At 39.1% G+C, this 119,396-nt stretch overlaps 1 protein-coding gene across 4 annotated transcripts; it reads right to left on the reverse strand.

Annotated features, from left to right (window-relative positions):
• Positions 1-22,030: 22,030 nt before the first annotated feature.
• On the reverse strand, positions 22,031-75,371 carry LOC149228566 (autophagy-related protein 8C-like). Of its 4 annotated transcripts, none has more exons than XM_089378265.1 (6): positions 75,185-75,371; positions 74,946-75,024; positions 72,742-72,797; positions 72,534-72,586; positions 22,618-22,736; positions 22,031-22,476 (listed from the first exon to the last, which is right to left on the reverse strand). In XM_089378265.1, the coding sequence occupies exons 2-6, from the start codon at positions 74,980-74,982 to the stop codon at positions 22,346-22,348; spliced, it is 396 nt and encodes a 131-aa protein (XP_089234391.1). In that variant the 5' UTR covers positions 74,983-75,024; positions 75,185-75,371; the 3' UTR covers positions 22,031-22,345. The 4 variants fall into 4 exon arrangements, with proteins under 4 accessions (XP_089234391.1, XP_089234390.1, XP_089234389.1 ...); XM_089378264.1 differs by having other exon boundaries at positions 74,946-75,007; positions 75,185-75,370; XM_089378263.1 differs by having other exon boundaries at positions 75,150-75,370.
• Positions 75,372-119,396: the final 44,025 nt, after the last annotated feature.

Here is a 119,396-nt window from a genome sequence, read left to right on the forward strand (position 1 = left end):
GCTGCTGAAAGGGAGGCTCGTTTTAGGGTCTACCGGAGGCGCGAACCTGAGTTGAAGCTCCAAGCGGAGGTGGAGCCGAAGGAAGAGACGAATTTCCATGCGTTGAGCACAGACGCGCATAGCCATGGCAGATCTGGCCCCTCCACTGCCCAGTGGCCTCTCCACAAATATGTCACCCTTCCCTTCGCAGCGGGTCCGAGTCGGAGCAAAAGAGACCTTGAGCAGAAGATTTCTTCTCCCCTGATGCCTCCTTTGCGTCAAGAGATGGGAGACTCAAAAGATTCTGGCCCCGTGCTGCTCCAGAAATCTTTTGAAAATTCCCCTGCATCCTTTCAGGTTCAAATCGCCCAGATCTTTGGCAAGACCATTCTGCAATGGGTAAACCCTACAGATCTGGTGCAGAACCTCAAAGCAAATCTGGAGCACAGACTTGGGATACCCTCAGCCCTACAGAGACTTATTTTCCAAGGTAAACAGCTCGATGATCCTCTTCCTCTCTCTTTTTACAGCATAAAAAACAATAGCTCTTTAGTGTTTTCCCTTCGCTTGAGAGGTGGAGCTGCAGGTCAATCCTCTTCTGCTCCTCCATACTCCTACAAAGCTGCAGTCCGCTCTGAGATTCCCACATCCCCTGAACCTCCCAAACCCAAGCCTTTCTTGGTTGAAAAATTGGAGGAGGTTCCCTCTGTTGAGATCTCCTACGCTGACCTTGCAGACGACACCCAAAAATTCGCTGAAAGGGCCATCATCTGCAAATTCAATGGGCTCTGGCCACGCTCAAAGGATCTTTATGACTGTATCAATGACAACTGGACTCATCGTTGCAAGGTTTATTTCTGTGCAAAGGGATATTTTATAGTGTTGTTCGATAATCCTGAGCACTACGAAAAGGCCTTAGAAGAAGGCCCTTGGTTCATGGGTTCAGCAGGCCTCTTCTTAACTCCATGGTTCCCAGACTTTGACCCAGCTTCTACAGTCATCACTAAAGCCCCTGTCTGGATCAGACTTCCAAATCTTCCAATACACCTATGGCGCACAGAAGTATACAGGCAAATAGGCAACACCTTGGGTTGCTTTTTAATGGGATATTACGGGAGGGAACAGCAAGGTCTCTATACATATGCTAGAGTATGTGTGGAGCTAGATTTAAGCAAGGGGTTGCCAGAGCAAATCAATCTCAAGATCAATGACTCTGTTTGGACCCAGATTTTAGATTACGAAAACACTGCCTTTCGATGCCGCCATTGTCACCTAACAGGGCACTTGCAGAACTCCTGCCCGTCGCTGACAGCAAGAACGAAAAAGGGCATCTTCGCAAAAACCAAACCCAAGCGTTGGACTCCCTGTCCTCCGTCGCCAGCAGGGAGCTCAGGCTCCCCAAGTTCGGAGGATGAGGAAAGCGACTCAGAACCGGACCAGGCGCCTCAGCCGATGGATACGCCCTCGAATACTTAGGGGCACACCCATGTCACAGCAATCTCCCAGAAGCGCGCCCATGAGACTTCCTCCTCTGAATCAGAAAAGGAGATCTCGAAGATAGAGAATTCAAGTCTTCAAGTTGTTCTAGCTCATACTCCCCACGATGGTTGGACAAAAGTTAACAAAAAGAAAGGGAAAAAACATTGTGTTGTAGTTTCTGCCCCTGTGGGGTAACAGTCATTTAGTCAGTCTTTGCTCTCAAGTTATTTGATGTAGCTCTGAGATTGAATCTTTTCTCCGGGACCGAGGTTGATGGATTCATCATTTCCGGTCTGCCGGTCTCTTGTTTCTCTTGATTGTACTATATTTTACTTAATAGAATTAGTCTTTACTCGGAAAAAAAAAATGTTGTGGTAACAATGATGATGTGTTTTCATGATTACATGCAAAATTTTCTGTGTAAATGATTTTTTATGAGATGATGATGTTATGATTACAATTGATACATTGTTTACATGTTTTGAGGTGTAAATTGATATGAAATCCACCAATAGATCGTTGGATGGTTTATTTGATGGTCTGATGGGATCTCATACCTACGAGAGAGAATATGTACAAAGTAACACCTTATGAACTAGGGACAAACTTGATCAACCACTTATACTAGTGTCTATTTTTCCTTGTATAATTATTGATTATATATGAGACCATCTTAAGAAGGTCAAATGCTTAATATTGAAATTGTGACACTGCAATTCAGAGAACGAATAAATTATTGCTTGCTGATAGAGTTGTGAGATTGAACTTAAATGCCTAGAGTTGTGTACCTGAGTGAGTTATATGGAAGAAGTTTAAAGTCCAACCTTTTGAGATACCTTGGTCTAGTGCCTTAAACCCTTGATAAATCGAGACGCCTTGTTCTGGTGCCTTAGAGCCTTGATAGACCAAGATGTCTTAGTCTAGTTCCATGAGCCCCGATAGACCAAAATGCCTTTGCCTAGTACCTTAGAAACCTAATACACCAAAATAAATTATAGTGTCTTTGAGCCTTGATAGACTAAGATGCCTTAGTTTGATGTCTTAGAGCCATAATAGATTGTGACAAATTTGATGCATTGGAGCCCTGATAGATCAAGAGGCCTAAATCCTAGTTCCAAAAGTTGGTAAGAAAGGATTGGGAGGCTTAAAGCAATGTAAAAATGATAGATCGAGAAGCCTACAGCCTAGTTCCAAAAGTTGGTAAGAAATGCTTGAGAGTACTGACACTTCATGGGAGATTTCAATCCTTGTTTTAGATGGTGGTCTTATATTAGTTCAGCAAAGGGTGAAACAAATAGACCATTTTCATGGAGATTTTTTTCCATTTTTGGAAAATTTCTATTTAATAGATGAAGAGAAAAATATGAGACTTTTTTTCAAAACAATTACTAGGAAATAAAAATTAAACATTAGATGTAATAGTTGATTAAGGGCTCAAGGATGACCAATTGTGATGCAGGCAAGTTCCCTCTACGGATAGAGGCAACCCCTCTAGCCCTAGAGTGGGTCTAGTCACAACAAAGACAATACCAAAGCAAATTTCCTTAGAAAGTTGATGCCATGAAGGCTTACCTTCAAACCGTTGTTCAATGAAGTCCCTGTTATGTTTCTCCAGCTCTCGTTCTTCTAATCACTTGTACCTGAAAACAACATACAAAGCACAACCACGAACATAATAGAGTACGACAAAAACTATCTACTTAAAGAGTCAAGGAGCTTCAAGCTATCATTACGCAATTCGACATACGATATAGGAAATAAGCTATTGATTTGTATTAATGTAAATTAAAGTAGAACTTACAACCAAGCCTTGACGTCGTAAGCCTCCTTGAAGGGTCCTGTCAGCATGTCTCCGTAAGCATTCACTCATAAACTGTCTCCCAAAAGATGAATAATTCTCTCTCCTACCCAAAAGGCTAATGCTAGAACATTCTTACAATCAAGCAAACTCCACTCAAAACCATCCCAAGCTAAGTTATATGAGAGGCTACTTCCACACTCTAGCAAAACTCTCTACTTTTACTATTGAATTCTTGAACTCTGAAGCTAGTTGATCTCAGCCATGGAGGAGGTATTTATAAGAGGAGGAGCTTCCATAAGAGATGGGAGAAAGAGCTTATCTCTTTGTGAGGTTGCACAAAAAGTGGAACAACCATCCCAAAGGAGAGAGGCAAGCTCATCTGATCCAACAACCAACCCTAGGACCGCCCATGAAGCTGCTACACTTCGAAGCTTCCACGGTTTGTTTAAAAAACTCACCAAAAGTAGCTCGTCGCGAGTGCAACATAGAGACAGAGCGACGACTTCGCTAGGGATAGTGCAATCTTGGCCATCTGCGCAGGTGGAACAATTGTTGTCCCGCGACGACCCAAAAACATAGGTAAAAAGGGTCTGCTCTAGGAGTAGTGAATTGAGGTATTCTTCCTGAGATGACAAGGAAGACATCGACACATAATTTGTAACACGACACAAGGCAAATGTCAATAACACGAACCATAAGTGTCCAGAATCAGGGAATGCGGGATCGGTGACAAATTACTGTGTAACAAATGCCCCCTAAAGCATGAAGGTCGAGAGAGTGGGAGGGGTGAAATGCTTTATGAATCCATAACCAAAACAGGACATCATCGCAGAGAACCTGCAAATGCAAGTACAACTGATATCTCTGATACATGAGTACAAGGTGAAAGGAAATACCTATGCATAAGGCATGGGTGCAGCCATCCATAAGATAAACATAAATGATCTATGGTATGGACGCAACCATCCAATCAAAAGGACCATGTGATAGACTTATGTATGGTCACAACCATCCAATCAAAGAGTCATGTATACAATCATGAACCAATCCATGCAACCTGGACTTGAGTAATCTGAGCCCAAGGTCTTGAATCCCAACCCGATCATGGTACAAATTCTAATATGTGAATAGATGTGTTGAAGTCGAGCATACTAGAAAATCACTTGATTACCAGTCAATGATGTAAACCGTCAACAAGCGCGAGAGAGACCACTAGTAATGCCAATGGTATTCAAGGTATTGCTAGTATGATCCACGAAGTGTGAAGAATGATCTGAAGTCGAACACTCGTGAAATCACCCGATCGAAGGCCAATGATGAAAACCTGTTGTCGAATGCGAAGATCAACTTCCCCGATAACGATTTGAAGTCGATAGGATGTGATCGGTCGAAGGAGGGCCATAATGTTTCCCACATCATCGACGTGAGACAAAGGAACAAGATGAATGTGAATGAGACAGAGATTCAGAGGAAGGTTTGTAAGTTAGGAGAGATTTTTCGGCGAAAATCACAAGGAATACCATTTGTCGGCGCGTTTCGAACCAACTAGTGTGGTTCATCGTCAGGAAAATCACAAGGAACTTGTCCTGACGATGAACCACACTAGTTGGTTCGAAACGCGTCGACAAATGGTATTCCTTGTGATTTTCGCCGAAAAATCTCTCCTAACTTGATATGGATCACAGAAGCCTAAACTCTATTATTGAAGGTTTGTAAGGATACAAACTGCAGAAGGATTAAGCTCTTGAACATACCAGTGACACGACTCCGGAGTTTGGCAGCATTTTGGTACCAAGGGATCAAAGGTAATGATGATGCAGCAAGGATCAGATGGAATGAGTCAAAATGGATAACCAAAAACCCAGAAGGCCAACGATAAAGTGAGGATATCCCAACTCGACACGAAGCAGAAAGAGTGTCGATGTTCAAGAGCGACAAGTTGTCGTAATAATTAATACAACCAACGGAATACTTCCAAATTTTCCCCCACCATTTCTGGCAAGTACTCCAATTATTTTTTATCGCAAGCTTGAAGGGGATAACATATGCTTGCACTGTAAATTCATCCTCCGGACGAATCCAACCTAGCAATTTTAACGAGCCCTAGGAAGGAGAAACTCGTGTTCGTCATGGTGACAATCCAATGTCGTTTAATAGTTTAACGAGTCTGACAAAGGTGTAACTCGGTATCTTTTTCATGTTTAGAGAGTTTGAAAAAAACATGTAAAAGAAAACTCCACATGGTCCCTTTTCGTACGTTTTCGTCTCTCGAGCCCAAAAAGGTAGAAAACAATACTTGAGAAAACTGCTTGACCATTTCAGCGACGGGGTACATTTTTCGTAAATAGTGCCTCCCATCCCGAAAAAGGGGTAAACTTACACTGGACGCACGATGTTTTGCATCCGTTAACGAGTTCGAAACAACAAGGGCTCGGCCATATTTTCGTATTTAAAGGGTGAGAAATGAGCTGAAAGCGGACCCCCCATTTTTATTCTCTTTAGCAAGTCAAAAAGGAAAAATACTCGGCAACCTTTTCATCTTTTACGAGTCAGAAAAGAGCTTAAAGGTGACTCATCCTGGAAGAACGAGTGGTATAAAGGGAAGCAACTGGTTCCGGCAATGGTGGAACTGCTCAAAACATGTAATGGTCAAGAGGCTGGCTAATAAAACCCCTCATTGTTGCGGTTCCTCGGGAAAGGAAAAAACAACCAAGTGAAAGCATATGACCGGCCAAAGAGATGGTGGCGATGGAATGAAACAACCAAGGCTCATCTAGCAGAAATCAGTTGATTAACACGACAATCACGAGATGTAAATCGGGTGTGGATTCATTTTTACACAAGCTTGAACCATAGAGAACTCTGCTTGGATTCGGTTTCATGTTTGCACAAGCTTGAAACGAAAAGCTATGCTTGCTATAAGTTCACATGCCCCCAGCATAATGACTCAAATTGAGGTACATGCCCCCCAAGCTTCATTTCATTCAACTAGGTGAATGGAATGAAGGTTCACTTTCGAGATCTTGGAAAGACTCGACTGGGATTTTACGAGATCTTAATCAAAGATTCGATTTGGAAAAGGGAGTTGTTTCATTTTTTAACCAGGTTGACATAGTAAAAGAACTATCCTCATACATCTATTTCATTTTTTTAACGAGGTAGAGACAGGAAGAAACTATCCTCGGACTCCTTGATTCATTTTTTAACGAGCTTGACACAAGATAAAAATTATACTCATACCCTTTGTTTCATTTTTAACGAGGTCGACACAAGACCAGGAACTATCCTCATCTCTTGTTTCATTTTTTAACGAGGTTGACACAAGACCAAGAACTATCCTCATTACCCCTTGTTTCATTTTTTAGCGAGATTGACACAAGAAAAGAATTGTCCTCATCACTATATTCATGAACCATACGAGAACATGGCTCCCAAGAGATCCTCACTAGATGGAAGAACCACGCTCTGGGAGGAATACATGTCATTTGGTACCAAAAACAGATCAGGTTCTAATGCCCCCAGTACATAATGTACTATACCATTTGTGTGATCATCAGCAGATGTGGAGATGGAACAGGTAGCCACATAATTGACCTGTGGCAGGGAAGGTATTGCTTGCAAACAAGAGCCGATAGGGGATGATGGTTGCAAAGGAGGCGCCTGGTGACCAATGAATGACAATTGATCAATAGTCACAATTCTTCCTTCGTGCGGAAAACAAACCACACAAAAAAGCGAAGAAACAAGAGCTCCCATGACATAAACATAGTCGCGTCCAAGGAGAAGATTGAAATCTAACGGACCTTGGACTACCATCACGTCTATATAGACGGTCTTTCCTCCAAAATTAATAGGGAACTTCGGAAGGATCCCAAAATTAGCTCGTCGCGAGTGCAACACAGAGACAGTGCGACGACTTCAATAAGGCTAGTGCAGCCTTGGCCATCTTCGCGGGTGGAACAACTGTTGTCCCGCGACGACCCAAAAACATAGGTAAAAAGGGTCTGCTCCAGGAGTAGTGAATTGAAGTATTCTTCCTGAGATGACAAGGAATACATTGACACATAATTTGTAACATGACACAAGGCAGATGTCAATAACACGAACCAACAGTGTCCAATATCAGGCAATGCGGAGTCGGTGACAAATTATTGTGTAACACCAATGGTAAAAGGATATATTGCAACTGCATATATTGTTGAGTTGAGAGTCGATTCCTACACGTCAGTTGCATTCAATGAGATTAAATATGATTGCACAATGGTTCAATGTTCACAACATTATAGATAGTTGATTTCTTCATCTTTCAAGTAAGAGTGTCATCTCTCCCTCTTTCATGTGGATTATGCAATTGCTCATGAAATAATTTTTATGTTTATCAATCAATGGTTGAAACTTTTTTCTCTATGTAATTTAAGTCTATTTAATCTTAGAAGTTTAGGCCATTACACATTGTTTTGCTCCAATTGAATTGTCTATTCATCTTGAATCTTTCTTATATAGAGTTGTAATACATTAATTAATGTTGACATGATTTGCAAACACTTCGTTGATTTTTGTCAAGTCAAGTTTGAGTAACTCCACGAATTGTATTTTGCATTAAGAGAAATTATGAATTTATATCAGGAGAAAGAGACTATTGGAATTTGTATTCCAATGTCTCATTGTCTTCTTTATTTTCCTATTTATAATATTTACAAGAATTTCCTAATCCCAGAGATTATGTGTCAACATTCCCCCTTAATATGAAGGGATGTTAGTGATTCCAAGCATCATTCAGAATCTTTCAAACTTTTCTCTTCCATGCGCTTTAGTGAAGATGTTTGCAATCTGCTCATTTTTTGAACAATGATGTAGGTGAACAGTCTTAGCCTCAACATGATGTCGAATCAAATGATACTTTGTATTGATATGTTTGGTTTGATCATGGAAATTTGGATTATTGGCCAACTTTATTGCAGCAGTATTGACAATCAAAATAGTAGAATGCACTTGTTTCTCCTGCAAATCTTCAAGAATTTTCCTAAGCCACAATTTTCTTTGTTACCTCTGCAGCTACCACATATTTTGCGTCGATTGTGGAATCTATTGGAACTCGTTGTTTGCGTGACCTCCAAGGGACAACTATTGATCCAAGACTCATAACATAACTTAGAGTAGATACTCCATTTTCTTTATCCCATCAAACTCTAACTCAAAGTATCCAATCAAGCTAAAGTCATCCACCTGTGTATACTTGAGTCCAAAGTCTTTAGTTCCCTTCAAGTACCTTAGAACTCTTTTTGCCGCAGACCAATGACCCTCACAAGGCTTTTGCATAAACCTAGAGAGGATTCCAACAACAAATGAAATGTCTAATTTGATAGTAGTTAGGTAGTTGAGACTTCCTACGAGTTGTTTGTACTTTGTTACATCCTCAAATTCATTTATTTTTTGTGGGTGTGAGATTTAAACTTTTTTCCATTAGAGTGGTCAATGGATTCCACTCAACCATGGTAAACTTGTTCAACAAATTTCCAATGTACTTTTGAGAAACAAATATAAACTTCAGATGTTGGGTTACTTCAATACCAAGATAGTAGTGAACATATCCCAAACATGTTATTTCAAATCCTTTCCTCAATTCTTTTTTATGGATGCAATGTAATTTTCATTGTTCCCTATCATCAGAAGATCATCTACATACAGCACGAAATATACAACAATTTTGCAACTTTCTTGAGAAACAAAGTTGCATCATCAAGGATTTGACAAGCTTGTATGCTTTGTGATCTTGTCCCTTCATAACAAATCCTTCTGATTATGACATAAAAACATTATCTTTCAAATCTCCATTCAAGAAAATAGATTTTGCATCCAATTGATGGATATTCCTACCGTTTTGAGCTGCCAAGGAAAAGAGAGTCTAGATGGTAGCCCATTTTGTTGTGGGGGCAAAAGTCTCCTCATAATCGACCCCTTCCTTCTGTGCAAAACATTTTACCATGAACCATTCTTTATGCTCGTCAAATGAGCCATCTACTTTATACTTGTCCTTGAAGACCCACTTGCAGCCAATCAGTTTCGCTCCCAATGGAGGGTCCACCAACTTCCAAGTTCCATTCTTTATCAAAGCATCATACTCGTTATGCATTGCTTGTTTCCATTCATCATGATAAGCAGCTTCTTTGAAGGAAACTGGTTCGAAATCTATAGAAAAAAATAATTCACAATCATAAGAAACACCCATATCAACAGGTGAATCAAAATCGTCTATATCACCTCCATTTTTTCTAGTAGAGCTTCTTGTTCTTGTCTTTCCAACCTCATCAAGATCAACACTTTCATCACGATGAACACTTTCAAGTATCTTTTTACCCATTTTGGAGGACCTTTCTAAGATGGCCAGGGCTATTCAGTTGACTGAGATGGGGCAGAATCAAGATTTAGCCTTCCAATTCTCTTAATCACATCACTCAAAGTGTCTTCTTGATCAGCAGTTGGAGCTTTGTCCAAGCGATTAAGTTGTCGCTCAACAACATTGTCAGTCTTGGAAGATTCAAGAAAAATTACATCTCTAGATATTATAAAAACTTTATTTACTTCATCATAGAGACGAAATGCTTTGGAGGTATCTGAGTACCCCAAGAAGATACATTTTTGACTCCCTACACCAAATTTGTTTCTTTGTTCCTAAGGTATCAAGGCAGAACTGGTGGAACCAAAAACCCTGAGATGTCTCACCAAAGGAATGTAGCCATACCATATTTCATAGGGAGTCTTGTTTTTAGAGCATGAGATGGACACCTATTCTTAATATACACTACACATGGAATTACATCAGCTTTACATTTTTCTTAAACATCATTGAACGTACCATATTTAAGATTGTCTTGTTCATTCTTTCAGCTACACCGTTATGTTGGGGATTATAAGGCATTGTTTTTTTATGTTTGATCCCATGCTGGTGAAAATAGCTTTCAAATTCATTTGAAGCATATTATTTTCCATTATCAGTACGAATAGAGCCAATATGAGATTGTGTGTCATTTTCAATCCATCCATGAAAGTTTTTGAAAGATTCAAAAGTTTCATATTTTCTCTTCAATAGATATACCCAACACATTTTGGTGTAGGCACCAATAAAGGTCATCATGTATTTATTATCATTTGCAAATGGAACAAGCATAGGGCCACACAAGTCAAAATGAATCAGTGTAAGCTTTCTATGTGCTCTGGAATGAGAATCATGAAAATATTGATTCTTGTGTTTTCCTAAGATACAAGCATCACATTGCTAAATTTCCTAGGAATAGCTGGCAAACCAGTGACACCATTTCTCTTCAATAAACGAAGACTGCCATAGTTTAGATGTCCAAGTCTAGCATGCCATAAGAGACTTGATGCCATTGTACCTTCATCAAATTGAAAATTGAATACAAAATTTTGTGCACGAGCAGAGGTTCCTTGCAGCTTCAAGAGTTTTTCTTCTTCTATCCTAGTCATGTCAAGTGAGTTTTCTGATGCTTTTTTGACCTCAACCTTACCATCAAACATATGGATGGAGTATCCTTCTTGGTGGATGTGAACCAAAGACAACAATTTTCTTCACAACTCTAGGAGTTAGAGAACATCATGTAGAAGGAAGTCTGGGAGACAAGGTAATTTGAGCATGATGGTGCCAAGCCCTGATGGCTTGAGTTTTGACTTGTCTACAAAGTATATTGCTCCATCAACATTATTAGTGAATTCTTCAAAGAAATCTCTTCTAAACCTCATGTGGCAAGTTACTCCTGAATCTAGCAACCATGCATCTTTCCATGAAGCAAGTGACACATTATAAAAGTTTTCAGTTATTCGGATATTGCAATGTGCCACAATATAATGAGCGGATTTGGGTGTTTTATCTTTCCCTTGATCTCATGATTTTCATTTCTCTTCATCCCTTTCATGTCTAATCATGTCCCAAGATAGCTTGCATGAGGAAGCATCATGTCCATTTTTGTTGCATTGTATACAATGAAGATCAGTTCTTCCTCCTTGGTAATGTCTGCCCCCTACCTCTATTATTCTTCCTTCCACACCCTCTTCGACCACCTCTTCCTCTAGAAGAATTATGTACCTAATTCTTCTCTTTATGTGCAAGGCACACAGCTTCTCCAGGAGACTGGTCAGTTGTCTTCTTCTCAAAAGTTTTATCTTTCAGCAAACTTCTCCACAAGAGTCAAATAGAATCTCCTTAAGTTTTCCACTAGCTTGTAATGACTCAAGATAATGAGAATAAGTGGGATATATTACCTTGAAAAAAGTTATGAGAGGAACATCTATTTTAACACTAGTAGCTTCTATATCATGTATAATGGCTCTTATTTCAAAGGCTAAGGCAAGGGGATCATTGTCTTTTAATTCAAGATTGAACAATTTGATCATTAATTGTACTACTTTAAGCTCAGAGGGTGAAACATATAAATCTTTTAGCTTTTTTAAGGCTTTGAAGGCTTCACAAGAGGATTGTCTCATTCTCCTTCACAAGCTCCTTTCCACAACTCGTTAAAAATCAGGGTATGTTTTATCTTCTTGGACCATTCATGGTAGTTCTCTTTGTCAGAGAGAACTACTCCAACCATGGAGATGAGTGAATGCACTTTTGCAAAACTTTTGGGCTAGCCTTAAATAAACTAAATCCTTATATCGAATCTTTGATAATAAAAAATCCCTTCAAAAATAAACCAAATAGTTTTGAATATATAACAAGGGATTCAAAACTCAGTGTTGCATATATATCATTTAAATCCAACATTGCATATAATAATATGAATCATACACCATATACCATGCGTCATTAATGAGCATAAAAAATAATTCAACTCACATCATACCAAATTAACTCTTCAATAAACCAACACATACCACAGCCTTTTTGATGTAGGTGCACTAGGTCATGCACATAAACAAGATAAGTTATTACAATCAGACCAAGGGCCTAGCAATGTGATGGGTTGATCACATGCCTAGGCTAGAACATTTCAAAGTTTATTTGTGAGAAGTTTTGGATATTTAGTTAAGAGTAGTTAGGAGCATCTAGTTAAAAGAAATTTTAAATAGTTAAGGATAGGATTTGATAGCTCGTAGGGAGTTAGAGCTAATTAGATTAAAAATAGATCTTGTTTCCTAATTTTGTGGAGTGAGGAAATTGGTTCACATCGGTGAACTCATTTCTTGGATATTTTTTTTAGTTTTGGGGAAATGAACATTTTTCTTGAAGCTTTTGTGTGGGAGAAGGGTACGTTTTTTTGTTCTTTGTGTGAGACTGAAGTTAATTGATAAAAAAATTAATACATCCGTGAGATCAATCTATGGTAATTGATCCTCAATCTGTGTGAACTAGATGTGGTATGTGGAGTTAATAGTTAACTGAACAACACTCTTGGACAAGTGTTATTAATCAGCAAGTCGAATTTGTAAGTGTGTATGAGATAGTTAATTGTATGTGCATTTGTGAGGTTTGTTAACAGTCATATTAATATCTGGAGATTGAAATTGATCTGGACTTTATTCTCTTCGTTCTTTACATTTGAATGAGACTAAAAGATAGACCTAGAGATATTAAATTATCTTTTAATCACAGTTCTTTTGCGTCAAATCTTGTGTATTGGCAAGAGTCCTTTATGTTACAGATTTGAGAATACAGAGCACTCTGTTATTAAGCCAAGAGAAGGGAATTTCACGGGAAGAAAACCGCCATCAAACTTACAGTTCAATTTCTAGTCAAACGAAGATGAAATTCAAAATTCTGCAATCTAGGTTTTGTGCAAAGCATGGTCTATTTGGTGACTCGCGAGCAGTTTTCCAAGAAAATCCTTGATTGAGGAATTTTGGGTAGATTTATAAACCGTGTCTTTCTGAGTGTGTGAGTGGTAAAAATGATTCGTTAAAGCCATCATTTTTTGGTATCAGAGCTTTACGTTGTTGTTCTCTACATTATAGAGAGATGAATAGGCGAGTCGGAAGGGCACGAGGTCGAGGAGGTAGACCCAAGGGTAATGCAAAACTCTGAGAAGAGATAAGGAGACTGCAAGTTCGGTTAGAAGTCGTGGAAGTGGGGAGACAACGGGATCCTGAAGGTGGAGATGTTAGTGAGGCCGAAGAGGAACCTGAAGAAGAAGGAGCAGCACCTGCTGAAGAAGTTGTTGAGGTTAGGTTGTTGAGAGCAGTATTGGGCTCAAGTTCAAGGCCAAAGCCTGAAATCTCCATTTACGATGGCAGTTTGAAAGCTGAGAATCTAATAGACTGGATCAGTGAGATGGACAAGTATTTTGAGTACGAGGAAATTGAGGAGGACAAGAGAGTCAAGTTTGTAGTGACAATGTTGAAAGGTCATGTTGCACTATGGTGGGACAATGTACAGGCTGAAAGAACGAGGAGGACAAACCATTGATCAAGAGCTAGGATATAATGGTGCCAAAGATGAAGAGTAAGTTCTTGCCAAAGGATTACCAACTAGCTCCCTATAGACCAATGCAAAACCTAAAGCAAAAGATGATGACAGTGAGGGAGTACACCAAAGAATTTTACAAGGAGAACTTGGGAGCAGGCTATGTAGAAGATACCCCAGAGAAGACAGCAAGGTATATCAATGGTTTGAAGTTGGATATCCAAGATGAAATCAGCATACTTTCTCCAAGGACAATGGAGGAAGCATACAAATGTGCCTTGAAGGCAGAAGAAAAGATAGCTAGGAAGCAAAGCTCTGGCAGAGGATGTCGTTTTGCCATAGGGAAAGGACAGTCAACTGGAAGAGGGAAGCTTCCATCGCAAAAGAATGATGAAGGCAGCTCAAATCAACAAGGGTGGTCAGAGAAAGAAGGTGGTAGTAGAGGAGGAAGACCTTACCACAGAGGTAGAGGTAGAGGAAGAGGTGGAGAGACTGTCTATCGGTGTTACAGATGTAACACTTTGGGTCACTGATCTTTTGAATGTCCTGAGAATGATATTACGAGACAGCGAGGTGCATACATAGCTCAAACCGAAGCAACAGAGACACAAGTACCAGAGGTAGAGAATATACCAGAGATTGGAGAGGTGTTGATGATGCACAAAGCCTTGTTAAAACCTTTAAAGGAGAATGTTGAACCAGTTCAAAGAAAATCCTTGTTCAAGGCAATGTGTAAGGCAAAAGGCAAATGCTGCAAATTGGTGATTGACATCGGAATTACGGACAATCTAGTCTCCCAAGAAATGGTGGACAAATTGGGATTGAAAAATATTAAGCATCCCACACCTTATAAGGTATCATGGTTGCAAAAAGGACACTAGTTGTTGGTGCATAAGCAAAGTGAAGTCAAGTTTCAACTAGGCAAGTATAAGGACAAGGTGCTTTGTGACAAAATGCCAATGGATGCTTGTCACATTCTTTTGGGTCACCCATGGCAGTTTGATAAGAAGGTGACACATGATATAGAGAGTCATTATTATAAGTTTGAAAAGGATGGCATCAAGCACACTCTTGTACCATTGAAAGAGGAAGGTACAACTGAACCAAACAGCCCAAAAGCACTGATGCTTGGTGGAAAGGAATTTCTACAACATATGGAAGAAGCAGAGGTAAGTTATGTAGTGATTTGCAAGCCAAAGGTAGTACTTCTGCACACTGAAATTGTAGATTTACTTATTGAAGTTCAGATGTTGTTGCATGAGTTTCATGATATTGTAGTTGATGAATTGTCGAGTAAGTTACCACCTAAAATAAGCATCAACCATCACATAGACTTGATACCAAGAGTGAGTCTTCCGAACAAGGTTGTGTATCGAATGACACCCAAGGAGAATGAGGAAGTGAGAAAGCAAGTCCAAGAACTGTTAGACAAAGGACTAATAGGAGAAAGTTTGAGTATGTGTGTCGTACCTACAATACTAAGTCCAAAGAAGGGTGGAGAATGGAGAATGTGCACGAACTCCACAGCAATCAACAAGATCACCATTCGTTATAGGTTTCCATTACCACAGAGGAGAATGAGGAAGTGAGAAAGCAAGTCCAAGAACTGTTAGACAAAGGACTAATAGGAGAAAGTTTGAGTATGTGTGTCGTACCTACAATACTAAGTCCAAAGAAGGGTGGAGAATGGAGAATGTGCACGGACTCCACAGCAATCAACAAGATCACCATTCGTTATAGGTTTCCATTACCACAGATGGATGATATGATGGATTGCTTGTATGGGGAAACTTACTTCTCAAAGATTGACCTAAAAAGTGGTTATCATCGAATTCGGATCAGAGAAGGAGACGAGTGGAAGACAACTTTCAAGACCAGTGATGGCTTGTATGAGTGGATGGTCATGCCATTTGGCCTGTCAAATGCACCCACTACCTTTATGTGATTGATGAACGAAGTCTTGAAGAAGTTCATTGGTAAGTTCGTCATTGTTTATTTGGATGACATTTTAATTTTTAGTCAAACTAAGGAAGAGCACTTGAGACATTTGAAGATGGTTTAGAAAGATTGCAGCAAGAAAAGTTATTGAGTAACATGAAGAAGTGTTATTTTATGAAGAGTGAGCTTGTATACCTAGGTTTTGTCATTTATAAGGATGGTTTGTAAATGGATCCGAAAAAGATAGAGGCAATTGTAAATTGGCCCTCACCTAAAACATTTTTTAGGTGAGAAGTTTTCATGGCTTAGCCAACTTCTACATGAAGTTTATCAGGAATTTTAGTGGCATTTGTGCACCTATCACTGACACCATCAAGAAGGATAGGCAGCCATTTTATTGGACAGTAGCAGCACATAAACAAGAAGAACAAAAAAAAAAAACAATTATTGAAGAAGAAGATAACTGAGAAGTCGGTGTTGAAGTTGCCAAACTTCAATCAACCCTTTCAAGTAAGATGTGATGCCAGTGGAACAGCCATTGGAGCTGTACTGAGCTAAGAAGATAAGCTTGTTGCATATTTCAACGAGAAGTTAAATGAGTCGAAACATAAATACTCTTCCTACGACAAAGAATTTTATGCAATGGTTCAAGTTTTGAAGCATTGGAGGCATTACTTGATGCCTAAGGAGTTTGTTTTGTACACAGATAATTCTACCTTACAATACATTATGCAGCAACATAAGTTGAATCATAAACATGCAAAGTGGGTGGAGTTCCTTGAAAATTTCACTTTTGTTTTGAATCACATTAGTGGAAAAGCAAATAAGGTTTTCGATGCCTTAAGTAGGGGATGTTTAATCATGCAGGAAAGTCAAATACAAATTTTGGGCTTTGATTATTTGACAAACTTGTATGACATTGGCGTTGATTTTAAAGAAGCTTTTGCAACGTGTAAGAATCCAGTCAATAGGGACAACAATCCATAGTTAGAGTTTATGTTACAGGATGGACTATTGTTCAAGAACAATCAGCTATGTATTCACAATTGCTCAATGAGGGAAAACTTGGTCCAAGAAAAGCATAATGGTGGATTGGCTAGACACTTTGGTGTTCAGAAAACACTTGGGCAGCTGTATCACTTCTATTTTTGGCCTAAGAATAAGGCAAACGTACAAAGATACGTGAATAAGTGCAGGATATGTCAACATGCAAAAGGGAGGAGTCAGAATGTTGGATTGTACATGCCTTTACCCATTCCCAACAAACCTTGGGATTCGGTGAGTATGAACTTTGTTCTGAGTTTTACCGAGAACTCAACGAGGTAATGATTCAATCCTTGTAGTTGTGGACAGATTTACTAAGATGACTCATTTCATTCCATGTTCAAAAACTAGTGATGCTACCCATGTGACTAATTTGTTTTCTGATAAGATTGTTCGGTTGCGTGGTTCGCCTAAGAGTATAATCTTTAACGGGGACACAACATTCAGAAGACATTTCTAGAGGACCTTGTGGAAGAAACTTGGCACAAAGCTAAATTTTAGCTCAACCTATCATCCACAGTCTGACGGGCAAACAGAGGTTGTGAACAGGAGTTTCGGTAGCTTGTTTAGTAGGTGACCGACCCAAGCAATGGGATCGTGTGCTAACCCAAGCTGAGTTTGCCTATAATGGCTCACCAAATAGGAGCACGAGAAAGAGTCCATTTCAGATCTTGTACAACATGCATCCGAGGGGAATTTGTGAGCTAAGAGACTTGGGGAAGATTGAGCATAAAAGTGTTGATGAGGAGGATTTTGCAATAGCCATGAATGAGTTGCACGAGCAAGTAAAACAAATATTACAAGGCACAAGCTCTAGCTACAAGAAATGAACAGATCTACACAGGAAAGAGGTAAACTTTGAAGTGGGAGATGTGGTCCTAGCCCACCTAAGAAATGAGAGGTTTCCAAGGGGAGAATACAATAAATTGAAAATGAAGAAGATAGGACCTTGTAAGATCCTTCGCAAGTTTTCAGTGAATGCTTATGAGCTGGAGATACATCCAAGCATCGACATTTCACCCATTTTTAATGTAGTAGATTCGTATTCCTACACAGCTGGTGATGCAAATCAAACTTCTAGGAATCTTGACCATGATGAAGGAAAGGAACAACAGTGGTTGAAACAAATGTTTGTGGCAAAGGATTTAGAGGCTAAACAGATTTTGGATACGTGTTACCAAGAAAATGAGAAGGAAAGAATACTTGGAGTATCTCGTGAAGTGGAAAGACTATCCGATGGAGGATTCTACTTGGATGGATGAAGCAGCACTACAGAAAGAAGGTCATTCTATAGAAGACCTTATGAGCAGGAGCTCATAAATTTCCCTTTCTTGGGGAGTCTGATGCAGGTGCATTAGGTCGTGCACATAAACAAGATAAGTTATTGAAGTCAGACCAAGAGCCTAGCAATGTGATGGGTTGATCACATGCCAAGGCTAGAACATTTTAAAGTTTATTTGTGAAAAGTTTTGGATATTTAGTTAAGAGTAGTTAGGAGCATCTAGTTAAAAGAAATTTTAAATAGTTAAGGATAGGATTTGATAGCTCGTAGGGAGTTAGAGCTAATTAGATTAAAAATAGATCTTGTTTCCTGATTTTGTGGAGTGAGGAAATTGGTTCACATCGGTAAACTCATTTCTTGGATAATTTTTTTAGATGTGGAGAAATGTGTTAGGATATTCCGACACATAGGATATAGTTAAGTTCAACTTGGTCTAGTGTAGAGTTAGGTATAGAGTTAGGTAAAGTGTGTTTCTTTACCGTTGTACATTTTGTAACTTACAATCCGACGGTCACGATATGTAGTGATCCGACGGTTCACTCTCTCCTCGGTATTACCGACACTTGATCCGTGGCTTGACACCCGATTGGTCCATGAGTTCTATTTAAAGCGCATGGAGAGTCATTGTTCGGGTAATCCGTGCATGAGAGAAGCTTATGTAAATTTTCATTCTTTGATTAATAAATTGCCTGTAATAGCCACGTTGGCGCAGGTCGTGGACTGTTTCCCTCTTTGAGGGTTTTAACCACGTCAAAAATACTGGTGTATTGATTTGAGATCTGGTTGTGAGCGGTGTCCTTTTGGTGTTCTTTCTGAGGAACTTACCCTGTAAATTCCTACAAAATGAACATTTTTCTTGAAGCTTTTGTGTGGGAGAAGAGTACGTTGTTTTTGTTCTACGTGTGACACTGAAGTTAATTGATAAAAAAATTAATACACCGGTGAGATCTATCCGTGGTAATTGATCCTCAATCTATGTGAACTAGATGTGGTATGTGGAGTCAATACTTAACTGAACAACACTCTTGGACAAATGTTATTAATCAGCCAGTCAAATTTGCAAGTGTGTATGAAATAGTCAATTGTATGTGCATTTGTGAGGTTTGTCAACAGTCATATTAATATCTGGAGATTGAAATTGATCTGGACTTTATTCTATTTGTTCTTTACATTTGAATGAGACTAAAATATAGGCCTGGAGATATTACAATGAATCTTAGAATCACAGTGCTTCTGCATCAAATCTTGTGTATTGGCAAGAGTCATTTATGTTATAAGTTTGAGAATACAGAGCACTCTGTATCAAGCCAAGAGAAGGGAATTTCGCAGGAGGAAAACCGTCATCAAACTTACGGTTCAATTTCTAGTCAAACGAAGACGAAATTCAAAATTTTGCGATCTGGGTTTTATGCAGAGCATGGTCTATTTGGTGACCCTCGGGCAGCTTTCCAAGAAAATCCTTGATTGAGGAGTTTCAGGTTGATTTATAAACTGTGTTTTTCTAAGTGTGTGAGTGGTAAAAACGATTCGTGAAAGCCATCACTTTTAATGTACATCCCTCATTTTTAATTACCGCTTTCAAGAGCCTTCTAATTCAATATATAAAAGGCCAATGAACTTCAAACACTTTATTCAACGCACAATGATACCAAGACAAGAGTTCACCGCAACATAGTCCATTGTCTTCATACCCAACATATATTGGCCTCCAAATGGATTTAAAAACCCTTCAACAAGTTTACTTGCTTAGTTTAAATGCTCTAATACCAACTTTCAGTTTAAATTCTCTCATACCAGCATTGAGTTTAACAACTCTCATACCACGGCTCTCATAATAGTGTTCATTTTAAATGCATCAAATGCACCATACGCATAGCACACCAACACATTCCAACGCATAGCAGACCATCATACATACCACACTCACGGTCAATCCAACTTGCTCTGATTCCAATTGTTACAACCATAGAAAAAATTCCAATGCACCAAGCGCAGGAGTAATGCATTCAATGCAGCAATTTCCATATTCAAACGCACAATTTGGAGGAACGATCAGTGCACATCATTAACGCATTCGACAAAACGAATGCAAAGGTTGCTCCATTCCAACGCTTCAACAAGATTGATGTAGAGAGACAGAGGACAAAGAATATGGCAACGATTAAGAGTTACCTAGCAGAAAAATTGCTAAAAATGACTTGTAGCTCTGATACCATGTCAGGCCAAGTTTGAGTAACTCCATGAATTGTATTTTGCAATAAGAGAAATCATGAAACTATTAGAATTTGTATTCCAATGTCTCTTTGCCTTCTTTCTTTTCCTATTTACAATATTAACAAGAATTTCCTAATCCCAAAGATTAGGTGTTAACAATTTTAATCCTTTAATCCTTGAAAACATGTTCAATGTGCTTATTAAGCAATAATTTTCCAAAACACATCATAAAGCGATTTTGAAAACATGTTCAATGTGCTTATTAGCCAATAATTTTCCAAAACACATCATAAAGCAATTTTGACAATGAAAACTAGCTTTAATGACCTTAAACAACACTACATAACATAATTTAAAACTTTCAAATAAATTAAAGTGAATTAAGTCTACAAAGCTAACAAAATCTAAAATGTATGTAGTGCAAGAAATATAAGAAAAACAAAACTTACATAACCAACTAGTGTCGACAGACAACACGAAACAATATATTTCAATATATATCATGAAATATAATTTTGATGAATAATAAGAAGCGCACACGTTTAAAATGTATGCAGTGCAAGAAATATAGGAAAAAGTAAAACTTGCAAACACGCTAATGTAAACTATTATGATTGCTTTCGAGGAAAAGAAGAATAAATATATATATCCATTATATGTAATTCCAACAAGCAACATACCATGAAATATAATCTTGATGATAACAAGCCCACAAATTTAGAATGTATGCAGTGCAAAAAATATAGGAAAAAGTAAAACTTGCAATCACGCTCATGATGAGGAAAAAAATAAATAAATATTATCCGTTATATGTAATTCAAACAAACAACATACGAGCATCAATTAAACCTAAAAGCACAATGTCTAGCACCCCCGCTCTCTCTCTCTCTCTTTATATATATATAACCAACCACACAATCATCAATTACACTTAAAAACACAATGCCAAAGGTAGTCCCGCCTCTAAAGACTTTTGGGCAGTTGAAACATCAACACGTGGCTAACAAGATGAACAATATTACATAGGACATACATTTTTACGTAAGCTCCGATTTGCAAAATCTTATGAACGAGTTTCATAAGAGTTTACCCAAAACGAAACATGAAAAGGGCGACAATTACTCAACAATTAACAATGTTCAGCAATAGCTCACTAAAACCCAAACCCATGTACGTATCAAAAGCAAAACCCGTGAAGTGGTTTGGTTAATTTTCTCTGAAACAAAGATTCCAGATCAGCAGAATCAACACAGAAGCCGAATACTTGTTGAGAGTGCTTTATCCCTAACTTGTTTGATCAAACATTTCACTATTAACATCCTTTGATAATATACATTTCAGTGGTCACATGAACTTTGTTTTATAGTGTCAACATCATATTGCTTCCAAAACCATTTATTGCAAGAGGCATCAGGCCAGTAGATTATCTTAATTTAGCTTAAATTGAGTTTTGTTTGGTACGGATGTTTTTGTGCACAATATAAAAAAGTAACTACAAAACATAAGTAAACACAAGGTAACTAATGCTCCCATATATACAACTTCAACTTGATATAACATTTTCACTTCACTAGAAAACTTGCTATAATTCTCTATCCAAATACTCGCAACAAATAACTAATATTCTGATGAAAGCGGTATCTTTAATTGTAAGCGTTCTAAATGCAAAAATGATGATTCAGAAATTCAAATACTAAGCTGGAGAGTTTCCCAACCATACAACAAGATTATATGTGAACAGGTCATCCAACACAAGAATATATGACACTACAGAGTCACAAACAAGCACAGCTTTCGCTTGCAATTAGTTGTCCATGCACACCCACATAAACAGCAGCACAAATAAACCAGCTAAAGCATCTCATGTAAAATTTCAAAATGCAAATAAAAATACAGCGTGAATCATTAAAATGGATGGAAGAATGCACTGCTATTATAGCTAATGTACAATTGAGAAAAGTCATTATAACCCTCGTTACATCTCCAGAACCTTCGACTTTCGTGATAACCTGAAACACTAATATTGTATCCTATACATAACAATTTATGCAGAAGTGCAACAGAATGCACTGACATTCAAAAGAAAATAATTGGTGATCAACTCAACCCTCCCGATATACCAAGAGCTACTAACAACCTGTACAATATCCAATCAAACCCCAAGCTGTGCAAGCAGAAGATGCCCTACAGCATTCTACACAATATCAAATGTGTCTTCTCCATTGTATGTCATATCTATACCAAAAGTGTTTTCCCCGCTGTATGTCATATAAAGAAAGCCATCATCGTCCTTGTGCTCCTCGTAGATGGCTGACATCATGGCAGCTGAGAAATAAAATTAAGAAACTGGTTTACTAAGCGACGTAATTCTCCCTTACGTTAGGGTTTGGTACAATAAATCTATACCTTGAAAATTAACATTAGACGACTACACACCATGTGCATTAATATTTGAAGCCGACTTACCTGTTGGAGGCAGTATATTCTTTACAAATATGAAGATTGCCTTCTCGGGACTAAGCTTTATTCTCTTTCGGACAACATAAACAAATTGCCCAACAGTCAAATCTGCTGGGACTAAATATCTGATAAATTAACACAAATATTAGTCATGTTCTCCAAAGGGTCATCAGGAAAGATACAATCTACAGTCAAGGTTAGCAGTCTCCAGTCAACTAAAACAAACATCAAAGTCCCGAATATCTTGAGCCTGCTAGAGGAAAAGAACAACCACTGGATATCGCTAACTCTTACAGACATCGACAGAGCATTCACTTATTTAAAAGTCCATAAATTTCCATATACATTAACGTTTCAGCTACTTTTGTAATTTATAATGGAATGCATGTTAAATAACTAGTCCATTATGGGGCGGCAGGAGGGGGAGGGATTCCATAGAAGATAGATATGCTTGGGGTCTGGGAATGAAGGGATTCATAGAAGATAGATATGCTTGGGGTCTGGGAATGAAGACAAATAATCAAGCTGAGGCTTATGGGTTATTCCTCGGGCTCTCTCTGGCCCAAAAAAAGAAATCAAGGATATGCAAATTCTAAGGGATTCCATGTTGATTATAAAGCATATGAACTACAACTCACTGCTCAAAACATCAAACTGAACCAGATCATCAAGAGAACCCAAGGAATGATCCCTCTCTTTGAACAAGTTAAGTTTTTCCATATACTAAGAGGTAATAATAAGGAAGCTGACAAGCAAGCCAATTTGGCCTGTAGGATGAATGAGGAAAGCAGCAAGGTGAATGGCATTGTGGGATCAGTCATCATTCCCTAATGGTTGTTATGAATCTCAATCTATTGATAGCTGAGTGTGGTTATGGAAGGATCAAGAGTTATAATAAGAGGGAATGTTTGGATTTTTATTGCCCCTCCTCCCCTAGCTTGTCTCCTTTTCCCCCCTGCTCCCCCCTTCTTCTCTTCCGTCTCTCCTCCCTTCCCCTCCCCCTCATCTTTTCCCCCCTGCTCTCCCCTTCTTCCCTTCTGCCTCTCCTCCCTTCCCCGCCCCCTCAACCTCCCTCCCTTCCACCTCATCCTCCTTTTCTCCCTTCACCCTCCGCCTTGGCCACCTTGGCTGCCACCTCCCCGTCCCCCTCATCCCTTCTCTCCTCGTCCCTGTCCCATCGACATTCATTTACCCTGGCCCATCCTCCCAACTCATGGCGCCCCTGTCATTTGGCATATGATGCAACATGGTTGTTGTCCTTGGGCTCGTACTACACTTGGACAATGGAGAAGTCTAGGCATGGGAACCCTGGTATTTGCTCCTCGTACCAGTCGCGACAGTCAGCGAAACCGAGATGAAACCATGTGAAATAATGGGGAGTGTGAGGAGCAATTAATCCTTTTGGTTCGGGGTCGTCAATTCGCGCAAGGGACGCGGGTGTGGGACAAGCTGGTGATCGTTTCATTGAGCAGAGGAATTACGGAGGAACATCAGGATTTAAGCAAAATGAGTACCCCGCATCAAATCTGCATCAGAATTTGGTCCATCATCCTCTATATAATGAGCAGTAACGGTAATTGGTTTGCTTATGTCCTGGGCATTTCCATCTTAAGGACCCAGTGGCTGGGTCAGGGAATTCTGGGTAGTCTAGGTAGTGGCAGAGTCTGTGTAATTTGCACAGTGGTTTCAGAGGGTAGTCGTGTGAAGGATCTGGTCGTTGCAGAGGGTGACATCATTGATGATATAGGCAAGAAAGAGTCTGTTAATCTGATAGCCACAGTCGATGGTGTATCAGAGTTTAGAAGTGCAGTCTTTCAGAAGCGTAGTAGATTCTATTTCGGGTTTGTTGTTCTCTTTCTCTCCGTGTGCAGTTGTCCTGGTCTCCCCCCCCCCTTCCAACGTTGTCATTATGGACGTTGTGAGCATATTAGAGGAGGGGGGCTCGGTGTCTGGTTCATGGGGCCGACGTCGGCCTCATTCAACCAGAATGCCTAGGCGCAATGTGATGGATCATGGGAAGGTCCACCAGGCTTGCGGACTCTATGACAAAGAACATGAGGAAATCAAAGAAGAGTTGGCAATAATACAGAGGTGCATCCATCAACAACAGAAGGAGACTCTAGAAATGCAGGAGCAGCAGCTGGAAAAAAATGAGGGAATTCGTCAGTTGGAAGACGAAGTTGATGCTCTACGTCTGCAAATTGAGCACCTGCAACTCAAGCTGGTCAAGAAAAGCCCGAGGTCAGATGAAGAAAACACTAGAATAGATCTTAATAGCCCAGTGCCAATGGAGGAGTAACTGTACCATCTGTCTTTCTTTTTGCCCGTTTTCTAATGTCAAATTATATATATATATATATATATATATATATATATATATATATATATATATATATATATATGTTAAACCATTTTTGTAGGATTTATAGCCATAGACAAGTAGTAAGGGAGAATTTTGTAATTTTGGGAAAGAAAATTTTGGGTTGGGTAGAACAGAATGTAAATTTTGAGGCCCTTAGGTGGCTCTGCACTATTTTGTAAATCTCTCGGTTTTTGGCCGCGTACGGTCGCGGATTAATATATATCTCCTACTCTTTTCAGTTAAAAAAAAAACTAGTCCGTTAAGTTCTCAATAAAAGCAAAGGCACAGATTTAGCCATTAAACACTATCTATCCCTAAGAACCTGTATCACTCAGGGAAAACCCTGGTTGCAGGGAAAAACCCTAAGATAACCTCAAAACCTCTTCTACGTTGAAGTTGGCCCCTCAACTCGGAGAGGGATATCTCCATAAAACTCAACTACACTATGGTCACTATAGTAGAAGGTTTTGTGCAATTGAGTTCAGGAGGGCAGATTTAGATCTAGGGATAAATTAGTTGGGTGATCTTCAAAACCATTGGGCATGGAGTCCATCTATTAAACAAATGAGATCACAACTCCAATGAGCAGGTTGTACAAAGCATGAAAAGTCACAAGTCCTTTGACTGTTTGGGAGATTTAGAAGAAAGATGACTGAAGGAAAACAGAGTTTATAAATGGCTAGAATAACACATATTAATGACTGATAATTTTAAGAAAGGAACATCAAAGAAATCCAATCTCATAAACTAACATTCTCAGACATTGAAGAAGACAATTATATAACAGAGAAATACTGACAGGGAGAAGTAACACATGAATTTCCTACTAACTACTCATTAAACATTGTGAATACATTCAAGATTTGCTCAAATATATTTGGACTACAAGTGTTTTTTCAATAAAAGCCCACCTCGTTTCAATATTCATAAATTGTTTATATAGTGCTTACATAACAGTTTGCAAAATAATAGTCATCACATAATTACAGAAACTGAGATATTTTAAATATCTTTCAAGTTCATGTATGCAAAAGATAACTTAAAAATATATTGTCTTTCCTAGAATAACTATAGAAAAATATGCTTGTATTTAGGCAAAAAGAATTATCAAGTCAATTAACTCCCTTGAAAGTAGAAGAGGTCCCTAAACTATAGTTTAGCATCTCTGCTAGCATAAGAAGTCCCACTGCAACAATCCATCAAAATTGCTCCTTTTGTTTTTCTTGTTCTTGTTCAATTCTACTGGAAAATCTTTAGCCTTCAAATCTGGAAATTGGTTCATTAATGATGATCCTCCGCCTTGGAATCTAGTGTGGTTGAATTTGTTTTCACAAAACCTGTTAGCTGCCCTTTCATACTACCAACTTCTTTGTTCCTGCACTCAATCTCACAGCAGCCGACTCATCCATCTCTTACCTCTCTACGTCACACTATCGGAGCCCAATATGTTTTGTAATATTACCATAGTACTATATTGTAGCTTTGCCTTATCAAAACTTTATTCATAAAAAACATTACAAAGACAACAAGTTTCGATGCCCTTGGCCCTTTTCCATTGCTCCTTGAAAAGTGTACCACATAAGGCCAAAAGATGTGACATGTCGCTTAGCCCTAAGGTGCTAGGGTGTTCAGACTCCTAGGGTCATTCTCCCGTTGTTAATTGCTCTGCACCCTTTGTTCATTGAGCCCTTACGACCATGTGCCAGCCCCAATATCAAAGCCCCCATATCAAGACTTTTTCAAGTGCCAATTGTTATAAAGTGTTGACATCCTCAACCTCCAATATGCGATCTCCGATATGACGTCATCACTCCACATGGCACCTCATGAGTGGTGACATGTGTCAACTAGATTTGTCCCCTTAGGCCCCCTCAAAATGCCAAAATTGTCTACCACGTCTTTTCATACCATCACGTCATGTTGATGTCATATGCCATTGTAGCTTTATCAAAACCAATCATATGTTGCCATGTGTCCCACTAGAGGAGAGAGAAAAGGGCCCGTCCACCTTTGTCTTTGCGATGAAATCCTTTGCTAACCTTTATCAGCGTTCCTCGGCAGTTTTTAACACTATCGACACCTTATGCATATCACAACTTTTTAAAGGTTGTCACCTTAAGAAGCTCTGATTCGTCGACCTTCCGATGTGTCAATGCTCTGATATGCAAGACCTTCGACATGTGATTGTCGATATCTCTGGACCTCTGATATGCGATCACCGATCTACTAGTCCTCTGACATATGATCATTGATATGCTCTAGACTAACGATATATGATCACTAACATCCAGGACCTCCAATATGCGATTGCCAATATGCAGGACCTCCGATATGTGATCATTGATATCTCTTTCCTTCCTAAGGCTTCAATCCTTGAAACTTCAGCAGACCATATCTTTTGATCCAGGAGTCCATTTTTGGACTTCCACATATCGTTGGAAAGCTTGTTCAGAGCACTTTCCAATGGAGAGGGTCCAATGTAGGTTGAGTCCTTCTGCTGCTAAGAAGATGATTGCAAACTTCTCTGCATATTTACTCGAATTTCCAAAAAATGTTGACAGCCCTGCTATCAAGAAATTTTCCCTGTTTATTACAATTTTAAATGTTGACACTGCAACTGTCAACGTTTTCTAAAAAAAATAAAAATAAAAAAAAGAAGTTTATTGTGATAACAGAACCCTAGCTCCCTATTGCCTCTTCCATGGCTATGGATGTTGGGTGGGGGAGCTCCACCCTCTCCTATGACACCCTTACTTTCAAATACTCGGCAGTTTCAACCGGCAAAAGATATGTTGTGCACAATCTCGTCCCTTCACAATCCAGCAAGAACACTAAGCAAAATTCCCAAAATGATGCTGCCCTCTATAGCCGCGTGAAAGAAAGTGCTTGCCCTAGCTGAGTGCACACTAACTGAGCAATTCACAGGACTTTGACCTTCCCTCTATGCCACAGAGAAGTGTGTTTCAGAAGAACTGGATGGCTCTCATCAAGAGTAAGCTCTCCTACTCTCATGGAAGGGATATTTTTTACTTTTTTGTCTAAGCAATATGTACCTTAACTGCTCATCCATCAACTTCCTCTGCAAGTAGACACTCCTTCCTTTGTTTCAGTTTGGATGCACCTCCCTCACCTAACTTTGCATTGTTGGAAGGACCAATCCTTGGAATCAATAGGAAATCCCCAAGAGGTGTATATCAACAACACTGAACCCAAATTTGGAATGTTTGCCTGCACCTCCATATATGTTCAAGTGGATCTAGAAAAAGCCTGGCAAAAGCAATATTTCCCTCAACACTTGAAGTATGAGCAATTATCCTTCAAATGCAATTTGCAAGAAGATTGCAAGAGAAAAAAAGACCCCCTCCCCTAGAATCATCAAAATGAAAGATGCAGCAGCCAATTTAGAAGCCACAGAGAAATAAGCATCTTAACCAAAGTTTGCTCCAGTACCCAAAGGCAAAGATGCTCCTGAAAATTAAACAGATTTCTCTCTCACAATGGACCATGAAAGAGCCAGTGCTATCCTCTCATGTTCCTTCCAAACAATTTTACCCCTCACAGGTGAAGGACAACCTCTTCCCTCCAAGGAGAGAGCTCACTCCCCCCTCAATATTTTGACATCAATCTCTGGACTTTTCTGTGGAGGGCACCTCCCAACCTCAGGGTGCAAACCCCCCTCTCGTCTCACCTAACTTCCTCGTGAACCTCTCCCTTAAAATTATCCACGAATCCCCTAGCCTTTCCATTGTGTAAGCCTCTATCTTCTTCTTACCTTCTCACAGTAGGGTGCTCACCAGGCATAAAATCCTCCAACTACAAGAAGAAGAGGATGAAGATAAAACACACAAGAAAACTGGTAGAAAGACAAAAAAGGAAAAGGGAGGAGCAATGAACATGGACATGATGCACAGAACCCATTCAACCCTCTAGAATTCCTTCAGTAGTGGCAGCAAAACCCCCTGTTACAAAATAGTATTGTATGAGGCTCCATCTTGTGATTTTCATCACATTTGATGGAGACTTGCCGCTGGAACATTTGAGCATTGGACCAACTTTGGGGGATACATCTTCAAGGAGTCCCCATCTCTTCATTGCAGTTGATCACTTGATGGAGATCTTTGGTTTAGGGAGTCTCAATTCTCCTTGGTTGGATGGTGATTGTGCTTGCTAGTAGTGTGGTGGATTTTCTTAGTACCAGGTTCTCTTTTCACGATTACTTTTCTTTGGTTGACAGAGGTTTGGGGTTGGAAATTTCTCTTTTTACGGTTACTTTTCTTTGATTGACAGAGCTTTGGGGTTAGAGGCTTATGATTTCACTTGATGTCTTGTTTGATGGTTGTGAGATGCCCTTTGGTGCTATGGTATATCATAGGTGTATGATTATGCCGATTCACATTGTCTTAACACTCATACATCTCACTGTTTCTTTTTATTATGACTTTGGCTTATGGTGGAATTTACTAGGAGATACCACTTTTAATAGTAATGGTACAAAACTTATATGAAGTACATCCTCATTAGCACATATGTGGCGAAAATTTATTAATTATTTCATGTGCCAATGGGCCATCCCTTCTGCTCATCATTAATCATTTGTGGAGGAAAATATGTTATTATGAGTCACCCCCTTTGTTACCATGGTCATTTTCATTCTCATAGAAATGTTACCCAAGTTCACCACATATAATCTATTTCCCTGTGTGCATAAAAACGACACGTATCTTGAGGAAGGATATCAATAGCTATATTGATGGGCTATCACCTGTTAAACTTGGATATCTCATAAAATTATGAGGCGGTTGTTGATTTGTCAATACAATTGATATAAGTATTTTATTTATGAACTACGGTGATTCTTGTGAATATATATTATAGTTCTTTTATCTTCATCATGCAATCAAACTTCAGAAATTCAACTAATACCCTTGACCTACATCAACATCATCATCAATATGTACCACAACCCAGGTTAGCTCTCCTAATCGATGGTACTTACTCAACTAGTCACCATGATCCAGTGAGCGTCTCACCTCATGGTACTCTGACTAATTCAGGGTTGCCATCCCCCATGGTCAAGCCCTAGGGAAACCCATGTCCCAAATTTAAAGGCCTTTCTCTAGGCCATGACATTGAAGAGGAACCCACTCCACGATTATCCGGGCCTCAGAGACCATTCCTTTCAAGAATGTTCGTCCTTCATGCTATCTCACTAACAATCTGGGTCATGCACCTATTGTCACCAACAGTCTGAGCCATATTCCTATTGTCAACCCATAAATAGTCTGGGCCAACCTCTTGTTACCAAGAGTCTGAGCCATGCCACTGGTGATGTCACATCAATGCTCCCTTTTACTGATAGAGGAGTTCTCCACTAGTCCAAGCTGGTCTCTAAAGTATACAAACTTTGCACGAGACAGAGGTTTTGTGAGAATGCCAATCATCTACTCATAAATAGAAATATATTGGAGCCTCACCCAATATTGCACGATCCCCCCCCAAGGATCTAAGGTCGAAACCATGTCCTGTACGGATCCACAGTCGATCCTCTAAAGAATTCGCGGATCCAAAAATCGGATCTGAGGTTCCACTGATCTGGAGTCATTCCTGGAAATTCAAAACTGCGCAGGCCCGATCTGCGATATCAAAATTTCGATCCATGAATCCAAAAAAGTATCTGCCTCGGATCCATGGAGGATCGAGCACAAATCCAAGTGAATTGCGAGTGGATCTGAAGGGAGACGGTCAGTTCCATAAGGGGCCCGATTTCTAATTTTTTTTTCTTTAACTTAAGTTGGGGTGGGGTGGGGTTAAAGTGAGTTCATAGCGAGTTAGGGAAAGGATGGATGAGGTTAAAAGGAATTTCCCCCCTCTTTCCCTCATTCTTGCATCTTTGGAGAGCTTGGAAAGGAGAGAACAAATGAGCTTGGAGAAGAGAGGTTTGAGGAGAGCTTGAAGGAGTGAGGGAGCTTGGAGGAGTGAAAAAGAGTTGTCATCTAAAAGAGCTAAAGAGATAAGAGCAAACCTCAAACTCCCTCATTTTTGTCATTGTTGTTTGTATTTTTTCTCCTCCTTCTCCTACTCTTTCCCATTCTTTCTTCTTGCCCATTTCATTGCAAGTTGTCCATCTATATTCATATTCCAAAATGGTGTTCATTTAGCTTATATGTATCATTCCACTTTTGGCTTTCATGATGGCGTTGGGGAGTCGAAATAAAAGGGAAGAATAACTAGAGGATAGTAGTCCCCATATGAGTAACCCAATGTATGATGAGGAGGAAGATGATGAAGAGAACATTGAAATGCAAGAGGGGAAAGCTACATTGACACCCTTGTGGAATTATGCGACAAAACTTGAGGGGGGAAGAGGTGGTGGGAGCTATAAGATTGTGTGCTCTCATGGTTGTCATGGAGGAAAACCATATAGTGGTTCATATACCCATGTGAGGAGGCATCTTTGTGGGGTAGTGGGTAGTGATGGAAAAAAGGGTTTCATAGGGATCTCAATTTTCCCTAAGGTTTCAATGGAACAAAGAAGAAAACACATCCAAATAGAGGAGGCTACACAAAAGAAAAACAAGAAATTCATTCTGGATCAATTCCAACTGTAACCTCTAGATTCGGTAGCTCATATGCTCATGGTACTGCTGCAACCTCCGAAAATAAAGGAACAATAGCAGATTTCTTGAATGTTGTTGGGAGGGACGATGTGGATGGAAAGGTGCTCTGGTCTCTTTATGCTTGCAGTGTACCATTCAATGTGCTTTGCTCTCCCTATTGGCATGATATGGTTAAGGCCATCAGTGAAGCCCTAAAAGGATAGAAGAGCCCCAACTATGAGCAATCTAGAACTATGTTATTAGAAAGAGAAAAGGCAAAGGTTCAAAGATCTTTGACATGTTTTACAAATGAGTGGGTGGATTGTGGGGTATCCATTGTATCAAATGGTTGGACAAATGTTAGAAACCAGCATTTGATAAATGTTCTTGGTGTTTCTGCTAGTGGTGCAGAGTTTCTTGCACTTCATGACACCTCCTCCATTAGTGCAACTTAACAAAACATTGCAGATCTCCTATTGAAATCAATCAAAGATGTTGGTCCTAATAATGTGGTTCAAGTGATCACTGATAATGCAGCAAATTATAAGGCAATAGGGAAAATTATTGAGTGTACTCATCCACACATCTTTTGGTCTGGGTGCTTGGTGCACAGATTGAACCTTTTGATGCATGACACTGTGAAGCATAAAGAATGTGGATGGATTAAAGAGCTTTACAAGAAAGGGAAGAAACTCATTAAATTTGTCACGGGGCATACAAGGGTAAACTACTTTTATGGCACTTACTCCAAATTGCAGTTGCTTAAACTTTCAAAAACAATATTTGCAAGTTATTACCTCACCTTTAGGCGACTAGTGAAGGTGATACAAGCTTTAACTAATATGGTAACATGTCAATCATGGGATGACATTAACATTGATAGAGATGGTGCTAATGTAGTCAAGGACACTATTCTTGACAATTACTTTTGGTCACAAATTAAATATGTTTTGCAATTCACCAAACCAATTTGTTTGCAAATTCAAATCGGCCAATAACTGAGGTGTATGAGCAAATGGATAACATTTTGGGGCAAATTGAAGACATTATTGAGCCTAGATATATCACCTTGTACAATTATATTCGTGCAAAGGTGGAAAAAAGATGGGAAATGCTAAACATTTCATTACATGCCTTAGCATGTGTTTTGACACCTAAATATTATCATCCATCATGGCTTTCAACACCAGCACTTGGGGGGGCTAAGAGAAAACCACACCTAGATCCAGAGGTTCTATTTGGTTATATGAAAGCATTGGCTAAATTAGTCCCTGATGAGGAGTCTGTCACGCTACAAAAACAATTGAGCAACTATACACTTGGCACTGGGAGCAATCGCGCAACTAAAGATCGAGAGAATTTCTCTTCTCTTGAGTGGTGGAACATGCATGGAGGTGCTACTCCACTTCTACAAACTTTGGTATTGCGAGTGCTATCACATGTGGTAAACAGTTATTCTGCAGAGAGGTGTTGGAGCTCTTATTCTTTCATCCACGGTGTTAAAAGGAAAAGGTTAAATTTAGACCGTGCAGAGAGCTTGGTTTATGTTCACTACAACTTGCGATTGTTATCCCATTATTGTGAGGATGCAAAGAATAATAAAGACCTTAAGCTTTGGGACAAAAATCTAGAGGCCAATTTGAAGGACAGAGGGTTGTGATTAGAGCAATTGGAGGATGCTCTTATCCAAGAAGATAATGATCAAGTTGAGATGCCACCCCCATCCATACCCACAGTTCCCAGGTTCCATTCTTCAACATTAATAGCGGGGGCTTCATCTTCATCAGTGCCACAACTTACACAACCACCATCTATGATCTGCTTACAAATTTGATGTATGTTTGTAATTGCTAGAATCTATATGGTTGATCATTGATGCCCAAATAATTAATCATCGATGTACAATGGATGTCATATCTTGATTTAAGTACAAATATCCATGTTTTCATATATTCTACAGCTAATTTGGTATTTTGGATTTTTTTTAGTATAAATGCAAAAAATATATAAAATATATATTATATAGTAGACACTTCCAAGACGCTTCGCTTCCTAGTTTTTTGGAAAACGACGCTTTTGACACTTTGCTTCCAAAAAATGTGCCGCTTCGTGCAACATTGGCCTCACCGCTCCCTTCTGTACCATATAATAAATGTAGTAACATTTGATCTCAATAAGTTTTGCCTTATCATGAAGCATTGGATTGTTTGTCAACTTCACACAACTTTGATTCTAGCATCTAATCGAACGATCCAGAGAGTAGATTCTGAAGCAATACTCTCTCACGGCATGCCAAACAAGCTACAATATACTTTGCTTCTGCAGTATTGAGTGTGACAGAGGTCTACTTCCTGCTCATCCAGGATATCATAGCAAAACCCAAACTGAAACATACACTAGATGTACTCTTCCTATCATCCACGCTCCTTGCCCAATAGAAGTTTGTATATCCCTGCGTTGTATCTCACCATTCGAAGCATATCTCAAAGGTCAAATAATAGTCAACAATACCACAAAATATCTCAATATATGCTTTGCTACAATCCAATGCTCATGTCTCGATTCCATCTGGAACTGGCTCAAGGTGTTTACTGCAAAGCAAATATCTGGCCTAGTATCTACCAAACCCATCAATGATCTAGTCAACTTCCAATACATGGATGGATCCACTAGGTCAGACTTAGAACCTCTCAGCTTTCTCAGGTCGTCACAATAGGAGTTGACATAGACTTGCACTCTATCATGCCAAACTTCTGAAGGATCTTGATGACATATTTTCCTTGTCCAAAAAGGATTTCACCAAGGTTCTGCCAAAATTCCAGCTTCCAATAGTAATGCATCAAGGCATAATCCTTCATGTCAAATTCAGAGGCCAACTCCCTTTTACACTGAGCAATAAGTGATGCTCTACACTAGTCAAGAACAAATCATCATCATATAGTAGCAGTATCACCAGCGCACCTTTTACAACCTTGAGATAAAGAATTGGATCAGCAACACTTTTAGAGAAACCAAGTCTTGTCAAATATCCATCAATTCTAGAATACCAAGCTCTTGGAGCTTGTTTGAGTCTATACAAGGTCTTCTTCAATCTACACACGCGAGATTCTCTATCATGAACCTCGAAAACTTGGAGTTGCTCTAAGTACACCTCTTCCTCAAACACCACTAAGGAAAACGGTCTTCACATCCATCTAATGTAGCTTCCATCCCATAAATGAAGCAAGAGAGATAAGAGATCTAATCGTGGTGTACCTGGCAACTAGTGCAAAGATTTCATCATAATCTTCTCCCTCTTTCTGGGAGAATCCTCTAGCCACAAATCTTGCCTTGTATTTTTCAATGCTCCCATCTGCTGCATGCTTGATCTTATAAATCCACTTTGAGGTTACCACAGACTTGCCTACAAGTCTTGGAACAATTCCCAAACATCATTATTCATAATCGATGGGTATATTCCTCCATTATTCCATCCTTCCACACTTGTGAAGTAGATGCTTCCTCGAAGTTGGAGGGTTTAGAGTTAATCAACTTAGTCATTAAAGTTGCATAACCAGAATAACTCTTAGGTCTCTTAGATTCCCTAAAGGTGCCTTGTAGAGTCGCATGTCCTTCTGCATCTTGCAAAGTGATTTTAGCCATGCTGGTATTTTTCTATTTTCAGGAACAACCACAGGACCCAATAGTTCACAACATCCTTCTAGCATATCTTCATGATCTTCAGGATGACTAGAGGATGAGGGAGGACTTGTAACCTCTTCTTTAGGAACCACATGCTTCTTCTCTTCATCTTCAGTGTCTGAGTGCTCTTCTCTGGATTTCCAATAAGTTGCATCTTCATAAAAAGTCATGTCTCTGCTTACTTCCACCTATTATTGCCCTGGAACATAGATACTATGGGATTTTGATGATTCATTGTACCCAACAAATATTCCCTTATTACCGGAAGGCTCTAACTTGTTTCTCTTATCCTTGGGTACATGTATGAACACTAGAAAACCAAAGATTCTCATATGATCAACCTAGGGTTTCTAACCTGTGAATGCTTCTTTGGGAGTCTTATCTTCCATAAGCTTATGAGGACTTCTATTCAAGATGTAGACAGTTGTCTTGGTAGCTTCCCCCCACAAGAACACTGGCACATTTTGATCATATACCATTGCCTTCATGGATTTTTCAATAGATCTATCCTTTCTTTCGGCTACTCCATTATGTTGAGGGTTATAGGGAACTATCAACTCCCTCTTAAACCTAGCTTACTTACAGAAGGAAATGACTTCCTTGGAGGTGTATTCTCCTCCATTACCTGATCTCGGGATCTTGATTTTCTTCCTTGTTTGGTCGTCCACTTCAACTTTGAATTCTTGGAACATTATAAAAATTGTCTTTTGATTTCATCAGATAGAACCACGTCTTGCGGGAGAAGTCATTGATAAGGATACATAGAATAGAGCGCCTCCAAGAGATTTCATCGACATGGGACCACACACATTGGAGTGGACTAGATCCAAAATTCTTTTGGACTTATGTTCAATTCTTTCCAAGAGCACATCCATTACACACACATTTATCATCTATTTGCAAATCTGCTACACCTGAAACAATCTGCTTCAAAATTGGCAACGCTCTATAATGAAAATGTGCATATCTCCTATGTCATAGCTCACTAGGGTTAATATCATTATGTACTAATGCTTTGGAAGATTGCCCCAAGAGTCTATACAACCTTCATTCACGAATCCCAATAACCCTAGCAAAGCTTATACTAGGGCCCTTGTCCCACACAAGGACTTTCCCATTAATGAAAGCCACTCTATATCCTCTATGTTCTAAACATGAAATTGAAACCATGACCTTTGTCCTAAAGATGAGTCTTCGTATAGACTCGAAAAGTTGACATTTAAAATTCACTATTCTGGAATTTCCGGCATCTCAGATTGAAACTAAATTCTTTTTCAAACCTAGTATATAGAGTATGTTGCTCAAGTGTGTTAGAAAATGTAACTAGATTTAGTCTTCATAATTATATTTTCACTTGTATCAATGTATATTTCATGAAAAAGCAAAAGAAAGAAAACGAAAATTATTTTTTTCTAAGACAACCATGTTCTTCATGCTTCTAGGATTTATTTGGGTCAGGAATAAATTTTGTCATAAATCAAAGTCCCATTTGGACAATTTGTAACAAAGAAAATTATTATTTTTGAGTCTAGAAATGCTTATTTGACTCCCAAGACCAAGTTGACCCTGCCAAGGAGAAGTCAGCCTAGAAGAGGGCTAATTCAACCACATTAAAGGCTATAAAAGGAGGACACTTCATCCTCATTTGGACACACTTCACTCACAAGTTCGATCTCCAAACAAAAGAAGGAGAAAAAAAGTGCAAAGGCCGAGGAAGAGAGAGAGCCAAGCAAGAAGGAAAAAAATCCGAGTTTTTGGTTGTTTCTGCTCCCACGTGCGAGTTTCTAGGGCAACTGTACGAACCACAAGTCCAAAAATTGCAAGGCCAAATTTCAGATCTAAGATGCAAGGCCAAAAAATCTGAGTTGCGAGACCAAAATTCTGAACTGGAATAGATTTGATGAAGCTTTGACGAGCATTGACTTTGTGGACTTTGACTTGTTTGAGGAAGGTTTTGTTGGAGGGTTGACTTGGTGCTTAAGGAGGTCTTGGTCTTGGTCTTGGTCTTTGGGTCTTAGATGTCTCACTTTCATCTAATTCTATAAGAAGAGAAGAATTTTACTAGGTATTCCCCTAGGGGTTTTTCCTTGGCTTGGAGCCTATATCTTGTGTTCTTTTGTTCTTGTGATCTCCATGCATTTTATGTTTTGGTGATTGCTTGATGAAGAAGCTATAATAAAGTAATAAAAGGCCAACAAATCTCACAAGTAATTATCAAGAGGAATCAACCCTAATTTACAACTACATTGATTTCTCAACAAAGTGAACATTTTCACCTGTTTCCAACTCAACGGATGTTGTCCCAATTCCTTTGACTACATAGTTGTTGTTGTCTCCAAGCTCTACCTTTTGTGCCAATCTTCTTTCCATCAAACTTGTAAGATGATCACACTCCCCTATCATATGTCTTGAAGCTCCATTGTCAATCAACCATATATTGTTGTCATCTGCAAGAGATCTTGCAAGTGCAGAATAGTAGAAGTGATCTTTATCTCCTTCAACTTTGGATCTCTTGGACTGCTCATCAAATTTTGTCGTGGTAGCATGTTGATTTCCTCTCTTCTTCCTATCATTGAACCTTTCAGGACATTGGGCTTTGAAGTGACCAAATTTGTTGCAACGAAAGCACTGAATTTGAGACATATCTTTCTTCCTTTGAGGATTGGGTTTACTATCAAAACCCTTTTTCTTCTTCTAAAAACCAGACTTCTTTCTTCCTCCAACTTTCATGGAATGAGTTGCATAGGCTTGAGAATCTTCTTCTTCTTTTGGCTTTCTTTCTCTAGATAGAAGTCTTGATTCTTCCTAAGCACAAGCTGCCCATAGTTCTTCCAAACTTGGAGCTTCCTTTCGGTTGCTTATACCTGTTACAAATGAATCCCATGAACATGGTCGTCCATTAAGTGTTGAAGTCACAAGTTCTTGTTAAATTTTCCACTGCTCTATGCTATATCAATTACTTTAGCCCAATTCAATTCTTCAATTAGCAATCTTTTCAACAATAATTAATTCTTCCAATCATCAACAGTATTTGAAGATAGAACAGTAAATGCAAATGACAATAGGCGACAATCAAAGCATCAACAAGAGACACTTATTTGTTGAAGACCAAGGAAAAACCCCACAAGGGGGAAAACCCTTTGAAATTTTTCTTCTACTAGATTGTCTTCAAATGTTCAACAAACAGTACAATGAGCCCAAATCCATAAACAAAATCAAAGTCAAAGTTTTGACTTGTCAACAATTCAACCAACCAAGATCAAAAAATATGAGTATATAGTCAAATTTGGTCAACTGTCATAAAGTCTGTGATTCTTAAAAAAGTCAATGGCAGTCAATGTTCCCTAACCAATCCTTTAGTCAATGGTCAAATAGCCCTTCAAGAACTCGGTCAACAGTCCTCCAACTCGGCCTCAAATGTTGGTCAAATTCAACCCAAAATAGTCATAAAATATCTAATCAAACTCAGTCAAAGGAGAGCAAAATATGTGGTCAAGTTTGAAATTTCTTCTATGGTCAACCTAAGTCAAACACCTCGGTTTTTGTGCCAAAAAGTGTGGCTTGCCCAAACAAAATTTCCCTCAAAATATCCAACCAAAATTCAGCCAAAAAGTCAAACGTTGGTCAAAGCTGCAATCAGCTTCAAATTTCAGCCACCTATAATTTTGTCCTCTTTCTCCTTCGCACGTGTGAGAGAAGCCCTGTAATTTTCATATAGATCGAACCCAAGAAGAGAGAGAAATACGTGTTAATTGATATCCAAATGAGCTTGAGGTGTCCTTAATTTATAGGCATTGGAGGCAGGCTAATTAGCCTCCCTAGGCCAACTTGATCAAATGACACATTGTGGGCTTCACGTCAAAGAGGAATCTAGTCCAATGATTGGAATTTGTCACTGAGTTGCCAAATTCACGGCTCTTTATCAAAGACAATTTCATCAATAGCTTGTAGTTAATCTCTTATTTGAGAAACCCTCACAAAGTATGAAGCCATTGTATCGTTCTTTGTCATTCTTATATCACGAAGCTCATTTCGCAAGCTCGTGATTTGGCCAATATTGCTGACAGTGTATAACTTATTTAGGGCATCATACATCTTCTTTGAAGTGTCAAGCTTTGAGATGTATGGAATAAGATGGTCCTTGATGGAGTCCACAATAATGCTCATGGCGATAATATCATCTTTCTTGCACTTCTTTCCAGCTTCATCTATAGGTTCAGTCACTTTGCCTTGCACGATTTCCAAAAGATCTTCATTTGCAAGCATTAGGTCAATTCTTGTCTTCCAATCCCTAAAGTTAGTGGCCCCCTCTAACTTGTTCTTTGATTTCATAGTAGAGGCCATGGGTGCAACTTGAATATAGATCTAGGGTTTCTTGTGCTTCTTTCTAGGTTCATAAGTACATTCAGTCACTTTGCCTTGCACAATTTCCAAATGATCTTCATTTGCAAGAATTAGGTCAATTCTTGTCTTCCAATCCCTAAAGTTAGTGGCCCCTTCTAACTTGTTCTCTGATTTCATAGTAGAGGCCATGGGTGCAACTGGAATATAGATCTAGGGTTTCTTCAAGGTAATCTCAAGGTAGGGTTCTTCAAGGAGATATTTGTGTGCTCTTTCCCTAAAGAAGTCTCCTACACAAATGCAGGAGCCTCATCTCCATCCCCTGACACCTGTGGCCCTGATGAAGATGCCCCTATGGCCTATAGTGATCTAGTACTATGAGATCTTGCACTCTGAGATCTTGCCATCCCAAGAGTCGATATCCCTCCTAATTTCTATGAACTTGTACCAATGGACCATGAAACCTGTAGTGCACTCTCCAGACCAGGAGCCCGCTTCTCTACACAATCACCCTCTTATGACCTCCTCACGATCTTGGCAAGTTGAAACATGAACCAATAAAGTCTCCCATCACGGACAACTATCACCCTAGCAGATGCCATGCTAGACTCCACAAGATACAACAACACCTATCCATCCCAGAACACCACAACATATCCCATATCCTCAATAGCGGAAACCGATATCAAGTTCCTCCTCAGCCCCAATACATAAGGAACTTCGTCGCTCTCAAAGGTGGCATCCCTCTGAAAGGATACAGTCCCCACTCCTACCGCTCTGACCCTAATGTCATCTCCAAGCACCACCTCCAAGTCTACGCCCTCCGTAAGACTCATACAGTGCTCCCTCACTCTAGTCATATGGCAAGATATTCCACTATCTATAAGCCAGACACTTGTGGATATAGCATTGGTGGCTAAGCTCACCACCAGTGCAAACTCTGAATCAAACCTTGAGGTGAACTCCTCCACCTCAACTGATGTTACCACATCCTTCTTCTTCCCCTTCTTCCCAGGACACTTGGATGCATAGCGACCCATCTTGCCACAAGCAATGCATCTCACTTTGCTCATGTCCTTCTCAGACTTCTCTTCCTCCTCCTATTGTTTGGCCCCACTGGTGGACCCCTGCTTCTTCTTCTTGCCCTTAGTCGCAAGGGAAACATTATGCTCCTCATCTACCCCACCATTCTGGCTGTCAATATTGGCACTCCTCTTGGTCTCCTCCTAGATGAAATCATCCCACATCTTCCTCCAGTTTGGAAAATGCTCTCTAGCCATAATGCCATATATGAATCCATCCCACTGTTGGGTGAAACCATCTAGTGCGATCCTGACCAATTGGTCCTCAAGGATAGCCTCTCCCACAACAGCCAACTCATCCTTCACTTGTGAGATCTTAGTGAGGTATGAGGTCACGTAGTCAGTCTTGGTCATCTTGGTGTTTCTCGACTTCTGCCTCAACACCATCCTTTTGTTCTCATTGGAACTCTAGTGTAGTGTGACAAGGGGCTCCCACATCTCGTAGGCAAACTTCTCCCTGGTCACATGAGGGAACAGGTGGTATTTAATGGCATCTGCCATCGAGAATGATTCTCTTCGTTTTACATTCTCCTCGTTGAACTCAGTCAACTGAGCAGGATCTGTAGGAGGTTGCACAGCATTCTCCACAATGTCCCATAGCTCTAACTCTTCAAACAAAAGCATCATTCTCTCTTTCCAGGGGCCAAAGTTTTCTACCCCTACCAATCTGTCCTCCACTCATATACCAGTCGCCATGACCCTCACAACCAACACCAAATAGTCAGACTATCACAGATCTGTCACACAGTGAGTCTGCATCCCTCTCAACCAACAATCCTTTGGGTTTCTAAAGATGTTTTAGGCTTGCCTTCTCACCATTCTAGCAAAAGGTGGTTGTTGGTCTGATATATCAGTTGATGTTCTCCTCAAGAACTGAAGCTTCCTTTCTCAGATCTAGAGCTTTCCAAGCTCTGATACCATGTAGAAATTTTTGCTAGGTTTTTGTTTAAATTTAATACCCAAAGCCCCAATAAATGTTAGCTGATACAAAACATTTATAGCAAATTTATTTGAAGCATTTTGAGCTGCCCCTACATTAACTTTTCAGGTAATATGAAAGTAAATAAATGCAAGCACACACTCAGAAAATTTTGCACAATTTACACAGTTATTTTTGCTCAAATGACCCTAAAAAAAACCCACAAGGTGAAAACCAGTGAAAGGAGGATTTATTTGCTTCTTTAGAAATTTCTTACAGTCATTAATACAACAAGAGTTTTGTACTTATCTCTTCCCTTAACCTCTGAAGCCCTCTTTCAGTCAAATTCAGAACTAATATTTCTGATCCACGTTCTGCTCTCTTCAACCAAAATTCTCGACCTCTGCTGCTCCTTAAACACAGGAGATTCAGACCTCAGTTTGCTCCTTAAACATAGGAGATTCGGACCATTGTTTACTCCTTAGGCACAAGAGATTCGGACCACTGGACAGTCACTAATATGCCTGGAAACTTGGGTTTTAAATAACAGAAAATACAGATAAATAACAAGTGTTTTCTCCCTAAACTGTGAGCTGATACACGCTCTACAACAGCCCAAAAATCCCACTGACAGTGCACAAAAATCTCAGAATGCATGTAGACTGATGAAAAATCAAGCTGCCTGTATGCTGGCCCTGACAGAGATTCAACTCCACCTGGGTTAGAAGATACCCTTGACATGTGCACAAACCATTGTTGTGACTGCCTCCTTCAATTTCATGCTCTCCCTCTGACTTAAGCTCGGCCTCCAAGAGAGATTCAAACTGTTGTGGATTTGTTTCCATGTTCTCTACTGTAGATTTTTCTCACAAAGCTTTTTCCTCCTTTTGAACTCCTACACCCTTCTCCAATGCTACTCTTGAAGAATAATAAACCTCTCCTTTCTTTTTCCCTTTTTGTTATCTCAATAGAGAGGGAAAACCTAACCCTATTGATCAAGGGTTGAGATTAAATCTTAGCCCATGAGATCAATGGATGAGATCAAGTCCCCCACTTGACCCCCTCTCTCATGTTGTCCCCCTCACATAAAGAACTCCTAGTCACTTTAATATGTTTTGTACCTTGTGCATTTTTTCTCTCATAAAGTCAACATTAAAATATAAAATGACTTTAATAATAAAAAGCACTTAGAACTGTTTATCCTTAACTCACTTTAATATGTTTTCAAATTTGTACCTTGTGCATTTTTTCTCTCATAAAGTCAACATTAAAATATAAAATGACTTTAATAATAAAAAGCACTTAGAACTGTTTATCCTTAACTCACATTCAAAACACAAAGTGACTTTATTATAAAGTACCTAACACATGTACCACCTCATAAAGTGACTTTACCCCATGACATTAATAAAACTCAAAATGTCCATGACAAAAAGGTTATTAGTGTGTCTTCCTAGGTCAAAAGAATAAATGCCTAGGAAACACTCCCTTGGTACCATTTTTCTCAACAAGGGTTAGGATTTAATCCTAGTCATTGATCACATAGGAGATTAGGGTTAAGGATTTTGGTTTAATGAAATTATAAACTAAGCCTAAGAGAGACGTGAAAACACAAAGTTGTGGAGAAAGTTTCTCTAGAGTGAGAAGCTTGACTATACTAAAGAGAAGTGCAGCAAAGAATTTCAGGAGAAATTTAGGGAAGTCGAGTTGTTGAAGAAGAGGGTTGAATTGTGGAGGAGGTCGAAATATCGAGAAAGGCCGATTTTTCAAGTGCACAAGGGACGTACAAGGTGAGAATGGGATTGATTTGTCGATGGAATAGGTCAAATTTTCCCAGGCCAAGTTTCTTCAAGAAAATTGATTTCCAAGGGTCGATTTCTTTGAGGTCAATTTTTCCCAATGAGGCCGAGTTTCTAGTTTCCCAGCAATTGTATTTTTCAATGTTTTCTCTATGGGTCTAATCCATAATTTTCCAAAGTTTAATAATATGAAGGAAGATTGTGTTGGGTATAAATTTGTTGTTGTAGTGTGATTGATATCTCCATTGCATTTTATTTTTAGAGTTAATATCCTAGTGTGTTTATTTTATCAGAAATTGCATAAATATTTGAGATAAATATTTTTTGGGTTTTTAATAAATTGTTGAAGTAAATTAAATCAAATCTAGTGTAAGAAAAATTAACATGGTATTAGAGCAATAGAAACTTTGTGTGGCAGATCAGATATCACAAGGGTTTTACAAGAATGAATTATTTTACAACACCAAAATTATTAGTTTTGCAGTGAGGGTTACCAAAATTATTAGTTTTGCAGTGAGGGTTTTGTAGCTAAAGTCGATCTGGTAATACGACATCAACTAGTCTAAGGTATGAAGATATGGCAATATGGCATCAACAAGTCTAAGGTATGAAGATATGGCAATATGGCATCAACAAGTCTAAGGTATGAAGACAGGTTGGAGGGAACTGTAAACTTCAATCCATGGAAGGAGTGAACCACCCATGTTTTAATGGCGAATGGTTTGTGGAAAATTGCAAGCCAAGAAATTTGAGTTCCTCACGATGCTACCCAAGAAGTTGAACATAAGATACAACGTATAAGAGCCAAGGGAACCATTTTGGATGGTGTGAAGGATCACATAATCCCTCACAAGACAAAGGATTCAACATATTAAATGTGGACAGCCTTGACAAAGGTACTAGAGTGAAAACCGAAACAAAAACAAGGTACTAAGGGAGAAGCCAAATAGCATCAAGATGAAAAGATCCAAAATTGTGGCCTCATACCTCACAAGGATTTAGCAAGTCCATGATGAACTTTCAATTGTTGTAGAAGAGGTGGATGAGATGGATCTTGTGAAAGCAGCACTGAAAGGGTGTACCAAGCAGTGGGCCATATTTGTGACAAGTATACTAGCCAAAAATAAGCTTCCTGATTGGGCTAGATTGTGGGACGATTTCACACAAAAGGAGATTTGGGAGGAATCCATGACTGGTAGACAACGCAAAGGTGGAGATGAAAAGAACTTTGCTCTTGTTGGGTAAGCGAAGAAGAGAAAGGGTAAAGCCAAGTAAAACCAAGGTGGAGGAGCATCTTCACAAACAAAGAAAGACATGAACAATGTCATAAGTTTCGATTATTATGCCAAACAATGTCCAACAAGAGGAAAGGCAACGGGAAAATAACAAAAGTTGCATTTGAAGAGATGGATGAGTTGGTTGCAAATTTCAACAAGGAATTTGCTCTAGTATCCTATCTTTTTGGCACCATTACAAGAGGGGTGTGGTTTGTGAACAGTGAAGCATCTCATCACATGGCGGGATCTAGTGATATCTTCACCAGTATGGCCAAGGAGCAAGATATATACATGTGAAGCTTGGAGACAACACCAGGTATGCAGTGGGCATTGGCAACATACAATTCCAGCTAGACTCAACGAGTCCTATGGAGGTGAAAGAGGTATTGTACGTACCTAGCTTGGAGAAGAATTTACTCTCATTTCGGCCATGGAGGACAAAGAACTTGACATCAATTTCACGAGAGGTGAGGTAAAAGTCAGGTCGAAAGGGGTTGATCCTAGCGTAAGATGAGTTATAGGTGACAAGGAGAATAACCTGTATCCGTTGAGAAGCCGACTAGTGAAAGCCCTAGTACATAGCAATGACAACTAAAGTGAGATTTGGCACAAGAGAATGGGACATCCACACTACAGGACTCTACCACTGTTACGAGAGATGGTCACTGGTTTTCCAAAGTTCAATATAGAGCATGATGTTGTGTGTAAGGATAATGTCGTCAATTGGTTTCAAGAGTTCAAAGCTCTTGTAGAGAACAAGATCAGAAGAAGATCAAGGTCTTGATATTAGACAATGGGGGCAAGTATGCTTCCAATCAATTTAAGGATTTCTACAAGGAAGCAGGAATCAAGAAAGCACTTTTAGTGCCCTACAATCCACAACATAATGGAGTGGCAGAAAGGAAGAACAAGAGTATAGTCGAAGAAACCATGGCCATGATCAGGATCTGCATATGTTCTTGTGGGTGAAGGCATGTAATACAATTATATACTTGCAAAACTAGAGCCTTCACAAGGCAATGGAGACATGACTCCTCAGGAGGCTAAGTGAGTCACCTTTGTATATTTGGTAGTCCAGTGTATGTCCACATTCCTTCAGAGAAGATGACTAAAATAGAGCCCTAATAGAGAGGGGAATTTTTGTTGGATACAATGAAACTTCAAAGGCCTACAGGATCTACATTCCAAGACAAAGGAAGATAGTGGTTGGGAAGGTGTTAGATATGAAAAGCATAGAACCTTTAGGAGGTCACATGGGACAAATCTAGCAGTGGCAAAGGATCAGGAGCGAGAGGTTCTGAAGGTTGAGCAAGGACCAACAGTAAGGGCACAACATTCAAATCAAGAGGAGTAGCGAGATGTTCCTTCGAGCTATGTCAGGAAGAGGCCGAGATGGGTTGAGCAGAGATTGGGAGATGTTGAGGAACATGCGGAGACTCCTAGATACACTTTCAGGGAGAGTAGACCACCAAACAGATTTTATAATTATATGGCCTTGACAAGTAGCATCAATGAGTCCAAAAATTCTACCTTTGAGGAGGTCGGGAACTAGCAGATTTGGAGAGATGCCATGATGGAAGAGTATAGTTCCATCATGAGGAACAATGTGTGGGAGATAGTGCCAAGGCTTAAGGGGAAATCAGTGGTCACTTCTCGATGGATCTTCAAGATCAAGCATGTAACATATGGCAATGTCGAGAAATACAAAGGAAGTTCATGGTGAGAGGGTTCTCCCAAAGGAGGGAGTAAACAATGAGGAGACATTTGCTCCTGTCACCAAATATGCATCTATCAAGGCAGTCATTTCTATTACTTCACAGATGAAATGGAGGATACATTAGATGGATGTGAAGTTCGACCTCCTCAATGGTGTTATTGAGGAAGAGTAGTACATTGCGCAGCCTCACGGCTTTGAAGTGCGTGGAAGGGAGTCCCATGTATGCCAATTGAAGAAGGTCGTGTAAGCAGTGACCTCGAGCATGGTAATCCAGAATGGATGGGTACCTACTTGGATTGGACTCGCCAAAAGTGAGGCAGACTCAAACTTGTACTATGTACTTGTTGATGGTGAGTCGCTTGTCCTGGTCCTCTATGTTGATCTCTTCTTGACAGGGTTTGAAAGGCTCATTGGGATATGCAAGGAGGGCTTTGCTTCGAAGTTCAAGATGAAGGATATTGGTTTGGTGCATTACTTCTTGAGATTAGAGGTGTGGTTTTAACTAGTAGGGCAGTATGCAATCAAAATTCTAAAGAAATTCAAGATGGAGGATTGCAGGCTGATATCTACACCTATGATCACCAACTTGAGGAAGCTAAGTGCTTCTGAGAGTAAGTTGGTGGATCCCACTTTGTACAGACAGTTGATCAAGTCCTTGATGTATCTAGTCAACACTAGTTTGGATATTTTTTTTGTTGTAAACACACTTATCCAGTTCATGATGGGGCTAAACAGGGTTCATTGGGAGGTAGCAAAGCATGTGCTCAAGTATCTTTTTTGTATAATGGAGAATAGACAAAAGTATGTCAAAGTTGGTGGAGTTGAGTTGCAAGGTTACACAAAGTCAGACTAGAAAGCGAATGCATTGGGCAGGAAGAGTAATTCAAGTTGTTTCAACTTGGGATCAGCTATGATCTCATGGTATAGCAAGAAGTAGCACACAATGGCACTCAACTCAGCAGAGGCCATGTACATGACGGTGAATCTAGCAAGTTGTGAGGCCATATGGCTTTGCAAGATGCTCATAGGATTATTTGGTCTTGAGATGGGGCCCACTGTGATTCACTGTCACAATCAAAGTTGCATTAAGCTCTCTGAGAATCCAGTGTTTCATGATAGATCCAAGCACATAGAGATCAAATACCACTTCATCAAAGACAAGGTCCAAGGAGGTGTTACAACGCTCGTAGGATTATTTGGTCTTGAGATTCATTGTAACAATCAAAGTTGCATTAAGATCTCTAAGAATTTGGTGTTTCATGATAGGTTCAAGCACATAGAGATCAGATACCACATCACCGACAGGGTCCAAGTAGGTGTTGTGAGATTGCAATTAGCTGATATTCTCACCAAGCCTCTACTGAAAGGGAAGTTTGTGTTTTACAAGGGCAAGATGGGAGTGATGGAGAATCCCTTTCTTGCTAAGAAGTATTGATCTTGTAGCCACGAAAGGCTTTCTACATTGGCTTGGTGTCTTAACATGTAGAAGATATTTAATTGCCTTTTTAGGTGCTTGCTTGGTGAAGTAAGTGATATTATGATTTCCTTCCTAAGTTTAACTTCGGAAAAGTACAATAATCAATCTAATTAGTTAGTGTGGACTTTTAGGCCAAAGCCCTAAGGATAAATAATAGAACTATTTAAGTGACTTAGATATAATCTCAACCTTTGATCTCAAGTGAGGCTTAAGATTTAATCCTAGCCATTGATCACTTAGGAGATTAGGGTTAGGGATTTTGGTTTAATGAAATTATAAAATAAGCCTAAGGGAGAGGTGACGACACACAATTGAGGAGAAAGTGATTTCCTATGAGCGAGAAGCTTGACTAAACTGAGGAGAAGTGCAGCAGGGAATTTCAAGAGAAATTCATGGAGTTCGAGTCGTTGAAGAGGAGGGTCGAATTGTGGAGACAGCCAAAATATCTAGAGGCCAATTTTTCAAGTGCACAGGGGCAAATGACGTGAGAAGGAAGGGGGCCAATTTGACGATGAGACAAATCAAATTCTCCAAGGCCAAGTTTCTTCAAGAGGGTTGATTTCAAGGGGCTGATTTCCCCAATTGGGCCGAGTTTCCAAGTACCAAGCAATTTTTTTTCTATGTATTCTCTGTCGAACTGACCTGAATTTTCCAAAGTTTAATAAAATGAAGGAACATTGTGTTGGGTATAAATTGGTTGTTGTAGTGTGATTGATCTCTCAATTTTATTTTTCGCTACATTTTATTTTTAGAGTTAATATACCAGTGTCTATTTTATCAGCAATTTCAGGAATATTTGAGATAAATATTTTATAGGTTTTTAATAAAGTTGAAGTGAAGTAAATCAGATCTGTTATAAGAAAAATTTGCAGTATATCATTTTGGCAAGCTTAATGGAAGATTGGAGGTATTGTATCTATTTGATGTGAGCCTTTATTTGTGCACTTCTTTCACATGTTTATGTAAGTTCAGAAAAATATACAGATAGAGCAGTATATAACTCAAACAAGGCCTCCCAAGCATTCAACTGATATATTTAATATCCCAGGAAATTATATAGAACAGAAATATGTTTTTCATCATAATAAATAACAACTAGAACAGACCCATTATATTTCACTGCGCAAGTATACTGGAAATTAAATGGTTTAGAGGAACCTAGGTACAATAGAAGATTGGAGGAAGTGCCTCAGACCTCAACAACGTATATACATATATCAGAATTTGCCTCTCTCTGAACAGTAGCCAGAACGTGCCAGGAACTAGGGATTCGACCTTCTTGTGGAACTGGATTATCTCCCTTCAATGCCACCTTCAGTCCTGTAACCAATCTGCTGTTGTACGTATTCTAATGGCTCAGTTTCTGAGTGCAGAACACGTCCATCTCCCATACAAACTCTCAGCCAATGACACAGCAAGGATTCCACTCATATAACCATACTAAATCATTCCATTTACTAAATGAACTCGTCCAGGCCTCAGGGTTGCAGACTTAGTCAGTCACGAATGGAGAGCTTCGTCCTACCTTAAACAATGAAACTCGAGCTACTTAAGCCAGAACTCGTCCCTGGAGAAGTATAAAGATAAGCCATCTTCTTAACAAAGGATTCGACTCAGAAAACTATAGGAACTTGGCCAGATTCTTCTGCAAAGAGTTGGGTCGACTTTCCTACTCAAATCTGCCTGTCAGAGATTAACAGTTTTGGTCCTTGGAATCAGCCACCTTATGAATGCGTCCCAGCCTCTCTACTACTCACTTCTTCAGCAAATCGACTTTCCCATGGCTAGGAGTTCAATGCATCTGATGGGTCTTCTTCATCCTGGCAAAATAAGATAGAAATTACCCAACAAGTTCATAAATAATCTGGTAAGCCTAGGTATCTCAATTTTTCTTGCAAATCTTGTTCTCCATTGAAGCTCAGCAGTGAAATCTGAGTGATTTCACTCTCAAATCCAAACTAGGGTGTCTAGTTTCAACACCGAAGTTTGTTATGGCGGCTAGGGTTCCAAAACCCTAAGTTTCTCCTTCAAACTCTCTCCAAGAGCTCTTTCTCCAAACTCACAAATGCACGAATGAATGAGGAGAGACCCCCTCATTTCCCTTTTTATAACTCACTTACCTTTTCCCTCCAATTAAATATTTAAAAGCACTTTTCCTTTCTTTATTTAATAAAGTGACTTTTATAAACTAATTAAAGTCACTTTTAATGTTGAAAAATGCTTAATTCGCCTTTGTGGTCACATTGGCCACCCAAAGCCCCTTTTTATCATCCTGCCTTGTAGATCTTTTCGCCCCGATTCCAACGAGCTATTACACTAAGGTGTTTCTCCAAGTAATCAGCCTGAAACAACACCTTAAACGTAATTAATTAAAATATGTTTGTTAATAATGTCGTTTTACAAAATCGTCAAAATGCAATGGAAACAAGAGCAACCCGTGTGGAATTGATCCCGATGATGAAATATGGTAAGTGATCCCAGTCAGACCCATAAAACTCCTCTAAAAGCCTCTAAACCCACCAATGGAGTAATCTCACTCCTATGACCAGGCTAACACAAGCCCTAGAAAACCCTCATAACCACCTCACCAGGTAATCCAAAATTTGGGGACATTATAGTCTCCCCTCCCCAAAATGCTTGCCCTCAAGCAATGTTATCACATGTTTCCGCTCCACAAGTTGATCCAAGTGAATACCAGGGTCCCAAACCATCCTAATCGTCATGAAGCATCTCTCGCCCCACTCACTCCCCAACAAGGAATAGACACCAGAGGCCCTCTGCATATTGCCAATAAGTACAGTGTCTCGAAAATGTGAAATTTCGACCAACTCCTCAAGAAGTTGCTCTACTGGAAAACCAATCCCATGCACCTCACGAGTGAACTCTTGAAAGTACAATCCAATTCCTACTGAGAAGGGACCTCGTCCATATGAATTAACCCCTATCTCCTCCTTTGATATCATCAACAAATCGCTGAGAAATGAAACGCTCTCTGCCAAACTAAAGTCCAATGGAAGATTCAAGTGGTCTTCCCCCGTAAAGACCAATTCACCCATAACGGTGGTTGAGTTGTCAAGCCCTGTAATGCCAGGATTCCATGCTAATCCCAAAAGGAAACTGCCATGTTGTCATTGCACCACTCTAATCATAACTAAATGTTGCGGTGAAGTACTGCTAATTGTTGGCGCCCATCTATGCCTCAACCTCCGGGCATCATTCCAGGCCTGACCCAAGGTGTGGCAAGGGGAAGGGGAGAGCTAGCCCTATGTGGACCAAGTGGAGGAATGTGGACCCAAGTGGGAGAAATGATGAATGGGGTAATAATAAGTGGAAAGGGGGTAAAACATGCGAATGAGGGAGCTGGGACCACACAACCAAAATCAGTGTTTCCCATGGAATACCATCCCTAAAGCCAAATGGTCAGTAAAGAGATCCCACGAGACAAGAATCCAAGGTTAACATACAAAAGGGCCTAGGGGACAAGAGCGCAAACCTAGCCCACTCTTTCCATCGAATTCCCCCATTAATCCATGCCAAGAAGTGTCCATGATAAGCAAACTACAATACTCATTTACCAAATGATGAGGCATACCTTTAGGTTTGGGAGGCCCACTTTCAAACATACGATCATGGCAGATGGGTGAGGGAACACATGGTTGGCTCAAGTGGCAGAGAAATGGCACAATGAGCTGGTGGCTACAAGGGGTTGTTGGCTGTCGGCTGAGGACCATCTTGGAGAAAAAATATTCTCCTAGGAATATCACCCACAAAATGGTGGGTAATAGGTATATTAGTCAACATTGCCCAATTTTGATCAAACAACCCAATCCAAGCCTTATAAAATGGTAGAAAAAGCTTAACATGCTTGATCAATGATTGACTCAAGTGAAGGGTACATTTTTGCTAAGGTCATGACAAAGGAGTTAAACAATCAACACCACCAACACTAGGGTACATATAGGGCTTGGTTCTCTTAATTAAACGCCAATCACATACCCTCAAACATGATAATCTAATGAAATGCCACAATCCCATTGATCCTAAAAATTGTTAACTCTGTTGAATTTTGAATGGGATATGAAATTCTATTTTCTCCATATGAAGTCCTATGAGGTTGGAACCACTCCCAATTATCCTGAGTCATTTCATGGTAATGTTAAAAAATTAAGTAAAAGTTCTCATTTATCTTTCATTTTCATGCTTTAAGAATTTAGCATTACCATTAGGGAGCATCAAGGAAACACCTTGGGAGTGTTTAGGAAGCATGGTTCCTCACATAACAGTGAAAAAATTCCTTAAGAAAAAACAAAGCCCCACAAAATCGTGTGGGTGGTTTTTGAAATTGTGGCAAAACCATGGTTCAAAGTTCAAACCAGTGAAACCATGCCAAAACCACAGTTTAGGCCTACAGAACCATATTTTAGAACTGTCACAATTCTGAAAGTCAAAGAACCGCAATTCTACCCTAAGATCACCTGTAGATCCATCCGAGATGCAAATCGGCCTCCTGACCAGGAGGGGACAGTTCCTGCAACCTTGCCCCAAACCAAAGAGAGGAAAATACACAAGGAGTAGTTGAAAACTTAAGCCAAGGCACATCGCAAAGAGATTAGACCATTTCCTCATCCAAAGCTCATACCTATTGGATAGCCTAGTCATTCATTGTTTCATCCTCAAGCCACAAACCAATTTCTCTAAGCATACAAGCAAATGAGGGTTATGGCCCAATTGCATTCAAGTTCAATTCTTGGGTTACAACACCAACAATGTCTTAGGAAACTTATTCAACAAGCTTCAAATATCTCGCTTCAATGATCACCTTCCATTGTTTGGGTAAACAAAATCAAATAAATTAAACTCCATCTCTAGCACTGGGCCAAGAAGTCCTCCCCTCCATCCAAGGAGAAAGGAATACCAAGCTCAATTAGGAAAATCTTCAAAAGACCAGGAATCTCTACAAATAACAAGCAAGTTGCTAGCCAAGGAAAAGGATCTCACAAAAAGAATGCACAATGCCCATCAAAGTGGAGGAAACACTAGAGATTGAAATCTTGAAATCCCTTGCTAGATTTTGGGGATAGAAATACCAAATTTTTCCACAAGTAAGCCCAAGCCTCACAAATCAAAAACCATGTCCGAGAAACCACTCTTAATAACGAAGGCAAATCATCTCAATTTTTAAACCTTCTCAAGCTAGCTCATGAACACTTCCAAGCTCTACTCATAGAAGGCTCTCCACAACCACTGTTTGGGATGTCATGCTCTATGACATCCCCCCTTGGTCTTTTTGGAAGACAATAGCAAACTAAACCATGAAACCGAGTCCTCCTTGAACCCAAACCAAAGAGAGGGAAGTACACATGCAATAACTAAAGACATGAGCCACAAAAGATTATAGAGAGATTAGATAGTTTCCTCATATAGAGCTCACACCTATTGGACAACTTAGTCCTTCATTATTTCATCCTCATCCTCCAACCACAAACCAATCTCTCTAAGTGTGAAGCAAATGAGGATTATGGCCTAATTTTGCTCAAGCTCAATGCCCTATGGTTACAACACCAATAGTCTTGGGAAATCATTCAACAAGCTTCAAATATCTTGCTTCAACAATTACCTTCTATTCCTTGAGAATAGGAAATCAAAGAAATTAAACTCCATCTCAAGCATCGAACTAAGGAAGTCCTCTCCTCCTTCCAAGAAGAGAGAGGAATACCAAGCTCAATTAGGCAAATCTTCAAGAGACAATGAGGTCTCTACAAATAATAAATGAGCTACAAGCCAAGGAAAAGGATCTTGTAGAAGGAATGCACAATGCCCATCAAAATGAGGCAAATTTTGGAGATTAAAATCTCAAAGTCTCTTGCTAAATGTCATAGATAGAAATACCAAATTTTTCCACGAGCAACCACAAGCCTCACACATCAAAAACCATGCCCAAGAAACCACTCTTGATAACAACTGCAAATCACCCTAGTTTTAAGACCTTCTCAAGGTAACTCATGACCATTTCCAAACTCTATTCACTGAAAGCTCTCTACCCTCTTATACTACTTACAATGGCATGCTCTATGACATTACCCTTAGTCTTGTTGGAAGACAATAGCAAGCCAACCATGAAATATCTGACAAAGAGATAATAGACGCCATTTAGAACCCCAAACAGTGCAAAAGACCTGGACTAAATGGATTCAGTATTCATTACCATAGGGTGTGCAGCTCAATAATAAAGAAATGAAGATGCCCATAGGACCCTCCCACTTCTGAGAAAATAGGCTTAAACATTGCATCTTCACATGCTTGAATAAACAAAGTCTCATCCAGAAATCTTTTGCATGAATTCTGCTGGAAAGAAGCTACAAGGACTGAGGCCTTTTCTTTCTTTTATTTTTTAAATCTGCTACAGGTGTCTTACCAAGAATGTACCTCCTGTCTGTTATACCCTTGTAATAATATTGTTATTCTTCAACCCTGACATTAGGCCCTGTGATATGATCTGCATCAATACCTCAAATTAGGCACCCCGTGGTGCTTATTTACATTTGTTTACTCCTGATTTGAAATTAGGTTAGCCCTGGTAAGGATATGGAGAAAGGTTGGCTCAAAATTGCATATATATATATATATATATATATAGAGAGAGAGAGAGAGAGAGAGAGAGAGAGAGATAGGAAAAATGTCAGCTCACCCTCTTTAAACAATATTTCTCCCACATAGGTCAGCCTAGGCCTCAAAAAAGTGGAAATTATACCTCAAAGTATGTGCCAGGAAACAAGCACTAAAGGAACGCTCCCATTTTAGAACATGGACTTTGCCAACAATCAAATCCTAGTAGTGAAGAATGGATAAGAGTACCCAAATAATTTCCAGAATGCTTGCTAACAGGCTATAGAAGATGCCCTTACAATTAATGCGCCGGAAGATTTGACATTTAAAATAAATTGCTAAGTGCTTCTTTACAAGTGACACAACCCAGCAATATCATGATGCCCAAATAACTTAACCTGTAATTCTTTCTGGCATAGATGCAAATGTCTTGATTTCTGGCTTCTTTATAAACCTGGGATAGGTCTTGAATCCTTGATTATTAATTCCACATCTCCAAACCAGCACTTGATTGTATCTCTTTCCATTCATGCCCCTTCAGAACAACCATCAGCATTTGTAGATCAAGGTTTTTAGCACAAGTAATATGGCCAGTGAAAGGATTCTTTGTTGCTGGTGGCACAAAGTGTTGTATTGCATCTTCAACTGAGTGCTTTGAAGTTTGAACAATGGGTGGAAGAAGATATGCTGACCTACCAATGTTAGCATTCTTGCAATGCCATGCTGAACTTGCATTGAATTATCCACATGTACAGCTTTTATTATGTATATTACAAGCAGTGAAGGATATGTAGATGTGGAAAGCCAGTTGATCAACTCACCCAAAAATGCATTCTTTCTCAATCATTACAGACAGATCCCCCTTTGTTCTTTATACTGGAATTATTCCATAAGAGTCAACCTCTGGAATCATCCACTGCAAGTTTGAAATGAAAACTACATTGCAGAATTAAACTGGAGATGAAAATGGGCCAGAAAACTCCATAATCGACCTTCATGAAATGGCTTTGGTACATCAAAGACAACAGGCTGCAGTATTCATTCAGATTTGGTCTCAAAAAAACAACACAAGGTGCTGCCTTCGTAAGTCTTAGAATGTGATACACAACTAGACATGGATTCAAATAATTTCCATAACCAGAATTGGATTTTTTAAGACCCAAATTAAAGGTGACCACAATAATACTTTTCCAAGCAGGTTGACTTAGTTAACAAAGGTAACTCCTGATATGGTGTTGGTATTCAATTTATGGAACATCAAATCTGACTGTCCTCAACTCCATCAAGAACCCTATCTCATCATACAAATATTAATGATGATAAGATAACTCATGTGATGCAAGTCATAAGCATCATGAATAAGACAACTGACACAATTATAACATGGTATGCTACAGTGAGAAGTAAAGTCAACCATAGTTAAATTCATCCAAGGAGCATGTCACCATTACCTATATGCTATCTCAAGCAAGAAACAAATGCATCACCCAAGAACCAAGCCCATCAACCTGTTGAAGAATCAAGGGCAATTAGGTGTAGTGTGATTCTTCTTGACTTGATGACAATTTGTGGAGTCCTTTTAATTTTTCTTGATAGCTTAATCAATCTTCTTCTTATTATTATTAATGCATGTGTGTGTACTTCTTATTGATCAATGCCAAACCCTAGACCCCTGCCTAGAATGTCCTCCAAGCACAAGTGAAGTCCTTTCTCCTTTCTGCACTTTGATCCCCAGCACTTCCTTCTTCCGGCACTTTGTCCTCCTCCTTCCGGCACTTCATTCTTCTTTCAACCGTTGGTAAACCTTGTAGCACTTGCTCTAGATGAGATGTTTATCTTCTATACTTAGAGATATCCTTCACTAATGTAGACACCTTCCTTCAAATGAGATCCTTCTTGAGATGTATGTGTAGACTGAAGTGACGTGTGTGAGGTTTACTTGTTGTTGTATACCCTTCTATCCTTCGCTTGAGTACCCTTCTTCTACACTTGAGTAGGAGGCCTTGTAGGCCTAGATTTAACCCCAAACAAAGAGAGATAGATGACTGTGAGTTGCTGCTATCATAACCACAGTGACAGCCATCTGTTTCCTCGCTCATGTGACTGCAGCTGCCCTAGAACAGACCTCTTAAACTCAGTTGTGAACCCATCTTCCTCACTGCACTTGGAGACCCTTTTCCTTCACTCTTTTTCACCCTTTTCTAGTCCCTTTACTTCGCTGATTTCAGAGAGGATTGCTTGACATTATAATGGAGTGGACAGCCTCTATATATAGAGGACTGTCCCTCCTTTTAGGCCGACTAGAAGACTGCTGGCCGACTTGACATATATAGCTCAGATTGCTTCTTTGGAGGTGTCTTTGCTTTGGAGGAGGCTTGACTTTGCTTGGAGGGTTATTCTTTGACTCTTATACAAACATATACATGGAGTAACATGCCCTTAAGGTCTTCAATCATTTTCTTTTGACTCCTTGACTCACCTATAGCACTTAACATGTGCTAGACCTATTTCAATGAGCAAGAAACTCATTGACATATATTATAAAAATAATATTTCTTTTCTTGAATAAGTACAAATATCAAAAGTACATTTATGAAGACCGAACCTAGTTACATTTCCTTCAACACAACCACGGATCATGGAATTATCAAGCAAGCAATATAATGGCCTAGGGTAATTTCCCATCCTAGGGCTTCCAATTCAAGTTAGGGTCCTCGACAAAATTCATTGACTTGTTCAACAATGGATATTTCTTCAAGTAATAAATATTTCTTTAACAGTAACAGTAGTCATACCAAAATAAAATGAGCAATACAGTTCTCCTCAAATCCACCACCAACAGAGTTGACTGCCCAGGAATACTTTACCAAGTACAATAATGTTTACAACTATCAATGATTTGACAGAGCAGATCAAATATTAAATTAAGTTTACTGAGTTCTTACTAATCAGCAAATTTAGCCTAGTCTCCTTCAACAGTGATCTGGACTATCCGGTGTTAACCCATAGACCTGGATGGATAAACAGTTACAATAAGCTCAGATGCCTTTTCCAAGGTTCCTGCGATTCAGAAACATGGTCTTGTCCTCAAACCCCTTTAGAACAGTTCGTGAGTGGCTTGTATGCTACAGTTGGAGTTCATTTTATTCTCTGTAGTAGTTCATAATCTTAGGGGCAAAATCGAATGAATGAACTTGCTGTCTCAGAAAGCCCACCACAATTGTCTCAGAAAAACCCTCAACTATTGTCTCAGGAACCCCTGAACTCAAGATGCTGCCGAAATTCGACCTCAGGAGAGCCCCGAAGTCTGCCTGTGATCTGGGCTGCAGCCTGGGTCTGTGGCTCTGTGCTGCAGCCTACAGCCTGGGTCTGCTGGTCTGTGCTACGGCCTGCAACCCAGAATCTACTCCTCTGAAACAAATTGTGTTGCCCACTTAACAAATAAAAATAGCTTCAGACCAATGATGTCTCAGATGTGCTGTGCCAGAACTGGTTCAATTTGCTCCAGGAGAATAACCTGTGCCAGAACAAGAAGGGTGACTAGGTAGGGTGGGATCACCTCCACCAAAACTAGTCAAGAAGAGAAAATTGGTTTTAAAACAGACTAAAAAAAACAGAGACAAACTGATCCAATCCAATGATGATCAAATGATTCTAACTCTCTTCTATTTATAGATTTCCGGGGGGTTTTGCCTCCTTAATTAATTGAGTGGGGTTCATAGCAAACCCCAACTTTGGGATTTTTTGCCCCAGTTGCCCCAAAACTTGCCCTCCACTGCCCAAACATTGGGTATTTTGGGGTTTTCCCCTTTATCAAAGACTATAGCCTACAGGGATTGATAGGCTACTTCGTCCCTTGGCCAATTAATCCACTGGGGACATTACAGTCCCCACTTCCCGACATTGCTTGTCCCCATGCAATGACAGATCTGGGTGCATCAAAATTTGCGCTTCCAAAAACTCTTCCTTGGCCTTTATAACTTCCTTCCTTTACCTAATAATTAACATGCAAGCAGGACCATCATCACGCCATAGCTGTTGTTTTCACTTGTTTCATCATAAGTAAATTATGGGCAAAAGATACAGCTGTAAGTCTTTAGAAACAGTTTGTTGGTGGTGGATCCTCCCTTAAGTAGTGAAACCTTTGCAATATTTTCCACACGTTGTCCATGCTTTGCTGCTGGCTCCTTTTCCCTTGAAGGTGACTTATTTCCAATTTTTAGGGTGTTGTCTTCTAGGCATGGCTGGCCATTGAAAATCTTCAGCCCTGTGTGCGAGAATAGCCCATCAAACTGCAGAGATTCAGTGGCAGCAATTTCTCTTGAAACCTTGAAGCCATTTGCCTTCAACCAGAATGATTTGGAAACCTTCATAATGACTTCCTGACCTTGCAGTGGGCTGAAAATCATCTTATTTCCATGGATCAGATCTTCTCTTCCTGTAATTTTGGTCATCCCAAGAGGTATTTTTGTTGTTACGTACCTTTTTCCATGTCCCTTGAAGCGCCCCTTATAACCAGTGCGACCTGTGCTTCTTCCCTTAAGCTTTTTGGAGGGGTCTGCTACTACAATCTGCTCTTCTTCGTGGCCCCTATTTTTACCAGCAGTCTGTTCTATGCACACTGTTGTATAGTTCTTGAGCTGAGGATGAGCAACCTCAACTGGTTTGTCATGTGTAGTTCTAATGAGCTCCTCCTTGAGTGTAGATTCGGGAGCAAAATATATCTCATCTTTGTGAAATTTCCTTAATTGCAGTTACTGAAAATTATTCTTCTATCTTATGCAGATTATTTGTCTTGAAAGATTAATTACGGCAAATAACGAATAATATCACTACTGCAATTTTCACCAATAATAATACAAACGAAGAAAATAATGCGCTCGCATAAAATTTAGACACTGATATTTTTGGAAAATAGTCCTTGGAAAAACTCCAATGTGGGGAAAACTAGTTCTGCAGAAGAGGGTTTATATTATTAATAAATCTTCAACAATAGAGAATTACAATAACTGCTTGCCTCTCACTGGAAAAGCTTCGGCAAATATTTTTCGCCACTCATACTAGCAAAATCGAACTGGGAAAACAAAAGTCTCCCTCTGCAAATCCACACAGCCTCCCCCAGGCTATTTGGACCTCCAAAAATTCGCACTGGCAGACTGAAGTGTATGAACTGGCCACCCAAAAACTCGCATTGCCTCCAAGAAAATTAATCTCATGTATAATCTTACCTCCAACAACCTAGTAAACCCACTTGCTCTGCCTCTTGAAAGATGTCCAACAATTGGCAACTGAATCAAGCCTTTGGATATTCGCCCTGCCTGTTTCGGCCTTCTCCCTACAGAAAAATTCAGCCTCCTTTACTTCTTAGAATACAGTGAAGACTCCAGAAATTCTCTCCTCGATTTCTCTACTGAAACCCTGATGCTAGTGTCCTACACGCTATCACTGCGCCCTTGCTACCACTGCAATTTTGTTTCTAGAATGTTTTCTTCAAGTGCTCCATCGATTTGCTCTTATAATCTCTCGTTGACAAATCAACAACCACAATCTAACTCCAATCAATGGCTAAGATCATCTTGACCCCTTCTCATGACTTTTTTAGAAGTCACTAGAGCAAATTGATTTTGTCTCAATTAATCTTATTTAATTAACCACTTTTCTTAAGTTGGACTTAGGAAAATAATTAAAAACTGTCTAATTAATCTAATTAAGATATTTTCCTTAGAAACTTTCTCTGGGTCTTGGAGATAATTATCCTCCTGTGTTCCTTAGCCTCATAGACGCTAACAGAGACTAAAACACCCGTCTGAGCTACAAAAACTAACAATCTTTATCGAAGATAATCGTGTTTCCCACCTTGTACATGTCATCATGAATGAGTTTGTCTAATACTTCACAAGCAAATTTATTCTTGGAGTACTCTAATAAGAGATGGGCTCTCCAATCTCTCAAAAATGTGTTATGTTCCATAATCTCTTCCTTCCTGGCCTCATTAGATTGTAAGTTGTTACTTGTAGTTCTACAAGTTACCATGCAAGTGATTGTGCCTTGTTTGGGTATGACCTCCATTTGTTGGGTTATGACAATTCGGGGACCCCCACTAGTCATGCCTCTTAGCACTACCTTACTATCGTTTGGATCTCGAAATTCCATTTCCATCGCTTGGTAGTTCATTAAGAATCTTCCCAACAAGTACAAACATTGTACTCCCAACAACACATTAGTATCTGCCAATTCCATTACCTAAAAATCATCAATACGTGTATACTTCCTTGATATGACACTGGAACATGGAACTATCATTGTGCATGTCATATGATATCCATCAATTTTCCTCACTTCGAAGACCTCAAATTCATGGGCAAGGATGCCCTCCTTACCACTATGGTTGCATCAATAAAGTTGTATGTTGCTCTATCATCTATCAATGTTACTTGGGAGCGGGAGCGGAAGCGGGGAGCGGGAGCGGAAGCGGGAGCGACCATTTTCAGAAGCTCCCGATTTGGGAGCGAATCCCGGAGCGATTTTTTAAAAATATATATATTTTTTATATTTTTTAATTTTTGATACATATATGTCAACAAAAACATGTAGAATGATGAATTAGATATAAAAAAACATAAAAAAGCATAGATTGAACCATATAACAACAATCATCTAGAAGTTATAATCTTCATCAACCACGTCCGCAAGTTAGTAACATAGTAACATACAACATATTGAGTCTCATGATTCATCAATCTTAAAGTTTCAAGCTTTCAAAATTCAATATATAACATTTATCATCATTGATCACCAAAGTTGTACTTGTAAGCTAAGTGTAACCATTACAACAAATAATATCTAACATGAAATGAAATGTTATAAAATGAAACGAAATGAAACAACTTTCAACTTTCATGAAGCATCATATTCATAATTCATTACTAATGAGTTATAATTGCCAACTTCAAACTTAAATTGTCATATATTGTTTAAAAAAATATCATAATAAATATGAAAGAGTCAATAGTTATAAAAGCTACTAGAAACTAGAGAAGAGAAGTAAATCTATTATCTATTTCTTATGCTTGGGCCTCTTGCCACCACGAGAAATGTCTAATTTTTTAGTCTTGTTGCAAAATCAGGATCTTTGTCATTAATATCACCCTCCAAGCATTAATATCCAGAGGTATCTTTGTCATTACCTTTGTATCTGTATAGGGATCTTTGTCATTAATATCACCCTCTAAGCATTAACATAAGATAGAAAAAGCATAGCATGTCAAGTCAAGATTTTGTTTGAGTGATGCGTACATTTTTAGAAGGGTCATGATAGAGGAGTTCGACAACCAATGTCACTAACATCAAGGTACATAGAGGGATTGGTACTCTTGATTAAATATGAGTTCCATACCCTAATACATGACAAAATTCAATGGAAACATTGCAATCCCCCAATCCTGAAATCCTGAAAAACTGATAAGTCTGCTGGATTTTGAATGAAATCTAAAATTCTACTTTCTCCATATGAAATCCAATGAGGACGAAACCACTCTCAAACATCCTGAGTCATTTCATGGTAATGTTAAAAATCTAAGTAAAAGGATGAAAATGAAAATTAAAGAAAATGTCACTTTTACTTTAAGAATTTAACATTACCATGAATAGCATATCAATACTAGGGCCTAGACTTGATCATTAAGTTGCCCCACTCAAAAACTATTTGTTTCTTTCAAAAAAAATTGCATTTCGAACATTACTACAAAAAAAAAATGCAAAAAAGGCAAAACGCTCCCGAAAAGGCAGGGAGCGAAATTTTTTTTAGGGAGCGCGCTCCCGACCCGCTCCCGCCCGGAGCGCGGATCGGGAGCGGGAGCGAGGGGGGGGGGGGGCGCTCCCCCGCAACACTGATCACGATTTCGGGAGCGCGCTCCCGACCCGCTCCCGCCCGGAGCGCGGATCGGGAGCGGGAGCGAGGGGGGGGGGGGGCGCTCCCCCGCAACACTGATCATCTATTAATGATATGATTCATTGCCCTTGTATAGCACCCTTGATTTTGAATGTGTGATATTTACGAACTCCTGAGAGAGCAGCGATAGTACCTCCTTCAATTCTCGAAGTGGCTTCCTCACTACTTTTAGGGGTGGTGCTTCCTCACAAATGCTAAGCTCCTTGCTTGGTGGTTGTGTTGTATCACCCTCATTGTCACTATCAAGCAGTACTTCAATGTAGTGAATCTTTCCCTTTCCCAAAGATTAGTAACTGGGTTCCCATGGCTCTTTGCAAGTTAAACAAAGATTCTTTCTTCTAAGCTCATTCTGAGTCTCTTCATCCAACAAATCCTTCTTAGTTTCGTTGTCCAGAGATATCTTCTTGCCCTTGTCTTTTGGAGGGACTTGTGGCATGTGTGGAGACTTCACTTTTGGTGTTGCACCTCCCATATCTCGAGTCTTTGGTGATAGCTTCCTGTGGTGTGGTAAGATTGAAGGCTTTGACCCATCTGCATAGTGGTACAGCTAGACCTTCTACGAAGAGCATGACTCATCTCTGCTCCAAGAGGCCAGTTACCATGAATGTTGGCCGCTCGAATTCTGCGATGTACTCATTTGGTGTACCTGTCTGTTTGATTTGTGCCAGCTCTCTGAAATGTATGCCAGGATCCCTTCGATCAAAATGCTCTATCAATCGTTGGGTGAAGTCCATATAAGATGCTATTCTGGAGTATCCCAAGGTGACTAGTTTATGGTACACCAAATTGAATAGCATATGTGTTAAAATTGGCAACTAGGGCCAAACTCCATGTGGGTCAGCTTATTTATGGCAGCTAATATTTTTATTGGATCCCTCTCATCGAGAGGTGCGGGATTGATCTAAAGATCATCCGGTTCCGATAAGTATTTATGGAGATATGAATTTATTTTGATTCTGAAATTATTATCAAGCCGACCAGCGACTTGTGTAGACTCAAGAAGCCCAAACGTCATGTCTATTCAACCTATACATTTTTGGTATAAATAGAAGAGGATTTGAAGTCATTTCAGACACATCCTCTTCATGTGTGATCTCCTCTCCACGTCTTGGGTTTTTGGAGAAGGAAAAACACATAGAGGATACGCTGGCCTATGTACAAATGATGTCCTAGATCTAAAACACAGGAGCAACGGTCTAGATGCAGATGAGGGGAGAAGATCCCAGGCATGTGAAGCCCTAAACGTTGTGATGAATTACAGTCAACGTGATGCCCTATCTATTACCCTAATCCATTGTCATAAAAGGAACAATCACAGTCATATACAACCCGCAGTTACATATGGTAAATACGCAGTCATGGTAACTACGCAGTCATGGCACGCAGCATGGCATGCAGCAATCGATGTATGCAAATCTGGCAGCGTATGTAATATGAAGGTAGCCGCTGTAATATTAAAACGCAGTCAATGGATGCCTTAATCCCCTGTTCAGATACGCTGGATCACGGATGTGATATGTTGTTCATATACGCAGTTCATAATGGAAGTGATACGGTGTTTATACGCTGGACATATTACACTGTTCATAGTTCATGATAAGGATATATACGAAGACATTTAAATGCAGGCCATGACATACATACGTAGGCAAATGAAGAAACCCCACCCGCTGTAAAAGAGATATGTATATACGCTGAAATGGACTGCTCATCAACACAGCAAGATATATACAGGCCATGATACATACAGGCAATACAACGCAGCAAGAACGCAGCATGATATATACACGCTGTAATATATAACGCAGTTGTAGAGACACTTATACGCTGGTATAAGGGACACTTGGAGATATGTTCACGCAGTTAAGGGAGCCACAGTCAAGGGTGAAAGCCGCAGTAGGAGTCGCAATCAATATAAGGGTGCCACAGTCATGACAAACCGCAATTGCAATCAGGACAATCAAGTCTCGGTCAACTACTTGATGATCACTACCTCTGTCTAGACATGGTGTGAGGAGAAGGGTCATAGTAATACATCCTGGGCATAACTATACGAATCTGTCTATGTCACAGAAAGCATAGCATATGCAATGATCTTGATGACATATACGTTGTCATCTAGCACAGTGATGTATGAGATCATGAAGCGCAGCATGATGATGGATGAAACCATGGACATGAAGGGCAGCATGATGATGGATAAGATCATGGACATGGGCAGCATGATGATAATCATGATTAGTGCAGCATGGTGCAGTATGCAGTGGTACAGCAAGAGAACTAGATGCAACATGATGATAGGTGAAGGAGTCACCTTGGAGAATCAGTTGAAGCAGAATGTCTTCAACTGATCTCATCATTATACGAAATGATCTATGCTAGATCTAGATAAGTCAAAGGGTTGACTTCTGTTGTAAATATACTATCCCTCTCACTTTCTCTGCTGAACTTTGAAGAACATAAGAGAAGAATTGATCAAGAGTTTCCCCACATTGGGGTTTGTCCCTGGCTAGTGCCACATCCTTTGTCCTCTTGTCTTGGCTTGTCTTCTGCGATTTATATTTATGTTCTATCTACAGTTTATCTTAATGCTGATGTGATTTCTAACTGTGAAAATTTAAATAAATTGCTCTAGCATAGAACATACCTAAAATTAACAATATGTTTCCTACATGGGAATAAGTCGGAAATAGGTGTCCAATTTTTGTACCCAAGCCCTTGTTGAGCATTTTAGTGACCCATCAAAAGAGGGAATGGGCAGCTTTCCTACCTTGCGCATCAAACCTAAATTTTGTTGTTCCCTGTGTCTATTCTGATATTTGATATTGTTGTATTCTCGGAAAGTTAGGGTTGTTGGTGTATTTACTATTTTCTTCTAGTGTTGCATACTCCCGAAAGTACTCGTTAAAGAGTCCGTCTTGTTCTACTGATCCTCGGGTTGTGGTTCACTAACTGTCCAAAAACCTAGGAAGTAAGAGTTTTGGTTGCTTCCATTGGTTGCCTTGGCCTTAGGCTGTGAAAACGTATTGATGGGCCCCGAATTATGGCTATTGCTTCCTTTAGCACTAGCCCTGTTACCAAAATTTAATCTGTTATCTTTATTACCAACAATGTTTGAATTTCCTATGAGCTAGGCACGTAGTTGTGTTAACTGTTGTTCTCCTTGAGCTAACACTTAGGCTATCTCTTGTTGTCCCTAAATTAATTGTTGTCCCCATTGTTGTCCTTGTAATAACAGGTTTGTCATTTCTATCTGCGCTTGATTTAGTATACATGTAAAAGATCCTTGGAATCCAATCCTCATCGCTCCTCTCTATCCCCCATGATTGTGTTGTGGTTAGTTTTCTTTTTCAAGACTATGATGTTTCTTGTATCTTCAAGAAGCATACAAATCTCATACACTCACAAGCTAGCAAGATTCCAACTCTGATACCACTGTAATGGCTTAGGGCAATTTCTCTTACTAGGGTTTCCAATTCAAGTTAGGATCCTCAACAAAATTCATTCACTTGTTCAACAATGGATATTCCTTTAACAGTAACGGTAGTCATACCAAAATAAGATAAGCAATACAGTTCTCCTCAAATCCACCACAAACAGAGTTCATTGCCCAGCAATCAAGGAACCCAATACTTTACCAAGTACAATAATATTTATAATTATCAATGATTTGACAAAGCAGCTCAAAATTAAACCAAGTTTATTGAGTTCTTACTAATCTGCAAATTTGGCTTAGTCTCCTTCAATAGTGATCTAGCCTATATGGTGTTAACACATGGACTTGGATAAATAGTTACAATAAGCTCGATTACCTTTTTCAAGGTTCCTACTATTCAGAACTGTGATCATGTACTTACAACGCCTTTAGAACAGTTCGCGAATGGCTTGTATGCTACAGTTGGAGTTCATTTGATTCTCTGCAGTAGTCTGTAACCTTAGGGGCCAAATTGAATGAATAGTGTGAACTTGTTGTCTCAAATATCCCACCACAATTGTCTCAGAAAACCCTCCGAAATTGTCGCCTCAAGAACCCTTGAACTCAAGATGCCATTGAAATTCAGTGTCAGGAGAGCACTAAAGTCTATTTGCGAAATGGGTTTGCGGCATGGGTCTGCATCCTAGAGCTTGGGTCTGTAGCCCTATGCTACGACTTGCAACCTGGGTATACGACTCTGTGTTGCGGCCTATGGCCTGGGTCTACAGCTTTGTGTTGCGGGCTGCAACCCTAAAACAGAATTTGTTGCCCACTTAATACATAGAAAACAGCGTCAAATCAGTGATGTCTCAGATGTGTTGTGCCAGAACCGATTTGATTCGCTCCAAGAGAATAACTTGTGCCAGAACAAGGGGGGTGACTAGGTAGGGTGGGATCACCTCCACCATGTTGAAAATAGTACCAAGGAGAGGTGTTACTAGGCTTTTATCCCTTTTAACCTAGTGAGCATATTAATTACTTTTGTCTTGGTGACATTTATGAGTTATATTAATGTCATGGGTGAAAAAGGTACTTAGAAGTGTTGTACCATGTATTTTTTCTATTATTAAATTCACTTGTAAGTTATAAAGCGACTTTATGTGTAAACTACTAAGTGTATTTTTCTAATATTAAAGTGAGTTGAAAAATCACTTTATGAGAAAAAATAGAGAAGGTACACAGCTTGAAAATTGTACTAGGATATTTTTAAGTGATAGGGCCAATGTGTGAGTGGGGTAATTTGGGAGAATTGATCTCAACCACACATCTTGAGATTTGGAGATTAAATCTCAACCATTGGATCCTAGGATTAGGAATTCAATCTTTTCCAAAGAGACAAAAAAGGGAAAAGGAATCTCATTCTTCACTTCACACTCGAGAGAGCATGATGAAAAGAGGAGAGAAAACTTCAAGGAGAAATTGTAGCAAAGAAAGGAGGGGAGTTGAGCTAGGGTGCGATTTTCTAGAAGAAAGAGGCAGCACAGAAATCGAGGAACAGCAGCTCAAATTTCAAGGAGTGGCTGCACGAAAATCAAGGAACACAGCAACAAACTCACAGCACATATTTCGAGGCAGCAGGGACAAATTCGAGGGATTTTAAAGCGCTGTTCAGGCACAAATTTCAGGACTGCTGCTACAGGCAACACGAATTTCGAGGTTTGCAGCTGTCTTCTGGCACAAAAATCGAGGCACAGCACTCACTCTTCTACATAGAAATCGAGGCAGTAGTGGACACAGATTTTGAGGCAGAATTTGGGCACAAGATTCAAGGAGCTGAGTTGTGAGAAAATGCAAAAAATCTAGGCATGATATTTTGTGAAAATCTGAAAATTTCAGTGGCCACAAATTTCCAGAAATTGCATTTAATGCTACAGCTGAAAAGGGAGATAACAGTTGTGTTTATTTTATGTACTTAATCTAAATTTCTCAAGCAATAAAATCCTCCTTTGAAAACCGGTTCTCCCCAAGAAGCTGTGGGGTTTTTCCCAGGTCAACTTGACCAAAAACAAGTGTCTCATATGTGTGAATGCTTGCCTAAATTTTGTATTAATTACCCGCTGATAGGAAAGTGAAAAATAGTAGAAGTACTCTTAATGTTTGCAATGAATGCATACTGAAATTTATATCAGCGTGACAAAACATGTGGGTTGGGCCTAAGCAAACACATGCAAACTTGTAAATTGGGTTAAGGGTGCAGATCATAAATTTTCTACACAGCAAAACTAGTCAAGAAGAGAAAATGGGGCTTAAAACGGACTCAAAGAAGAACAGAGACAAATTGATCCAATCCAATGATGATCAAATGATTCTAACTCTCTTGTATTTATAGATTTCCTTATGGGGGTTTCTCCTCCATAATTAATTGAATGGGGTTCATAGCAAACCCCAACTTTGGGCTTTTTTGCCCCGGCTACTCCAAAACTTGCCCTCCGCTGCCCAAACATTGGCTATTTTGGGGTTTTCCCCTTTATCAAAGACTGTGGCCTACAAGGATTGATAGGCTACTCTGTCCCTTGGCCAATTAATCCCTTGGAGACATTACAAGCAACCGCCAAGAGCACCACATGATCCCTCAAGAGGGACCACCGTGCTCAATCACCTCAAGACCAAGAAAATAAGGTGTGTTACCCCGTGAAAATATATCTTTATTGGTCATGTCATATGAGGGATAACACTCATAAAAGCCATTCTCTCATCCCTGCAAATTTTTTGGTGCTCAACTCTTCTAGCTCTTGTAGGCATCATGCAAACAATGGGCAAAGATATTAGGATTTTTCTTTGGCAAGGAAGCAAGACCACATGGAAGAAATACCCCCTCATCAATTGGAAGAAAGTGTGAGCCTTGTATAATTGGCAGGGTCTAAGGGGCTAAGATAACGTGGAGACTCAACTCTAACAAGCTAGAATCGTGGAAGGAAGTGATATATAAGAAATACCTGAGCCATAGTGGATTAAGGAAGTTAGATGGTCCACTCTCAAATTTGAAAGGACCACCTATATAGGGTCTTTGTAGGGCTTCAACTTGTTGATCCAAAAAAACATCTTGTGGGTACCTAGCAACAACAAGACTATAGGACCGTGGGAAGATAAGTTCATGGGCAACCACCCCTCCCTCACACTCATGAAATAGCATGCATTAAACCTCGATAATCTACCCAAGGTGTCCATTCTCTCTAGAACCTCTCTTGAAGGGGTTAAGGAGCATTTCTAATTGACCAAATCACTAGAGGTACAAGAGTCTCAAGGACAAATGGGGAAACTTGTGTTGTTAAAGCAAAGATATGAAACCATCCTCACAACTCAAAACCTTCCACCCAAATTAAACTTTTAGAAAAAGCTCAAGGGGGTGTTGTCTACCTGAGATTAGATTCTTCCACTGGCTCATGATGTAGAACATGATTCTAACATAGAATCTTTGTAAGTGTGGCATTCAAGGTCCCACTAGATGTGCTCCTATGGTAGTCAGCTAAAGAAAAGGATATTCATTTTTACTTAGACAGTTAGACTACACCTTCACCTATCAAGTTTGGCATTATGCTCTTGAAGACCTAGGAATACAATAGAACATTCTTAAGATGGGAGGTATTTAATTCTTTCCTAGAAATGTCAAAATCCTAACTACAAAACCATTGCTAGAAAGGGAACGGATGCTCATTACAAAAAGTCTCTTGGAAAGTTTGGATAGCCATAAATCATGCTTTGTTTCAACAAGAAACCCCTACTCCCAAGAAACTAGTTGATTGCGAACAGACCCCCCTAGATGAGATGCTCTTTTCCAGTGGAATTGGCTCGGCCTAACCCTCAACCTACAAGGTTCATGAGAGAAATTAGCTTTGCTCACTTCTTACCAACCTCTTACTAAAACTCCAATCCTAAAAAAGTAGCCAAAGAAAGGAAAAGAGTAGTAAAGCCGAATGGAGAAGTAATTTGAAGGATGAAGGACCTCCAAAAAGCAATGCATTATATTCTTTGATGTAGCTTCAAAGGGCAACCAAGGGGAGGCAAGTGTGGGGGAAGTCGCCTATGACCCCAATCAACAAAAGTGATGGAGTTTGTGTAGGGGTTGAGAATAGCCAATAACAATGAAGTAGAAGAACTTGCAATCCTTAGGGACTTTAATGTTCTCAAAGACAAAAGTGTTCAAATGATGATAGTGATCAATGACTCAATTGTGATTATCCATTCCATCCTCCTTCAAAAGCCCTCTTCAAATCTGAAGCTTGCAAAAATATGTGAAAGTGTTGCCTCTGTGAGACATCATTCCAATCAAAATGCCTTCTTACAAGTATTAAGAGTTTCAAACACCAAAGCAAACCACAACACATATTCAAGGATTTATTTCCAAGAAGGAATTTTGTGGGTAAAGGAGGGGACAAGAGACATTAGCTCCACCCACCACCTCCCATAAAGTGTGTGCTAGAATAAGCAACCCTCCCTATAACATCCTTCCACTCATGAGAATAACATGGAGAGCAAGTCTTAGATCACCTCACCAACCTCCTATCCTTATGCATGAAAATTCAAACATTCCTCTAAAGTGTAATATGTTGGTAATTGTTCCCACATGTAGGATTAACTGGTTCATCGCTGGATTAATTACTGGTTTTATCTAAAATTGAAGATGGCCTTGATGAGATGAATAAAAGTCTAGTGGTTGACCTATGTGGTAATATTCATTTTCTCCCTAACGAATGCATCGATTATTTCCAATTTCTACAAGGTCATTTGCATCAATTGGTCCCTCTCTCAAACTGAGAAGCACCATGGATCATTGTCATTATTGTAACCATTGCTGTGCCCTCTACAACCTCAAAGGGGTAAAGAAGGGACTTCATCAATATGATAAAGATGTTGCAGAGGCCCACTGCAATGTGACCTACTCAATCTTGCAATGTGCAAGGTGGAAAATTTTAAAGAACAACCAGGGTGAGTACCAATGTGCATGGAAATAAGGAACCGCATTCTCAGTTTAAGGAACTGGAAAGCTAAATCTCATGCCTCCATGACCATTTTAAGAGGAAAACAATTGAAAATGGCCTCAACACTAGAGTATAAAAACACTAGTAGGGGGAACAGTGGCCCACTCAAATCTTAGTATGTTTTGTCAAAATCTCTTTTTATTATCTCAATGTGTTTAAGTCATATAACTGCAAACTTCTTAGTAGAAGCAAATGGGGGCCTCCACAATATTTTTTGGACAATTAACAGAATACAAATACAGTAGTGTTAGCCATAAAGTATCCATATTATTACAATAGAATACAATCATCTATGGTTCTACCACCCAATACATTGAAAAACCACTCCAAACACTTTTAGAAAATCATTTAAAAAAAACTAACTAAATTCATTTAAAAAACTATAAATATCCCCTTAATCCTCATTTTGAATAACTTAATTATCTTGATCTAAACATGTGTTTGGGTTGGTCATTACAATGTTTTTGCACCACAGTTTGGCTTTGTAGGCTGAGTCATGATAGTTCAAGCAACTGTCTTGGTCACACTTACTTCATTGCATTTCACCTTGTAAAAACTCTAAAAAAATAAAGAAATACAGTCAGCAATGCATTATAACTTTAAGTTCCCATATCTAACATACATCCTAATTTTAAGTAAGTCAATTGTGCATTCTAATTTGTGAGCACACCACCACGTTGTATGTTGTAATTTAACTGTTCATTAGCTTTAGTGGAATTGCTAATGAAGGTCAAAGCACTCAACCAATTGAGCTACTTTTGGATAGTTTGTGATTATCTGTGGATTCCAAGCTACGATTGCCTGGAAACATTTATTATTTTAATCCTTCGTCATACAGTGTGGCCACTGTTTTGTTAATATAAATTCTACTCATTACAATGAAAGAAAGCAAAGAAACAGATTCAACATTTTTTATCCCCATAGAAACTAGCTATAGCAACTAAAAAGTGATAGTTCACCATCAAGAAATAATTTGTTCTCTGTCTGGCCACAAATTTCCAGAATATGAAAAGCTAGAATACTCTGAATTGCCACGTGAATACACTAGCCCTGAAATCTACACAATTTGATGCAGTAAGTTGTGCTTCCAGTAGTGGCAGCCATAGCTGGCTAAACATCTGATCAAATTTCCCATCAAGGACCTGGGCTTGAATCTGCTAGCATTGCAGTTGAAAAGAATCACAGTTTCTTGAATATGCTAGCATTGTGGTTGGAAAGAACCTACAGTTGCACACTCATGGCCAGAGAAAAGCAATGCAACCAAGAGTGAGCTTACATGTACCCCAGCTGGTAAGAGGGTGAAGACAGAAGGTTGTAATGATTAATCATTAAGCACAAGCAGAGCAAGTTCTTTTTGTTGCAAATTGGTCAGTTTAATACAGTTGCAATGAGCATAAAGATATAAACTCATTGCAATTGCACTTTTCTAGATAATTATGCAGGTAATCAATCAACAATAAGCAGAAAACAGGGGTTAAAATCTTTGTTTTACGTCCCAACATTGAATTGCATATTCATAGGATTGCTCAACTCCCATGAATTTGAATTTATAATTGAAAGCAGGAAAAAAATTAAAAGAGTGAATATCTCCTCCAATCATAATAGTTAAAGCACCGTGAACCCACAAAGAGATCTTTGTAATCGAATAAGTGCAACTCACTTCTTTTTATCAATATCCGGTATGTCACTTCTCTCAGCCTTCTCCACAATAACCTGCATAAATAAAACAAAACATAAAACACAGAAAACAGGCAATTTTTAGAACCTTGAATTAATTAGCATCAATCTATAGAACTTTAATTACAATATATGTGCCTCCATCTGCATAAAATATCTTTCATTTTGACATAAAATTATAAATAACCTACCGGAATCCTGTCAGGATACTTTTCTCGAATCCGAGAAGCTTCAGCTTGTCTTCTCTCTGAATATATCAAACACAATATCAAATTGTAAACCCTGACATAATTTTGTCAAATATAACTGTAAAGCAGTATGAAAATCAGTTCCAATTTTGCATTCCAAACTCCGGTATTGTTACTAGCTTGAAGGTGAGTATAGAAAAATGTAAATAAACTACAAATTTGTCGAAGGGAAAGATCAAGTACGAGTAGAAAGAGAAGATTGCCAAAAGTTTCCAGATGGCATCTGAAAATTCATAAATCATATTTACTCTAAATGGCAGTATTATTTAATGTGTTAAGGCCAATAGAACAAGTATATTTTCCACTTCAAAACCCCTACAAAAAAAGCATGACATCCTAGATACAGTAACATGCAGGGACAAGATTCAGCCATTTCATTCCGAACGACAAGCAGGTGGCACAGTTATTCACTATCCCAAACAAAATGCACTTTATACATCATTATCTAATTTAGGATGCCTTCGACATTCCCATATTTACACCTTATTGCAGTGGATCAAGATTCAGCCAACCCAATGCCTGCAAAACCACAAGTTGAAAGTCCACAGTTTTGTGTGCAATTTTAGACTTCTATAATGAGGCTTTCGAGGCAAAATCTTGTTCATCCTCTCATAAAGTCGTGATTATGACACCTGCATTGTGACTCCAACTACCTAAATTCCAAGGAAATCTCAAATCACATTGAACTTAACTTCTATCCCTTGAACATAACATCCAACCAGGCAATTTCTCCAGAGAAGCACTGTGTATCCAGAGCCATGACATCAAAACCACAAACCAAAAATACTGCTGGTATTCTAAAATAACTCACTCAAACCATCTTCAAATAGTCAAATATTTAATTGTTACCACTGAGCCCAGCTGGATGATCAGAAAGATTCCCAATTCCTCATTGCAATTTTTCTGATGTGAAGGCTAATTCGACATTTTCTATATGTCAAACTTCAAGTAGCAGTGAGAAAATGGCTAAGTGAATCCATCTGGGTGCAAAAAACCAATTAGATTTTCTACAATTCCCACCTTGGTTTTTCAGTGCAAAAATTTTATTCGACAATTTTTATAAGTTGAACTTCCGAGAAAAGATGGATAAGCAGTTAACAAATCCACTAAATGCGCAAATCCAGTGAAACCTTTATGATTGACATTAGATAAACAACAGATCCATTATCAACCTATCTCAGATGTTAAATCCTTAATGTCCTCAAAACATACATCAGATTATTCAGACTCGTGCTATATTCATCTCATAAGTAGTCATAACATTGTAGCATGGTGCCAGCAGTACGCATATACGTATAACCTTAACACTATACCATATTCTAACCCATTTTACAGAGCAATCTACGATTACAGTAACAGCATCGCACCATTGGGGTTGATTCACTGGTGATGTTAATAGAAAATTAAGTTATCCACCAGGGTTCTATTTTTGCAGCGGTCTACCCCAACTAAACAAAGTCCCGTGCGATTTTGAATTTTTGCCATAACAGTTACCCTTGAGACCTAGCACCTAAGTTGAAGGAAGTATGCTCTATGTGGTGCAGCCCCTCGGGGTATGTCGCACTTTCAACCAAAAAATGATATAGCCAGGACATCGAAGGACCCACAGAGTATGCTGAAGCATCAAACAGGTATAATAACGAAGTGAGGGAGTACTAACACATCAGCCAGGCGATTACGACATAAAGCCTACCTTTTCATTGGCAAAAGCTTTACACCCATGCTGTGCCTCATCATTAATCGCTGGGACGGGTTGTGTTGAAAATTGAATCTCCAAGAGGGAAAACATCCGTTTATTAGGCGCTATTGGTAGGGAGATGGAAAAGAGGCACAAGGGCCTCGCACCTAGAAACGCTGAATTGACAAGAAACGACGATAGAACCCATCTCGATGAATGTTAACACTCTAAAAGCACAATTGCAAAATTCTGAGATGTTTTCTTCCCGGTTCTGGTGCATATGATATATACTCCCATACATACTTTGGGAACTACCCCAAAATTCCCCCCAGGAAAACCTTAACTTTGGCCATTACCCATTTCAAAAAATAGAATTAGATTAACCTCAATTATAAATAAGATGCGCTTGAGAAAACCTCAAAGCACAGACATCAAATTCGGTCACAAGTTTTCAGTTATAAATACACACCTGGAGGATGATCGTGCTTGAACGAGCTCTTTGCCATGGATCGAACCTGGAGCTTCCTTTCTCTGTAATTTCACAAAAACTACAATTCAATGAAACAAGAAGATTATCGAGGAGCCACACCAAAAAAAAATATACAGCACATCAAACGAGTAATTTCTCTTTTCGGTACAAGGAATTATCATTAAAGAAAAGCGAAAAAACAACCTGCAAAGCGATGAAGTCCCCCTACCCCGGCGCACCTGAATTTAAAATTCAAAAGTTTTCCGTATTCAGAGAGCTATGGCAGATGCAGGCCATCAAGATGCACAATGGCAGGGAGTATGGTGTTAAATAAAAATAGAAACAGTAAAGCCTTTATCAATGACTCGACTCTTACGAAATACTATTGTTCGTTTGTGTCCCGTCCCATCCACCACAACAGGGGCATTCAAAACAGGATGAGTACACGCGTAGAGTCTACCATTCCAAATATGTGAAAAGTTGCATGTGGTGCAATTGTAATGCCCACGCCATGCATTGTGTTTTGTAAAATCCGGGAAAAAAAGAATATGAGAAAAATCAATTACTTACAATTAAGCGAAAGAAAGAACAAAGAAATTATTTTAAGGTTTATGAGGTTAAAGATAGTTTATGGGATAGATTGTTTCATCATCTGCTTGATGTATTTGGCCATTTTTCTGTGAAGTTTCAAAATAAATGCTCGCGGCTTCTTTACAATATGTCTTATTACTAACCAATTTAGATTCATCTTAATTCTGAATTTATTAAGCGTTGAAAGGGATCAAATTTCTCAAGGTGTAAAACTCTTTTTTGAGCTCAAAATTTGAGAAAAGATTTGCACCTCGAGAGATTTGATCCATCTTGGCACTTGATAGATCAGGGGTTAAGATGGATCTATGCTAGTTATATAATACTATATAATATCTATATTTTTATCTATGTGTTTCTTTCTTATTCCCTGTCACTCCCCCTTCATCTCTATGTCTATCTCCCTCCCTCACTCCTTCTCTCTCTCTTTCCCATTACCTCTCTCCCTCGTCTCTCTCTCTTTCCCCGCCCATCCCTCCTTCTCTATGTCTCTCTCTTTTCACTCTCTCTCCCTCCACCATCTATATCTATATCTACCACCATCTATTCCTCTTCATCTCTCTATCTCACCTCCCCAAACACATACACACTTTCTCCATATCTATGTCTTTATCCCTTCCTCCCTCTATCTCTTTCTTCTTCCCTCTCTTCCCCCTCCAACTATCTATCTATATCTCTCTTTCTTTGTCTCTCAATCTGACCCCCAAAACACACATACACTCTCTTTATATATATATATATATATATATATATATATATCTTTCTCTCTCCCTCGCCCCCCTCCCACTCTCCCCCCTCCCACTCTCCTCTCTCCCTGACTCTCTCTTCGTCTCTCTCTTTTCACTCCCTCTCTCTCTCTCTCCAACTTTCTCCCTCTATTTATTTCTTTTTCCCTCCCTATCTCCCCTCCTCCAACTTCATATCTCTCTCTCTCTCTCCATATATATATATATATATATATATATATATATATATATATTTCTCCCTCCCTCTTCCCCTCTTCCCCTTCTCTCCCTCTCCCTCTCCCTCTCTTTCTTCCCACTCTCCTCTCTCCATCTCTCCCTTTTCACTCCCTCTCTCTCTTTCCAACTTTCTCCCTCTATTTCTTTCTTCTTCCCTCCCTATCTCCCCTCCTCCAACTTTGTCTCCCTCTCTCTCTCTATGTGTCTTTGTTCTTTCCTCCCCCTCTCTCTCCACCTCTATCTCTCTCTGTGTGTCTTTGTTCTTTCCTCCCTCACTCTCTCCCCCTCCAACTCCATCTCTCTCTCCCCTCCTCTCTCTCTCTTCCTTCCTCTCTCTCTCCCTCTCTCCCCCCTATCACTCTCCCTCTCTCTCTCTCTTTTAACTTTGATCCCATTACATTATGTTTGAGAAAGTATCCAAGTTAAAAAAACGCAATTGATTATTAAATATTAAACCTATATTTTGGTTCCATCATGTCAAAGAAAATACAATAATGAAAAAATTAAAGAACCTTGCACTATCTTTCCTCAGTTATTTTTAGTCACTTTGCTTGCTCTCATCGCCTGGATCCTTAGTTAAGATGGATCTATGCTAGTTCTTGATAATTATATAACAAATTGAATTTTATTTATTTTATTACTTCTCTTTCCAGCTTTCTCCCTCTATTTCTTTCTTCTTCCCTCCCTATCTCCCCTCCTCCAACTTCATCTCTATCTCTCTCTTTATGTGTCTTTGTTCTTTCCTCCCTCTCTCTCTCTATGTGTCTTTGTTCTTTCCTCCCCCTCTCTCTCCACCTCTATCTCTCTCTCTGTGTCTTTGTTCTTTCCTCCCTCACTCTCTCTCCCTCCTGTTAGAGTAGGTATTTTCATCCCTCCATCAGAGATCAAATCCTCTTGTTGCATTTCATATTAGGTGTCCCGCCCAGTCATCTGCATTCCATTAGGCGCATAGATCATCTGACGGTAGTGGCATTCCTACAGTTTCCCTCATGTTATCTACCTGCTGGCTCATGTTTGTTCATTAAAAAGCATATACAGTCTTCTTTTTATCTTAAAGATTGCAAAGGTTGTCTTTAGGGTTTCATTGTCAATTAGGTCTAGGGTTTCATTAGGATTTCATCAAAAAATGTTTCAAAGTGTCCAATAATTACCAGCAGGACATGAGGAGGTTTCAACATCAATAATTTCATCGCCAAGTGTTCGAAAATGTGTTTTTCCAGAGTTTTGAGGAAAAAACATAGTATTTAGCATTTATTGTACAAAATCATGAAAATTTTGTTTTCCTCATTGTAAATTCCTTCATCTGTAATCCTGGTTTCTTTCCTTAGCCCAGAAGCTCCAACACCTGCAAAACAAGCAAAGCTCAGGTCATTTAGTTCATCACAAAACTCAAATGAAGTGAAGAAGTCCAAAAAACAGAGTTTGAAATAAAGTCATTTGCAAAACATTATGAAAGTGGGTTTGGCAAAAATAAAATTTAAAAGCTCCATGTATAAATCATTTCTCCAAATGTTTGAAGTTCATTTGTACTCCAAGGGCAAAGAGAAGCAAGGCAAAACGATTTTGGTGAGTGAGTGTGAAGTTTGGGTGAAAATCGCTGTAAGTTGCCGGCGCGGCGCACTGGGCCTCAGAATCCTGTGTTATTTTGCAAGGGCACAGTGCATACGTGGGGCGTGGCGCATTGGGTTGTATGCGCGACGCACACAGCCAGAGAGCCCGAACACTGCCCAAACTCGCTCCAATTGCCCCAAATCGCATGGATCGGTCTTGATACAAGTAGGTAGAGCCTTCAATGTTGTTTTCTATCCAAGTTTGATGATTGTTTGATGGTGTGTGTTACATGGTGAGTGTTTAAAAAACAATCAAACCCTACCATTTGAAATACCTCAAAGAAACTTGCTGCTAGGGTTTTGATTGACTGTTTTGCCACCAAGTTCACTCCCTTACCCCATTTTTCATTGATTCCCTTATTCCCTAAGTTCCCCCTACCCCCTAAATTCACTAATCCCCTATCCCAAATTCCCTTTTCCAAACTCTCAAATGTAAAACCCCAAACCCTAATCCTATACAAAAACTCCCAAAACATCCCATATTTCCCTAACTAAAATCTATCCCAACAGTCCCTAAATTCTCCACTATTTTTCCCTCCCCTTACAGTCCCTCATTTCACTGTTTTCCCTTGGTGGCAAAGGTCAAACACATCATCAAAGGCAGTCCAAGACAGTTTGACATATCAACACCTATTTCTCTAAGACAGTTTACCTACCAGCAGAAATGGCATCTGATCCTTCATATGATTATGAAGAGGAAACCCAAAGTGACTCACCCACAGAGGGACATGCACCTAGGAGGCCTCATAGAGGTGGCAAACATATTAGAGAAGAACCAACCACTCTTGCTGAGTTACAGGCCTGCCCTCTTGCCATCTTCTGTTTCCAGCATCAGTCATGTTATGAATTTTGTGAGAAGGTTGCTAATATTCAGTTCCATCATGAGTTGGCCCACTTATTTGTGTTGCATTTACATGGTGATCAAGCCACTCTTGCTAGTGTCACTTTCACATTAACACCAGAATCCATTTCATTAGCAACCGACATACCTAACATTGGAGAGCCATGGAACAAGAGGCAGAAAATTGACCGGCAGCACTATGAACCGTACATCAAGCCCGGCTTTTTGAGACAGCTCAAGAGAGTGTTTCCTTTTCGGTACCTCAAAGATGAATATGCTCCTTTAATGAAACTCATCATGAAGTATTTCACCTGTGAGGGCCGGTTCTCCCGCTTATATGCTTATCATATCAGGCTGCTGATGCATTTTACCCGGGTACGGATGATGAACATCCCTTACTTCATGTGCCGAAACATAGAGAAGATGACCACCCTTGTGCAGCACAAGACTCCTCAGCAGCAGTTTAACAGTATTTACCATTTTGCTCTCATCAAAATTGTGGTCATTCACCAGCTTGGTTTACAGGGCATCACTTGGGATGACTTCATCTCTCGTGAGTTTTTCAGAGCTTCACAGGGACCATCAGAGGCTGGACATGAGACAGGTGAACCTTCCTATCAGCATGAGGGCCATGAGACACAGACTGCTAGTGTGCCAGTGTTCATCACCTATCAGAAGGGCACTAGACGGTTGTTTGCAGCAGCAAAGTGAGTGTTATCTCCACCCGGGGTGGAAGGGGCCTCGCTTCCATCATCAGCACAGCAGGTTCAGGACCGAGGCAAGAGGCCACTACAAGAGGAAGGACCATCAGGTGAGCGGGAGACTGATTTCATCCTCATTGAGGGTGATGATACCGATATGGGCACAAATCTTAGAGAAATCATTAAGGAGCAGTAGGCGGACATTGATGCCTTGTCTACCAACTTGGATAGAGCCCAATGGACTATACAGTACCTGGAGCAGAGGAACAAGCAGCTTGAGGACCAGCAGGTGATTATGGAGTTGCAAAACATTCGGGAGAATCACCAAGCTACCCAAAGGAGGAGGGTGGAGTTCACTTCATTGGAGCAAGAGATCAATGTTGATAGGGAGTCATGGCTTGAAAGATTAAATGTCCACTTGGAGAGGAAGCTGGAGAAGGCCATCAATGAAAAGAATATGCTTAGAAACCTGTCATATCATTACTTGTCCCGGAACCTGGTGTGCCAAGCAAGAATCAGGAGTTTGAAAGCAAAATTGAAGAGAGCATCAAGGAGGCAAAAAGAGGATGAAGGACTTTAGATATTGGCTGAGGCTTCCTTGGCCCAACATCATGCTTGATAGAGAAGACTCAGCCCAAATTTCAAGAAATTTGGAGCAATTTTTGCATTTTGCAAATTTTTGGCACAAAAAACAGGTTTTTCTGCCCTATGCGCCGCACCACGTGGCACTCGCTTTTGCTAGGGGCCTCCAAATCACAAAAACTCAACATTTTTGGACTTGTCATGCAAAATTACACTTTCCTACCTATGGCCAAGAAATAAGGGCAGGTTTTGAGCCCTCAAAAAGGTCAAAAACACTCAAAAAAGACCTCACTGCCCCTATTTTGACACACAAGAAGCAGTGTTGGGAGAATGGACTTTTGGAGGGGAAAATGGAGGCCAAATTGAAAAATTACATTTGGGTTGGAAAGTAGACAGGTAGGCCTTTCCAGCAAGCACACCTGGAACTCATTTGGACATCGGTAAGTCCTCCAAAAGTGGGTCCAAATAGGCGCAACACATAGAGAATCAGGCACAACGCATAGATGAAAAATTGCTAGTTTGACCAAGTTTTGCTATGTTTTTCGCCCAGTTTTGCCTAGTTTGACTTCCTAATGGGAAATTTATGATGTAATTTGATGAACATTGATGGATCATGATGTAAATATGTTAGATTTTCACTTGTATAGGTAGATTCATCAGTTTAAAGGTTGTTTGAAACTGAATGAATCAGTTCCCTTGTTTCTAGAGGCATGTTGTTATGTTGCCTAGTTTCTAGTTCTCAGTTTAGAATCAGTTGGATCAGCTCCTAAACATGTGAGCTCGACCCCTAGAGGCAAGGATGAGCTATGTTTGTTTATATTATGTTGTTTTTCAGTCATTAGCATGGTTGGACTTTTGAGAAAACCTTGAGCTTCATTGTACATTCATATCAGCATTTTGGCTAAGGAATTGAGACCAGGATTTGCAGCACTCTTTGGGATCCATGTGGCAATTTGTCTTGGTACAGTGCTTTCCTTTATAATTGTGAATTTATTTAAGTGATTGTATGCCATTATCTCTCTTATTTCTTCTCAGCTAAATCAAACAAGAGTGTAAGTAGAATCCATTGAAATTGCAGTGCTCTACTTGAGGTTTGCTTTAGTCTTTGATATTTTTAGCTGTTTGGAGAGGATCCATGAGTTTTCTTGTCCTCTTCATTTCCTCACTTGTCTAATCCTTCCCTCTCATTCAATTTTAAGTGCCAAAAACAATTGCCTACCTTGCCCCATTGAGATCTTTGCAAGATTGAGCCTCAATCCCCGCACCCAAAATCTACCTTTCCATCTGAGCCAACAAAAACATTATTCTATTCAATCAAACTTTTTCACATATATACCTAGCCTAAGATCAGTATTTCTATCAGTCATCTCAAGCCCTCATTGATCATAATTTGCGGAGATTGACCCGGAGAGAGCCCTCTCCTGACCTGGTAGGGCTAGCTACCAAGCTGAGCGTGGTTTGATGTTGGCCCTGGATCCTACCTTTTCAGCCTGAGGTAAATTTAGGCACTAACACCTCCAACTCCATCTCTCTCTCCCCTCCTCTCTCTCTCTCTTCCTTCCTCTCTCTCCCTCTCTCCCCCCTATCACTCTCCCTCTCTCTCTCTCTTTTAAATTTGATCCCATTACATTATGTTTGAGAAAGTATCTAAGTTTAAAAAAACGCAATTGATTGTTAAATATTAAACCTATATTTTGGATCCATCATGTCAAAAAAATACAATAATGAAAAAATTAAAAGAACCTTGCACTATCTTTCCTCAGTTATTGTTAGTCACTTTGCTTGTTCTCATCATTTGGATCCTTAGTTAAGATGGATCTATGCTAGTTCTTGATAATTATATAACAAAATGAATTTTATTTATTTTATTACTTTAACTTTATATTATGAATTGAGCCAACTTTTAAATGTTTACACTCATCCTAGGTTAATATTTCTTTTAACTTTTTATTATTAATTGAGTCAACATTTAAAAGTTTACACTCATCCCTGATATGTTTTTAACTCTTTGTTATTTTATAATTGAGTTGACATTTATAAATGTTTGCATACTTACATTACACCTACACATCTACACTATAGTAGGTTGTAGATCACCTCTCGGTGCAAAAAGAGATTAATGGGCATTGGATAATCCAGCGTTTTTCATGTGCTTTGCGACATTTGTTTAACTGCTTCTCGAGGATTTGTTATCTTTGGCGATGCATCCATTTGCTAACGCCTCTGGGTTTTGGCGTAACGACAATCATGATTCCAACAAGTGATATCAGAGCCAAAGGTCTTAAGTTTGAAATGCACCCAGGTCACGTTGGGGGCGAATGGTTAAAGCACTGGATAATCCAGCGCTCCCCATGTGTTTCATGACATGTGCTTAATCGCCTCTTGAGGATCTCTTAAGTCTGGCAATGTATTTGTTTACTAACATCTGTGGATTTTGGTGTAACGACAATCGTGATCCCAACACAAATGGTTCAAGATAAGTGTAGCAAAGCGAGAGACGGTTCAAGGTAGGGGTAGCAGGAGCGGGGGATGACCTATCGCACTAAGGATAAGTGGGAATACCCCTTCTCTTAGGGTCTAGGAATTGCCACAAACAACCAAGTAGAAGCTTATGCACTTGTACAAGGTCTCTTTGGCTACAAAGAGAAACATTCAATATCTCATTATCATTCGTGACACTGTGATTCTTTTGCACCACCTCATCAATGGCTCTCTTTTGTCCAATACCAAACTTCAAGCTATTGTAAAAAGGATCTATCATATGCTAGGAAGCTTTCACTCCCAATCATTTATTCATTCTATGTATCCAGATAAAAAATAACACAAAAGCATAAGAAAATAGAGATCAATGATTAGATAATAAGCCACTTCGAGGGGGCAACCTCCCTTTACATCACATAAATGAGAAATTCTTGGATGATTCAAATGAGAAGACCTCCTTGGTATATATAGGAGTATAAAGGGTTCAAATATAATTAAGGCCTACATAACAATTATAATGTAAGGGCACAACAATAACAATAGTGGGTTTTTGTGGGGCACACAATAACAATATAGGGGCTACACTAGTATTATATGGACCTAACATGCCCCTATCCTTCAAAAAAGTGGTGTCCTCAACACTTGAGTTGTTCTAGATGCGTTTGTATAAAATACTCATCTTCTCGGGTGGAATCTTCAACAGGTAGCTTCTTCCGCTTAATGAGATACTTTGAAATTGATCTATTTCATATTTGTTAGATTCTTGTTTCTATGATTGCTTCAGACTTCATTATGTTTTTTACTTCCTTGTCAAGTTTTCGCAATATAGTTTGAACTAGGAGCTTATCACATATAACCTTCTTTAAGCATGAAACATGGAAAACTGGGTGTACTCACGAAGATGCAAGCAACTTCAATTTGTATGCCATAGTACCAATCTTTTGCAACACCTTGTAAGGGCCATAGTACTTGGGTGGTAATTTCTTATCCTTCTTAGCTTGCTTAAGGGACATTTGTTTGTATGGTTGTAGCCACAAAAATATTCAATGACCCATGTCAAAACTTCTTTCACCGTGATGTTGATTTTCTTGTTGTTTCATTCAATTTTGTTTCTTTAAGAGTTGGAGAACTTGTTGTTGATGCTTGACATGATCGTCCATTGCTTGAACCTTAGAATTATCTCATAGAGACAATGAGATGGATAGTGGATGATATCCATAAAATGCCATAAATGGGGTCATTTTTGTTACAATATGGAAAGAAGTGTTTTACCACCATTCTGTGAGAGGTAACCACTTGACCCATTATGTTTTCTTTTTAGATACAAAACAACGAATATATCCTTCGAAACATTTGTCCACTATCTCATTTTTCTCATCAAATTGAGGATGGTAAAATGAGCTATGAGCTATTTGAGTACGAAGGCAAGAAAATAAATATGTCAAAAATTTGCTAGTGAAAATGGGATCTTTGTCACTTACAATAATCTTTGGGTTACCATGTCACTTTTGAATTGTTTCCATAAATAAAATAGTGACTATATTGCCTTTGAAAGGATGAGATAGTGCACAAAAATGTGCATACTTGGTAAGTCTATCAACTACCACCATGATGACACTCTTTCCTTCAAACTTGGGTAGACTTGTAGTGAAATCCATTGATACCTCCTCTCAAAGCTACTAAGTAATGGCTAATGGTTGTAAAAGACCTGGGGTCTTAATTGTGTCAACTTTATTTTGTTGGAAAACCAAACATTTTCCCACAAAATTTTGAATATCATATTTAAGGCCATCCCAAAAAAATTCCTTCTTGACCCTATGGTAAGTTTTTAAAAATCATGAGTGCCCTCCTATAGGAGAGGTATGCAATTCCAAAAGAACAGTTTGCTTGAATTGAGAGTTCTTACATAGATATAAGCAATATTTGTACTATAGGGAATCTTTTTCCAAACAAATGTATCAGATGAATTGGGATCTTATTATAACTTTTGAATGAGTTTCCACACTTCTTCATCATTCTTCCATTCATCCCACACTTCTATGTCATTATTCCACGCATCCCTTGCTTCAATTATCCAATCAAGTTGGATAATATAAATGGCACAGAGCAATGCCTCCACATCCTCTTCCCTTCTCGAGAGTGCATTTGCTACCACATTTTCCTTCCCTTTTTTGTAGATGAGTTCAAAGTGATATCCTAACATCTTTGTGACCCATTTTTGCTACTCTTTTGAAGATAATCTTTGTTCCAAGAAGTATTTAATATTGTCATGATTTGTTCTTACCTTGAAGTGGCTTCCCATTAGGTAAGGATGTCATTACTTCAAAGCATGTGGTATTGCCAACATTTCCTTCTTGTAAATAGGCTTGTGTAAATAATTTCCCTTGATTTGATGACTTTCAAAAGCAATGGGTCTTCCTTCTTGCATTAAAACAACACCAAAGTCATTTCCTGAGGCATCACATTCCACAATGAAGGTTTTTATGAATTTTGGTGTAGCTAAGACCGAAGCTCGGGACATTGCCTCTTTAAGATGTTCAAAGACTTTAGTTTCTTATGAAGTCCAGAAAAATGCATCTTTCTTCAATAGTGTTGTTAGAGTTGTTGTTATTTTCCCATAATTCTTAACAAACTTGTGATAATACCTAGTCAACCTGAGAAATCATCAAAGATGCATTAGGTTGTGGTTCCATTCCTTGATGGCTTTAATTTTGTTAGGGTCTGCCTTAACACCCTCATGAGATACAATATGACCCAAATATTCCACTTCCTATACCCCAAAGAAACGTTTGGAGGGTTTTGCATACAATTGTTTCTCCTCCAATAATTTGAGCACCTTGTTAAGATGTTGAACACGATCTTTCCAAGATTTGCTATAGATTAGTATATCATTAAAAAATACTTATACAAATTTTATAAGGAAGGGTTTGAAAGTGGAATTCATCAAACCTTGAAATGTGGAAGGTGCATCAGTAATGTCAAAAGAAATGACCAAAAATTCATAATGACCTTCATGACTTATGAATTTTGTTTTCAAAATGTCTTTTATCTTCATCCTAATTTGATGATATCTTGAAAGAAGATCCAACTTGGTGAAGTAAATTGCTCCATGCAGTTCATCCAACAATTCATCAATGACAAGAATTGGAAATTTATCAGTAATAGTGAGTTTGTTGAGCTCTCTATCATCCATACACATACACCATGATCCATCCTTCTTGTGTAGGGACACTACTGGATAAGAGAAATAACTTTGGTGGGTTGAATTATACCAACCTCTAGCATTTCTACAACCATACATTCAATTTCACTATTCTGGGCATAAGGATATCTGTAAGGTCTATTGTTTGGAGGAACACTTCCTAGAATCAAGTGAATAACATGATCATGATCGTAAATAGGCACGAGACCTTTGGGAGTATCAAATACCTTGGAATGAATATCAAGGACACTTTGGAGATCTAGAGAAATGACCGACTTAGATGTTTGAACATCTAGTGAGCATAATTGTGAAATTACCCCTTATTGTTCCTTGTCAAAAGCTTTGTCATGCCATTAGAACTTATTATCTTCTCAGTTTTCCCTGTGATACCCCTTAATTCAATTTCCTTTCATTCCCAAAAAATGTTCAAGAATAATTCTTGAAAATTAAAAGTTATTGTCCCCAAAGATTGTAACCATTGGACTCTTAATACCACATTAGCACCAACCATTGGAATGAAAAGCATTGTACTATTCAATACATATTCCCCCATAGTTAGATTGATATTATGACACTTCCCTGAGAAATTTATAGTTCCTCCATTTGCAACCATCACTTGACACTTTGGTGTTGGATATAAAAAGCAATTCAAATCTTTGGTTATCCTACACTGAATAAAATTATGGTTACTACTTGGATCAATCAACACTATTACCTTTTTCTTCTTGATATATACTTCTATCTTGAGAGTTCGAGGTGTGGTAATTCCCGCCAAAGCATTACAAGATATGGTCAGATTCATTTCTTCTTTTTCAACCCTTGGGTTTGGTTCTTGGTATAAATCTTCTTCTTTTGATGATTCTTGTTCCTTTTCTTCATCCTCTTCACAATCAATGTAAAATAATTTATTATCAACACACTTATGACCTTTAGTGTATTTTCTATCAGAATTGTAACAAAGCCCTTTTGCTCTTTGTCTCTCTAGTTCTTGTGGTGTCAACCTTGTATGTTGTATTGTTGGAAACACTGGGGGGGTGAATCAATATTTCATGCCCAATTAAAACTTTACTTAGATTAAAATTTTCTTTTCAATGCATCTGATCCATAATTTTATTACCAACATTAAGTGAGATATATCAGTATTCATCACAAAATAAATACACCATATAATGCAATCCACATCAACATAAGACATATATGAACATCAATATTTTAGGTGGAAACCCAATGAGGGAAAAAAAAAACATCGTTGTTGTCGTCTTTATCTTCTTCTTTTATTATAAATAAAAATTCTCTTTACATCATGGTCTTATATTCGCATAGACTCTTGATAATAAGCAAGCTCTTACCTACATGAGGCTACAACCTCCACTAGTTCTCTAGCACCCACTGGAAGGGAGCTAAAACCCCCCGATCTTATTTATCGACTCTACCGGAAGGAAGCTCTAACTCCCTCACTAAAGGGTGCAACCCTCAGTTCCTTATGGACCAAGTTTCATAGTATTTCACACTGGATCCACCTGTCAACCAATCATCAATACCTGTAGACCACCTTTCATCAATTTTCACATTGGGCCCACTTCCTACAATAAACTCAAACCAAGATACCAACTAAGCATTCAACTGATCAAATCAAATCACTAAACAATTAGAAATCAAAGTAACAAATACCAGCATAATTATTGGAAACCAATCCCAAATTGAATAATGATATGCCAATTATTGAATCACTGAATCACAACTGATGCCAATGCCAATGTGCCAAACACAAATCACTGAATCATAAGCCACTTAACACCAATTATGTCTTTGTAATAATGACCATGCCAAACCGTGATTATCTAATATTGTCAAGCGAAATCATCAATATTGTTTACATACAACTATCAACTCAGCAGATACGTAATCCATTAAATCAATCATATATAACAGTAGCAATGCCTCTAATCAAATCAACCATCAAGACTTCATTGAAAAACAACAACAAATTCATTGATTCATAACATCAATAACCATAATGCACATGAACAAGTATTCACAAGGAACCCTTCTTTACATCAAATACGTTAGCAAATATAACAAAATCATACTTTTTGTCACACATAGATCTTTGCCCTGTCATCATAACATATCATCCTTCCATCACCCCTGTAGAGACAAGCATTATTGGCTCCTTAATTATTTTCAGATCTGAGCATCGAACCAAACTTCTTGCTCACTGATGCGCATCTGCACTAGAATACATAAGACTCTTCGAATTTGCACACCCTTAACTCATGATCAATCTTCCTTTTATAGCTATTTGATCCCATCAATACCAAGGGTAAAAACCGTTGATTTATGCTTACCACAAGCACAAATACCATTGTAAAAATTGACCAAAATCAATACAATTCCATCCACAAATTTTAATTTGAAAAATCCCCTAAGTGCCCATATTTCTTAACAGAAAGGCACTTCCTTCAATCGAGGGATATAAATTTTAGTGGGAGGTTTAACAACCATGGGCGCTAAACATATGCCTTAATTTTAAACTTGGCCCTTTTTCTTTCACTATGGTAATAATGCCTTTTCCCTTAAGCTTTATCTTTTATACCCCTTTGGGTATTGGGACCTCCACGAATCTCTTTATCTCCTTAGAATCAAGCCTACAGGGCACCGTCCTTGTAATCACATCCCCGATGGCCATAATTTTCTTCAGACCCCTGCATGTAATTGCCGGCAGTGGTCCTCATCTTAATCAATGCATGGTCAACTTCCATGTCATCCTATTAAAGGGAGCCTGACGCTATGCAAAATTCCACTAGTATGTCTTCTAGGATCAAATTTCGTCGGGTTGGCCCACCTGTGAGCCCGTTCTAGAAGCAGGGTTATAATTTTTGCCGGGAAGGAGTCTTCGAGTGGGGCCTTGGTAGCTCGACACGATGGTAGAAATCACTTATAGGAGTCATCGATGTAAAGCCTTTGGGTGGATCCCACTGCACCACATAATACTCCATGATATTCTATTGTTTGTGAAACACTTGGCCCATTGCTACTCATGCCCATTCCTCATATCTCGACGCAATGAAAATAAATGTTTATAAAGTCACCGAGGTAGATTCTCCAAGCGAGATCGATTCCTTCGTTTGATGCATTTTTAGTGAATACTTGGCCCATTATTCCAGCCTTTGATTGGTTAGGATCTGCATGTCAACCTGGTCCTAATCAACCCACCTATTCTCGTTGAGTGTTCTTCTTGTCCTTTCAAGATATAATCTTTAGTCTGACGCTATCAACTAATGGATTTTCCTTAAGTCTGTCTCGCAGTTCTGTCAAGTGATGGGCTTCCGTCCTTTAAGCGTTGCATTCTCATGGCCCTATATCTGCATTGCGTTATATATATATATATATATATATATATATATATATATATATATATATTGATTGTAAACAACCCCTAATTAAAAGTTCATGTAATAAAGTTAATAAAGGAAAAATAAGACCAAGGTCACAGGACACGTATTCCAAGTTGAATGTTGGGCAAAGCATCCTAATGGCATCACTTGTTGTTTATTATAGCTAAGGAAATTGGCAAAGGCAATGGCAAAGGCTTTGAAAAGACAAAGAGGCATTAATTGACATTTTATTTATGAAAATAAAGGAAATTAAAGGAAAATAAAGGGAAAATGAATAAATTAGAGTCCTCAATGATAAAAAGGCTTCTAAGGTTTAGTTCATGGCTTTTGTTAATTAGATTTTTGTCAGCTTTTTGTATAATGTGGAGTTTTGGGAATTGGCTTCAGAGAGGAGAAGAGTACCAAGAGGAGAAAGCAAGCAAGAAAGCGAAGGAGAGAAAAGGAAGGACAAGGAGAGCAAAAGAAAGCAAAGGAAAGCAAGGATCAAGAAAGGAAGAGTTGGATCAAGCGAATTCAGCAATAATACTTGTAGGTAACAGGTTGCATGTATGATTTCCTAGCTGGTTTTGGCATGCATGGTACATGCATGTGAGTATTTGGTTCATTTGTTGTCATTGGAATGGGTTTTTGCCCAATTTTACAGTGGTTTCGGCCTTACCTTGCAATTTTCGGATAACCATGGTGTGATGGAATTCATTCTTGGTTGATCTTTGGAATACCATAAGGTTTTGGATCCGGGTGAGGTGGTCTCAGGAAAATCCCAAGAGTTGGGGGTGGAGATGGTTTTCTCAAGGATGTCCTTGACAGGTGGGTGGAGACAGGAAAATTCCTCAAGGGATGGTGACATAATTCTAAGGCATCCAAGATCGGTTTTTTTTTGTGATCTCAAGACTGGTTTAGGTGCGATCACGGTAGTGTGAGGATGGAGGGGGTTTAACCTTTGGATTTCCAATTGAGAAATCTAGGGGACAACAATTGTAGGTGATTTCTCTTACTTTGAACACTTCTTGTGATGTATTTTTACTTTACTTGATTAACTTCTTCTTTCCTGTATTATTATTAGAGTTCTCTATCATCAAACAACTACCAAATCATAAAGAAAAATGAGACAATAAGACAAAAGATATAGGCGATCAACTAGGGCCAAAACCTTTCCAACTGAGAGGAAAACCCACCAGAATTCTTCTCTTCTTATAGAACTTCAATTAGACCTATGACCCTTGACCAAGACGCTCCAAGACCAGGTCATCCTTCCTTCTTGATGAGCTTTCCTTCCACATCTTTCAGCAATAAACTTCGACCTTCCAGCAACTTCAACAACTTCGACCTAGAAACTTCACAATTTCGACCTTGATGCAGCTTCAACCTATCATCTTCACAACTTTGATCTAGAGGCAGCTTCATAGCTTTGACCTTAGCTTCATAGCTTCGATCTTGTATCTTCACAAATTCAACCTTGCAGCTTCACAACTTTGACCTTGCGCCTTCAGAATTTTGTCTAGCCTAGTAACAGTAGAAACCCTAATGAAAGAGAGAGAGAGAGGCCCAAAAACTTCGATCTTGATCTTCTTCTTCTTCTTCATCCTTTTCCAGCTTCTATCTTGAGGAGATAAAACTTTCTTGAGTGAGTGTGCAAATTAGGTCCAATTCCTTCTTATTTATAAGATTTTGAGTTGTATGAATTACTATCTTGAGGTCAACTTGTCCCTTCATATAAGCCAACTTGATCTTTGTGCCATGACGAGGTCTTAGAGGGTCTTTTGACTCTATTTTGACTCAATAAATTTTTCTTTACAATATGTAACATGCCCAAATGGGTCTTCAACACATGACAATGACTCAATTGACTTTATGACAAACCTAGAAGCATTCAATGGGTGCTTGACCTAAAAATAAATTTCCCTTGAGCATGAAACCCATGCCTCAATAATATAAATAATACATTTATCTTTGTCCTATCATTATATACATAAAATCACAATTACATATGTCATTATGAAGATCGAACCTAGTTACATATTTCAACACTCCCTCTTAACTAGGGAGGTATTCATAATCCATACATGGTACTTGGACATTCTAAATCTGAAGAATTCTCATAAGAAGAGTCATAACTGCAAATGTCCGAAATTGGCAACAAGAAATGCTAAAAATAGAAATGTTAAGAATAACATTGCTATAAATAGCATTTCAGGATATACTACAACTCTGTTGGAAATAACAAAAAATAGAAATGCTAAAAATATCATTGCTATAAATAGCATTTCAGGATAGATTCCAATTTTAATTAGTCCCTGAATTAAAATTCGAATTTAGTCTCACTAGCTATTTGATAAATAATTAATTAATTCATCTTGAGTTAATTAGTTAGAGAAAATCAAACATGAAGTCTTTGTGAAGACATGCCAAAATTATCCCTTTGATTGAGGAGATTATCCCTTAATTAAGGAGATAAGGATGAGTTGTATTTGAGTTGTAATTAGTTAGCTCAGTTAACTGAGTTAAGTCCAGTTAAATTAGTTCCAAACAGTTGGAGGAACTAATTGTGAGTTCAGTCAGTTAATGCATGCATGCATGCATGCAACTAGTGTTCTCCAGATAACTGAATATTCTCTCATAAATAACTCATGCATGTTAGTTCATAGAAAGACCTAGTTGAGATTAAAGGAAGGGACAGTGTATTATCAGTTGGAGGATTTTTCCTATAAAGGAAACTCATGCATGCATAAGGAATTATTTCAGAGGTCAGTGTTGTGTGTGAGGTGAGAATCACTTAGGTTGCAGCTGGAGGACCCAAGAGAAACTACGCAAGGAAATAGGATGCTTGGAGGATTGAAGGAAGGCATATGTGTTGTCTATTCTGTCTATGAGCAACATTGGGGATTGTACTAAGAGATGGATAGCTTATGAGCTAAAGCTTTGTGTAATCCGGACATATTTCCACTTGTATGATAATACAGATAGCGAGGTTTTTTAGCTGAGGCTTTCCCCAAAGTATTCTTTTGTGTTTCATGTGTGATTGAATCTTCTTCATATGTTATATGTGTTCTATTTGATCTTGCTCAAAATCGATTAAGCTTCTGCAAGTTTGACTGTAGAAGTAGATTAAGTATTTTGCTTTAGTACATTGCATAATCAAATTAATCTACAATGAGAAATTCTACATGGTATAAGAGAAAAGGTGATCAAAGAAAAGAACAATATACAAAGAAGTTCGAAGTTTGAAGTTTGAAGTTCCTGATTATAGAATTTAAATTCTTGTCACATCTCAAATTTCACCAATGGCATTCAACGGTTTGACACTTGAGTATGCCCTTGATGGCAGCTCGAATTATATAGCTTGGAAGGATCGCATGGAAGCGATATTAGAGTACAACGGTCTAAAGGACTTCATTGATTAAGAAGTCCCCAAGCCAATAACACCTAATGCCCAAGAATTAGCGGAATGGAAGAAATGTGTGGCTAGAGTGAGCAGAATCCTTCTGGAGGGAGTTCGAGACCACATAGTCTCGAGTCTCCATGGCAAGGAGACACCATTTTCAATGTGGAAAAAATTGAAAGATCTATATCAAAACAACAATGATCAGAGGAAGCTGGTGCTGAAAGACAAGCTTCGAAAAATCAAGTGTGAAAAGGGCGACACGATCTCTACATATCTGAACAAGCTCACCACCTGCAGGGATGAGCTTGGAAGTGTATGAATCACGATAACCGATGATGACATGGTGAGTCTTGCTCTCCTCGGTCTTCCTAAGAGCTGGCATAGCTACCAAGACTCAGTAAATGGAAGAGAAAAATTGCCAGATTGGGAATGACTTTGGTCGGATCTGATGTAGGAGGAGATAAGAAGAAGCACCAAAGATGGTTCTTCATCCAAGGAGGATGAAGAAAATTGCGCCTTAGCAAGTAAGGCGAAGAAAGGGAAGGAGAAGGATTCTCATCCCAAATTGAGTTCTTCCCATGGTGGGAAGAAGATTGACAAATCGAAATTGCAATGCTTTCATTGTCATGAGGTGGGCCATTATGCAACTATTGCTATAAATAGCATTTCAGGTACCAGTGTTGAAAATAGCAACAAGGAATACTAAAAATAACATTGCTATAGATAGCATTTCAAGATATATTCCAATTTTAATTAGTCCCTGAATTAAAATTGAGAATTAAAACTCAAATTTGGTCTCAACAGCTATTTGAAAAATAATTAATTAATTCATCTTGAGTTAATTAGTTGGAGAAAATCAAACATGAAGTCTTTGTGAATTCATGCAACAATTATCCCTTTGATTGAGGAAGTTATCCCTTAATTAAGGAGATAAGGATGAGGTATTTGAGTTGTTATTAGTTAGCTCAGTTAACTGAGTTAAGTCCAGTTAAATTACTTCCAAACAGTTTGAGGAACTAATTGTGAGTTCAATCAGTTAATGTTCTCTAGATAACTGAATATTCTCTCATAAATAACTCATGCATGTCAGTTCAGAGAAAGACCCAGTTGAGATTAAAGGAAGGGACAATATACTATCAGTGGGAGGAATTTTCCGATAAAGGAAACTCATCCATGTAGAAGGAATTCACCTCCTTCAGGTTTGCGCAATTATTTCAGAGGTTAGTGTTGTGTGTGAGGTGAGAATCGTACAGGTGGCAGCTAGAGGACCCAGGAGAAACTGCAAGGAAATAGGAGGCTTGGAGGACTGAAGGAAGGCATATGTATTGTCTATTCTATATATGAGCAGCAATGAGGGATTGTACTGAGAGCTAGATAGCTTGAGAGCTAAAGCTTTGTGTAATCCTAATATATTTCCATTTGTATGATAATACAGATAGCAAGGTTTTTAGCTGAGGCTTTCCTCGGAGTATTCTTCTGTGTTCATGTGTGATTGATTTCTTCTTCATCTGTTATATGTGTTCTATTTGATCTTGCTCAAAATCGATTAAGCTTCTGCAAGTTTGTTTGTAGAAGTAGATCAAGTATTTTGCTTTAGTTACATTGAATTATCAGGTGATCTACAGTGAGAATTTCTACATGGTATCAGAGCTGAGTTTATCATAGCAGTGAACAATATACTAGAGGAGATTTCGAAGTTTTGAGTTTTGGGCCGAGAGTTTTCAGAGCAGATCTGGAAATTTTTGTGCAAAATGTTTAGAAACAAATAGTAGATCTGGATTCCTTGCGGAAAAAGACCCATATTCAAACAAAAAAAATTGGCTAAATCAGAGTTCGGATGAGGGAGATATCGCAGATTTAAAATTAGCTCTTTTTCCAGAAGATTTTGTGATGGCGGAAAGATGAAATAAATTGGTGTGCTAGCCAAGAACCTATATGCTCTTGAGGTTCAAGATGCATGCACAACCTTGAGGAGCAAGGCAAAGGTTAGAGACTTGGTGGTTGAGAGGGAAAGTAAATTACCTCTCAACATGCAGACCCAGAAGAAGTCTCAAACAATTGTGGAGGAGCCACAATTGGAGATGCCGAGAGGAGACAGAGTGGAGGCATCCACTCATGCAGAGACCTCCAGTAGGGGGAAATTTCGAGCCAAGTGGGCAGAGGGATCGCATGCAGCCATACCTCCAGGTGGGAGGTGGGGTGATGTGAAGTGATAGTCCCAAGAAGGCTGAAATAGGGGTAAGATCCTTGAGGTACCCAACCTACTTGATTAGACCTTGCTACGGGAGCCCCGACAAGGACTAGCAGGATTGGCTAAGTGGGTAGAGACAAATGCGGATGGAGCGGCAAAGGAAGCTTCAGCATCAGAGGGTGTTTCTAGCCCAACAGGGAGGTTAGCTGGGAGATCAGTTACTTACTTCTTAGTAATTGATCTGCAGTGCAATAGTGGGCAACACGATGCAACATGATGAGAGGAGGTGTAGTGCCGATGCATGCTGGGAGATAGGACCAGCAACAACACAGATGCAGCAGGAGGAATCAATGTGATTGATGGAGTCATATATCAAAGTGACAGAGGCTAGAGCAGTCAGATACTGAAGAGCATAGAGGTGCAGAGTTCTTCGGTCGACAAAGGCAATAACAGTCAAAGATTTTGATGCAAAGGCATCATTCTGATTCAGGTTGGATATTTTTTGTTTCTAGAGTTGTTGGAGCGACAACACTAGGGAGAAGTGTTTCATGCAGAACATTCCAAAGGTTCAGGATCGGGTTCGAGTTGAATGCCTTTCTTGTTGAGAGGCAGTGTTGAAAATAGCAACAAGAAATGCTAAAAATAGAAAAGTTATAAATAACATCGCTATAAATAGCATTTTAGGTACCAGTGTTGAAAATAGCAACAAGGAATGCAAAAAATAAAAATGCTAAAAATAGCATTGCTATAGATAGCATTTCAGGATATATTCCAATTTTAATTAGGCCCTGGATTAAAATTGAGAATTAAAATTCGAATTTGGTCTCAGCAGCTATTTGAAAAATAATTAATTAATTCATATTGAGTTAATTAGTTGGAGAAAATAAAACATGAAATCTTTGTGAAGACATGCAACAGTTATCCCTTTGATTGAGGAAGTTATCCCTTAATTAAGGAGATAAGGATGAGTTGTATTTGAGTTGTAATTAGTTAGCTCAGTTAACTGAGTTAAGTCCAATTAGATTAGTTCCAAACATTTTGAGGAACTAATTGTGAGTTCAATAAGTTAATGCATGCATGCATGCATCTAGTGTTCTCCAGATAACTGAATATTCTCTCATCAATAACTCATGCATGTCAGTTCAGAGAAAGACCCAGTTGAGATTAAAGGAAAGGACAGTGTACTATCAGTTGGAGGAATTTTCCTATAAAGGAAACTCATCCATGCAGAAGGAATTCACCTCCTTCAGGATTACGCAGTTATTTCAGAGGTCAGTGTTGTGTGTGAGGTGAGAATCACACAGGTGGTAGCTGGAGGACCTAGGAGAAACTGCACAAGGAAATAGGAGGCTTGGAGGACTGAAGGAAGGCATATGTGTTGTCTATTATATCTATGAGCAGTAGTGAGGGATTGTAGTGAGAGCCAGATAGCTTGAGAGCTAAAGCTTTGTGTAATCCTAAGAGATTTCCACTTGTATGATAATACAGATAGCGGGGTTTTTAGCTGAGGCTTTCCCCAGAGTATTCTTCTGTGTTCATGTGCGATTGATTTCTCTTCATCTATTATATTTGTTCTATTTGATCTTGCTCAAAATCGATTAAGCTTCTGCAAGTTTGTTTGTAGAAGTAGATTAAGTATTTTGCTTTAGTTACATTGCATTATCAGGGATGAGTTTGGAAGTGTAGGAATCACGACAGCCGATGATGACATGGTGACTCTTGCTCTCCTTAGTCTTCCTAAGAGCTGGCATAGCTACCAAGACTCAGTAAATGGAAGAGAGAAATTGCCAGATTGGGAATGACTTTGGTCAGATCTGATGCAAGAGGAGATAAGAAGAAGCACCAGAGATGGTTCTTCATCCAAGGAGGATGAAGAAAATTGTGCCTTAGCAAGTAAGGCAAAGAAAGGGAAGGAAAGGGATTCTCATCCCAAATCGAATTCTTCCCATGGTGGGAAGAAGATTAACAAATCGAAAGTGCAATGCTTTCATTGTCATGAGGTAGGCCATTATGCAACAAATTGTCCATTGAAAAAATCCAAGATGGGATCCAAGGAAGGATCTGAAGGTGAGGCATTGGCCTCCCAGTTTGAATTGGATTTTACCCTCATCGCATGCATGGTTTCATCAATGATGGGTTGTGGTTGGTTTCTTGATAGTGGAGCCTTATTCCACATGACTGGCAATAAGAGTTTGTTCAGTACCTTGGAGGAGAAATACCTTCAAATACTTAGAGCGATGGGTAATGATGAAAAGTATAGTGTTTCAGGTGTGGGCACGATTTCTTTTCAGAGGGAGCACGGATCTCACATTACCTTAACAAATGTGAAGTATGTGCCAGGACTGAAGAAGAACTTGGTATCGATTGCGATGTTGGAAGACAAAGGCTATGATGTAGTCTTCAGTAAGGGAAAGGTTTTCCTTAGACACATCACCACGAGACAGGTGAAACATATCGGTTCATGAGTCAAAAAACTGTATGCTCTTGAGGTTCAAGATTCATGCAAAGCCTTGAGGATCAAGACAAAGGTTAGAGACTTGGTGGTTAAGAGGAGAGTAAATTACCTCTCAACATGCAGCGCCAGAAGAAGTCTTAGACAATTGTGAAGAAGCCACAATTGGTGAAGCAGCTTAAGGAGGTTGTGGAGTAGCCACAACTGGAGAAGTTGAGAGGAGACCGAGTGGAGGCATCCACTGACCTCTAGTAGGGGGAAATTTTGAGCCAAGTGGGCAGATGGATCACATGCATCCATGCCTCCAGGTGTGAGGTGGGGTGATGTGAAGTGATAGTCCCAAGAAGGCTGAAATAGGGGTAGGATCCTTGAGGTACCCAACCTCTTTGATTAAACCTTGCTACGGGAGCCCTGAGGAGGAGTAGCAAGACTGACTGAGTGGGTAAAGAAGGATGCGAATGGAGCGGCAAAGAGAGCTACAGTGCAGGAGTCCTAAGACAGCGCAGAGCTAGCAGGGTACAACAATGCGAAAGGCACAGGAGTGTTGCACCAATGCAAGATGGAATAGACAGGTGTGCAATGATGCGAGATGAAGGGAGTTGTTGCAGTAGCGCAGAGGTCAGAGAGGGAGCACTTGTTAGCGTTAGAGGGAGCTTCAGCATCAGAGGGTCTTTCTAGCCCAACAAGGAGGTCAGTTGCAAGATGAGTTACTTACTTCTCAGTAACTGAGTTGCAGTGCAGTAGTGGGTAGCACGATGCAACATGATGAGAGGAGGTGCAGTACAGATGCAGTGCTGGGAGATAGAACCAGCAGCAGCACGGATGCAGCAGGAGGAATCAGTGTGATTGATGCAGTCAGAGATCAAAGTGACAGAGACTAAAGTAGTCAGATAATGAAGAGCAAAGAGGTGCAAAGTTTTCAGTCGATAGAGGCAATAATAGTCAGAGACTTTGATGACAGAGGCATCATTTTGATTCAGGTTGGATATTTTTTGTTTATGGAGTTGCTGGAGCAAAAACACTTGAGAGAAGTGTTGCATGCAGAACATTCCAAAGGTTCAGGATCAGGTTTGAGTTGAATGCCTTTCTCGTTGAGAGGGAGTGTTGAAAATAGCAACAAGAAATGCTAAAAATAACATTGCTATAAATAGCATTTCAGGATATACTCCAACTCTATTGGAAATAGCAGAAAATAGAAATGCTAAAAATAAAATTGCTATAAATAACATTTCAGGATAGATTCCAATTTTAATTAGTCCCTGAATTAAAATTCGAATTTAGTTTCACTAGCTGTTTGAAAAATAATTAATTAATTCATATTGAGTTAATTAGTTGGAGAAAATCAAACATGAAGTTTTTGTGAAGACATGCAACAATTATCCCTTTGATTAAGGAGATTATCCCTTAATTAAGGAGATAAGGATGAGTTGTATTTGAGTTGTAATTAGTTAGCTCAGTTAACTGAGTTAAGTCCAGTTAAATTAGTTCCAAACAGTTGGAGGAACTAATTGTGAGTTCGGTCAGTTAATGCATGCATGCATGCATGCAACTAGTGTTCTCCAGATAATTGAATATTCTGTCATAAATAACCCATGCATTCCAGTTCAGATAAAGACCCAGTTGAGATTAAAGGAAGGGACATTGTACTATCAGTTGGAGGAATTTTCCTATAAAGGAAACTCATCCATGTAGAAGGAATTAACTCCTTCAGGATTGCGCAGTTATTTCAGAGGTCAGTGTTGTGTGTGAGGTGAGAATCACACAGGTTGCAGCTAGAGGACCCAGGAGAAACTGCGCAAGGAAATAGGAGGCTTGGAGGACTAAAGGAAGGCATATGTGTTGTCTATTCTATCTATGAGAAGCATTGAGGGATTGTACTGAGAGCTGGATAGCTTGTAAGCTAAAGCTTTGTGTAATCCGAACATATTTCCACTTGTAAGATAATACAGATAGTGGGGTTTTTTAGCTGAGGCTTTCCCCAGAGTATTCTTCTGTGTTTCATGTGTGATTGAATCTTCTTCATCTGTTATATGTGTTCTATTTGGTCTTGCTCAAAATCAATTAAGCTTTCGCAAGTTTGACTGTAGAAGTAGATTAAGTATTTTGCTTTAGTACATTGCATAATCAGATTAATCTATAGTGAGAATATCTACATATGTCATTATGAATACCTTACCTACTTACATATTTCAACACTCCCTCTTAACTAGGGAGGTATTCATAATCCATACAAGGTACTTGGACATTCTCAATCTGAAGAATTCTCATAAGAAGAGTCAGATTGGTAACCCATCTATATAGCATCATATCATCCAACATTGTCACATAGCAAGGCCTTGACTAACAACTCTATCTCTCCACAAGGTCATAACACAATGCTGGTGAGACCAATAATTTATAGACACCCTCATCATTGTCTCTCTCAGAACATACCCCACCCGGGTTTTTTTAGAGTATGTTCTACCAGGACTATTCTTAACTTGGATTCCCAGTCCTCAAATAATATTGGTCCTCTATGATTACTCTTATCTTGGATGGCCTACCACATCTTCAAAGGGTACTGGATGCCAGATGCTTACCAAATCCTCCATTCTATCTTCCCAGGTGAAGACATGATTAATGTGTCTATCTCTCCCTCTCAATTAGGGAGGATATGCCCATTCCAGTGAAGGAATGTACCCACTCCCATAAATGGAATGTACCCAAGCTCCCTCTTAATTAGGGACTTGACCAAACTCCCTCTTGATCAAGGAATTTCTTCCAACAGCTCTTTAGGTGGAGATCATGGGACAACCAACTGCTTGAAGAGCTCCTGCTTTCAATGTCATGAACTTCTTTTTCTTTATTCATGAGTCTTCATATTTTTGGGACTTCTTCATAGGGCATTGACCATCCATCACTTTCATTCGTGAATCATGTTAGTCATGTCATCCTTTTCTTTCATTGGAAAGTGATCCATTAGTCCATATTTGGCCTTTCCTTCATACCTTGCTACCTTCTCTACATCATGTTTCCTTCGGGATCTTTAATCCTACCACATAAGTTTCAGTTGTAGATGAAATCTACAACTCTTCCTTTGGTGGCCCTGCATTAGCCCATCCATATATTTTTCAAAAACAGAAAATGAGCATTAATCAAAAATACCTTTGTGATGGTCTTTCATCATTACACCTCCTTGTTTGCATCAACATCTTGCGTATATATTGACACATCTCCAAAATATATACAACGTCAAGGGCCTCTTTCTTTTTTAGACTTTATGAGGATCTTCATATATTTCCCTTGGAGATATCATAGTCAAATATTATAATCCTCGGATGTTTATTGCCTTCTCCATAGTTGCATTTTTCATGATCCCTTCCTTTCTTTATTCATACATTTCCTCCCAAGAACTTCCAATCATAGTTACTTCTACTTTATCATCCACCTCATATTTCATATGAGGGCATATTATGTTGATTTAATCTAGTCAATGTGTGAACCATGCCTTCATGCATCCTTTAACAGGAGGAGATCCTTTCTTTTGGTCATGCTCTTGAGGTAGAGCACTCATTCATGATATTTGCAACCATATAACATGACTCTATTTTATCAAGTATAAGCATACATACCTCATCTCTTTCTTTTGGTCATCTAGAATTCCTTCTATAGTTTCCTTGATTGAAATAACTTCAATCCCTAGACTTGCTTCACTTCTTTTGACATCATACCATCATCCCATGAATCCCATACAAGATGGAATTCCCAGCGAGACACTTGCTTCTTCTAGAAGGTGAACTTTCCAATGAAGATTCCAACAGAGGATCTTGATCATCCTCATCCTACAAATTCTCCTTTTGAATGATGTATAATGAACTCTATACTAGATGAATTTATTTTTCCCATAAGTACTACTTATGCTTCTAATGAGGTTACCAAGAGCTACATCCTTCTATAAGTGACAACCATAGACTTCTGTTTCAATTATTTTTCATGCTTCTTTATGATGACATCATGAGATCTTGCTTTCAATCGTATGCTTCTATTATACCATCTCCTAACATGATGCATCCTATCACACTTCTAATGATTCCTACCATGATAGTTATACTTTACAACAAAAAATTTCAAACAACAACTTGAAAATAACTAGGTTAGGAAGACTATCTCAATCATAGTAGAGATCTTTTACTTCCTCCCTCTTGAATTCTTTTCATGTTCTTCCACTTCTTCAGTGATATGGGATTCCTCCCTTCCTCTTTGTTGTTGTCCTTCTTGAGCTTTGGACAATCTCTCTTGTAGTGCTCATATTAATGACAACCATAATAGTGAACCTTCGATGTGTTCTTCTTCTCTTTATGACGACCAAGCTTCCAAAACTTCCCTTTTCTTCTAGCCATGGCAGGAAATTCTTGAGCTTTCTGACTTGATCCTACATCGATTTTTGCCTTCAGCGTTGTTTCTTTGATTTTTCACAATGACCATAGTTCATTGAATGGAGCAGCTTCCTTCTCCCCATAGATTCTTTATGTGAAGTTTCCCCATTCCTCTGGTAATGCATTGAGCACTATGGTATTCATTTCCTTGTCATACATTATTTCTCCCAACTCTTGGAGTTGGTCTCTTATTTCTGACACCCTCATAAAGTATGAGGCTATTCCTTCTTCTTTTGATACCTTCATATTATAGAGCTTGAGATTCTTCTTTCAGTGGTTTGATAATTAAACCACCCTTAACATGACCAATGACTTCATTTTCTATGAGGATAATATCTATCCTCTTCTTCCATGCAAGAAAGTTTGACGAACCAACCAATTTGTTGCTCTCCTTGCAATACGAACTCATTTTGACATATATAGATATAAAAATACTTACTTTTCAAGTGAAGATACTCTTGGACGATAAAATCTTCAACTTGATGCCTTCTTGATTTTGATGATGATGTCTTCTTGGTGAAAATGTCTTTCCTTAAAAGTGATCCTTGGCTCAAAAGGAGATCACATTGATTCCTTGATGATGATGACAACACCTTTTCCTGCTTTTCTTCCTTTAAGGAAACACTAGTTAAACTTGTTTCCCAACCTCAAATTTTGGCCTTTCTTCATAATTTCTACAATAACCCTAGTTCACACGTGTGGCTAGAAGATGGACAAATTTTCCTCCTTTATACTTTGCTTGACTTGACTTCTTTTTCTTGTTATTTCGTCTTGCAAAGGAGAGCTTTCTTAGCACAAAATTTGATCATTGATGGTGGCTGCAATTCGATACTTGATGTTGTATAAGGATGTCTTAATACTTCGCACATGTGGAGAATATAGCCCAAAAAAACTAGACCCAAAAGAGCTTCATTCTTCCTTCCTCGTGATAATGATTGTAGAATGTGTGAGTTTCCCAAGAACGCTTCAAGTGTGGAACCCTTCTTTAGATGAGCTAGGGTTTTGAGGTCTTCGTTGATGCTCTTAATTATTCACTTTCAATATGATGAGAAGGTTACTCCTTCTTGATGATTGATGTTATTAATGTTTCCAAGATGATCTCTTTATACTTCGGCCTTAAGGTATCCTTCTTTGTGTTATCCTTCCTTGATGTAGTCACCTTAGCTTTGATACCATTTTGAGAAATATAAGGGGCAATAATTGTAGGTGATTTCTCTTACTTTGAGAACTGCCTATGGTGTATTTTTACTTTACTTGATTAACTTCTTCTTTCTTTTAATATTATTGTTGTTCTCTATCGTTAAACAACTACTAAATCATAAAGAACAATGAGACAATAGGACAAAAGATATAGGCGATCATCTAGGGCCAAAACCTCTCCAATTGAGATGAAAACCCACCAAAATTCTTCTCTTCTTATAGAACTTCAATTGTTGAATTCCAAGACCTATGACCCTTGACCAAGACCCTCCAAGACCATGTATGAAACCAACTCAAGAAAAGATAGAAAAGATAGATCAACGCCTTAGAATTTAGCCTCTTCGAGGGGGCAACCTCCTTTACATTACATAAATGAACAATTCTTGGGTGATACAAATGAAAAGACCTCCTTTCTATATATAGGAGTCTAAGGGGTCATAACATAATCAGATCTGACATAACAATAATAATGTAAGGGCACAATATAACAATAGTGGGCTTCTATGGGGCACAATAGTAACAATATGGGCACTACATGGGTACATCAATATAATAAGTGGGTTGTACTAATAACAATAAGAGGTTTCACTAGTAGTATAGGGGCCTAACATGCCCCTCTCCTTCAAAAAGCATTGTCCTCAACGCTTGAGTAGTTCTTGATGCTTTTGTATAAAATTCTTTTCCTTGCATGTGGAATCTTTAGCGGGTAAGTTCTTCCACTTGATGAGATACTCTGAAATTGATCGATTTCGTAGCTGTCGGGTTCTTGTTTCTGTGACTGCTCCAGGTTCCAATATGATTTTTCCTTCTTCTTCAATTTCTGGCAATATTGTTTGAATTGGGATCTTTTGCAACTTTTGAATAAGTGGCCATACTTCTTCGTCCTTCTTCCATTCATCCCTTGCTTCGTTTATCCAATCTGGTTGGATAATAGAAATAGCACAAACCAATGCTTCCACATCCTTATCCTTGAAGAGTCTTCCCATTCGGTAAGGTCACCATTTTTTAAGTGCCTGTTGTTTCATTTAATTTTGCACCGAAGTGGCCTTATCCTTTAAAAGTTGGAGAACTTGTTGTTGATGCTCGATGTGATCTTTCATTGCTTGAACCTTTTTCTTCTTGATATGTCCTTCTATCTCTAGAGTTTGAGGAGTGGTAATTTCTTCCAATCCTTTACAAGATATGGTCGGATTCATTTCTTGATGCTCGATGTGATCTTTCACTTCTTGAACATTTTTCTTCTTGATATGCCCTTCTATCTTGATAGTTTGAGGAGTGGTAATTCCACCCAATGAATTACAAGATATGGTTGGATTCATTTCTTCTTTCTCAATGTGATCTTTCACTTCTTGCACCTTTTTCTTCTTGATATGTCCTTCTATCTTGAGACTTTGAGGAGTGGTAATTCTTGCCAATGCTTTACAAGATATTGTCTGATTCATTTATTCTTTCTCTGGGGTGGGGTCCTGGCGTATATCCTCTTCTTTTGATGTTTCTTGTTCCTTTTCTTCCTCCTCTTCATATTCTATGTAAAATAATTTCTTCTCAGCACACTTATGACCTTTAGTGCATTTGCTATCACAATTGTAACAAAGCCCTTTTTCTCTTTTTTCTTCCAATTGTTGTGGTGTAACCCTTGTAGGTTGTGGAAGGCTGGGAGAAACAACACTTCCATCTTTATAGTTGTGAGGGTTATGCTTCCTGGTTTCCATAATTTTTCTTTCCACTATGTCACAAAGCCCTTTTACTCTTTCCAATTGTTGTAGTGTTGCTCTAAAGAAGGTGTTGCTCTTTGTATCCTCATAATGTGCTATCATTTCCTCCATGAAAATTGACCACGTAACAAGTTGTTTACGAGAACAAAGCCCTTCATACCATAAAAATTTATCCGATTCTAAATATGAAGATGCAATACATACCTTTTGTAACAGTGGTACACCATGTAGATCAAAATATTGCTCCATCTGATGTATCCATTTTACCGGATCCTTGCCATCAAACTTCCTCATCTTGCTTTTTCTTGATTTTAGGAGCTCGATCTTGAAACGACTGTAACTCTGTACTTTCGGATCTTTAAGTTCAGAAATTGCGAGCTGTAGTAGGCCTCTGTGTCCTCTTTCCAATGCCACCAGTCTGATCCAGATTGGATTCTCCAAGGAAGAGTTATGCACAATCTCCCAAGATGACCCGATTATAGACTAGTTCAGTAGAGTGAACTTGTACGACATGCCACGAGTCACTGTTTCGACCTTTGGATCTGAAAAAGATATACAAGAAACTACAGTCCGTCCTCTTTATGCACCTTCTTACGAAATCTCAATCCGATGCTCAGAGAGAATGTTATGTCGATTTTCCCAAGGTCACCTGTTTGGAATGTAATTCAGGAGTCTGCAAAAAGACCAACTTCCTCAGATCATATCTCTGCAAATATAGCACGAAAAGCTCTGAAATTCGGACCCGAGCTTCAAAGGGATCTCGTCTCAAATGGGTTTCGTTTTTAGCTTCTGAAATGTCGCAGAAAAAATGTTATAGTGAAAATGCCACGATGACCTGTTTGGAGCAGCAAAACCCTAGAATCCAAAGCTCTGATACTAAATGTTATGAAACCAGCTCAAGAAAAGATAGAAAAGATAGATCAACGCTTTAGAATCCAGCCTCTTCGAGGGGGCAACCTCCTTTACATTACATAAATGAACAATTCTTGGATGATACAAATGAAAAGACCTCCTTTCTATATATAGGAGTCTAAGGGGTCATAACATAATCAGATCCGACATAACAATAATAATGTAAGGGCACAATAATAACAATAGTGGGCTTCTATGGGGCACAATAGTAACAATATGGGCACTACATGGGTACATCAATATAATAAGTGGGTTGTACTAATAACAATAAGGGGTTACACTAGTAGTATAGGGGCCTAACAGACCAAGTCATCCTTCCTTCTTGATGGGATTTCCTTCCATAACTTCCAACAACAAACTTCGACCTTATAGCAACTTCTCTAACAACTTCGACCCCGACAACAATTTTTGCAACTTTGAGCTAGAAACTTCACAGTTTCGACCTTGATGCAACTTTGATCTAACAACTTCACAATTTCAATCTAGAGGTAGCTTCACAGCTTTGACCTTGCAACTTCACAACTTTGACCTTGCAGCTTCACAACTTCGACTTTGTAGCTTCAGAATTTTGTCTAGCCCAAAAACAATAGAAACCCTAATGGCCCAAAAACTTTGATCTTGATCATCATCTTCTTCTTCATCATCATCCTTTCCCATCTTCTATTTTGAGGAGATCGAACTTTCTTGAGTGAGTGTGCAAATGAGATCGAATTCCTTCTTATTTATAGGATTTTGAGGTGTACGAATTGCTATATTGAGGTTGACTTGTCCCTTCATGTAGGCCGACTTAATATTTGTTCCATGACAAGGTCTTGAAGGGTCTTTTGACCCTATTTTGACTCAATAATTTTTTCTTTACAATATGTAACATGCCCAAATGGGTCTTCAACACATGACAATGACAATTGACTTTACGACAAACCTAGAAGCACTCAATGGGTGCTTGACCTAAAAATAAATTTCCCTTGAGCATGAAACTCATGCCTGAAGAATACAAATAATAAATTTATTTTTCACTTTTCACTAAATACATAAAATCACAATCACATGTCATTATGAAGACTGAACCTAGTTACATATTTCAACATTCCCTTGGTTGTTTATGTATTGGTTATCCCATGAGATCCCACATTCATGCTTGGAATATGACATGGTGGTGATTGGCTAAAAGAGAGATTTGGTTCAGCCTAATTTATGGTGGGGTGGTACATGGAAGTCCCTGATTTGGTTGGATTTTGCATATGTTAATAAGAGATAATTTTGTCTTGTATTTTATGAGTAAATGTGCTTTGTTATGTTGTGGCTTTGATGGTTGTTCTATTACTATTATTAACTTGGTTATATGTTGGTTATAAGCATGGTTTTATGGCAGCTTCCAGTTATGTCTCTTATCATGTATTGATTGGTAAATGAATGGTTGTTGAATGCATGACCTAATAGATGTTATTGCAACTATTGTGAGAGGTCATTAGACCTCCTTGATTATTTTTAGATAAGTTTCATATCTCTATGTTTAGATATGGATTCATGACATGTAGATTTCATGTTCACAATGTGTTTGACGAAATGACTATCATGGTTAGGCCTGGTTAGGTCAAGTTCTTGTCTAAGTTTTATGTTAATGGCTTTGTCCTAGTATAATTTTTCATTCTGGAAAGTTTTATCAAGTTCTGGGTAGAGGTTTGGATCCTAGCCTTGAAAAAAGTGGCTCAGATCTCAGGGTCGCATGCACAAAACTGGGTAATCAGGTTGCAGTTGCTGGGAGGTAGGGTTATCCATGGGATTGGAGGCTTACAGTCGCTATCTTTCCTCGTTATGCAAGTGACTAGGAGTCCAGGTCACTAAAAAGGTAAGTTAACTCAGAGTTATGGTACCTGGAGTGGTTGTTGGCTCTCGGGGATCCTATAGCTCCTAAGGAAGGTCAATAAGTTTTATTTTGTCTACCTTAAGTTGATCTAAGAGGTTGAGTCTTTTCATAGTATCCCTTTGCTCATTTATACCCCGATAGGCTGGTGAAGGTGGGTAAATGTGGGAGGTGGCGTTACAGATTGGTATTAGAGCATAATTCAATGCTTGGACTGGATGGGAAGAATGTGTTTGTCATGAATGCATGTAGGTTGTATATGTATTTTTTATGCACATCATTGTCTATATGTTTGTTATGCACATCAGTCTTTATATTTTTTTTATGCATGCATTGTTATGGTGATGGTTGTCATGCATGAGATTATGTTATGTAGTGGTATTGTCATGCATGAGGTCGATAAATTGATGTGATTATGATTATACATGTATTGTGCTAATCTGGACTGATTTTGCAGACGAGATAGCCTCCCCTGGCCTTCACTGAGGTATGATGAGTATGTTTGTATTTTGGTTTATCTGACATGATATGTTTGCAGGAGAAGAAGATCAAAGATGAATAGAAAAATGGTGGATTACAGTTCACGAGACTCCCTTTACAGATCAAATGAGCAGCCAAGAGATGAGTACTCTCCAGACATAGCAAGCACATTGAGAATTTTAAAGGCAAATATAAGAAGTTGCAAAGTAGATAGTGATAAAATCATTCAACCAAAAGAGAGACTTGCCAAGGCACAGGAGAAACAAGCAGAGTTCAATGTGATTATCCTTCAGATTTTTTTAGACTTGCATAGACAGGGAATTCTTAGGATCAGTCATGGACAGGAGGACAAGACTAATGGAGCATATGGTAGCAGATCTAATGGTGGTCAAAGGTCAGATAGGGATGACACCATTAGGGATGGCAAATTATTAGATACACATGATGTTGTGAAGGCAAATCCTCTTTGCAGACAGAGACGATCCCTCTAGCGCAATGAGTGGGTTTAGCAACAAACGAGACAATCCACAAGACACTTTCCTAGACTACAATTGAAATTAAAGAAGAGGAAGGAGACCTACCTCATTCTGATGCTATGATGTATTCCGTTATTGAAGATCTTAATCGTTCGCTCCCTCAAGCTCAATCATCGTTGCTCATGGCGATTGAAAAGCTGCACAAGAAAATAAGAACACAACAAAGCGTAAAAGTGCAACCAACATAATTCAAATGTAATCCACTTAACATATGAAGGAGCATTAAGATGAATGAAGCATCAATACAAACATTTATGGAAAGTGAACCAGTAGTTATATATATTAAGAAACTGAAAAGGGAAGCATACAACCTATGCCTTGATGTTGAGGCCTTCCGTTGGCTAGATGTTCAAGTCCAAGCAAAGACTCTTCAAGCACTCCTTCTCCAAGCTAGAAATGGGAAGCATGTAAGCATAATCTAAGCATAGGGATGCAACAATCAATAACCAACAATTTGGGGATGAAGAGAGTGAATTTATATGAAGGGAGAGGGAGTTAGGACTTCACCAAAGATAGAGGAAGGTTCACATCTCAAGGAGGAATCTCATAGGGATAAGATCAAAACGTAATATTGGGAGAATTCGACCACATCCACAACGAACAACGCCCAACTCATCGTTTTCGAAGCCTTTAGATCACAAGTCTTCTCCTCGAGTTTTGGAAAACCTGTGAGAAGAAGGCAAGTGCAAGTGTTCCTATGAAAACCCGTGCTGGAAGCATGAGTGTATAACTGAGCAACCTGCCATCAGCATGGGCAGGTAGTGGAGCAAATGTGTTGATGCCAGAAATTAGGTTTTAAGGCAACTTTCTCCAGAATGATTTTAGGGCAACTTTCCTTTGATTCTTTAGGGAGGTTTTGGTCTATATATCATGATGGATATTCTACACAGTAGTCAATGCATTTGGCACTCCAGGATATCGTACAGGAAGTGAACAAGGGACATGACAAAATATTGTGTAAAAGATTCCCCCTAAAGCATGAAGAAAAACAGGGAATGATGGCTGAGATGCTTTACAAGTCAGTGCAAGGACGAGAACAACACTATCAGGAGACCTGCAAATCAAGTATATACATATACATATCTAAAATATCTGATGATCATGCCTAACAATACAAGAATAGGCATCTAATAATACATGAATCTGTGGTATGGACACAACCATCTGAATAAGAGGGATCATGTGTAAGGATCCTTGGTGTGGTCACAGCCATCCGAATAGAAAGGATCATAAATATGGATCCCAGGTATGGTCATAGCCATCCATCTGGCAGAAACATGTATACACTCATTAATGACTCACAACTCCACGCAACTTGGATTCTATCAGACAAAATATAGGGTCTTGCGCTTCGCTCTCAACCTGATCAATGTACGAATTATAACATGTGAATAGATATTTCGAAGTCGAACATGATAAAAAAACCACCTGATTACCTACCGGTCAATGATGTAAACCATTAACAGGTATGAGAAAAACCACCAGTAATGACAATGGCTTTCAAGGTACAATCAACACAATCCACGAATGTGAATAATGGAACTAAAGTCAAGCACCTGTGAAGTCATCCCATCAAAGGTTAATGATGTAAACGTGTCATCGAATGTGAAGAAATTGCCATTAAGGCATGTAAGTTCTAAGGTAATGGAGGGGAGTTTCTAGATCATCTTCCCATATAATGAGCTGAAGTAAACAAGAAGTGATCTGTCGAAGGAGGGCCATAATGAATCCCACATCATCGACACGAAATAAAGGATGTAGTAGAGTGAATAAGTATGATTCAAAACTATGGCAGAAAGTCAGGCAGTGTACAAGCAGTACAGAATTGCAAATAGGACTTCTCTTGAACATATCGACAACACGACTCGAGAGTTTGACAAAATTGGACTCCACATAGGATCATAATTCATGTTGATGGAATGGTATGATTAGATGAGAGAAAAAATGGATTTCCCAAACCGAGAAAGACAAATAATGAAGTGAGGATATCCCAAACCTGACACGAATAACATATGAGTGTCAAGTTCAAGAGGGACATGCTGCGTTTACAGGATACAAAAGATGGACACTTTCACTTTCCCCCACTATTTTTGGCGAATACCCCATATATTTTTTTTATCACAAGCTTGAAGGGGATAGCATATGCCATCCATATAATCTCACCCTTTGGATGAATCCATCCTAGTAAGTTTTACGAGCCCTAGGAAGGAGGAACTTGGCCTCGTCATGGTGACAATTCCTGCACCGTTTAAGTTTTGCGAGTCCGATGGAGGGGGAACTTGACATATTTTTCATATTTAGAGAGTTTGAAAAAGAAGTGGAAAATAAAACTCCAAAGGTCCCTTTTCGTAATTTGTCTTTCAAACCTGAAAAGGTAGAAAACAAGATTCAAGAGAACCTCTTGACCAAGTCGATCAAGGTGTTCCTTTTCTGTAAATAGTCAATCCCAACCCAAAAAAGGGGTAAACGTATACTGAGACGACGTCAATTCATTTAATTTAATGAGTTCGAAAAGACAAGTACTCGACGATATTTTCATTTTTCGAGAGTCAAAAAGAGCTTAAAGATGACTCCAGGGGGGTCGCTTTTTCTTTTATTTTTATGAGGCCAAAAAAGTGATAAAATAAAACTAGTTGAATCAGTGAAAGTAAATCACCATCGTCTAGAAAATATGATATGTCGTTGCACAAGGAAACACACATTACCGATTTCGAGGAAAAATAGCAAAAAATGAGTGAAATATGCCCTAATTTGGTAAAAATATTATTTAAAAGCTATAAATAAGGAATATAGTAAATCATGTTTACCAATTTGCACTTGTGGAAGTATTTTTACCTCATTTTACCTCGAATTTCAGGCAAGGAGCACGAGCAATCCGAGACTCCATTTGTCGAGCCGCTTATTACAGGGAATAGATATGTCCTTCCTCTTCATTTTGGTAGTCATTTTAAGAACTTTCATCCATAGGGTAGGCTGTAAGGAGGATTTTTAAAAAATGTACATTGTGGGTGACCAACGCGGGTTTCACCCATCGGGGTCGCGCTACTCACCTTGAGGCCAATTAGGCACTCGCGCTGGCAGTGCGAAAAAATTCCAAAACAGATGCGCTGGCACCAAGGTAAAAAATTTGAAATGAAATCCTCCATGAAAAATAGTCAATCTTGATTTTTCTTTCCATGGATGCTCATAAAATGTTGGTTTGTTGATGTTTTGCAGAAAAAACTAGTCCAAAATGGTGATCGAGTGGAAAGAGAGGGGTCATGAAGTTGAGGACCATCAAGCAATGCAAGATGATGACTGTATCGAAGCCCTTCGAGCATGTGGACTGCTCAAATTCTTCATGATTCCCGGGATCAGAGCACAACCCGAATTATTGCAGCATTTAATCAGTTGGTGGGATGTAGATCACCAACTATTTATGTTTGGGGACCAAGAGCTTGAAATAGAGGTCGTTGACATCTACTTCATTACTGGGTTGTCCAGAAAGGGACAACAGGTACAACTATCTGGGTCACGACCTGGAGGAGAGAGTACGGACATGCTTATTGCGAGACATTGTCTGGGAGCCAAAAAGGGTAATAGTGGGAAGATTCACATAGAAACCATCAACAATATTCCATTGTGAACCATCTTAAACACCATAGCTCAATTAGCAGTGGCGCAAGAATTGCATGATGCGTCAAAGTTTCATTTCCAATACGCGATCGAATGCCTAAACCCCACAGTATTCAACTAGTGTGAAGGTTTATTGGCATGCATGAAATGCCAATTAACCAAGTGCAAGAGGGGAAATCTGAAACAATTTGGTTTCAGATCTATTCTAGTGACGTTCATCCTAGAACGTGTGCCATTATTTCATTACCAGTGGTTGGAAGTGGATCCACTAGCACCCAGAGATCCATATTTTGTCAGATGGGGAAAGTTGATGCCACAACATGGGGGCGGTCAACAAATGCCTTTCCCTCCTGCATTTTTCAGATGGTTGCGTTAGCAACTAATCATGGTCAATGATTGGGCGTACGCATGGGACAAATTTCTGAGGAGATCTAGATCTTCTACTTCCTCCAGGGCAGTAGTGGACTGACTCAAGTAAAAAACTATTTTTTGAAGTTTTTAAAGTTTATATATATATATATATATATATATATATATATATATATTATATATTATTATTTTTAATAATTTTTTTAATTTTTATGTGTACTGAGGTTCAATTTGTAACGTTGTGTAGATATGGGACCAGAGAGACCTCCCAAGGTTTCTCCAATATACAAGCAAGTGGCATGCGAAATCGAGGTTGCTCCCCCATATGTAGAAGGAGCGGATCCCATCGTTGAGGTTGAGCAAAATCTAGAAAGCTTAACCAGGGGAATTCCAGAGTATGCCTCGATTGATGAGGTGCCATTGCGTTATCAGAGACACATAGTGGGAGTATCTATCTGACTGCGTCAACTGTTGGCCCGAGTCATTAGGGTTGTCTCGTGCTATCATGAGCACCATGTGGGCAAATAGCCAACTTCTAGTTTACTTTCTGCACTATGTAGGCTTGTAAAGCCATGTGTCTCAGAACACAAGTTTTGATATTTTGATGTAGCAAACTCTTTTGCAAACACTCGCTATATATATATATATATATATATATATATATATATATATATATTTATATTTATATATACACACATATTTTCCTGTTTATCCTATTCAATGTGTGATTTTCTATGATATACAAGTTTCACAAATGCTTATCTAACACATAGTTAGCCAATGCATCTGTTAATGTGTTCATGCATCTTGGAATGTGATGATAAGTAATAAAATCAAATTCTCGTTCCAATAAATAACTCGCAAATACATTCTCAAAATTTGAGGGTTTCTAACTGAATATTGTCCATTAAGTTGTAGTACAATAAGTTGCGAATCAAGTTTTATGATTAACTCCATAATGCCAAGAGCGATGGCTTTTGACAAAAGCTCGATGACCGCACTATATTCGGCAATTTTATTGGTCATCCAACCTAAACATATACATTGAAAATTCATTAACTCACCTTTAGTGTCATAGGTTTCCCATGCAGCGAAAGATAAATTCTGTGTACTACGACAAGCACCATCTGCAAACCAAGTAGAGCACGAGGTAAGCAAAGGAAAAGGTTTGCAAAAGCAAACTAACACACCAAAAACACTGCACACTAATGAAAACACACACTAATATACATGAGTATATACACAGATGACACGTAAAAAAGTTTAGATGGAGCCCATTTTCGGACTCGGGTAATTGATCAATAGAGAATAAAACCAAATTTTCATCATTGGCATGACGTGTAAGCATCGACTCGGCGAAATAGCGGAATAGAACACGTAAATGACAATGCCCCCCTGCTCCTCGAGAGAGTGATGGTTACGAGTGATAGGATGAATACCACATTGTGATAATGGGTGAATGGTAAAGACTCGGTGAGAAGATCTCATAAAAGGATGCAAGAAAAAGATGCCCCTAGTTGATAGATTTTGACAATTTTAGGTTGGACTGAAATGTCAATAGGCAAGGTAGCAGTGATATTTCCTATGTTCCCCTCAGACAAAACTTCATGCACCAAGATGGGTGATTGAAGTGGATGGGTGAGTGTACGGGAAACAAAGGTATCTAGACATGATGAAATCTCTCCAAGAAAAGGAAGAAACGAGGAACGATGATGAACATCATTCCAGGGCGTTTCCTCAAGAGACATAACCTCAGTGATACTCTCATAAGTAGGAAATGTCTCATTCAAAGGATCCGAAGAATCCCAAGGACCAAGCCAAGGAGATTGTGGATACACATCTAGGTGCATACTAAGAGTAGTATGACTTTCAGAAGCGGCCGACGAAGCCAAAACGATTTCTTGGTAAGCTTGTTATACAGGGTTGAGCAACATAACATCGCCGAAAGAATCAACCTGATTGGGAGATGGAGCGATACAAGGATAGAAAATAATAGAGATCATGTTGACAAAAGCGAGATGAGGAGGCGAGAGGAAAAAAGTTCCCGTAAGAGCTGAATCTTAAAAGGACCTGCCCCCATGCTCTCATAAGGAATGTCAATATTTCCCACATAAGGCACATTGTCGTTCAAAGAAATGGAAGAGAAAAAGGCTAATTGGTCAATGGTAACTATCTTTCCTTCATGAGGAAAATGGAGTACGCGGAACAAAGAAGAAACCACACAAAACATAGCATGGGTCCAACTTCGTCCAAGCAGAAGGTTATAATTCAAATATGAGATCCTCTGCCATCAAAGGCTTCTAAGGTGTTTGGGGATTGGTTAAGGGGTGGAGAGCCAATGGATTTTCAACATGAAACAAACATGATGCATGTGGAGGCACCCTCATCAATCATAGTTCGATGAATCGTCTTCCCTTTAATAATGACTTGAATCAAAAACACAATTTGATGGGGAAGACGAGGAACATGATTTTCTAGGTCAAAAGTGATCAAATTCGAATTTGTAGGGTCGATCGCAGACAGTAATGCTTTCTGTATCGTAGGACAAGTTTGGAGAACTTCCAAGGCAGACATCGTCGAAGGCACTTGAGCCAAGTCCTCTACAATATAATGCTGGGCAACTCACACATTTGGATTGTACGATGATTTTCGAAGAAAACCTTTGGGAGGTGGCCAGATAACGAAGTCATTACTGGGTCTCTCAATGTGAAGAGGACCGAAACTGGGTAGAGTAAAAGTAGAAGGTGTATCAGTGGCTTCATCCTCTACCATCTTCTTTTGAGGAGTTTGATAATCTTTCGACCGGGTGGGAACATATATAGGCATTGTCCCACTCATATAAACCTAAGAACCCGAAGAGGCAAAATATTGTGGTTGTTCTACCAATGGGTCAACTGTGATGGAAAAGGTTCCTTTAGTACAACCAGTGTCCCTTGAGTTACTTTCAATAATCAACTAACTTCTGCATGATGGGGACAATACTTGGTATAGTGATCTTCCTCCCAAATGAGGCAAGAAGATTTAGGCTTATGTTTGGAGGCATCATTGGCAGATGATTTTGGAAGATCCTGTTTTGGGGTATCAAATTTTGCTTTTCCTTTACCCTTCTTTTTACTTTTGAGGCTTTTTCTGTCACGGTATACTAAATGACATTAACCTCAGAGGTTTTATCAGGATTGGAAGAAGGCTTCGAAGGAGGATTGGATTCAATATTCGAAACATATTTTTGCTTCGAAGAAGCTTTATTGGAAGTTTGATACATTGATCCAATAGTACCATCGACAAGTGGTACGTCTGGAGATTTAGATGTTGGATCCGTGGACGGTCTTAGAGCATTAGGAAAGAGATCATATAACGTGCCAGATTGGGAATATACCAAATATAAATATTGTGCATGGACAATGGCTTGATCTTCAGTAACAGAACCTCCCATTTCTATGTCTGCAACAATTTTGTTTACAAATGATTTGGTAAACCATTCAATTAACAACTCATCGGGTATTTCAAACTTGATGAGGCAACGCCAATGTCTCCATTCATGGATGTGATCGGAGATGTGGGTAGTAGTATCCTGTTTCAGAGGTGTAAGCAAATGGGTACGAGTTTCACAACGAACAGGTAATTGGAGGTGAGTAAGGAAGGCCATTGCTAAAGAGTTGAAATCTTGATAGGCACCTCAAGGCAACTCAATGTACCACTTGGTGGCAGCACTTGTCAAGGTCTGTTGAAAAATACGTAGATGAACATAGTCATCAACCTAGGAATTGGATGAACACCATAAGTGGTAAGTCATAACGTGTGCCTGGGGGACTTCTTTAGGCTTTCCTTATAACTTTGGGCAATCACCAGGGATATTAGTGGGAACTAGAGGCTAATAAGGCGAATAAAGTATTGGATAATTAATGAGCTTCGACACATCCGACAGTTCAAGCATTGCTAAAAATAGTTATTGCAGGTTTAAAGGCGTGGAAGGCCTTTGATAAGGCCCAGCTTGCGGATTCCATCCTTACTGGTATGGGTTTTTCCCCAAAGTGGCGGATTTTGACCATAAGGAGCTTGATATTGGCCCCACTCACGGGGTACCCTGACCATAAGGTGGATTCTGCCCTCACAAAGGTGGGTTTTGACTAGGGTAAGGTTGATATTGACCAGACATAAGCTGTTAAGAACCATAAGGTGGATAAATAGTTTGTGCTCGCAACATATGGATTATAATGTTGTTGTTGTACTGTTGGCCCTGGTGATAAAATTATTGGCCCTGCTGCTGCAAGGTGTTAGTGTCAGTCTTTTCATACTTCCATTAGGGACCAAAATATGCTCTTTTGCATTTTCATAGTGGGAGCTCCATACTGTAAATTTTTCATCACTCCATTAAGTCATGATATATGTATCCACTGATGGTTGTTTTCTCTTCAACTCCTTCCTCATAGACTGTACTTGCTGATCCTCCTTCATATTGTTTTCAGTCATGGTTCATAAACAATCTACAGTCCATTTCATTAGGTCCTAGGGTTTGATTTCATTAGGTCTAGGGTTTCATTACCAAGGTCAAGAAACTGATTTTCAAATGCCAATAAAGGTCAGCAAGGGTATGAGGATGATCAATAAATCAAGCATGATGGCTTGAAAGTCACAACTACTGAAATTTTTATTTTTGGAACCTAATGTAATTTTCACCTCAAAAACATGTTTTTGAGGTGAAAATAGAGTATTTTGAATTTATTGTATTTATTATGTAATTTTAAGTTTCTATATGTAATAATGGATCTCAGCTGCATCAAAAGAATTCTCCCTACTGCAAGACACACCAACACTGCAAAAATCAAGTCAGTTTGAGCATTTATCCACCTGCAAAGACACAATGAGAAAAGGCATTAAAAAACAGAGTTTTGAAAAAGACAAGAAACATTTGAAAGCGGGGTTTTCAAAAGTGAAAAATCAAAATGGACTCCTATTTAAACTCTTACATTTCATTTTCTAAAATCATTATGTTCATTTAGCAAGCAAGGAGTCCAAAGGTGAGAAGAAAAGGTGAAATTTGAGTGAGTTTGGGCAAAAGAAGATTGGTGTTGCGTGTTGGCCGAGCGGCCCTGCACTTATGAGCATAATAGGTTGGTGCTGCGCGTTGGGGACAAGGCGCTGCGTGTCTAGAAAAGTTTTGCAGTTCAAATTAACACGGGCGTTGTGCGTAGAGATAAGCACTGTGCGTCTGGGCAAAGGCACTGCGCGTTGAACATCAAGCCTCCAAACCCTCCATAACTTCAAAAAAACATCAAATTGTCTGATCTTTTCCTCTTTCCAAGTAAGTTACCCTCCTCTCCTTCATTTTTTTTGCTTGCACATGAAAGTCATAAGCACCATTCTTCATGATTAAAATTAAATCGTAGTTTGCTCTATTCATTTTATAAAACCCTAAACCCCTTTGTTTCTTCCCATCACTTATCATTAGAGCTAGAAACACCTCTTTACATCACTACCTATCCCCTCATCTATATTCCTTCATTATATCCCTCATCCTAAAACCCCCTTCCCTCACTCTCATAATTCATATCTTACCCTTGATTTTCCAAGTCTACCCTAATACATCCCTACACTTCTAAAGGATTCCCACTCATTCCCTTTATCCCTTTCTATAAGTGTACCAAAAACCTTGCAAACATGGATAAAGAAGACCTTGAATATGAAGAGGAAAACATAGCTAGTGACAACTTAGCAGATAAAGCTAGGCAACAAAAAAAACCTCATAAGGGAGGCAGGATTACAAGAGAAGAGCCATCAAACCTTAGGGAATTGCAGGCTTCTCAGTTGGCTGTTTCATGTTTTAGATATCTTGGATGCTATGAGTTTTCTGAACAAGTGGAGAATCCTTCTTATAGCTGGAGCAAAGGGACATGATGAGGAAAAGGACATGATGAGCTGGAGCAACATCACTCTCATCATGGCACGAAAATCATTGACTTAGAGGCCCAGGATAAAGAGACAATAAAAGACATCATCATATAGGAAAAGGAGGCTCAAGTGCAGGCTCTGATGGACAACTTAGAGAAGGCCAAGTATGTCATCACATACTTAGAGCAGGAAAACAAACAGTTGAGTGACAAACAAGTCCTCATGGAGTTGGAAGTGCTTAAGGAAAAACGACAATGTGACAAAGAAACACAAGTCACTTTGACCCCTATTGAGTAGGAGATAGAAGATGATAGAGAAACTTGGCTTGAGAGAGTCAACCTACACCTTGAGAAGCTGCTACAGAAGGCCAACAGAGACAATCAGATGATAAGGCACATGGCCTATCACTACAGGACCCGGAACAAGATTTGCAACATGAGGATCAAGAGAATGAAAACTAAGCTAAAGCAGGCCTTGGAAGGCAAAATAGAAGGGGGTAGGCTTAGGATGTTGGCTGAAGCCTCCTTGGCTCATAAAAGCACATGATGATGGTTCTTCACACAAAATTTGGGCAAATTTTTTCATTTGCAAATTTTGAATTTTAATACACAGGAAAACTTCCCAGAAGCGCAGCGCCACCGGCACTGCGCTTTTCCTAGGGGCATCCAATGGAGGAATGACTTACATATTTGGATTTAGGGCAGTGAGAACATGCACCCTAGCAATTTTCAAAGTTTTTGGAGCAGAACTGGGCCACCAAAAGGTCAAAAAAAAATCCTAAAAGTGACCTTTCTGCCATTCTTTGGACACACAGAAGCAGTCTTGGGAGAAGCAAGTTTTGAGGGGTCAAATGAGCTCCAAATGCAGAAATTCTAGGTGTTCTAGAAAATAGACTTGAATACATTTCCAATGAAATATCATGGGCTCAATGAGGATGCTAGGAAGGTCTCCAAAGGGGCCTAAAATTTGCGCTACGCATTGAGCCAGTGGCACTACTCGTAGAGAAAATTTTGCTCAGGATGCCTATTTTTCCAGTTTTTGACTATGATCATGGATTCTCTCTCAT

This window comes from Pinus tabuliformis, chromosome J, assembly GCF_031772625.1.
Source record: "Pinus tabuliformis cultivar Carrire ecotype Pingquan chromosome J, CPIR1, whole genome shotgun sequence".
Taxonomy (NCBI): Eukaryota; Viridiplantae; Streptophyta; class Pinopsida; order Pinales; family Pinaceae; genus Pinus; species Pinus tabuliformis.

Excerpts from the sequence above, each read along its gene's own strand:
- LOC149228566 (XM_089378265.1), bottom strand. The coding sequence starts at position 74,982 with ATGGCAAAGAGCTCGTTCAAGCACGATCATCCTCCAG. Across the intron at positions 72,798-74,945 it reads CAAGCACGATCATCCTCCAG|AGAGAAGACAAGCTGAAGCT; the intron begins GTGTGTATTTAT and ends TGATATATTCAG. Across the intron at positions 22,477-22,617 it reads GAATATACTGCCTCCAACAG|CTGCCATGATGTCAGCCATC; the intron begins GTAAGTCGGCTT and ends TTTATTTCTCAG.